The 144,179-nt window shown below is 43.4% G+C and overlaps 1 protein-coding gene across 9 annotated transcripts; it reads left to right on the top strand.

Moving 5' to 3' along the window:
• Positions 1–40,010: 40,010 nt before the first annotated feature.
• SPAG5 (sperm associated antigen 5) lies at positions 40,011–119,390 on the top strand. 9 transcript variants are annotated; one of them, XM_073667863.1, is made up of 27 exons: positions 40,011–40,129; positions 41,132–41,205; positions 42,871–42,946; positions 43,331–43,468; positions 44,889–46,369; positions 47,416–47,599; positions 52,849–52,968; positions 62,929–63,021; positions 68,439–68,573; positions 68,812–68,931; positions 74,018–74,110; positions 76,032–76,157; positions 76,272–76,323; positions 79,867–80,014; positions 80,321–80,374; positions 83,372–83,486; positions 83,915–84,048; positions 89,605–89,773; positions 94,769–94,862; positions 96,566–96,646; positions 97,736–97,862; positions 99,039–99,171; positions 99,414–99,494; positions 115,335–115,478; positions 115,610–115,684; positions 117,999–118,079; positions 119,075–119,390. In XM_073667863.1, the coding sequence occupies exons 3-27, from the start codon at positions 42,890–42,892 to the stop codon at positions 119,144–119,146; spliced, it is 4,107 nt and encodes a 1,368-aa protein (XP_073523964.1). In that variant the 5' UTR covers positions 40,011–40,129; positions 41,132–41,205; positions 42,871–42,889; the 3' UTR covers positions 119,147–119,390. The 9 variants fall into 9 exon arrangements, with proteins under 9 accessions (XP_073523964.1, XP_073523961.1, XP_073523968.1 ...); XM_073667860.1 differs by having other exon boundaries at positions 76,023–76,157; positions 119,075–119,387; XM_073667867.1 differs by lacking the exon at positions 62,929–63,021 and having other exon boundaries at positions 76,023–76,157; positions 119,075–119,387.
• Positions 119,391–144,179: the final 24,789 nt, after the last annotated feature.

The raw sequence follows: 144,179 nt of genomic DNA, 5'->3' as shown, positions 1-144,179 counted from the left end.
ATGTATAAATATTTTTTATATACGAGTTGGGCATTCAAGTTTTAGTAGATAAGTATACGTTTCTCATCATAGTACATTTATTACGTCATTATGGGTCTGCGGACCGAGCCTGGGGGGAGCTACCTTCCATAGAAAGCGTGTTTCCACTAAGGTTATCTACTTTCCGCTGGACGGGTGTGGAATTTTCTATTTTTCCCTAGCAGTCCTCCTCTTTGAGGACTTTCTTTGTGGTTGGGGAAGGCTCCCAACTGATTTCTTCTTCTCTCTTTTTGTAATGTTTCCCTCCTTTCCTATATATTTTTTTCTTTCCGAGAGGAAGGAGTTATCATCATTATTTAGATAGAGAAACTGACTTTCTCTTAAGCTTTTCCCTCTTTGTTTTTTCCTTTCTCTCTTTCACTAATCCACCCTCATACCTAATCCCTGGTCCTCAAAATGACAGTCAAATTCTGTTCTCTAAATGCTCGAGGCCTCAATATTCCTCAGAAACGTTCTCAGATTCTTTACTCCATGAACAAAGGGTTCATATCCTCATGTTACAAGAGACACATTATAAATATAATCAGGTTCCTAAGATAAAAGATTGATATTATAACAAATGGTTTCATAGTACAAATCCTGAAGCAAAATCCAAAGTGGTTTCTATCGCAATCCATAAATCATTAGCATTCTCCCTAATAGACACACTTATTGATACAAAAGGCAGATACGCATTTCTCAAGATAAAAATTGTAGATTCAATATACACAATTGCTAATTGGTATCTGCCTAATAAGGGTCAGATTATTATTGCAGGTCGTGCGTTCTTAACCGCATTGTCTAATTTCTCAGAAGGTACAGTGATTACAGGAGGAGACTTCAATTTTACCATGACCCCATAAGTAGATACCTCCTCGGGTAGGGGAACAGTCCCGGTGAGACAGCTATGATCTTTCAAAAGGGCCCTCCATGCCCTCCGACTGACCGATGTTTGGCAGATAATGAACCGTCAGGGTAAGGATTACACGTATTCATTGCATATACATAATTCATATAGTCGCATAGACCTCTTTCTTTTGAGCCATCACACTTTGTCCTGGCAACGCGAGACCACAATCGGAGATATTTTGTGGTCGGACCACGTTCCGGTTTTTCTAACACTATCTCTTCCATCCCTAGCCCAACGCTCTTGGACTTGGATATTGAATGATAACCTTATCAAAGATTTTCAGAGTGAATCCGAGTTAAAAGAGGCTATCGACTCTTTTATCTAAACACATGCTTCTGATCAAACCTCAATCCCTTTACAGTGGGATACTTTGAAATTTGTCAAGAGAAGGACCCTGATAAAGCATGGTTCAAGATTAAAGAAAGAGAGGGCTCGAAAAGTGGAAGAATTATTAAATCAAATTCACTGCCTTGAAATTTTACATAAACAAAAACTTCATGCCTCCACTCTTGTTGAGTTAACAAAGAAAAGAGACAAATTAAAAGGAATCTTATATAAAAAATATTTGCAATCCAATACATTTATTTCCATATGTCAGAAGGAAGAAGGGTAGGGATGAACATAATTCCAAAGAAATTGTAGATCTTTTTAGGTCTTACTATGAGAATCTATACAACATTAAGAACCAATTTGCAGACATGTCTCCCTCAGATCGCTCCAATAAGATTAAAGAATACATCCAGGAGACTTCTCTGCCCATGTTGAGTGACTCAATGGTGGAAACTCTGGAAGAAGTGATATCCATAGAAGAACTAGATTCTGAAATACGAGCCTCCCCGTCAGGTAAATGCCCTGGCCCAGATGGCTTTACGACAGCATTTTACAAACAGTTTAGAGAGCAACTCTCTCCAATAATGGCTAAAACCTTTAATGCAATTGATGGAAATACTGGATTTGTCCACCAATCTATAGAGTCACATATAAGTTTTCTCCCCAAGCTAGGTAAAGACCCCTCAATAATTGCTAATTTTAGACCAATCTCTTTATTAAATATAGATATTAAATTATTTTCAAATATCTTGGCCGATAGGTTAGCTCTAGTGATGAGCGAGCATGCTCGCTACTGCTCACTGCTCGAGATGCTCGGCATTCGCCGAGTATTTCCGGGGTTGATCGGCGGGAGCTCGGGTCTCCTCCCTGCATGTTTGGCGCTCTTTACAGAGCCAATGAACATGCAGGGATTGCCTGCCACTCAGTGTAATGCCGTAGCTATGCTGGTTGTGGCATTACAGTGATTGGCTGGCCTTGCAGCGTCATCAGGTCTATATCAGACCTGGCACCGCCATGCTCGTCACAGTCACTCCGGAATCAGACAGTGTAGGGAGAGGTGCTGCTGACATAGGGAGAGATTTGCTTGTTTTTAGTTAGTGTAGGTGTACCAAACTATATTAGAAACACATATCCATCTCAACAAACAGTCCTTCTGTGGACTAATCCATCTGCAGAGATATCAGGCAGGCAGTGTATATAGGCAGGCAGGCAGGGTATATAGCAGACTGCAGTGCACATAGCACAAGAGGCTCCATTCCAGTTTTGTCTGCTGCTGCTGTTAGATATTTCTAGAAATAGGCCCAGGTCTCAGGGGCCAGGAATATTTTTTTTTTTTATCTTAATCCTCATTATTTGCTTAAAAAGCAATCCAGAGAACACCGTTGTTCTGCGCCATTTGCTTGTTGGCACTGCAGAATACAACCAGGTCCTTTCCATATTACAGCGCTAAAAATGCAGCTATTTAAAGCTGTGGTTTGTCCGTCACACGGATCACATATAATTGCGCTGAAAATACTGCTATTTCTGGCCTCCATTAAAAATTTGTTTCAGTGTGTCAGTGAAGCAATTGACACCAGTTTGCTGTTCAAAATAGTTACCTACAGGCCAGGTATTTAAAACTGTGTTTCCTCCGTCACACGGATCACATATACATTTTCAGAAAATACTGCCATTTCTGGCCTCCATTAAAAAATTTTTCAGTGAGTCAGTGAAGCAATTGACACCAGTTTGCTGTTCAAAATAGTTACCTACAGGCCAGGTATTTAAAACTGTGTTTCCTCCGTCACACGGATCACATATACATTTTCAGAAAATACTGCCATTTCTGGCCTCCATTAAATTTTTTTTCAGTGAGTCAGTGAAGCAATTGACACCAGTTTGCTGTTCAAAATAGTTACCTACAGGCCAGGTATTTAAAACTGTGGTTTGTCCGTCACACGGATCACATATAAGTTCGCTCCAAATTCAGTCATTTGTAGTGACTGTGGAAGATATTGTCCTCCATTTAAAATGGGCAAGGCAAGTGGCAAGGGACGGTGAACTGGACGTGATGGTGCATGTAGAGGCCATGGACGTGGGCAAGCTGAAATTGTGCCCCAGCAAACACCCACATCTTCTCGCTCGACCTTCCTGTCCCAATTAATAGGGAACCACAGAACACCACTATTGAACACAGAGCAGTGTGAAAAGGTTATTGGTTGGATAGCTGATAATGCTTCCAGTCACTTAGCCACCACCACCACCACCATGTCTTCCACACGGTCAAGTCTCAGTAGCTGTGAGTCTGGACCACATATTCCTCACCCTGAACCGCCTTCCTCCCACCATGCCGAGTGCCCGGAGACAACTGATCCCACTCTTGGACACTCCGAAGAGCTGTTCACTTTTCCATTTATAGATTCGGGCCTCTCGTCCGGTCCACTTGAAGAGGAGATCGCATGTAGCGATGCCCAAATATTTGAGCAGCCACAGTCACACGAAGGCGACGGTGGGAAAGTGTCACAAGAGGTGGACAATGATGAGACATAATTGCCAGAAAGTCAGGAGGAGGACCAGAGTGCGGAAGTGGAAGACGAGGTGGTGGATGATATAGTAACTGACCCAACCTGGCAGGAGGACATGCAGAGCATGGAGAGCAGCACACAGGGGGAGGGAGGCAGAGCACAACAACAGGCAGGAAGAAGCATTGTGGTGGCCGCAGAAAGAAGACAGGCAAGTGTTCCCCGTAACACCAACACGACGGAAGTTGCCAGTACAACTGTTAGGTCTTCCCGAGTCTGGTTGTTTTTTAAAGACTCTGCCGATAACCCCAAAAAGGCCATTTACACCACCTGCCAGGCCAGCATCAGCAGGGGTGGCAAAAAGACCAGCCTGACCACCACCAGCATGATCAGGCACATGGCAGCAAAGCACCCGACTTTGTGGGCCGAACCCTAGGGTCCAGGAACAGTGTCTGCGGGTGGCACCACTGCTTCTTCCGCTGTTGTGCATGCAAGCCAATCCCCTGTCAATGGTGCATGCGAAGATGCCTCCTGCCCTGCACCTGTCATTGCACACTCTCAAGTAGCAGCATCAGGAAGCACGTCCACGTCCTTGTGCCAGAGCAGCGTTCAGTTGTCCATACCCCAGACCTTGGAACGCAAGCGCAAATACGCAGCCAACGGCCCGCAGGCCACACTGCTAAATTCCCACATTTCGCGACTGCTTGCGCTAGAAATGTTGCCTTTCAGGCTCGTGGAGACGGAAGCATTACGCAGCCTGATGGCGGCGGCCGTTACTTGGTACTCGGTCCCCAGCCGCCACTATTTCTCCCGGAGTGCCATCCCCGCATTACATAAGCACGTGTCCCAAAACATTAGCCGTGCCCTCAACAACGCGGTTACCGAGAAAGTCCACCTAACCACAGACACGTAGACAAGTGCTTGTGGGCAGGGACGGTACATCTCGCTGACGGCACACTGAGTTAACATAGTGGAAGCCGGGACCCAGTCGGACCTTGGGACGGAACACGTCCTCCTGACGCCAAGGATCGCAGGCCCTAGGTCAATCAGGGTTGCCCCCACAGTCTACAGTTCCTGCACCTCATCCTCCTCAGCCTCCTCCTCCTCTTCAGCCTCCATCTCCGAAATGACTACATCAGTCACAAGCTGGAAGCACTTCAGCACTGCCTCAGCCAAGCTGCAACAGGCTGTGCTGAAGCCAATATGCTTAGGTGACAGCCCGCACACTGCTGAAAAGTTGTGGACAGCTCGGAAAGAGCAGGCAGATCTGTGGCTCACACCGCTGAACCTACAGCCAGGCATGGTGGTGGCTCTGAGGTGAGGCAAGGTCACACACGTACCATGCTTGGTCCATGTGCTTAACCTCGTGGTTCAGCGATTTCTCAAATCCTACCCGGAGCTGCCAGATCTGCTTGTCAAAGTACACCGCCTGTGTGCCCATTTTAGAAAGTCAGCTACAACTTCCGCCGCCCTTGTCGTGCTTCAGCAGCGTTTGCAGCTTCCGGCTCACAGACTGGTGTGTGATGTCCCCACGCGTTGGAACTCTACACCGCAGATGTTGGGAAGGATTTGTGAGCAGAAGAGGGCAGTTGTTGAGTACCAGCATCAACAAGGCTGTAGGTATTCAGTTCAGACTCCACACAAAAGACCTCAGGAGTGGACATGGATGTCAGACATATGTACCATCCTCCAAAACTTTGAGGACTCCACCAAGATGGTGAGCGGCGATGACGCCATAATTAGCGTCACCATCCCGCTTCTCTGTCTTCTGAAACACTCTCTGCTCACGATCAAAGAGGATGCATTGCAGGCGGAGCACAATGAGATGGAGCAAGGAACCATACAGGGTGATTACACACAGCCCAGCCTCTTCTCATCCCAACGTGAATTGGGTGACAATGAGGAAGAGGAGGAGGAGGAAGAACAGGAGCTAGTTTCATGCTCTACAGACGGTACTACCTGCACAACTGTCATACGGTCTGCTCATCGTGGATGGCCAGAGGACAGAGAGGAGGAGGAGGAGACCCTGGTCACTCGTCCCCTTGGTGAGGACACGGAAGTCTTGCCTGTTAGCAGTCTGGCACGCATGGCTGAGTTTATGTTACGCTGCCTTTCCCATGACCCTCGCATTCAGAAAATTTTGGGTGACAGTCATTACTGGTTGGTGACATTTCTAGACCTACGCTACAAGGAGAACTTTATATCTCTTATTCCTGAGGCGGACAGATCTACAAAAATGGGGCAGTACCAGAAGGCCCTTGTTGTGGAACTATTAAAAAAATTCCCATGTGAAAACGCTGGCGGCAGAGGTCATAGTTCGTTGGACAAGCAAGGACTACAGGCGAGAGAGACACAACTCCAATCCAGCAGAGGTAGGGGAACACTGTCAAAGTACTGGGAGAATTTTCTCAGCCCCTCCCATCGCACAAGCCCTGAGGCGCGGGGTACTCTCACAAGGAGTGCAAGGTTTGGGAAGATGCTGAGGGAGTACCTTGCCGACCGTACCAACATCCTCCGTGAATCCTCTGTGCCTTATAATTATTGAGTATCCAAGGTGGATACATGGAATGAACTAGCTCTCTACGCCTTGGAGGTTCTGGCCTGCCCTGCCGCCAGCGTTTTATCAGAGCGGGTTTTTAGTGCCACTGGTGGAATTATAACTGATAAGCGCATCCGACTGTCAACTGAAAATGCTGACAGGCTGACTGTTATAAAAATGAACAAGGGCTGGATTGGGCCAGACTTCTCAACACCACCAAATGACAGCAGCGTAACATAAACTCAAATCAGTGTCTTTTTTTGGGAGGTGTATTCCCATGCACCTTTTCACACCCACACATGGGTATACACTTCCTGATTTTGGCTATTTGCTCTTGTCCTCCTCCTTCTCCTCATCCTCCACCATCATGTCACCAGGGTGACCGTGGTCCGTGATGCAACACCCACATAATTTTTTAAAGTGTGTTTATGATGCCCGTAAATTTTTTTTTTGATACAGTATGTTCATGTATACCCCCCAGGGGTAAATGTCTGTCAGCCCATACACTTAGTGCATGGGTATTAAAAGTATAGGGGACCCACTCCTTTCTAATGGGAACATTTTTTTATGAGGCCCTCTAAGTCTCTACCAAAGGGCATTGGAGTACCTCCCAATTTTTGGCAGTCCTTGCATTCACTGCATAGGCCAACACTATGGGAGACCCTCTTCTTTCTAATGGGAATTTGTCATTACTGTGGCCCTGCTCTATGTGTCTTTAAATCCTTAGTGGGGTTTTTCCTAAATTTGGTCAGCCGTTGAACTCACTGTATACCCTATAACTGCATAGCAGACTCTCTCCTTTCTAATGGGAATTTGTCGTTACTGTGGACCTGCTCTATGTGTCTTTAAATTCTTAGTGGGGTTTTTCCAAAATTTTGGCAGCCCTTGCAGTCACAGCATGGGCATTACCACTATAGGAGACCCGCTCCTTTATAATGGGAACATTTTTTTTACTGAGACCCTCCTCTATGTCTCTTCAAAGGGTTATTGGGTTGCGTCCGAATTTTTGACAGCCCTTGCAGTCACTGCATACGCAATAACAGTATAGGGGACCCACTCGTTAATAATGGGAACAACAAAGCATAGCCGGCTGATGGCTCTCTAACAATAGCGAGGGCCAACTGCTGGCCTTTTAAGAATAGTAAGGGCCGCCTGATGGCCCTATAAAAATAGGCTTTGTGACTTTCATAGTCCCTCCATCATAAATGAAACAGGATGTGTCTGATGATGTGTCACACACCACATTGCCAGATAAGGTTGTAAAATGTTAAAATGACATTTCCCGGTGAATGCATTTGTCTTAAAAAATAACGTAAAAAAAAACAAACAAACAGTAGGATCTTTCTTTAGTATAAAATACAGAGTCGCCAATGTAATCACAATGTTCAGCTCTTGCACCTCCTCCTCCATCTCCGAAATGACCCCATCAGTCACAAGCTGAAAGCACTGCAGCACCGCCTTGGCCAAGCGACAACAGGCTGTGCTGAAGTTAACATGCTTAATTGACAAACCACCCAGTCCTGCAGAGTTGTTGAAATCTGTAACACAGCAGCCTGTGTCTCTCACCGGTGAACATACAGCCAAGCATGGTCGTGTGTGACAATGGGCGGAACCTGGTGACGGAGAAATGACAGCCGGAGTAGATATGGTTTCCCTCTATGCCAGTCCTTTCACCGAGCTAAAGAATATGGCTGTGGTGAAATACAACTCCCACTGAGAAGCTGTTTCAGATTGAAAAACATTGGGCTCACCAGAGGATTTGATTCTGAGGGCTCACATTTCTCCCCCGCTGAAGAGCCCCATAGCAGCTGTAAAGTTAGTGCTATCATGAACACTCCTGATGTAGAAGCCAGGGCACAGGATTCTCTGGTGGGAAAGTCCAACCCTGCCGAGAAGCAGTTCTGGCTAAGAAAAGTGTGTGGGAAGGTTCCCAGACACTCTATGGCTGCTTTTTTACTGAGGTGGAAACCCACGCAAACACGGGGAGAACATACAAAATCCTTTCAGATGTTGTTCTTGCTGGGATTTGAACCCAGGATCCCAGCGCTGCAAGGCTTCAGTGTTAACCACTGATCCAATGTGCTACCGTTCACCCTCTGATATCTAACAGGCTGGAGAAACTTGCACCTACTACCACTATATCTTCAGCTCCTTTGTGAGAAACTCATGTATTTGGGCAACCACTCAGTCTACCAAATAAAATTCCTGAGAAGGAATTTGGGAATGGCTTCGCTACTGGCACTGGGGGCAGTGCTAATACCATGGCGTTGTACCGTGGTTTACTGGAAATATTCCAGGCTGGTAGGAGGCAAGCAGATTCCCACAGAAAAGTACCAGCAGTAATGTTCAGGGACCCGCGCTTGTAGAAGGCGGAGACAACACCGGGAGAAATAGTGGCGGCTGGGGACCGAGTATGGACATGAGGCATGAGGTTGTGAAAAGCTTCCGCCTCCACGAGCCTAAAAGGCCACATTTCAAGTGAATGCAGCTTTAAAGGACTTCCTGGGAGAAATGACAGCTGAAGTAGATATTGTTTCTCAAGTCCTTTCACCAAGCTAAAGAATATGGCTGTGGTGAAATACAACTCAGTAAAAAAAGCTGTGGACTGGCTCCGTACCGTCCCAGGCCACATTCACTTGACCACGTGTTTTTGGGTAGGCGGTCCTTCCCAGTAAGTTCACTAGGGATGGCACGGGTAATGTTGTGGGACCCATGCTTGTGGAAGGCAGAGACAACACCGGGACAAATAGTGGCGGCTGAGGACCGAGTATGGATATTCGGTCGCCGCCGCCATAAGATTGTGGACAGCTTCCGCCTCCATGAGCCTAAAAGGCCACATTTCAAGTGCAAGCAGCTGTCAAAAATTTGTCAGTATAGTATTGCAGCTTGTGGATGGGTGGGTGGCTGGCTGCATATTTGCGCTTGCATTCCAAGGAATGGGGTAGGGACAACTGAACGCTGCACTGGGACAAGGACGTGGATGGTGATTGTTGCAAGTCTGCAATGACAGGTGCATGGCGGGAGGCATCTTTGCAAGCGCCAAGGATCACTTATGATGGGCACAATTTTAGGCAGTGACCTGGGAGTCAGAGATGCTTCCAGCGGTCTTCCCCATGCTGTTCCCATGTCTTTTCAGCACTGTATGCATGTGTCTGATGATGTGTCACACACCACATGGCCAGATAAGGTTGTAAAATGTTAAAATTACATTTCCCAGTGAATGCATTTGTCTTGGTTGAAAGCAATGCAAAAGTGCAAAAATGCATCAAAAACGCTACGTGTGAACATAGCCCAAGGAGTGGAGGAGTATTTTTGGTTTTGGTTATTTATTTTGCCATATACATAAGTCATTACCCTGGAAAGGAGTTTCCTTAACATGTTTCCCAGGAACATCCATTTTGGATTCGTTTTTGTAAGTTTTATTGTGAGTCCGTAAAAGTGGCGTAATACCTCTGACAACGTTGTTGACAGCAGTGACCTGGGAGTCAGAAATGCTTCCAGGGGTCTTCCCCATGCTATTCCCATCGATTTGGGCAATTTTTAGGCCCTCTGCAGACCGCCGGAGTAGCCGGCTGAAAAATGCTCGAGTTTCCCATAGACTTACATTGGGCTCGTTGCTCGGGTCGAGCATACAAGTATTCCAATTTGCTCGACCCGAGCAACGAGTACCCGAGCATTTTAGTGCTCGCTCATCACTAGTTAGCTCCTTTACTCCCCTCTTTAGTTAATAATGATCAAGAAGGCTTTGTCAAAGGACGAGACGCTGGGGACAATACCATTAAGACACTACTCATTATTTTGAAAGCAAGAATTGGGTCCACTCCACTAGGTCTTCTATCTATAGACGCAGAGAAGACTTTCGATAGAGTTCACTAGGGGTTCATGGAGGAAGCTTTAAGATTATGAAAAGTCTATATAAATGTCCAACAGCAAGAGTGAGAGTAAATAATTCTCTTTCTGCTCCATTTGTAATTAACAATGGAACTTATCAAGGGTGCCCCCTATCTCCATTGCTATATGTAGTTGTAATGGAGCATCTGGCCAATACTCCCAATATTCACGGATACAAAGTGGGATCTAAGTCTTATAAACCATCTCTGTATGCAGATGATTTACTTCTCCATATATCCCAACCACAAATAACATTTCCAATGATTCTAAAAGAATATGATAGGTTTGGATCAGTCAGTAATTTTAAAGTCAATTACTCTAAATCAGAGGCCTTGAATCATAGAATCATAGAATGATAGAGTTGAAGGGGACCTCCTGGGTCATCTGGTCCAACCCCCTGCTCAAAGCAGGATTCACTAAATCATCTCAGACAGATGTCTGTCCAGCCTCTGTTTGAAGACGTCCATTGAAGGGGAACTCACCACCTCTCATGGCAGCCTGTTCCACTCATTAATCACCCTAACTGTCAAAACGTTTTTTCTAATATCTAATCTTTGTCTCCTCCCATTTAGTTTCATCCCATTGCTTCTAGTCTTTCCTTGTGCAAATAAGAATAAGGATGATCCTTCTTCAATGTGACAACCCTTGAGATATTTGTAGACAGCTATTAAGTCTCCTCTCCGTCCTCTTTTTTGAACATTCAGTACAGTCCAAAAGTTTGGACACACCTTCTTATTTAAAGATGTTTCTGTAGTTTCATGACTTTGAAAATTGTACATTCACACTGAAAGCATCAAAACTATGAATTAACACATGTGGAATTATATACTTAACAAAAAAGTGTGAAACAACTGAAAATATGTCTTATATTCTAGGTTCTTCAAAGTAGCCACCTTTTGCTTTGATGACTGCTTTGCACACTCTTGGCATTCTCTTGATGAGCTTCAAGAGGTAGTCATCGGAAATGGTTTTCACTTCACAGGTTTGCCCTGTCAGGTTTAATAAGTGGAATTTCTTGCCTTATAAATGGGGTTGGGACCATCAGTTGTGTTCTGCAGAAGTCAGGTGGATACACAGCTGATAGTCCTACTGAATAGACTGTTAGAATTTGTATTATGGCAAGAAAAAAGCAGCTAAGTAAAGAAAAACGAGTGGCCATCATTACTTTAAGAAATGAAGGTCAGTCAGTCTGAAAAATTGGGCAAACTTTGAATGTGCCCCCAAGTGCAGTTGCAAAAACAATCACGCGCTACAAAGAAACTGGCTCACATGAGGACCGCCCCAAGAAAGGAAGACGAAGAGTCACCTCTGCTTCTGAGGATAAGTTTATCCGAGTCACCAGCCTCAGAAATCGCAGGTTAACAGCAGCTCAGATTAGAGACCAGGTCAATGCCACACAGAGTTCTAGCGCAGACACATCTCTACAACAACTGTTAAGAGGAGACTTTGTGCAGCAGGCCTTCATGGTAAAATAGCTGCTAGGAAACCACTGCTAAGCACAGGCAACAAGCAGAAGAGACTTGTTTGGGCTAAAGAACACAAGGAATGGACATTAGACCAGTGGAAATCTGTGCTTTGGTCTGATGAGTCCAAATTTGAGATCTTTGGTTCCAACCAACGTGTCTTTGTGCGAAGCAGAAAAGGTGAACGGATGAACTCTACATGCCTGGTTTCCATTGTGAACCATGGAGGAGGAGGTGTGATGGTGTGGGGGTGCTTTGCTGATGACACTGTTGGGGATTTATTCAAAATTGAAGGCATACTGAACCAGCATGGCTACCACAGCATCTTGCAGCGGCATGCTATTCCATCCGGTTTGCGTTTAGTTGGACCATCATTTATTTTTCAACAGGACAATGACCCCAAACACACTTCCAGGCTGTGTAAGGGCTATTTGACCAAGAAGGAGAGTGATGGGGTGCTAAGCCAGATGACCTGGCCTCCACAGTCACCAGACCTGAACCCAATCGAGATGGTTTGGGGTGAGCTGGACCGCAGAGTGAAGGCAAAAGGGCCAACAAGTGCTAAGCATCTCTGGGAACTCCTTCAAGATTGTTGGAAGACCATTTCCGGTGACTACCTCTTGAAGCTCATCAAGAGAATGCTAAGAGTGTGCAAAGCAGTCATCAAAGCATAAGGTGGCTACTTTGAAGAACCTAGAATATAAGGCTGTGTGCCCACGTAGCGTTTTTCAAGCGTTTATGCTGCGGAATTTCCGCAGCGGAAACGCTTGTAAAACGCTAGGTAATCCGCACCCCATGGTCCCCAAGGGGATTCCGCATGTTCTATGCACATGCTGCGGATTTTTCCGCAGCGTTTATGCTGCGTACAAAAATCCGCAGCATGTCATTTAATTTTGCGGAAGTGCAGCGGAACTCCCGCCATTGACTTGCATTGAGACGCACAGAAACCGCGACTGTACATTTTTACAAGCGGCTTCTATGCGTCTCTATGTGCGGATGGTACCCAGTTCTGGAGGAGAGAAGACTCTCATCCAGACCTGGGTACCATTGTACCTGTAAAAAAAAGAATAAAATATCAAATAAAGTTTATACTCACCTGTCCGGCGTCTTCTCTCTGAATGCCAGCAGCGCTGAAGGACCTTCGGTGACGTCACAGTCATGTGACCGCAGGCCCTTCACCGCTCTGTCTCGCGATATGCCGGCAGCCGGGAACCAGCCAGGAAGCAGCGCTGCAGCCACGCCGGGGCATCAGGGGTGAGTATAGCTTTATTTGTTTTAATTTTTACGGTTCACACTGTATAAATCCATGCTGTTTGCATGGATTTATACAGTGTGACCTAGTTGTCAAGCACTTTCCAAGTGATGCTATCGCCTGGAAAGTGCTTGTCAATCTGCATGCGGAAACGCATGTGAACCCGCATGTGGATCCGCATGTATTCTGCAGGAAAAACGCATGCACAATCTGCATGCGTTTTTTTCTGCCAGGGAGATGCAGAAATGCTGCAGAAATTTTCTGCTTCATTTCTGCATCGTGGGCACATAGCCTAAGACATATTTTCAGTTGTTTCACACTTTTTTGTAAAGTATATAATTCCACATGTGTTAATTCATAGTTTTGATGCCTTCAGTGTGAATATACAATTTTCATAGTCATGAAAATACAGAAAAATCTTTGACCCCTTTACCCCCGAGGGTGGTTTGCACGTTAATGACCAGGCCAATTTTTACAATTCTGACCACTGTCACTTTATGAGGTAATTACTCTGGAATGCTTCAACGGATCCCCCTGATTCTGAGACTGTTTTTTCGTGACATATTGTACTTCATTAGTGTGGTAAAATTTCTTCGATATCATTTGCGTTTAATTGTGAAAAAAAACTGAAAATTTAGAAAATTTTGCAATTTTCAAAATTTGAATTTTTATGCCCTTAAATCAGAGAGATATGTCACACAAAATACTTAATAAATAACATTTCCCACATGTTTACTTTACATCAGCACAATTTTGGAACCAAAATTTTTTTTTGTTAGGGAGCTATAGGGGTTAAAAGTTGACCAGCGATTTCTCATTTTTCCAACAAAATTTACAAAACCATTTTTTTAGGGACCACATCACATTTGAAGACACTTTGAGAGGTCTTTATGACAGAAAATACCCAAAGTGACACCATTCTAAAAACTGCACCCCTCAAGGTGCTCAAAACCACATTCAAGAACTTTATTAACCCTTCAGGTGCTTCACAGGAATTTTTGGAATGTGGAAGAAAAAAATGAACATTTAACTTTTTTCACAAAAATGTTACTTTAGACCCAATTTTTTTTATTTTCGCAGGGGTAACAAGAAAAAATGGACCCCAAAATTTGTTGTGCAATTTCCCCTGGGCACGCATATACCCCATATGTGGGGAAAAACCACTGTTTGGGCGCACAGCAGGGCTCGGAAGGGAAGGAGCGCCATTTGTCTTTTTGATTGTAAAATTTGCTTGAATAACTAGCGCACGCCATGTTGCGTTTGGAGAGCCCCTGATGTGCCTAAACAGTGGAAACCCCCACAAAGTGACCCCATTTTGGAAACTAAACCCCCCAAGGCACCTATCTAGATGCATAGTGAGAACTTGGAACCCCTAGGTGCTTCACAAATTGATTCGTAAAAATGAAAAAGTATTTTTTTTCCACTTTTTCATTTTTACGAATCAGTTTGTGAAGCACCTGAGGGTTCCAAGTGCTCACTATGCATCTAGATAGGTGCCTTGAGGGGTCTAGTTTCCAAAATGGGGTCACTTGTGGGGGAGCTCCAATGTTTAGGCACACAGGCGCTCTCCAAACGCAACATGGTGTCCGCTAACAAATTGAATGGAAAATCGGCTCAAATTGTTAGCGGACACCATGTTGCGTTTGGGGAGCCCCTGTGTGCCTAAACATTGGAGCTCCTCCACAAGTGACCCCATTTTGGAAACTAGACCCCCGAAGGCACCTATCTAGATGCATAGTGAGCACTTGGAACCCCAAGGTGCTTCACAAATTGATTCGTAAAAATGAAAAAGTGGAAAAAAAAACACTTTTTCATTTTTACGAATCAATTTGTGAAGCACCTGGGGGTTCCAAGTGCTCACTATGCATCTAGATAGGTGCCTTGGGTGGTCTAGTTTCCAAAATGGGGTCACTTGTGGGGGAGCTCCAATGTTTAGGCACACAGGGTCTCTCCAAACGCGACATGGTTCCAATTTGTCAGCGGACACCATGTCGCGTTTGGAGAGCCCCTGTGTCGCTTTATTCTGAGAGCTATAACTTTTTGATTTTTCGGATGATGGAGCTGTATGGCGGCTTGTTTTTTGCGGGACAAGATGATGTTTTCAGCGGTACCATTTTTATTTATATTCGTCTTTTGATCGCGTGTTATTCCATTTTTTGTTTGGTGGTATGATGATAAAGCATTGCTTTTTGCTTCGTTTTTTATTTTTATTTTTTACCGTGTTCACTGAAGGGGTTAACTAGTGGAACAGTTTTATAGTTCAGGTCCTTACGGACGTGGCGATACCAAATATGTGTACTTTTATTGTTTTGTTTTTTTTATAATAATATTTATTGATGAGTACATTATATTTTTATTTTTAGTGGATTATTTTTTTTATTTTATTTTTTTATATTTTTACAATTTTTTCAAAAAAATTTTTTTCACTTTCTGAGAGCTTTTTTTTACTTTTTTACTTTGTCCCACTATGGGACTTTCACTTTTTTTATTCTGATTGCCTGCATAGCATAAGGATGGAGCACCATCCCTGTGCTATGCAGGCAGTCAGTGCTGCACAGTGATAAGATTGTTTGGTCAGGCACTGCGCATGACCAAACAATCTTCCTGCTGTCTGGTGACCCGGATGTTGTCATGACGACATCGGATCGTCATGGCAACACGCGGGAAGCCGCGGCAGACAGCGCTGGAGGCCGGAAGAGGAGGTGAGTATACCGATCACCTCCCCTTAGCCACCGCAATGCTGCGATTGACTTCTATCGCAGCATTGCGGGAGTTAATGTGCCGGGACCGGTGCGGGACCGCTCCCTGCCCGCACAGCCTATGTGCGCGCGCGATCGCGATGACGTAGTAATACGGGTCAGGCTCTTAAAGCCCAGGGCACAAACGCGTATTAGTATGTCATGGGCTTTAAAGGTGTTAAATGAGAAGGTGTGTCCAAACTTTTGGTCTGTACTGTATCTCTCCCACAGACTGAAGTCTCACAAGTTATGACTAAATTTCCATTTAAATGGCAGAAAGAATCATTGAAATATTTAGGGGTCCATATTCCCTTGGATCCTAATAAATAATTTGAGCTTAACCATCAAGCTTTACTGAATAGAACATATGGAGATCTATTAAAATATGGTAAATTTAAGCTATCTTGGTTTGGAAGAATGACATTTTACCTAGTTTCTTGTACATTTTTCAAACAGTCCCGATCTCTCTTCCCCATAGTTTCTTTCGTAAACTAAGCTCAGCTATGATTAAATTCATTTGTGGTAAGATTAAACCTCGCATAAACATACAGACACTCTCTAGTTATAAATCAATGGGTGGTGCAAGCATTCCAAATTTCAAGAGATATTTTCAGGTCTCTGCCTTGCTGAGGATCCTAGATTGGCACTTTTATGCAGACACTAAACAATGGGTGGGGGTGATACAGGAAGGCTTAGAAGTCCCTGTAAGACATCTACAATGGTGTCAAGAAGACTCAGTGACCTTGGTCAAGTGCAAATTAACTAGGGAAACACTTAGAACATAGCATTCCCTGAGGAAAAAAGTGTTTCCAGGTAAAACTATTTGTCCACTCACATCAATATTTTATAACCCTTCCTTTCTACCCGGATATCTACGCGGGTCCTTTCTCAGTCGGAGGGTAGTGGAGGACACCCGATTGTTTCAAATATTGGAAAATGGTATCTTTGCAAAGTCTCCAAATGTGAAAATCAAGTGGTTTGACTACTTGCAAATGCAATCCTTTCTAGTAGCACATAACCCTAATGTAATTTGCTCTTAAACTACACCTTCTTTGAGAACATGTTCCTTCAGGAAAATGGACCAACTCACGCTATTTCTGTTATCTATGAGGGATTGGGTAGAGAGGAGGGAACGGAGAAGCTGCCATATCAGCGAGAATGGGAGGGGGACTTGGGGATTAGTTTGTCCCCTCTTGAATGGGCAAAATGGTTTCTCATCACACATAAGCTCACTAATGCAGGGACTGCACAAGAAAAGAACTATAAAATACTTACACGATGGTATCACTACCCTCCTATATTACATGCAATATTCCCTACAGTTTCAGAAATGTGTTGGAGATGTGAATGTGAAGTGGGTTCCATGATTCATATATGGTGGGAATGTTCTAGAATTAAACCATTTTTGGAGAAGGTATTCTATAATTGCCAACGTATTACAGGTAACAGAGTAACAAGGTCTCTCCAAATAGCTCTCCTGTCAATTCTCCCTTCTTCAATAGGTACTCAAAAGAAACACCTACGTCGATTTTGCTTAACAGCGGCACGGACGGTAATCCCGCAATTTTGGAAAGTTAAATACCCACCTAGCATATTGAATTGGTACAATGAAATGGTGAATTTATGTAGAATGGAAGAACTTTCCGCAGAATGTAATGGAACCAACGATAAATTCAGAAGGGTTTGGAGCGGATGGATTATGTTTCAGTATTCACATGATTTTCATACCCTGTTTTAATAGTTTCAACAGGTTTATGTGATTGTGCTCATAATTAGCTACATGGGCATAAGGACCTTACCCCCACCCCATCCCTCGTCCCTATGGCTTTTCTCTCTCTTTTTCTTTCTTCTCTTTATATGATTTCTTCAGACATAATATAGAAGATACCTCAACATAAGAACCTGTTATTGATGATTATTACATAAACAATATAATGTTCAAGGTATTGCAATGTGAATTGATATTGAAAGAGGTGATCTCATTTGAACTGTGGACATTTTCTATATTGTTATGTTTTCTTCAAATGTGAATTCAATATATTTTCTGATTTGCAAAATGTATAATAATCAATAATTAATGTTTAATTAATGTTTAATAAAACAGATTGCATATGAAAACATCAAGGCTGATGCTTTATCCTGGAGCTTCCATGGTGGTGGTGACCATGAGAACCATGCCCCTATTTTGCAGAAGGGGATAGTCATTTCGGCTTTGTACCCTTACTTGGAGGGAGAGGTGTTAGAGGCTCAGGGGGATGCCCTGCCTCCTGTCCTTTGTACCATCTAATCTGTGCCGTAATTAGGAAAAATAACAACTCTGTGCTTGCCAGTCATCCAGGTGGTAAGTTAACTGCAGACTTCCTTTCACATAGTTTTTGGTGGCCGGGGTTGCATCAAGATGTGGTTGAACATGTGTCTGCTTGCAGTATTTGCGTGCGTTCTAAAGTATAGCATATCCGTCCGTCTGGTCCTCTTCTACCGCTGCCTATTCCTAGCAGGCCATAGTCACACTTGTCCATGGATTTTATTACTGACCTACCGGTATCTGCAGGCAAGACTGTGGTTCTGGTGGATGTAGATAGGTTCCGTAAGATGGTTAATTTTATCGCATTACCGGCACTTCCGAATGCCAAGACTCTTGCTCAGGTATTCATTAATGATATTGTGAAGCTTCAGGAGGTTCCTTTCGATGTGGTGTCAGATCGGGGAACCCTGTTTGTTTCTAAATTCTGGATAGCTTTCTGTACTCAACAGGGGGTGCAGTTGTCTTTTGCTTCTGCTTTCCATCCTCAGTCGAATGGACAGACCAAGCGCATTAATCAGAATTAGTAGACTCACCTGAGGTGTTTTGTCTCCGAAAACCAGGAGGATTGGGCATCTTACTTACCGTTGGTCGAGTTTGCTGTTAGTAATCATTGCCAGGAGTCTACTGGCAGGTCAGCTTTATTTGGTGCATATTTATTTTCATCCACAGTTTGGTATCTTTAGTGGGGGAGGGGCTTCGGGAGTTCCTGAGAAGGAACGTTTTGCTTCATCGCTCTTTTCTGTGTGGCAGGGGGTTCAGAATAATTTGAAGATCATGGGAGACAGATACAAACGTATGGCTGACAGGAAACGCTCGCCAGGTCCGGACCTAAGTGTGAATGACTTTTGTGTGGTTGTCTACCAGGAATATCAAGTTCAAGGTTCCTCCCTTGAAGCTGGGAGCTAGATTTATTGGTCGCTATAAAATAACTACTGTCATTAACCCAGCAGCGTTTCGTCTTGAGTTACCTCAGGCTCTTTGGATCCACAATGTGTTTCAAAGGTCTCTGCTCAAGAAGTATGTGGTACCTCTTGAGTCCTTCCCCCTGCCGCTGCCCCCAATCATGGTTGATGGCAATTTGGAGTTCGAAATTTCGAAGATTGTGGATTCTCGTCTTCAACGTCGTTCCCTTCAGTACTTGGTGCACTAGAGGGGTTATGATCCAGAGAAAAGGATGTGTGTTTCAGCATCGGAGGTGAATGCTCTTAATTTGTTCGTTATTTCCATGCCTTTCATCCAGCGAAATATTACCAAACATATAGAAGGATTGCAAACCCAAATCATCATCTCATATTTTTATACTGCCATCTAGGGCAAAAATCCAAGCAAAGAAGCAACAAATTCTAAATCTAAAAATTGCTCAGACAAGATAAGTTTATATTGTGCAATGAAGTCATTAAATTTTATTGAGTAATCAAAACACCCAAAAAAACACAAATCATAATACACGACATATACAGTACATATGTATACATAAACACAGAACAGTTTAAAAAGCAACAAGGTGTATGCAGCATAAGATATAAATAGTATGCAGGACACAGGTGAGGAACATCAGGTCAGTGATCTTAATCAAAAGTACATAGCACTGAGCCACTTCAATAGATTCAAAAAGCATAGCAGTAAAATTATGTCACTATAAAGTGCAAATGCAAATTTAGAAAAAAAAAAATAGTTAAAAGTGACTCAGTGCTTAAACAAATATTAGGTCTCTGGCCAAACAAAATGCAAATAATGCAAATACGAATTTATTCAGGTCAAGGTGTCTTTAGTGTTTAGGCAAATATTGATTCTATGGCCATACAACAAAGTAGATGAGTAGTCATATCAAAGTGGCATGGTGTTAGTGTCCGCTTAACAGGTAATCAAATCTCAATAGAGATATACATGGTCACAGCATGAATTTGTCTATACATATAAAGTGCAATGCACATAAAGTAACAAAGTAGAACAATAGCTTATAACCATGGATATTGCATCACAAACATCACATGAAATACCTGGATTCACGTTGCAAACACCAGGTGTAATGAAAATCCACACTCCAAAGCACGTTTCACAAGTATGCTTCCTCAGGGAGTGATCCAGCGAAACCTGGTCCTGAGTGTCAAAAGGCCACTCATAGAAGGGGGGATACTATCACGGGTGTGTCAGATTTGACAGACAGTCATTCTGTATCCGGCTGTAGAAGGTCTCTGCGCTTGGCCTTATAGACACCTTCTTGATCCTTTCATCATCCCTCCCTCTCTAGGACCCAGTGGTGATCTCCATCTTCTGCTGCTAATTAAAACACCCTTCCTGGATCTTTAAATACACTCAGTATCTCCAGAGAATTGATGGTGACAGAGTAAATTCCTCTGTTCAGGTCTGGAGATCTAGCAGTTGGCTAGATTCTTCTTGGAGTTCCTTTGTGGATTGTAGTCGTTATCTCTCTGGTGTCTTCTCAAAGCTAAGTGCATTCCCTTGTCTGTTTCCCTTGTTTGTGTTTAGTTGCAGTGGGGCTGACTAGTGCTCACCCCTCCCTACCTAGGGCTTAGCTCTAGGGTCAGCCAGGACTAAGGTATCCTGCTCGTCAATACGTGCGGAACCTATTTAGGGATGATAGGGGAGTCAGGGTGTTGTTAGATCTGCCTAGGTGTCTGCACTCTCCCTTTATCTAGGTGCTGGGCTTCCCCCCTTTTCCCATTATCATACGCTGGGTCCTTCCCATACCTAGCATGACATCTGCCCTATGAAATGACGCAGCACTACCAGTCACCTGCATGCACCAGGGGAAGATGTTTCATTTAGGCACGTGGCAGGCACATAACAATCACGTCCTCTCCCTGCAGCAGCTACACAACCACCACCAGCAGCAGCTACACCAGCACCACCACGGCCACGTCCTCATCCCCTCATTGATGCTCGACTTATTTTTTTAAGAGGTTTTTAGGCACAGCACTCGCAAAGACAGGGCTGCAGAGAATAACTAGTTTTTAGGCACACTACTCGGACAGACACAGCTGCAGAATATGATTATTTGTAGGCACACTACTCGCACAGAGACGGGTGCAGAGTACAACTATTTTTTAGGCACACTACTCGTACAGACACGGCTGCAGAGTATAAATACTTTTTAGGCACACTACTCAAACCGACACAGCTGCAGAGTAAAATTATTTTTTAGGCACACATACTCTGCACCCGTCTCTGCAGAGACCCGTCTATTTTTTATACACACTTGTCACACACACGGGAGCATGATATAACTTTAGACACACTACTCGCAGAAACACAGCTGCAGAGTATAATTATTTTTAGGCCCACTACTTGCACAGACACAGCTGCAGAGTATAATTATTTTTTAAACATACTACTCGCACAGACAATGCTCCAGAGTATAATTATTTTTAGACACTACTCGACCAGACACAGCTGCAGAGTATAATTATTTTTTAGACACATTACTTGCATAGACACAGCTGCAGAGTATAATTATTTTTTAGGCACACATAGTTTACTTGCATAGACACAGCTGCAGAGTTTAATTATTTTTTAAGCACACATACTCTGCACCCGTCTCTGTGCAAGTAAACTATTTTTTAGGCACACTACTCGCACAGAGACGGGTGCAGAGTATAACTATTTTTAGGCACACTTGTCGAACACACTGGTGCAAAGTATAATTATTTTTTAGGCATACTACTCACATAGACACGGCTGCATAGTATAACTTTTTTAGTCACACTACTCGCACAGATGCAGAGTATAATTATTTTTTAGGCCCACTATTTGCACAGACACAGCTGGAGAGTATAATTAATTTTCAAAAACACTACTCACACGTAGACGGATACAGAATATAACTATTTTTTAGGCCCATTACTCGTACCGAGACGGGTGCAGAATATAACCCTTTTAAGCACACTGGTCGCACACATGGTTGCAGAGTATAACTTTTTTAGGCACACTACTCGTACAGACATGGCTGCAGAGTACACAGAGGCTTTTTGACACAGTACTCCCACAGACACGGGTGCAGAGTACACATAGGCTTTTTGGCCCAGTACTCCAACAGACACGAGTGCAGAGTACACACAGAGACTTTTTGGCACAGTACTCCAACAGACACAGGTGGAGAGTACACAGAGGCTTCCTAGCACAGTACTTTCACAGACACGGGTGCAGAGTACACATAGGGCTTAAAGACACAGTACTCCCACAGATATGGGTACCGAGTACACACAGAGGCTTTTTGGAACAGTACTCCCACTGAGAGGCGTGTGAGTACACATAGACGCTTTTTGCTATAGTATTCCCACTGAAATGCATGCATAGTACACACACAGAGGCTTTTTGGCAGAGTGCGCACACACAAAATCTAATTCTGTCCCTCACTCCAGCTGCATCCTGTCACTACACTAATCAGAGCAGAATGGTGGCGGCGGCACCTGTGATCTGGCATTTATACAGGCTGGATCACATGGTGCACTGGACAGTCACAGCCATGCCAATACTTGGCATGGCTGTGATGGCTCCGGAAGTCTGTGTCTGGGGTTCGGTACCGGACACTAGGTGTTAGGTGCGAACTCCAAACTTTACAGTTCGGGTTCACTCATCCCTAGAACTGAACCATAATAATAAAGATGTATTTGCATAAATCTAAGTACAACAAACAAAAGTGGACACTGTCCTAAGAATTGAGCCCTAATATTAAATGGGTATTCCCATCGGGGGTACTGATAGCACGTCAGGTTCAGGTCCCACAACTAAAACATTACTAACTGAACTGTCACATCTCTTTAATGCTATGATTTTGGGTCAGTAAACCCGCTGTCAGACTAGGACACTCATCCATATTACAGGGGAACATACGTGGCAATAATACAATAAAGTAAAACTGGCTACATTTGTTTAATTTTTTATTTACTCACTTTTATAGCGCCATTAATTCCACAGCGCTTCACAGACATTATCATTGTAGAAGATATGAAGTGCAAATTTAATGTGTGGAACAGGCAGTCGTCTTACCTTCTGGTTAGCAAAATCCTTAATCGGGTCTGTAAAATTCAGGCGTCTGGCGAGTTCATGTTCAATTGATAGAAGGGCTAGGCTGTTCAACCACTGTTTCGTCATTGTAGAAGGCTGATAGTTCTTACCAATGAGAGTTTGCTAAATGCTCTCTCTCCTTCGGCTACCCCCTTAAGGATGGAGCTAATTATGTACTTAATGACCATGCCATGCCAATTTTTACAATTCTGACCAGTGTCACTTTATGAGGTAATTACTCTGGAACGCTTCAACGGATCCCACTGATTCTGAGAATTTTTTTTTCGTGACATATTGTACTTCATGATAGTGGTAAAATCTCTTCGATAAGACTTGCGTTCGATAAGACGGAAATTTGTCGAAAATTTTGAAAATTCTGTAATTTTTAAACCTTGAATTGTCATGCCTTTAAATCAGAGAGATATGTCACACAAAATAGTTAATATACAACATTTCCCACATGTCTACTGTACTTTACATCAGACCAATTTTGGAACCAAATTTATTTTTGTTAGGAAGTTGTAAGGGTTAAAAGTTGACCAGCGATTTCTCATTTTTCCAACAAAATCTACAAAACCATTTTTTTAGGGACCACATCATATTTGAAGTACGGTAACTTTGAGGGGCCTTTATGACAGAAAATACCCAAAAGTGACACCATTCTAAAAACTGCACCCCTCAAGGTGCTCAAAACCACATTCAAGAAGTTTATTAACCCTTCACAAGCTTCACAGGGACTGAAGCAACGTGGAAGGAAAAAATTAACATTTAACTTTTTTCACAAAATGTTTACTTCAGACCCAATTTTTTTATTTTCACAAGGGTAACGAGAGAAAATGGACCACAAAATTTGTTCTGCAATTTCTTCTGAGTAAGCATAAACCCCACATGTGGGGAAAAAACACTGTATGGGCACAAAGCAGGGTTCGGAAAGGAAGGAGCACCATTTGACTGTTTGAATGTAAAATTTGCTGGAATAATTAGCGGACGCCATTTTTTTCACGAAAATGTAGATTTAGCCCCAAATTTGTAATTTTTGCAATGGATTTTGTCTGAATTGCGATTTTGGTGAATTTACACGGAAACCCCAATGTAAGCGCTCAGCGGAGAGCGCAGGATAAACGTGAACCGTGCCTTATTCTGATTTTTTTGGAGGCAGAATGAAGAAATAGACAGCAGAACAAGCATAGTTCTTAGTTTTATTTTTTCCCGGTTCACCGTGCAGTATAAGTGATAAGGCGGATTTATTCTTTGGGTCGGTGCAATTGTTAGAAACCTCCTGTTTGTTTTTTCTATCTTGTGGTTTGCGGTCATGTGACCATCTGCCTTTATATTCCAGCTCCGCCCTTCTGGCTGTGCTGGACTTCAGTGTTTTACTGTTTCTCTAGCCTGGTGCTTCTGTGCCTTTCTCTGTCAAGTTCGCTTGGTCCTCTAGTACTTTTTGTCAGTTTGTCTTTTTGTGTTCTGCAACAACTTCTGTTTAGGAGGTGTCCCATTTTTGTTCCAGTTCTTAGTTCTTTTAGGGACCCCCCCCCCTTAATTCTATAGGTCTTCGTTCAGACTAGCCGAGGACTAAGGCAGGTCTGTTCACTAGGAATAGGCAGCCAGCTACATCGTAGGGGTTCAGCTTAGTCTTACTGTAGGGACAGCTTTCCCCTATCTTTCCTTAGTACATGTTGCAGATCATAACAGTAATTACTGCGATACCAGATTTATATGGGTTTTAGGTTTTGTTGAAATCACATAGTAAAAATGCTTTTTTTTTAAATAAAAAGTAGTTATTTTTGTTGCCATATTCTGAGAGCTGTAACTTTTTTATTTTTTGGTGAACAGTGCTGTATGAGGGCTTATTTTTTGCGGGACCAGTTGCAGATTTTTTTGGTACCATTTTGGGGCACATAGTAATTTTTGATTCCTGTTTATTCAGATTTTTCAGACACAGAATTAACAAACACCAGCAATTCAGTTATTGTTTTTATTCTTTATTTTTTGCGCTGTTCGCCATGCGGTAAAAGTGATAAGACCAATTTGAAAGTCGGATCGGTACGATTACAGCAATACCAGATTTATATATTTGTTTTAGGCTTTGATATTTTTGCAGACAAAAAAACAGTATTTTACAAAAAAGAACTTGATTTTGCATTGTCACATTCTGAGAGCTGTAACTTTTTTATTTTTTTGCCGAATGAGCCATATCAGGGCTTGTTTTTTGCGGGATGGTTTGGCATTTTTATTCATATAATTTTTTTTACGTCTGACTTTTTGATCACATTTTATTCACTTTTTTGTGAGTCAGTATGATGAAAAAGTGTAATTCTCAGCGTGTTTTTAATTTTTATGGCATTCGCTAAACAGACTAAATAACGCAACAGTTTTATAGAGCCGTTGTTCCGGAAGCGGTGATGCCAATTATGTGTACATTTTTTTGTTTCTTTTTGTTTTATCACAAACGCTACGTTTTGAGCGGCAAAACGAATTTTAGTGATTTGTGTGCACTTTTTGCGTGTTTTTTTTAAACTTTTTTTACATATTTTATTTAACTTTTTTTTACTTTTTCACTAAGTCCCACTGTGGGACATGTGTGATTGTCACTTTGATTGCTGATCTCATACTCTGCAGTACCTCTGTACTGCAGTGCATGAGATCTGTCAGTGAGTCATGTCTGACTCACTGACTCTGCCTGTGAGAGACAGCTTATTGCTGGCTCTCACAGGCCACTGTACCCTGGGATCATCACATGATCTCAGGGTACCATGGTAACCATCGGGACCTGCAATTCTCATCGCGGGGGTTCAATGGTTACTAAGGAGGTCTTGTGACCCCCTTGTAACAACTTAAATACCGATGTCACGATTGACAGCGGTATTTAAGGGGTTAATCTGCCCAGATCTGCATCATGACCGGCCAGGGCCGATACTGAGGGTGTCAGCTGTCACAGACAGCTGACACCCGCAGGAATCACTGCCGCCGGGCTATTTACTTATTCCGCAGCGTCGCATTTTCACAGCGCTGTGGAATAAGTACCCTTAATGACCACCGTGAAAATGCGTTACGGCAGTCATTAAGGGGTTAAGCTTATCCTGTTCTTCATCACGCTCTCTTTTCTCCTTTTGTTTTTGAGAGCCAGGTTTATGATGGTACATATTTCTGGGTTTACATACACAATTGTTGCTTGCAAGGTAATCTAAGAGTATTACCCACATATAGCAATGCAAAATCAAAACAACTTGGAAATGGCAACACTACATCATATTGGCAGTGTATAGGGCAGCAGAAACAATATAAAACATACAGGTAAGCTTGGTTTAACACCAGCTCTGTTTTGACATCTGTACGAGGATATCAAAAACGATCGAAAGAACAGATGAGGCCATCGTTCTTATCACCATTGATTCCCAATGGTGACAAGAACGAGCGGAAGTGCCGCTGTTGGGCTCCGCTATGGAGCTGCATGCACCGTTTTTGGGCTGAAAAAATGACGAGCTCTGGACGGAATCGTCAGCCATCACTATGTTAGTGAATGCCTGGCGATTCCACTTTTTACACTAGCGCTAATCACAGATTTTGTATTTTCATGACTCAGGACGTTTTTTCGAAGTTTTTTGTTCTCCTTGTGTCCTATTTAATTTTGCTTTGGTAGTCCTTACTATGCTGTTCTACAAGTCCTTTTTTGAGGTATTGCCAATTTGGTTTAGACATATTCCTCACCCCATTTTTCCATGTTTTGTGTTGTTTATTAATTAATGCTGTGTTTTGCACAGGTTTCCCATTGGCGCTATGGACTATAAAGCCAGTGAACAAGTCTGGCTTGGTAAAATTGACCAAATATTTGGAAATGATGGATCTATGACTCAGGGAGAAGGTGATCAGAGATCTGGTATGTTAGCTGATTCTATAAAACCACTCCTATTCAAGAGAACAAGGTTGTGGTGGAATAAGACATTTTTGGACAACTATTTACGCAAAAATTTGATTCCTAGAGGCTTACGCATTAAGGTGATGCCATCATTTCCCATTGAGGATGACACGTTCATTAATGCATGGGAGGAAACATGCAATCAGGCTTCTAGAAGGTTTATGGAACTTCTGATTGGCCTTAATATGAACACATTGACCACTATCGATAAACAATTGGAGGAATTATATACGAAGGCTAAATCTACATTATCAACAGAAAGCCTTCAAGCCCTGAACAATGAGATGGAAAAGCAGGTAGAAACACTTGTTAAAGGTATTCAGGATAACCAATCAGCGAAATTTGGTAGGGATCTTAAGGATTTACAATCAAATACGATTTACAGATGGAAGAGAACATTTCAACATGCTAGAATAAGTAGAACTCCGTCAATTTCATCTGTGGCATCCAATAGTGATGGGTTACTCTCATCAGCCTCTTCTACACAATTAGGTCATGGGGTGCGATCAAGACATAACTATTCTATGCGCCAACACCCTTACAAAAGAAGCTTTGATCAATCTCCTGAGGTGAACAGAAGGGATTTGAAGGTAATTTACCTCAGCACTCATGTCCTTTCTGATTCAGATCTTAGTGTATTAAAGAAAGGATTAACCTTTGCACCTTGTGCCCCTTTTGATAATTTCACTGCTATTAAAGATCTGAATATCTTTGCACGTAAATTACAGTTCAAAAAATATTTTCATGATAAAACTTTACATAATATGTTTCCTACAGAAACAGAACAAAAGGCACTAAGGGATCTGGAGGATCTGCAAAGGGAGAGTGAAACTGGTGACGGTAATATAATTCCCCTCTCAATTGTACCTAAGTCAAAAAAGTTCCCGCCCCTGTCTGCCTGCTCTAACATCGATTTATTTGTACAAATAGTCTCCAAGGACCTTGAAAAATTATCTAAAAAAATTCCTTTTGATAATCTCACTAGGAAAGAGAGAGATTCATTGAAAAAACTAAAATCTCTTGGAGATGTGGAAATTAAGCTGGCAGACAAGGGCAGGAATGTAGTGATCTGGCCTAAATCTAACTATGAGCGAGAAGCGTTTCGCCAGCTGACTAATGAGGCTAATTATAAAAAACTCACCTTTAATCCTTCTAGCAGTTTCTATTCCAAATATGGCAAACTACTTCAGAGGACAACAGAGACAGGCATTATTTCTCAAAAGCTATGCGCTGCCCTTAAAGTGCTGGAACCAACAATTCCAACACTTTATTTATTGCCGAAGGTGCATAAAGATAGTACCTGTCCACCCGGAAGACCAATACTATCCGGTTGTGGCAACTATCTAGAGAATGCAGGAAGATTTATAGATACTAAACTACAACCCCTAGTTGAGTGCCTTCCCTCTTTTACTAAGGATATTGGGGATTTTCTTAGGAAGATTGATGGTCTTTATATTGGACCCAATACGCTACTGGTTACCTGTTATATTGAATCACTTTACACCAACATACGTCATGCAGATGGAATTAGAGCGACTCGTTTCTTTTTACAATCAGCTAATCACTCAAAAAATATGGTTTCCTTTATTTTAGAGTTATTGGAATTTACCCTTTCCCATAATTTTTTTGTGTTTAAGGGGTCATATTTCCTGCAGCTCCAGGGAACAGCGATGGGGGCACCCTTTGCCCCCTCCTATGCCAACCTGTTCCTGGGGCTGTGGGAAACAGACCTCTTTCAGTCGGATCGGCTTTCGTCGATGGACCGCGTCCTTTTTTGGACGCGGTACATTGACGAAATCTTTTTGATCTGGCAGGGTTCTTTGGAATCACTGAATTCATTTATGGGGGAACTCAATGCCAACAATTTTAATAGCCACCTGACCCATCAGGCTGATTCCGCAGCCATTGAGTTCCTTGATGTGAGAGTCATGCGGGATGAGAGAGATACACTGCAGAGCACGGTTTATCGCAAGTCCTCTGCGGCGAACTCTCTTTTGCATGCATCATCTGCACATCCCAAATATATGATCAATGCTGTCCCCATAGGTCAGTTCCTACGGTTGAGACGATTGTGCTCTTCAGATATGGAATTTCTAAACACAGGCACAGGATCTCATGACTCGATTTAGGGAGAGGGGTTACCGTGACCGTGCTGTGAAGAGAGCCTTTCATCGCGCTAAATACACCACGCGCCATGACTCTCTATATATGGTTAAACCGGCCAAAGACAGTAATATGATACGGTTCATTACCACATTTAATTCAGGAGCATCAGACGTACGTAATTGTCTTACTAGATCATGGCCAATCCTTATGGCGGACCCTGTATTGTCCAACTATCTATCACCAAGACCACAAATTGCTTTTAGAAAGGCCAAAAACCTTCGAGACCATCTTACAAGAAGCCACTATTATTCTAATATTTCTTCCAATTTCTTGGGTAGACCAATATCAGTTAATGGCTGTTCACCATGTGGTAAATGTGTGGCTTGTCCAAATGTTGAACACATTGACTCATTTATGGACTCACAAGGGTCTAGGACCTATTCTATCACCAAACCAATCACTTGTACCTCTAAAGCGGTAATGTATTACGCAACATGCCCATGTCCTAAAATATATGTAGGACTTACTATTAGACAACTAAAGACAAGGAAACGGGAGCATGTTTTGGGCATTGAAGTGACGGCAGCTGAGACTGATATTTCTACATTAAAAACACTACCCAAACACTTTAGAATACATCATGGGTGCGATGCTACAAAACTTAAAGTTAGAGGTATAGATATGATCACCACCAATATCAGGGGAGGTAAAGTGAGTCAACTACTAGCCCAAAAGGAAAGTAGATGGATTTGGGTATTGAAGACCCTCCACCCATTGGGCTTGAATGAAAATATCAGTTATGTTCCATTTCTCTGATCGCCTTCTCATGATTTTAATTTAATACTATATTGGTTCTTAATTGGTGGTTGTTTTTTTTTCCATACTTACTATTTTTTTCTTTTCTAGCTTTCCTCTGTGAGATTTTGCTTCCTTCCACTTATCAAGCATCTATACGGAAACTGCATGAAGATTTGCCCATTGGGGGTGTGGGGCCTCCTTCTATATATATTGTTTCCATCTCTAGGAGCAACTGTGAATTCCTGCCCCTTTGGACGTGATGGACTGATTATGTCTATATTGTTCTCGTTGCCTTGTTATGTGTAATATTTTGACACTGCTCTTGTCTACTTACTCAAATATCATTGTATCACGTCTATGTATAGTGCCTATATGTTGTATTATTACTGATTATGCTTATACATGTCAGGGTTTTAGATATAGCCAACGGATTGGACCAATAGATATATACTAATTTAATATTTGCTTATATGGGGATTATGATGTAATTGCTGGTTTATCCTTTTGTCCTATTGTATACGTTGGCTTTCCTCTCATGTTCCAATAGGTACTGGCACTTTATTTTCTCCTAACTTGGCTATCTCCTGTGGATGGTTATACTTAGCCTCTCCTGATTCACGAATATAGATGTAGATATTGGGGATACTAGATGGTATTAGTCCTTTACTGTTGGTTACTCTCGGGATTTGTGAGTGTGGGGTGGGCGGTACGCATGTCCTCAGTACCTGCCGCTGTTCCCTCGCTGGCCGTATCTTTATGTGGTCTGTGACGCGCGGTCACGTGGTGCACATGTGGCCGCAGCGTCATGGACCACATGACGCGGTTGACATGGATGCGGTGGTGATGGACATGCGTCATGCCATGCCCTCCCCGCGCTCATTGGCTCGAGGCCCACACACCCTTTCTTTTGATTGGCTGATGGGGCCTTTTAATCTTTTCCACCTCTTCGTACACCACCCCCTGACGAAGGCAGTCGTGCCGAAACGCGCGTGGGGGAGAGCACAAGTAAGGAGCTGATATCTGACCACTGTGGGTGTAAGTATATGGCTTAGATGTATGACACACTGTATGAGCTGCCGGTTGGAAACCTCACTACTCCTACTGAGTGCTCCTGTTTATGGTTGAGGTGTCTTGTTAATAGTTACCTGCTGCTTTGGGCACATGCTTCCTTACTGATTCCATACCGGGCAGAGGTTCTAAATTAAATCATGTTTTTTATTGACCCTCTCATGAGTTACGTTTCCAGGATTCTTACTGCATTCTAGAACCTATTGTACCTATATGTAATTCATCTGTATATGGCAGTACATTTTTTCTAAGTGATGAATTGGTGTTGCTCCTCACTTTCGTGCTCCTCCATTGTTTTTATATTGTGCACACCTGAGTGATCCTCATTGTTTATTTATTTTTTCTAATAAATATTTTTGTATTTTCATGACTCAGGACGTTTTTTCGAAGTTTTTTGTTCTCCTTGTGTCCTATCATACTGGCAGTGTATAGGGCAGCAGAAACAATATAAAACATACAGGTAAGCTTGGTTTAACACCAGCTCTGTTTTGACATCTGTACGAGGATGTCAAAAACGATTGAAAGAACAGATGAGGCCATCGTTCTTATCACCATTGATTCCCAATGGTGACAAGAACGAGCGGAAGTGCCGCTGTTTGGCTCTGCTATGGAGCTACATGCACTGTTTTTCGGGCTGAAAAAATGACGAGCCCTGGACAGAATCGTCAGCCATCACTATGTTAGTGAATGGCTGGCGATTCCACTTTTCACACTAGCGCTAATCAAACAATCCAGCTCTGGCTTCTGCTATAGAAGCCAGCGTTGGATCATAGCCCTAGTGTGAAACTGGCCTTACATGTGCTGAGTTGCAAGAAGTCCAGCCATGTTGGTTTTCTTGTGACTGCTGCAGCAATCCTATTAATTTGCAAGGGTTCCTCGCGACTCGGCAATACTGACCGCGACCCGTGTCGTGCCACCAGGTTCGCCATCTAGCCCCTGCTAACAGGATTTAGAGAGCTTTTTAGACAAAATGCTTTACAGCAGCCACATGGGCCATACACACATTGGACAAGAGGGGAACCAAGTGAATTGCATGGGAGAGTGACCTGTATAAAAATCTGTAGATAAGCTTTAACAATCACCTATTGTGAATAGTGGAGTCTGTGCTATGTGTAGACAATGCCGATATCTCTCATTCTAATCCTATCTCTAATAATATCAGATAAGTGCAGCAAACCGATTTGTAAAGACCAAGAAGTGGCGCCAATTATTAAATGTCTGAAAACTAAAATAAAATTATGGATCTTGAGAGGCGGTGATGAAAAAAAGACAATTACTTATTTTTAAAAAGGGGCACAAGTAGTATAACGTAAAAAAAATTATTTGTTACCGCTATAATCGTACTTAATATCAAAACACTGACCGTCACTTCCAATACAGAAAACTGGTGTGTACAGGTGCTTACTAAGAGTAGACATCTCCATATATGACCAACAAATAAAGTAGCACTCTGTAGCGCTATAGCATGCAAACATGAAATATATGAAATGTATGGGGATGGCTATTCTTAGTGAGTAGTAGGAAGTAGTTAAGAAAAACTCCACCACCTTCTCTGTATCCATCACAAGAAATGTAAAGTTAAAACGTCCATTTTATTAGTTTAATTAAAAAAGCGCCATATGTAAGGCAGACCTTACGCGTTTCGAACCAAACAAGGGTTCTTAATCATAGGTTACATTGCTATAGATAAAAGACATATATATACATATCGACTGAAAACAAAAGAGAAAATAGGGTGGAGACAACAAAGAACAGGAAGTTCATTAGTGAATGAAAATCCTCCTGAGTATAATTGCTCAGTAATATACATAAATTAAACTTATGTGCATGGTATGCTGGCAAATTAAGAACATCATTAGAAAAAAGTATAAAAAAATGTACATTAAATCATTGCGAAAATTGAGACCATTGGGAATGCGAGAGTTAAGTTTAAGAATCCATGAGGCTTCTCTGGCTAGGAGAAGCTTGCCTCTATCTCCTCCAAGTATATGTCTTTGCACCTTGTCTATACCAATAACCTTAACTGTGGAAAGATCACCACAGTGAAAATCAGCAACATGTTTGCTGAGCCCTGACATGGAGGACTCACTGCATTAGGATTCGGAGTCACTCCAGCAACATGCTCTGCGATGCGTCTTTTGAGCATGGTGCAACCCACATAAGTGAATTCCTCTTCATAATTAAAATTTGCAATTTTCTTTAGGCGTAACCCTCTAGGGATCATATCATTATCTAAGTACCGCTGCAACATTATGGAGTCCCACCATGTCTTTAATCTTTGTGTCATGGCTTGTTAAGGCTGTGTGCCCACGTAGCGTTTTTCAAGCGTTTACGCTGCGGAATTTCCGCAGCGTAAACGCTTGTTAAACGCTAGGTAATCCGCTCCCCATGGTCCCCAAGGGGATTCCGCAAGTTCTATGCCCACGTTGCGGATTTTTCCGCAGCGTTTATGCCGCGTTCAAAAATCCGCAGCATGTTCATTAATTTTGCGTTTCCGCAAGCGGAATTGCCTTTTTCAATACATTAAAAAACGCAAGGCAATTCCGCATGTGGAAATCGCGCGATAAACGCGTGCGGAATTCCGCATGCGTTTTTACTTGCAGAAATTAAGCAGAAATTTTCTGCTTCATTTCTGCATCGTGGGCACATAGCCTCAAGCTCTTTAAACACTTTAAATCTCTATACAAAAGAATTAAATGAGTTTATACTAAATTTGATACAATTCTTACTTGAAAATATTTTTTCTTACTTCAATGGAGATTTTTTTCTGCAAATCTGCGGTTGCCCCATGCGTGCGTCTTTTTCCCCATCATTAGCTAATTTATATGTAGCTTGGTGGGAAGTATTTCATATTCACACTCTCGACAATCCTTTTTTTGCCTTACATCAGGTGGTACGCCAGATACATAGATGATGTCATCATGATCTGGCGTACCCCTGATGCTGAGGCACTTTACATGCTATCCACGTTTCTACAGTTTTTAAATGACAATACATTTAATTTACAATTTACCATTAACATCTGTCAAAATGAGACCGCCTTTTTGGATGTATATTTAACTGGAGACAGCAGCAATAACTGCATCCACACATGTCTGTACAGAAAACCAACCAGTGGCAATGCGACGTTGATGGCAAACAGCTGTCATCCAGCACATACTATTAAAAACTTACCACTAGGTGAACACATTAGAGCCAGACGTCAATGCTCTACGGATGAGAGCTATAGTCATGAATGTGACATACTGAAGCGCAGGTTTACACATAGAGGTTATTCAAATACACATATTTGCAGAGCCCGTTATATAGCCTTTCACAAAACACAAACATCTTTACTGGAGAATAACACAGTATGTAAGAGAAATAAACAACAAGTTACTTTCTCCACAGCTTATAGTACAGACTATCAGGCTATTACAGATTTAATTCGGAAATATGCTTGTATATTACATCAGGACAAAGCACTTCAGAGCATCCTTAAGGAAGGAATTAATTTTGTTGCTAAAAAATCCCCCAATATAGGAAATTTATTATCCCCAAGTTTTCTGTCCACCAAAAGCCCAAGGTCTGACACATGGCTTCATATTAATGGATCCTATAAATGTGGAGGCACCAAGTGTAATGTTTGCAAATTTATGTTTAAGACCCAGACATTTACTGACAGTTCAGGCAAAATATATAATATTAAGCACTTTATTAATTGCTCTAGTAGATATGTCATTTATCGAGCACTGTGCACATCTTGCAAAAATTTTTATGTGGGTTGCACCAGCCGCATGCTCAAAAGATGCATCGCAGAGCGTGTTACTGGAGGACTCCGAATCCTAATGCAGGGAGTCCTCCATGTCAGGGCTCAGCAAACATTTTGCTGATTTTCACTGTGGTGATCTTTCCACACTTAAGGTTATTGGTATAGACAAGGTGCAAAGACAAATACTTGGAGGAGATAGAGGCAAGCTTCTCCTAGCCTCATGGATTCTTAAACTTAACTCTCGCATTCCGAATGGTCTCAATTTTCGCAATGATTTAATGTACATTTTTTGATACCTTTTTCTAATGGTGTACTTAATTTGCCAGCATACCATGCACATAAGTTTAATTTATGTATATTACTGAGCAATTATCCTCAGGAGGATTTTCATTCACTAATGAACTTCCTGTTCTTTGTTGTCTCCACCCTATTTTCTCTTTTGTTTTCAGTCCATATGTATATATATGTCTTTTATCTATAGCAATGTAACCTATAATTAAGAACCCTTGTTTGGTTCGAAACGCGTAAGGTCTGCCTTACATATGGCGCTTTTTTAATGGAACTAATAAAATGGACGTTTTAACTTTACATTTCTTGTGATGGATACGGAGAAGGTGCTGGAGTTTTTCTTATCTACCTCCTACTGCTTCTCATCCCTGGACTTGCTACCAAGGATTTCCGTGCACCAATGGACCCTTATGGCATATGCATGGTAGGCTGAAATTTCCCTTTTTTTCCTTATATACCTGTATTCTTAGTGAGCACCTGTACACACCAGTTTTCTGTTTTGGAAGTGATGGTCAGTCTTTTGATATTTGTATACATATTATTACTGACTGAGCACTCCACCCCCCCTAAGCCTCAGGCAGTTTTAATTATAGCAGGATCCTTCCTTCCCATATACATGTAGACTTAGTGTAAGAGAGGATTCACATTAGATAGGTTCCCAGCAACGAGAATCACCTTTTCGCGGCTGCCGAGTACACATGAATTGGCCAATTGATGCGCTAAGAATTTACATTTATTTCTATTTTCCAGAGCAGTAATGCAATTAAAATTTCATATATTTTATGTTTGCATACTATAGCGCTACAGAGTGCTACTTTTTTTGGTGGTTATATAATCATACTGACCCAGAGAATAAAGTACTGCCCCATACACCAGTAATGGCAGACCATGTGCGACCCAGAGAATAAAGTAATGTTGCAAAATTTACAACGTGAAATATCAGTGGCGATATTTCTGTTTTTCCCAACCCCATCAGAAAGAGTTAATAAATTAATCTGTAATTTAGGTGTACCCCAAAATAGTGGAATCAAAATCTACAACTTGTCCGCAATAAACAAGGCTCATACAGCTACATCAATGGCAAAAAAAGTTACAAGATAAATATTAGATTACTAGAATATCCCCTTTAAGACAGGAAACTGTACCTTATTTCAGGCAGCAGGCAGTAGGGTTGAACTTAGCAGTTTGCAGGCAGCAGACAGAGACAGCCTCCAACTTCACTGCACGAGCAGGGAGGGGGGCACAGAAAGGAGTAGTGGGTAAGTGGGCCAACAAGTGGGCGAATGGGATGGTGGGCACGCGTTCCTCATCTTTTTCAGGCCCTCAACTCCTGCATATCATGTGCTGCAAGGGCCCGGGGCATGCTGGCAGCTTAGGAACAGAGGGTGGGCTGGCAGGGTCTGATGTCACTGATGTCAGGCGCGGCCGGCCCCCAATGCTGCGGTCATACAATGTAAGTAGCTGCGGCTATGAGTGACTGGGGCCCTAGAGCTTAAAGGAAACCTGTCACCAGAAATAATGCTATTAACCTGCAGATATGTGGTTAAAAGCGTTATTATGCTGCCCGGCGCCTGCATGTAGCTGAATGCAGCGGGGAGAAAATTAACTTTATTCTCCCCGCCAGCATTTGGTTTCAGTCACGGTGGCAGCGCCGGTTCAGTCAACGCTCTCAGTATACAGAGAGATGTCTGTAACCGTGCCCTCGGCCCTGACTGACAGCCGGCCCTAATGCAGAGGGAGTGTCAGTCAGGGCTGGGGGTATATACCTTTCCCTTTCTGAAGAAGCCAATTGGCGAAACGCGCGTTCAAGAGATTAGTGGTAAACCTATTCCTAGTTTCATATGTTACTATTGTCTTGCCTCCCCTCTCTTTCTTTTGATCAAGATATTTTAAGAACTCTTAGGCTGTGTGCCCACGATGCGTTTTTAATGCGTTTCCGCAGCGTTTTTGCAGCTGCGGAAATGCATTAAAAACACATGGTAGAAGGTCTGCCATGTTCCCCAATGATAATCCTCATGTGCTGTGCACATGCTGCGGAAATTTCCGCTGCGGATTATCATTGCGGAAAAAAATGCAGCACTACCAATTATTTTGCGGAAGTGCTGCGTTTTCGCCGCCATTGACTTGCATTAGAACGCGCCAATTCCGCAAGACTGCATCTGTACTTGCGTAATTGGCGTATTCTAATGTGCGGATGGTACCCAGGTGTAGAGGAGAGGAGAGTCTCATCCACACCCGGGTACCATTAAAAAAGTTGTAAAAAAAGAATAAAATTAAAAATAAATGTATACTTACCTTCTGGCGGCCCGCGTTGCGCTCCTCCTTGCTTCCCGGCACTTCGCGATGGAATGAAGGACCTTCGCTGACGTCAGAGTCATGTGACGGGTCACGCGACGCTGATGTCGGCAGGGCCTTCAATCCACCGCTGCCGGCAGCCGGGACGGTGAAGCAAGACAGCGCGGGCCATCGGAGGGTAAGTATACATTTATTTTTTTACATTCTCTCGGTCACACTATATAAATCCATGCTGTTTGCATGGATTTATATAGTGTGACCAAGTTGACAAGCACTTTCCAAGTGATGCTAAAAGCGCTTGTCAACCCGCATGCGGCAATGCATGTGAAGAATGCTTCACATCCACTTGTCCCTGGCAGGAAAAACGCATGTACAATCCGCATGTACAATCCGCATGCGTTTTTTTTCTGCCAGGGAGATGCAGAAACGCTCAGGAAAAAATCCTGAGCATTTCTGCATCGTGGGCACATAGCCTTAGCCATTAGCTTTGCTTAGCATATTTGTAAAGTAACAAGTTACCAGGTGTGAACATTTGTTTGTTGTTTTTTTTTAACACTTGTATTCCTTATACTTGTATTTGTAAGACTATAGCAAAGCTATTGATATCTTTCCTTGCAGGGATCCACACCTGGTTAATAACTTAAAAATCTACTATTTACTTCTTGTTAATTGTATTTTAGTACAAAACTTTTTCCGTGTGGATTACCTACATAGAAAATCCAAATTCACCTATGTGGGACTGTAAAAACCATGTATTGTTTATAGCACTTTACAATCAGCTAAGATTACCCAGTACTGAGTCCAATACTGTACAATCCTCACTTTATGGCCACGGCCCCACTATCAGTATTTGGTCAGTATTCGATCAGTATTTTTTCTCAGGAGTAGGAGACAAAACCAGGTGAGGAACAATCAGAGCAAAGGTATAATAGAAACAAGTCACCAATTCTGCATTTATCTCCCACTCCTGAGATAAAATACTGACCAAATACTGATAGTAGGGCCGTGGCCTATGCCGTATAATCACTGGTATTTTATAACTTCCTTTGCCTTATAGTCACTAGTACTTTACAAGAGCTGGCATGTGATTTTCGTCTTACTCACTAGATGGTGCTAATGCTATTGGATTATCTAGATTTGAAATAAAAACTGTGTGACAGAGGAATATTTTAAAATAATAATTATATTGATGTTTGTTATCTATGTTGCCTCTGCCCTATGGTATTGGGTTTCCTCTTGTAACTTGGGAGCTGAATTAGTATACTTGTCATTTTTAGATATGTAACTAAGATGCCCATAATGTCTGTACAGCGCTGTGGCGCTATATAAGTGAGTAAAATAAATAAATAAATACCACAGTTAGTCTCTGTACAAATTCTCTGTATTTTATGTGTTTTTGTAAATCATTGTATGACAAAAGATTTATAGTTTTTTAATTATTTTTTGGGTAGATCATCCTTCTTTGGTTTTCCTAATTTGTTATATTGAACTCTCAAGTTCTGTTTTGCCCTGTTTTTGGATTATCTGTATAGCGGTGACTGACTGGCGCCATCCCCGCGACTGAAACCTAATGGAGAATAAAGTTAATTTTCTCTCCACTGCATTCGGCTACGTGCAGGCGCCGGGCAGGATAACACTATTAACCTGCAGATTACCCTCAGATCTGCAAGTTAATAGTGTTATTCCTGGTGACAGGTTCCCTTTAATGAAGCAAAGTAATTACCCCGGGCCCCAGCGTCACGCAGTCTGCCAGGCTGTTTATGCAGTGACTCGGCCATGCTGCCTCTGTGCAGACTGTCTCACCCGCTCCGGGCCCCTCTTTGCTTCTGCTCACCGGGCCCCATACACCAGTAATGCCCTGATGGCGGCCCTGCCTCACTGCATTGTATGTTATCATTGTGATTTTATTGTTAAACCTATAAAAAAAAGAAAAAGAAATGCTGAATATGAAACCAACTTCAGCATCGTCTTGCACGGGGCACTAATATTTTCTAGGGGCAATTTTACCATCTAGACTGGGGGACAAAGTAGGCATTATTACTATGTAAGGGTACGTGCACACCATCTGGAGACACCGGTGGCCCCGACGCTGCGGAGAAGCTGCTGGCGGCTTCCGCTCAATATGCTCATGAGCGGCACCATTTTTTTTTTCCACTTACAGACTTTCCTCAGAGGCAGGAGAAACTGACATGCTGCTGGTCTGAAAGACATGGAGATGCCTAGTGGACATGGGATTTCTAGAAATCATCCACTATGCTGTAACATCTGACCGCAGCAATTACTGACCGTGTGCACGAACCCTAAAGGGCACAGTGCTGGCATTACTATGTGGGACAGTAAGAGGAGTCCTGCTATTGTACCACAGCAGGTGCAGTAATAGGGACACATTCAGCAGCGGCTCAGTATTGGGTATCAGCAGGATGAGGCGTTAGTGCAGGTTGGGAATAGATGGGGACGGTGCCTCCCCCCCTAATAAGTCAGTCCTGAGGTTATTTTGGGGCAACTGAGATTGCTAATCGCGCTGCTACTGCCAGTGTGGCTCCACATTACGTCCAGCACAAGCGGTGCACTAACAACCACTGACTAATGTCAGTCTACGACAACACACAGGACGCAGCGATAAAGAAGCATCACATCTGTCGCTCTCTAGCGCCGCCTATGTGTACTATCACCGAAAGCCCCGCCCCGGCACACTGTGGTAAACAGAGCGTCACCAAGTCACGTGATGACTAGATCGCGTGACTAAGTAACGTGTAGATGGCATTGAAGAAGGCGTTCGAAACAACTGGCTGTTTCAAAACGAGGCTCGAAACGCAGAACAGATTTCATTGGTTTGATTGGTCTCCTGTCAGCCTATGGGATGTCGTGAGATTGGTTTGAAGTGAACTGGTGGCGCTGAAAGAGCAGAGAGCAGCAACGCATCTGGTGTGAGGTGAGGTAACGGGGTGCCTGCTGGGCGTAGTAGTGGCGTTCTGCTCTGACGATGGCGTCGTGGCGCAGCACCTGGGAGGATGTGTGTCGCTGCCTCAGACGTCATTCCCTGTGTAACAGCAGTGTCCGCACTCAGGTGTATGGGCGGTTAGCAGTAGCTAAAAACGTATGGCCGTAAAAAGAGAGAGACTGGCACAGAGACTGTGTGTGTGTGTGTATATATATATATATATATATATCTCCGGACAGTGTTAACTGAGATTTAAGGGGGTTTCCTCTTCCTGGAAGGTGGACCCCAAACGCTGAAAAGTACCTAAAAATAACAAACATCAAGTACCCACCCTGCCTCGGTTCAGAGATTTGGCTGCAGGGGTGACATTACGTCAACAACGTGCATCACCGCTGCAGCCAGTCACGGAGCTCAGCTGCCTACCCCTGAGCTCAGTGATTGGTAACATCAGTATTATGGTCTCATCACTGCGTCACCCGAGCAGCTGCAGGGAGAGCCGAGCACCTGCAGGGAGAGCCGTGCACCTGCAGGGAGAGCCGTGCACCTGCAGGGAGAGCCGTGCACCTGCAGGGAGAGCCGTGCACCTGCAGGGAGAGCCGAGCAGCTGCAGGGAGAGCCGTGCACCTGCAGGGAGAGCCGTGCACCTGCAGGGAGAGCCGTGCACCTGCAGGGAGAGCCGTGCACCTGCAGGGAGAGCCGTGCACCTGCAGGGAGAGCCGAGCACCTGCAGGGAGAGCCGAGCACCTGCAGGGAGAGCCGAGCACCTGCAGGGAGAGCCGTGCACCTGCAGGGAGAGCCGTGCACCTGTAGGGAGAGCCGAGCAGCGCGTAGACTCCGCTTTCATGGATAACTCCATTAAACCATTCCCTCTCTATTCTCTCTTTTGGTGCATTCGTTCTTTTCCTTTTTTTTTGTAAAAGACCCATATATCCATGTCTATGTATCTAGTGTGTGTCTACGTAGCCGTAACAGATGTTTTTTTTGTTATTTTAGGATTTCACCCCCCAAACTATTTATATATAGACCTGTAGCTCTTTCAGAGACAAGTCCAGGAATACCTTTACATGGTCAGTATGTTTTTTTTTGTCACTGATAAATCAGTGTTTCAATTGTTATGTAAATAAGGCTGAAGAGCTGTTTCCCGCTCAGCAATGCCATTAAAATTGTTAGCTAAACTTGTGTGAATGTATATGTAGTGTAGTGCTGCTCTGGCTCTTCTGAGTTACGTGATTGTAGTTTCACCTCTCCGGCTCACACTGGGGTCTATGTGTGAGTCTATGGAGCATCAGAACAAGACTCATATTATAAGGCTGCATGTCCACTATGCGTTTTTGCCGCGGAATTTCCGCAGCGAAAACGCTTGGTAATACGTGCCCCATGGTCCCCAATGAAATTTCCGCTGCGGATTATCATTGCAGAAAAATACGCACCATGTCCATTAATTTTGCGGACACGCAGCGTAATTGCCGCCATTGACTTGCATTGAAACGCTTAATATCCGTGTCAGCACATTTGCACACCCGGATATTAAGCGATTCTATGTGTGGATGGTAACCGGGTCTGGAGAAGAGGAGACTCGCCTCCAGACTCGGGTACCATAGAACCTGTTAAAAAAAAAAAAAAAGTAAAATAAAAAATAAAGATTATACTTACCTTCTGATGGCCCCCGGTCTCCTCAGCGCTGCGTCCAGTCTGTTGTATGGGTCGCGGTGGTGTGAGGACCTGACATGACGTATTTTAGTCACGTGACAGCTTACCGACCGCTTACGTTGGCGGTCGCGTGACCTGTCACATGACTCAATGACTTCACCGCAGGTCCCTTCACACCACCACGACCCATACAACAGACCAGACGGAGCGGAGAAAATACCGGGGGCCATCGGAAGGTAAGTATAATCTTTATTTTTTACCATTTTTCTTCTTTTTTTTTTTTTTAACTATTACTTGGTCACTCTATATAAATGCATGCCGGTTACATGGATTTATATAGTGTGACCAAGTTGTCAAGCACTTTTCCAAGTGATGCTAAAATCGCTTGGAAAAGCGCTTGATAACCCGCATGCAAAAACGCTTGACAAACGCTTCTACCGGGCAGGAAAAACGCATGTAAAATCCGCATGCGTTTTTACTGCCAGGGAAAAGCGGAAAAATATGCAGCATTTCTGCATCGTGGGCACTTAGCCTAATAGTAACTTCTGACTCGCACACAAACATCAGTGTGAGCTGGCAAGTCACATGACCCAGAGAGGACCAGGGGGCGCTGGAAACCAGAGAAGACTGCAGTCGGTGAGTATATTAATACACCTACACTACATATACATTCTTACAGCTTTACCTTCTTTAAGTATTAAATTCTGTACATTTGGTGAGTTTTTTGTGTTTATTTGTAAGTAACATCAACATCTATATGGTTAAATAGCAGTGATTGGAGCCTGGTTTCTTTGCTGCTGTTAGTTGCATAGAAATCTCTATATGGAAAGGGCTCAGATTCTCAACCCACTCTATACACCTGGACCCTGATACTTATGTAGATGTATGTCAGTGTGTACAAAGGGGTTGAAATCATAATTTATTTTTTTGTGTCTAACAAATACTGCTCTTCAGTCTTATCCTTTAGGTACCATGTCGCTCTAACTTGTAAGGCCAAAGGTGTCTTGAAATGCCTGTAATAATTCTTGAAAAAAAGATTGATTTTTTTAAAAAAAAATTTTTTAATCTAATTTTACTTTTAGACATTGAAACCAATGCAACATGTGGTCTTCAGACAACCCTGTTAGTGATGAAAACCAGATTCCAGCCGTGCAGACTGTAAGTGGGGAGCTTCCTATATGTTATATACAGATTTCCATCTGACTTCAGGCAGCAAATGTGTTAATAGAAAAGGTTTGATGGCCAAGAAGACACATTGCTGTAAGATAGTAATGTGGTTTGTACACTTGGCTTTGCAAAGCCGTTTTCTATAGAGGCAGGTGTGGAATAATCACCTTGAGCCGCTTTCTAAAAATTGAGTAAATCCGTGTCTGTTTACCAGTGGTTTCATTATTTCCGCTGATACAGTAACAGGACGACGTTCTGCTGTATCATCATCATCATCATCATCCTTTTACGTGTGAGATTATTCTTAGGCTGCTGATCCAGTAAGGTGATTTCTATCCCCTTTGTGAAATGTGTTTTTTCTCCGTCGGCCATAAGGTACACCGTAAATCTGTTGGACGAACACCCTTGAAGGTTCTCACTGGCCAGCAGCTTGCTGTGCTTGATCCAAATACTGAGGTTAACAGGAGATCTTCTGTGTCTAAACCATCTGGTCATTCAGCTCTTATAAGCAAGGTAAGGCTGTGTGCACACGTTGCAGATTTGCTGGCAAAACCTGATGCCAGCAAAGAGAATGAGAAACCTGAAGTGTCATGCACATGTTGAGTATTTTTGAGTTGCGGATATGGTGCAGAAAATAATCTACAGCACGTCAATTCTCTGTGCGTTTTTGCCTGCATTTTTCACTCACTGAATCCACTGAAAAAACGCAGGCAAAAATGCAACATTTTGAGACTGCGTTTTCCTTCCAAGAGATGCAGAAATGGTGTGGAAATTTCAGCACACAAAATACTCAATGTGTGCACATACCCTAAGTAATCATATGCAGCTTTTGTTAAATGCTGTATAGTTTAGAAACCATGCAAGCTGAATGGATCGTTGATTGTCCATCAGAATTGTACGTATTACAGTGCATTTTTTTAATTTTGTATTGGCTTGGCTGAAATATTAGGTAATTTCATGGGCAAAAAATGCAGTGGTTTTTCTTTTTCTTCCCAAGTTAATAGAGCCGAAAATTCAGATTTCCTGCTGTTTCCTCAAGGCCCGTCACATACAACATCACGGGACTCTAGTAATCGGGAGTCAACCATCAGACTCTATTAGAGCAGAAGGATGTGTTGACTTTTAAAGCACCACTCCAGTGTTTTTTTTTTCCCGCGCTGGAGTTGCGCTTTAAATGTAAGCCCCTGTTCTTATACTCGCCTTCCTGCGGCTTCACCTTTTACTGACGCTGCTCCAGCCCCGCGGCGCCATCTTGTGACTTCTGACAGGCCAGAAGTCATAAGTTACGTCAAGAGCTCAATGCAATTCTGAGAGCCAGAACGAGGCTGTCATAGAGATGCATTGAGAAGTCACCTCTGCGCCGCTCTATGAAACACGGGAGCTGCCAGCAGGTCACTTTTTGCCGGAGACCGACGGGAGCGACGTTGGAAAAAGAGGGCAGCGGCAGGTGAGTATGAGACAGGGGGCTAGGGAATTACATATAAAACACAACTCCAGTGGCGCAATAAAAAAAACTGCTCTAGTGGTGCTTTAAGGAATAGGCATGTACATATTAGCTTGTGCCATAGCTCATCCAATCCAATTTCATCTGAATAAGCTGCAGTATCAGCTGAAATCACACTGATAATGACCTGACTGGAGCAGATGTGAGGGGACGACCGGTGATACAATGATGTCCTATCTCAAAGATTAGTCCATCAATTGAAAATCTAGGATGACCCATTTAAAATCTGTCAGCAAACTGTAGACTACCCGATATGTGGCAGTAGAGTAAATGGAAAAAGTGCTCCTTTAGCAGATATTCTTATCAGATAGTTGACTTTTTTGTTCATCTGTAGTTATTTGTATTTTATTTTAATAAGATATTCTACTAAACTATTTTATAACTTTTTAGTTCTGGCACTTGAATATTTGTAACTATTCTCTTTTATAGGAGTCTACGAGAGTCAGCGTCTGTGAATCAGTCAGTGTTTGGGTTGACCCTTGTCACAATGATAGTTTGACATACAGTTCAGAAGCTGAGCTCTCGAAGCTTGCGTTGTCAGTAGGAGACTCTCCTTTGCCTATTGGTTCTGAAAACTCTGATCATTTGGATCAATCGTGTGACGTTGTACCACCTCATCCTAATGATTCATTGGCCGGCCTGATAGCATTTGGTGACAATGAAGAAAATTTTGGACAGTCAGTAGATAAAGTTATTCATAGCTCTTACATAAAGTGTGACAATTTGGTCATCATACCTTCTGTCCATACAACTGATATACCTTCAAAATTACAGACAAATCCTAAGCTCAAAGATAATTTATGCCAAATGGTAACCCTCATGTCGGATGGCCCAGAAAGCCGTGATGCACAAGGGATCCTAACGCCTCAAGTGCCTCTTAAACATATTGCAGAACATGATGATATATTATTGGAAAATCTTGAGTCGAAAAATGAAGAAAATGTTACAGCAAATATTTTCACTTCTAACACTTTGTACACTGGTAAACCTGACATCGTCTCTTCTTCCATGGTAAATGACAGCCAGTTAGAAGATCTGCTGTTCACACATAAGATTGATGGAGATGAGGTCACGTCTGAGCCAAATGTGGTCAAATCAACAAATGACGCCTATGAGATAGATCCTTGTCGTGATGTGGCACCAGAGGAATTCTCTCATACAGTAACAGATGTGCTATCAGAAGTAGAGGAGATTATTGATAAGTTCCAATTATCTATAAAAGATGATGAAGATTGCTTACAAAATGAGCCGGCTGATGACAGAGGCCATGGTGAGGGTTGTCCAGCAGAGGAAATGTTACCTTCATTTCCTCCAGTGATGGATGACCTTACATTTGACCCTCTAGTCTGCGATCATTCTGAGAGGTCTCTTTCTGATACTTTAATTATAGGGGGCTCTCTTTTTACAGAAGTGGAATTTCAGGATTCAGAGCTATTTTTATATAAAGCAGAGATTTACACACCAGAGACAGGAGATGACAAATGTTGTAGTCCTGTTGATGGGATTACCACAGGTCTTGAGTTGACTCCATTAACACATGCTAAATGTTTTTCTCCAATTTATGGTATGGATCACACACATCAGTTGGACCCTAACCCTGATGAAGAAAATGTAGTGGTATGTACCCCATTATCTGCCAGCTGTCCCACTCCAATAATACCCAATCCTTTGAAAGTTTGTGACATCCCTTTATTTGGCAAAGGAATCTTAAAAAATCTTAATCCACGGATGTTTGCATCCCCTCTTGATGCTGGGACTGTTATGACTCCAGTATTGACCACTGAGGGAGCGACATGGACTACACCTATAATGCTTCTGAACAAAAGCATGAACACTTCCGGGGACTTTATGCTGGAGAGAAATAAGAGTGCGAAGGATAAGTCATCAGAGACGGATTCAGTCCTATGGAAGTAAGATTTTTGTGCATTTTTTAGTCGCTGCCTTTTTAAGAAACTGCATAAATCAATATTACGAGTAAATGTAAGAAATGTTTTAATTTCTTATCAAAGAAATATTCTTGTTTCCTTATGAAACCATCTTTCCCTTTCCACACTGCCTTCTGAACTAATTCACTCTGAAAAATAACTAAAATGTTGTCTTGGTCAAAATAAGACAGACTGCTAGCTTTACAGGGTTGTCATATTACAGGGAGAGGATGGAGGGGGAGGAAAGAGGAATTGGGCACAGACATTCCTAAAAAAGATCATGCTGCAGCTTTTTAGCAAGTGTTTATCTAACGTCGGTGCTTTACTCAGTTACCCTGCTCAGTAGTGCTGTAAAATATCCTCCATACAAAAGCCACATTTGTCTGCTACATAGAGAAAGGAGAGCGGAAATCCTGCATATGTTTGGGTGCAGGGCATGGGAGACCAGGTAGCAATATTTTCAAGACACTCGAAAATTAGAGATGGAGCATGCAGAGTGGGAAACTGGTCAAATATGCAGGATACTAGTCATATATTGTCAGAAATAGTGTTATACCTCATTTTCACACGTAGGCTTATTCTGAATTCACAGGTACACTCCTTGTTTTAAAGCGCTTTTTTTTTTTTTGGTTTGCTCTGTGTGAAATTTAAGACAACTGTACCAACCCCCTGCCGCTTCTGCTCCAGCTCTTTGCCACCATCCTCCATCTTTATATGGCTGCAGCTTTTACATTATGACTACAGGACATGATTTCTGCAACCATTCACTGAACTCGTTGGTGTTGGAGACTGCACAACACCGCTGAGTACACTGCAGGGGCAAGGTTTTTTTTTTGTTCTGTGTTTTTTTTTTTTAAATCCTAGGACTTGCAGTATGTAAAAGTAACCAAAAAAACTGAATTCCCTTTAAAAGTTGTTAGTTCCTTCTAAATATATGAATTCTGACTTCCATGCTCAGGAGAGCAATATTTGTGGCCAACCAGTCTGTGGTAGACACAGAGCTTTAAGACCTTTCTTACTTCATCTTCCAGTTTCTCCAGGGAGGCTTTACGTAATGCATCTCGGGATGAGCTGATGGGTCGTTTGGAAGGCACACTGATAGTGGTCGAAGTGCTTTCACAACAACTCCAAGGCTGGCAACAAACTCAAGTTTCATCAAAACCGTCTGAGCAGAGGGAGTGCTCCACGCAGACCTGTGTCACTTACACCAGTACGGTAAGGAGCAGACTATCTGCCCATGGGGGAAATGACTGCTGGAAAGTGATCGCTTACTCAGTCACGTCACTAGCTTTGTATGTAATGTCCTAATACATTTATGAGCATTTTTAGAAGGCAGGTTTTCACTAGAAATATATATTATGCCTTTACATTGAGAGCTGCTGTCAGGGGTGCCATGAGCCAGTATAGTATTTTTTTACAACACTTTCTTGCCATCAAAAAAGTGCTGAAAACCTGACAGATCCTATTAAAGGGAATCTGTCACCAGGTTTTTGATACCCCATCTGAGAGTAGCATGATGTAGGTGCAGAGATCCTAATTCCTGTGATGTGGCACGTACTGAGCCACTTGCTGTCATTTGATAAAATCCTGGTTTTATCTGCTGCAGATCCAGCAGTTCTCTGAATGCGGAGCTGTATATAAAACGCCCACACCACTGATTGGAAGCTTTCTGCCTATGTACAGTGTACACAGAAAGCTGGTAATTGGTGGTGGGGGATGGGGTTGTACAGAGGTCATGAACATGTAATTTTGGATCTGTTAGAAAATACACTGCTCAAAAAAATAAAGGGAACACTTAAACAACAGAATATAACTCCAAGTACTTCAAACTTCTGTGAAATCAAACTGTCCACTTAGGAAGCAACACTGATTGACAATCAATTTCACATGCTGTTGTGCAAATGGAATAGACAATAGATGGAAATTATTGGCAATTATCAAGACACCCTCAATAAAGGAGTGGTTCTGCAGGTGGGGACCACAGACTACATCTCAGTACCAATGCTTTCTGGCTGATGTTTTAGTCACTTTTGAATGTTGGTTGTGCTTTCACACTCGTGGTAGCATGAGACGGACTCTACAACCCACAGAACTTGCTCAGGTAGTGCAGCTCATTCAGGATGGCACATCAATGCGAGCTGTGGCAAGAAGGTTTGCCGTTTCTGTCAGCGTAGTGTCCAGAGGCTGGAGGCACTACCAGGAGACAGACCAGTACACCAGGAGACGTGGAGGGGGCCGTAGGAGGGCAACAACCCAGCAGCTGGACCGCAACTTCCACCTTTGTGCAAGGAGGAACAGGAGGAGCACTGCCAGAGCCCTGCAAAATGACCTCCAGCAGGCCACAAATGTGCATGTGTCTCCACAAACGGTTAGAAACCGACTCCATGAGGGTGGTATGAGGGTCCGACATCCGCAGATAAGGGTTGTGCTCACAGCCCAACATCGTGCAGGACGCTTGGCATTTGCCACAGAACACCAGGATTGGCAAAGTCGCCACTGGTGCCCTGTGCTCTTCACAGATGAAAGCAGGTTCACACTGAGCACATGTGACAGACGTGACAGAGTCTGGAGATGCCATGGAAAGCGATCTGCTGCCTGCAACATCCTTTAGCATGACCTGTTTGGCAGTGGGTCAGTAATGGTGTGGGGTGGCACTTTGGAGGGCCTTACAGCCCTCCATGTGCTCGCCAGAGGTAGCCTGACTGCCATTAGGTACCGAGATGAGATCCTCAGACCCCTTGTGAGACCATATGCTGGTGCGGTTGGTCCTGGGTTCCTCCTAATGCAGGACAATGCCAGACCTCATGTGGCTGGAGTATGTCAGCAGTTCCTGCAAGATGAAGGCATTGAAGCTATGGACTGGCCGCCCATTCCCCAGACCTGAATCCGATTGAGCACATCTGGGACATCATGTCTCGCTCCATCCACCAACGTCACGTTGCACCACAGACTGTCCAGGAGTTGGCAGATGCTTTAGTCCAGGTCTCGGAGGAGATCCCACAGGAGACCATCCGCAACCTTATCAGGAGCATGCCCAGGCATTGTAGGGAGGTCATACAGGCATGTGGAGGCCACACACAATACTGAGCCTCATTTTGACTTGTTTTAAGGACATTACATCAAGGTTGGATCAGCCTGTAGTGTGTTTTTCCACTTTAATTTTGTGGATGACTCCAAATCCAGGCCTCCATTGGTTAATACATTTGATTTCCATTGATGATTTTTGTGTGATTTTGTTGTCAGCACATTCAACTTTGTACAGAACAAAGTATTCAATGAGAATATTTCATTCATTCAGATCTAGGATGTGTTATTTGAGTGTTCCCTTTATTTTTTTGAGCAGTGTATATCTCTCACAGCATGATGGCTTCCTTCTTACACTTAAGAAATGACAGAGCCTAAAATAGCTGCCTTGAAAGTCAGAAAATATACAGGGTGGTCTATAAGTAGGTGGACAGAAAGTGTAATAAGGGTATGAAGGGGGAGATTTATCAAACATGGTGTAAAGTGAAATTGGCTCAGTTGCCCTTAGCAACCAATCAGATTCTACTTTTCATTCCTCACAGACTCTTTGGAAAATGAAAGGTGGAAAGCTTATCGTCCACGTCTAATTCATGGTTTATTGGAGCATGATCCAGACAGGCGGCTGCAATTTAGTGAGATTATGCTTAACGAAATTGAAGAAAATCCAGTAACTTTAGATAACATTATGTGGAGTGATGAAGCTTCTTTCAAATTATCCGGCCATATTAACAGACATAATTGTATTTACTGGTATAATGAGAACATGCATTTAACATTAGAGCAACAACTAAATGAGCCTGGTGTCAATGTTTGGGGTGGTATTTCAAGTTTTGGTGTTTTAGGACCAATATGTTTTGATGGAACAGTCACAGGAGATAAGTATCTTGACATTTTAATGAATCAAGTTGTTCCCCAGTTACAGCAACAGCCTAATTCAAATGACCTTAATTTCCAACAAGATGGGGCTCCTCCACATTATTCAAGAGTGGTCCGCGAGTATCTTGATGAAACATTTCCTAATAAATGGATTGGCTGAAGAGGCCCGCTTGATTGGCCGGCACGCTCACCAGACTTGACCCCAATGGATTTTTTATTTTGGGGAGTACTCGAGGACAAAGTTTATAGTCGAAAACCAAAAAGTGTCAGTGATTTGAAAAATTACATAAGAGATGCATTTCAAGAAACTAATACCCAAAGAGACTTGTGCAAAAAAGTTTGTCGAAGCGTAAGAGGCAGACTTCAAAGCTGTGCAAATTGTAATGGAAAACAGTTTGAGCACCTGCGTTGATAAAATTTAAGGGCTTTTGTATTATTGTTCAGAATAAATTGTCAATGTTATGTTTGTGTTAGTAAACATTTATTTTGATTTATATATAAATTTACATTATTATTTTCTGGCCACCTACTTTTGGACCACCCTGTATTTACACATAGATGGTATTATTTCTCTAAAAGCGAACCTACCAGTAACAATAACAGCTATGGCAGATTCTTGCTTTCCAACATTATCCACCCAGGAGTTTGGCTTTCAAGTTCCAGTCAGTTTTACTAATTTATTAAACTTTTGCCACTCTCTTCTCCACCAGAGGTTGCGTTTTGTTTTGTCGAACATTTCAAACCCTCAACTAGTATTACACTGACATACACTACTGTTCAAAAGTTTGGGGTCACCCAGACAATTTTGTGTTATCCATGAAAACTCATACTTTTATTTATCAAATTAGTTGCAAAATGATTTGAAAATATAGTCCAGACATTGACAAGGTTAGAAATAATGATTTTTATTAGAAAGAATAATTTTCTCCTTCAAACTTTGCTTTGGTCACAGAATGCTCCCTTTGCAGCAATTACAGCATTGCAGACCTTTGGCATTCTAGCTGTTAATTTGCTGAGGTAATCTTGAGAAATTTCACCCCATGCTTCCTGAAGCCCCTCCCACAAGTTGGATTGGCTTGATGGGCACTTTTTGCTTACCATACGGTCAAGCTGCTCCCACAACTGCTCAATGGGGTTGAGATCTGGTGACTGCGCTGGCCACTCCATTACAGATAGAATATCAGCTGCCTGCTTCTTCCCTAAATAGTTCATGCATACTTTGGGGGTGTGCTTTGGGTCGTTGTCCTGTTGTAGGATGAAATTGACTCCAATCTAGCGCTGTCCACAGGGTATGGCATGGCGTTGCAAAATGGAGTGATGGCCTTCCTTATTCAAAATCCCATTTACCTTGTACAAATCTCCCACTTTACCAGCCCCAAAGCAACCCCAGACCATCACATTACCTCCACCATGCTTGACAGATGGCGTCAAGCACTCTTCCAGCATCTTTTCAGTTGTTCAGCGTCTCACAAATGTTCTTCTGTGTGATCCAAACACCTCAAACTTTGATTCGTCTGTCCATTAAAACTTTTTTCCAATCTGTCCAATGTCTGTGTTCTTTTGCCCATATTAATCTTTTCCTTTTATTAGCCAGTCTCAGATATGGCTTTTTCTTTGCCACTTTGCCCTGAAGGCCAGCATCCCGGAGTCGCCTCTTCAGTGTAGACGTTGACACTGGCGTTTTGCGTGTACTATTTAATGAAGCTGCCAGTTGAGGAGCTGTGAGGCGTCGATTTCTCAAACTAGAGACTCTAATGTACTTGTCTTGTTGCTCAGTTGTGCAGCGGCGCCTCCCACTTCTCTTTCTACTCTGGTTAGAGCCTGTTTGTGCTCTCCTGTGAAGGGAGTAGTATACACCGTTGTAGGAAATCTTCAGTTTCTTGGCAATTTCTCGCATGGAATAGCCTTCATTTCTAAGAACAAGAATAGACTGTCGAGTTTCACATGAAAGTTCTCTTTTTCTGGCCATTTTGAGAGTTTCATAGAACAAACAAATGTAATGCTCCAGATTCTCAACTAACTCAAAGGAAAGTCAATTTTATAGCTTCTCAAATCAGCCAAACCATTTTCAGCTGGGCTAACATACTTGTGCAAGGGTTTTCTAGGGGTTTCTAAACATCCATTAGCTTCTTACACAGTTAGCAAACACAATGTACCATTAAAACTCTGGAGTGGTGGTTGTTGGAAATGGGCCTCTATACACCTGTGAAGATATTGCAATAAAAACAAGACGTTTGCCGCTATAATAGTCATTTACCACATTAACAATGTATAGCGTGTATTTCTCATTCATTTAATGTTAGCTTCATTGAAAAAAAAATGTGCCTTTCTTTCAAAAATAATGAAATTTCTAAATGACCCCAAACTTTTGAACGGTAGTGTAAGTCTGCAATACTTCACTTTTAGCAAATATGTCGTGCTGCATGGATACAAATCACAATCAATGGACACTTTGTAACTGGTTTGGAATGTATTTTTCTTTACCCTTTTTAATTAAATGTCTATATAAGTTTTATTCTGGGCTGATTTATGGACTTGTCCTCTTCCAATTGTGTTGCCTGCAGGAGGAGCAGCACTACCATCATATGTATTTAAAGACGCTAAGTATTCTGCGATCAGTGCAGCACACCCGGGAACAAGAAGAGGCATTACACCAACATCTTAGAGACGCTAATGAAGCTTTGGTAGGTCGGGTACATCCCCCTCTGTTGTATTGTTTCATTGATGAGGATTACTCTTGTATGTTGCAGAATTTATACTAGGAAAGATATTCATGTATGATTAGAGAAAGGAAAAAGGCACACAGCCAGAGATACAGGACAGTAAGTTTAATTACACACCATATAACTCCACAATTAAAAACAAAACCATGACAACCCCATAGATCTGTATAAATCACTGTACAACTATGAAATGCAACAATAGTAAATATAACATATGTTGTAATATCCCTCTAAGTTGAAATATATGCAATCAGTAACATACCAATATGACCATAGAGGCACCAATGGAACTTTGAGTAACATAGATAATAATAGTCAAGTCCAAAACCATATGATATAATATTCCACAGTATGCTGTAAGAAGTTAAACACATCCGAACATGTAGTAAGTACTGAAACCACAAATAAGCAGGATCAATAGCCCTCTGATCAGGAATATAGATATAAACACATATAGCGGGCATCAGAAAAGTGCTAATAGCAGAATCAGTCAGCGCATGCATGCAACCCTGGAAATGTATGCATAAAGGAGAACGCAACTGTGAGCTGAAGTTATATGGTGTTTATTAAAATGTCTTGTCCTGTATCTCTGGGTGTGCACTTTTTTTCTGTATTGCTTTTTTTTCTTTCTCTGAGGGGGGTTCTTTGCAGTGGTAGCACCCTAGTTATTGTTACATTTGGCTGTGCATCTATATTTTTTTCTCACTACATATTTATCTGTATGAAGGCATTAGATATTTGTATTGCCAGAGCCTGTTCAACCCTCACAGAAATAGTTATCTGCTGAAAAGTAATCTAATCTTGTCCAGTTTTGCTCCCCTATAAGTCAATATGACATTTTTTTTGTGCCCCAGTCTAAAGCCCCCGTCTCACATAGCGAGATCGCTGCTGTGTCACGGTTTTGGTGACGCAACAGCGACCTCACCAGCGATGTCGCTATGTGTGACACTTTGCAGCGATCAGGCCCCTGCTGTGAGGTCGCTGATCGCTGCAAAGTGCCCTGGACCATTTTTTGGTCGTTGCTCTCCCGCTGGTCAGCACACATCGCTGTTTGTGACCAGCGGGAGCAGCGATCAGGCTGGTAACCATGGTAAACATCGGGTTACTAGGGGCACACGCGCACCTAGTAACCCGTTGTTTATCATGGTTACGAGCCTGCTAAAGTGAGCGGTAACCGCTCACCGTAGCAGAGTGGTAACCATGATAAACAACGGGTTACTAGGTGCGCGTGTGCCCCTAGTAACCCGATGTTTACCATGGTTACCAGCCTGCTCCTGCTTCAGCAGGCTTGTAACCAGGAGCAGGACATCGTGGAAAGATTCTTTCCACGATTTCGCTGCTCCCCTGATCGTTGGTGAGCCTGCCTGTTTGACATCTCACCAGCGACCACATAGCGACGCAGCAACGATCCCTGACAGGTCGTATCGTTGTCGGGATCGTTGCAGCGTCGCTAAGTGTGACGGGGCCTTAACAGTAGGACATCTTTAACAAATCGTGTTATTTTACAGTGGACATTTATCACCTATCCCTATTCATAGATTAGATGATAAATGTCTGATCATGAGGGGCTCCACCAAAGGGACCCCCACTAATCTGAAACTGTGATCACAAGCTCTTTGTTCTCGCTCCATAACCAGTGTGAGCAATAGTAAGAATGGTGCAGTGGTCATGCATACCCCCTGCTGCAGGACTCCTTGTCTATAGGATTGAGCAAAATAACTGAGCCCTGTGCAGTGTCAGGCCAGTAGACCCTGAATGGACTGGCATGGCACATGTTAATCTGCCATTTTATTGTAGTCATGTGGTAAGCTCAGGATCCCCATTCTAGTAATCGGTGGACTCCCCCAGGAATCAGACAATTATCACCTATTTCTCTACCGCTTCAATGGGGCACACAGGAAACCATGGCTGTATGCTGCTGACACTAAGAGGCTGACAAGAGGCAAAAAAGTTAGCTCCTCCTCTGCAGGTTACACCCATCAACTGGAACAAGCTAATCCGTTTTAGCTTAGTGTCAGTAGGAGGCAGACAAAGTTCTACAAAGTTCACACCTACCCCTCGACAGATGCAAGCTTGGGCAGAAAGGTTTTTCAAGCGGCAGTGACCCATGTTCCCACCTAACTTGATTTGCCTCTTCTCCATTGTTTTGGTTCTATTTGTTCCCACTTTTACATTGATGGCGTATCCTTATGATAGGTTATCAATGTCTGATCGGTGGATGTGTGATCAGCTGTTTCCAGTTTGATTGTCGGAACCCCACCGATCAGACATGGATGACTTATCCTAAGCATAGGCCATCAATGTTAAAGTCGTGGCCAACCTCTGTAAATGTATGCATTTAGGGCTTAAAATATTTTTTTGCTGTCTTGTCTTGCTGGCTACAGTGTGAGTAATAGGGTCAGCCACATTATCTTTATTTAACAGTTGTGTTGGGCACAGCTCTCCTATCCAAACAATGGCTGCTGGTGTCCACTGATGGACGGTCATGTGACCAGACTTGTCTATCAGTTTCCTCCAATAGAAAAGAAGCTTTCTCATGTGAGGTTTTGAATAGGACAAGGTTGATGACAGGTCTGGTCACATGCTCCTCCAGCAGCAGCCATTGTATGGACAGTAGAGCTGTGCAGGCTGTGGGGAAAGCTGCAGTAACGAGAGCAGGAGGAGAAGGTGTCATATCTGTATAATTGTAAGGGCCGCAGTCATGTCACCAACAAATCTGTCAATATAAAGATATTGTGGCCGACCCTGGTAACTCACTCTGTAGCCAGCAATACACAGTGCAATACAGCAGCTATAGGAAGCAAACTGTGCAAAATTTTTAATTAAATTCAGTTGCAAAAATAATTTTTAGCCCCAATTGCATGCATTTAGGTAAGAAACAAAATCATCCCCAAAAATGGACAACCCCTTTAATGTACGGTTTAAATTAATACTTTTTGAAATTTTTGGACACACAGATACTAAATGTTTATTTTTTACTTTTAAGGGAGCTTTCTGGGTTCAGAAAATTCCTTTTCTCAATACTCCTTCCACGACAGCATTGGAGGATGTTGTCCACACCCTATCGGGGGACAGAATCACTGAATCACAGAGAGGTTAAAAGCCCCTCCCCGCCATCAATCCCCAGTGTTTTCCTGTCCCCCTTGGGGGCATGGAGAGGTCCTGCAGTGCTGTCGGCCGGCAGGCGGCATTGTATCAGGCTATACTTGCCGGGCAGTGGTCGGTCAGGGCGCTCCCTCCTCCCTCCATGCTGCTCCCATTGGGACCGTTCCGGGCTTCCTGCGCCCCATAGAGGGTAAAGCAAGCCGGGTGGTTTTCATGCCGGGGGCCTGCTGCAGCTCCCCGGCATCTCCTCTTTCCGCCGGCGTTCTGGGCGCGCGCACCGGAAGTGATGTCAGTGTAGGTCCTGTCTCTTCCGGCCTGTGCGTTCCACGCTGGGACGCACGGTGCGGGCGCTCCCAGAGCCAGCAGGCGCGGTCTGGGCGCGCGTTCACCTGGGTGACGTCACTGCAGGTCCTGCTTCTGGCATGTGTGCTCCATGCTGGGACGCTGAGACTGAGCGCGTCCCAGGGCCGGCAAGGCCCATATCGAATCGAAGTGGCCCTCAAACTGACCGGAAGGGGGAGGGGACTGAGGTCCCTTGCTGGGAGGCACGGTTTTTCCATATAAAAACCCGCCTGAAGACTCCAAAGGTAAGGCTATCTTCACCATGGAAGGTGACAGATCCAGTATCCCTGCATCTGCAGAGCCCAGCACGCCCTCGGCTACAGTGAGTAGTACCTGGGTGGTCACTAAGGGGTTATCTTGGCCTCTCCTTTAGATGACACTAGAGCTCCCCTCCTTTTAGTTACATGGGTCCCCTTCTCTTCCCCTTTCTTAGGAAGACAAGGCCCCTGCTTCTAAGAAGGATAAAGACCAGCCCCGTAGATGTGGCATCTGTGCTAAAAAGTCATCTTATAAGAAGAAATTGTGCCGGCCCTGTACAGAGAATAATTAAAGAAGAAAATCCCTCTCTAATTGAGGATCTTAGATCTCTTGTTAAACAGGAGGTCCAAGTAGTTAGACAGGAGGTCCAAGCCTCTTTTGCTGCACTGCCTGTCTACTCCTCCTCCAGGCCATCTCCCCCTAAGAAAAGGAAGATCCAAGAGTTAGACTCAGATGTAGTCTCTATTGATGTTAGTAGCTCTGCCTCTGACGTTTTGGATGAAGTAGCATCCTTAGGGCATGCCAAAAAAGTTGAAACCGGAAGATACTATTTTTCCTCGGACAACTTAGAAGAATTATTGGACGCAGTTAGAGGCACTATGGGGCTGGAGGAAGTCGAGCTCCCCTGTTCCGTTCAAGATGAAATGTTTAGGGGCCTTAGATCAAAAAAAGCAGACTGGGTTTCCTGTTCATGAGGTCATTAGAGATCTCATCCGATAGAAATGGGAATCCCCAGAAAATCGTCTAACCACCCCTTCGGAATTAAAGCACAGATTTCCGTTGGAAGGTGAGGAATTTCATTGGGACGTCCCTAAGCGGGACATGCAGGTGGCAAGGGTTGTGAGGAAAACCTCACTTCCCTTTGAGGATTCATCCCAATTGAAGGATCCATTAGACCGGAAAATGGAAAGTGTCCTTAAAAAATCATGGGAAACCTCTTCTGCCTCTCTCAAGACGAATATTTCATTGACTTGTTTGGCCAGATCCCTCTTCAAGTGGCTGGCCCAACTAGAGGAACATCCGTCTCAGAGCACCTCCAGGGCAGACCTGCTAGACTCCATCCCTCTCCTTCAAAAAGCCATGGGCTTCTTAGCGAACGCCTCGGCTGAGTCAGTCCGGATCGCGGCTAGAGCAGCTGTCTTATCCAATACTGCCCGCCGTGCGCTGTGGCTCAAAACATGGAGTGGGGATGTTACCTCTAAGATTAAACTCTGTTCCATTCCATTTCAAGGGAAATATGTATTCGGGCCAGCACTGGATGATATCCTGGAGAAGGCCTCGGATAGGAAGAAAACCCTTCCTGAACAGAAACAACCTAAAAAACGTCCCTTTCGACCTTCCCAGAGTCACCCCTCACAATATAGAGGAAAGGGAAAGTCTGGGCGCTGCAGCTATCCTAAGGGCGGCAGGGGTCTTAACATCCTTGTTCCCCCAGCAACAACACCAGCAGCAGGACAAGCAATGACCTGGGCCGTGTAGGGGCGCGTCTCTCGGATTTCTTTCCCCAGTGGCAGGAAATTTATTCTTGCCAGTGGATCCTCAATACTATCAAGGGGGGTCTTCTATTAGAATTCGAGAGTTTCCCCCCTCGAGTCCTGAGGGTCACGTCCCTTCCCTCTCTGGGGGCTTGGGAATTGCTCTGTCGGTTTACAAAACCTGCTAAAGTCCGGAGCAGTGTCTCCGGTCCCCCCTGGCCAGGAGGGTACAGGTCACTACTCAAAATTTTTTCTAATAAAGAAACAGTCAGGCATCCCACGCATCATAATCAACCTGAAATCCCTAAACCATCACATCAAATGCAGGCGATTCAAGATGGAGTCCATAAGGTCATCTATTCCCCTAATAGGGAAGGATTATGTCATGGCAACCATAGACCTAAAAGATGCATACTTCCATATGCCGACCCACAGGAAGTTCCTGCGCTTTGCGATTTCCAGGGACAACATAACACTACCAGTACAACGTACTGCCCTTCGGCATCTCTTCAGCACCTCGGGTGTTTACGAAGATTATGGCACTCATCCGAAAACAAGGGGTCTGCATAATTCCATACCTGGACGACATGCTGATCGTCGCCCCTTCAGTGGGGATTCTCGATCTTCATGTCTCCGTAACCCTAAAAACCCTCAGCTCATTAGGTTGGGTTCTGAACCTGGGAAAGTCGGAACTCCTTCCTTCGTCGAGGAGAAAGTTCCTTGGTGTCTTACTGGACTCCAACAGACAAATGTCATTTCTTCCATTGGAGCATCAAACAGCTCTCAGAACCAAGATCTCAAATTTCAGACACCAGAAGAATCCAACATTGAGAACGGCAATGTCTGTATTGGGGTCAATGACAGCCTGAATCCAGTCAGTATCATGGGCTCAGGCCCAGTCAAGGTCTCTCCAGGATCATATCCTAAAATCATTGAACAGACAAAGGGACTCATTAAACAAAGGGACTCATTAAACAAACGGACCAGGACTCCTGGCCGGGTAAAAGCTTCCCTTTCTTGGTGGTTAAGCACCCATAAGCTTCGGAGGGGGATTTCTTGGACCCAGGACCCTCTAATCACAGTGAATACCGACGCCAGTATACCCGGATGGGGTGCCATGGTGGCCCAGACTCCTTTTCAAGGCAGATGGAGTCCAGAGATCAGTGCCAGATCCTCCAACTTCAGGGAGCTGAAGACAGTAGAAAAAACGCTCAGAGCAGCAGTCAACCTAATCCAGGGTGCTCCCATCAAGATACTCTCGGACAATGTGACTACAGTCGCCTTCCTTCGTCATCAGGGAGGTACGAGAGTAGACAGCCTAAAACAAATCACAAGTCGAATATTTTCCTGGGCAGAACAACATCTCCTGTCAATTTCGGCGATCCACCTGAAAGGCTCAAACATTCAAGCAGACTTTCTAAGCAGGGAAGACATTCAGCCAGGAGAGTGGAGCTTGAATCCTCAAATATTCCAGTCAGTGGTAGCAAAATGGGGTCTCCCCGAAGTAGATCTCTTTGCCAGTCGCCTAAACGCAAAACTTCCCCTCTTCTTTTCATTGGACAGAAGAGACAATGCCATGAATCTAGATGCATTAGCCCATCCCTGGCATTTCAAACTGGTGTATGTTTTTCCTCCAATTCCCCTGATAGCAAGAACTATCCAGAAAGTCAGGTTAGAGAGGGTGGCAACAATTCTAGTGGCCCCTCTGTGGCCCAAAAGACCTTGTTTCGGCGCCATCATGGAACTTTGCCTGGACGGTCCCGGAATACTTCCACCGGTCAACAACCTTCTCTCACAAGGTCCCCTATTTTACTCAAATCCTCAGTGGCTAAACCTTGCAGCCTGGTTACTGAAGCCGAGATCTTAAAATCCAAAGGTCTCTCTGAAAAGGTTGTAAAAACTCTTCAACAAAGTAGGAAACCAGTAACCAATGCTATATACGGCAAAATATGGAAAAGATTCCTATCATGGTATGCCCCGGATATTCCTGACACCTCACACCCCAACATTGCTCGGATCCTTGATTTTTTACAGAATGGATTGGAGTTGGGCCTCAAACCTAGTACACTCAAGGTGCAGATTTCAGCCCTAAGTTCCATATTCGACCAAGATTTGGCCTCTCACAGATGGATCAAAAGATTCATAACTTCGGCACTCCGACTTCACCTAAAAAATCGATCCCATGTCCCATCCTGGGATCTTAATGTGGTGCTCCGGTGTCTAACCCTCTCTCCCTTCGAGCCTCTGTCCTCCAGCACAATACAGACTCTCTCTCATAAGACTGCCTTTTTAGTAGCCATAACTTCTGCACGGAGAGTAGGAGAACTGGAAGCTCTCTCCATCAGAGAACCTTACATGACTGTGACTGAAGATAGAATTACTCTTCGTTTTGACCCCTCCTTTCTCCCAAAGGTCGTTACAGACTTCCATCGTTCCCAGGAGGTCATCCTTCCCTCCTTCTGCCAGAAGCCTTCTAATTCAAAGGAAGCAGAGTTCCATCTCTTGGATGTCCGTAGAGTTGTTCTTTATTATCTGCAACAGACTGAGTCTTGGAGATTGGATGAAAACCTATTCATACAACACTCAGGGCATAACAGGGGAAGGAAGGCAGCTAAATCCACTATAGAAAGCTGGATTAAAAAAGCGATCGAGGAAGCCTGCGTCAATCAACAGTTGGATCCACCGATCGCCTTAAAAGCTCACTCTACCAGATCCACATCAACTTCTTGGGCCGAAAGAGCGGGCGCATCTACGGAGAAGATTTGCAGGGCAGCTACATGGTCTTCCCTTCACACATTTTCTAAACATTATAGATTAGACTTATTGTCCATTAGGGATTTAACCTTTGGTAGGAAAGTCCCTCCCTAATAAAATATGGTTGGTATTCCTCCAATGCTGTCGTGGTAGGCGTATTGAGAAAATAGAATTAGTCCTTACCGGTAATTCGGTTTCTAGAAGCCTTCCACGACAGCATAAATTTCCCTCCCTATGGATTCCATATAACTGTCAGGTAACCTGGGGATTAATGGTGGGGAGGGGCTTTTAACCTCTCTGTGGTCCTGTCCCCCGATAGGGCATGGACAACATCCTCCAATGCTGTTGTGGAAGGTTCTAGAAACCGAATTACCAGTAAGGACTAATTCTATTTTTCGCTGGCTGCAGTTTGCTTGGAAAAAAAAGTAAAATATTGTTCTTTACATACATTCCCCGGGTCCAGCTTTGAGTCTCCGCCACTGCTCTCACTGTCTGTTATTGTTCGCAGTGCTGACATAATGTCAACAGCGCTGCAGCCAATAAGTGATCTCAGCGGCTCTGTCTGGCTAGATAGCATAACCCGCACAGAGTCACTGCTCACTGATTGGCTATGGCAAGCGTGCGTCAGTCTCTGCTTTTCCAGGGAGATGATGGCTGTGTAACACAGCTGGCATCTGCCTTGAATGAAGCAGGCTTTGTTTCTGAGACGGCTTCATACTTTACTTAGTGTCATATGATGAAAATATAGATCATTGAACATTATGGAGTTAAAGCACATCTGTCACCAGATTTGCCTACAATACCAAAAATTTTTTGGTCCTGATGAGGCTGGTGTATTTTCATCGAAAATATGTCGGAATGACTGTACAATCCTTTATTAAGGTTTAAATTTAAGCTGCACCCTCCCATGCTGACTTGCAGCTCTTCAGTGTCCCTTCTCCCTGTTGTTGAGATCTCGTACTGCTCAGTACAAGCTGCAGCTGTCAGGCTGGGTGGGCCGCAACTGAATATACTTGGACTAATTAGATATTTCATTCTAAAGCTGATGTAAGCAAAAAAACATGCTCTTCTATGCCTTTTGAACTCCAAATTAATAAGATTTGTTTTACGAGGGCTCGGGAGATCAATACTGCACAGCCTTGTACTGTGTACCCAGGATTTCTGGTGTATTCGCGCATGTAGAAAAAAAAAGGGTCACAGAAAATGGAAAATTTACCTCTGAACTGTGAGCCAATAGGAACTTTAATGGCGTGAATAAAATTGTAAAACTTCCCCCGTCCATCAGTGTTACCTGACGACCATTATCAGCTCAAGCAGTTGTCACTTGACCCTCATATGTGCACTTTCCAGACTTGGTCACGTGATGGCTAGCAACTTTTACTACTTCTCTCAATGCTTTATTGATTGAAGCTAGTCGGTACATGACCACAACTGTGCAAATCACATGATTGCGGCCACATGACGACTGATTGCACTGACAATACAGAGGAATCCTCACTGTGTGCTAATTGTGCTTATTGCACACTGTTAAGATTTAGCAATCTACAGACACATAAAATGACTGCAGAAAATTACCTGAAGCCTGGAAAACACCTTCAATATCAAAATGACAGTTATTCTGACATGGATTTTCAAAGTAAGTAAGTAGCCTCAACAGGTCTAAGAGATCTATGTAATAATCTGTGACGCTTCTATTGTGAAATCTGGTGACAGATCCACTTTGATTAAGCCAGATCTTCTGTTCATATTTTCTGTGAAAAATGATTTTTTTTTTCCCTACCCAAAAGCGATCTGTATAGTTCGGGTCCCCTGGTAACCCCGCGTTAGCCGCTTGTTTGTTTTATAGATGTGTGATCGTCAATCTGTGTATAATCTCTGACCTACACCATATTCCTTGTGTATCTTTGCATTTAACAATAATCCTTTTATATAATTTGGATTCTGAGATGAGAATTCAGTAACTTGATGTGAACATGTTCTGCTGCAGACACTACACAAGACTGAAGCTTCATCTATCATAGAGTTTGCAAAACGTCTGTATGAAAATACACAAAAAGACAGAGCAGACCTACAGCGAAAGGTGAGGACTGAGGTTTCCAAATCCCCATTGAATAATGTCACTATTTTGTGACATAACAAAGTTATTTCTTGCCCTCAATTTCTTTCTGGGGATGAAGTTATTTGAGATTACAGGTTTGCAAGAAAAATAGTCTTCCACATTATACAAACACAGAAAAGTAGAAATAGGTTACCTTTTAAAGGGTTTTTAGTGTTAATAATGCTTAGTGAAAAGCCCCCCCCCCCTATAATATACTTTCATTTAATTCCTCCTCTCCTAGGATATTTGATTGCTGCGATGTAGCAAGCAGCTGATTAGTGACTGCTGATGTGCCCATTCTGGCTCCATGAGCTGAACACATCTGCAGCTGCACAAATCTCTCCGCTAGTTCACCACAATGTATCCGCCCAGAGAGCATTACCAAGCGTCGCTATCCATTTCTCACATGACATCAGGACTATGTGCTGGTTTGACGTTTCTGAATGTAAACAGCGTTATCATTCATTAACAGCCAATAGACATCTTGAAAATTTTGACAAACTTAAGCTTTAAAAATGAAAAAGAGTTTTTATTTTACTGCACTAAAGATACTAAAACAGCAAAGCGCGGCTGTAACACGGCACTGTGCCGCTCTGAGGCTGGCGCAAGGTAGAAAAAGAAGGTTTGGTCTCCGCCCTGTGGGCACAACTGTCTCTGCAAACACTAAGCATCTGTTTTACTCTACTGGCAAACAACCTGTATTTTGTCTACTGGATTTTTTTTCCCCAGTTTTTGTTTCTTTCTATCCTTCTTCTTTTTTTTTTTTTTTTCTCTCACTGGCAGCTCCTCACTGGCAGTGCCACCTTTGTCAGTCACCTGTCCTGCAGGTTGCTTCCTCAGTATAATGTCCCCTCTTCTGTGTGTGTCTTCCTCCACTTCCTCATCCTTCCGAAGCTCCCTGACTTTTCAAAGAGTACACTTAGCATTAGGATCTCGTCCTTCCCTCATACTAGGCTGCTCGGCGTTGGATAAGGGCACGGGTATAGCGGAATCCTGTTTTAAGGAGACCTTTACCTGCTAGTTATCCCCACTAGGTTTCCATCTGACTCCTGCAACAAAAGAAAACCTTCGGAAAAGAGAATTTGTAGAGTGGTTGTCCTTATTGCCCTCAACAAAAGATAATTTTGTTAGGGGAGATAATAAAAGTGAGTCAAATGACAGGAGAAGGAATTCTCCTCGATCATTTAATTGGTTGCTGGCATTCTGCATATCCTCAACTGTTTTAGCTGAGAAATATCCAGAGTGCTGCAGCGGATTATTTCAACATATTGATATAGTACTGGAGGCATACCATAATTTTGGCGCTATCGTCTGGTACTATTAAGATGAAGCATTTAGACAGAAGCTGGCTGTCCACCCATCTATTGTTGGGGGATAAAGGATGTTGGCTTGTAGATAAATTTGATGCTGCCACAATGCCACACCAAGACTATCTAAACTTGGTCAGAATATTTGTAAAGGCATATGCTTCGCCTTTAGGCTAAGTGCCCACGATGCAGAAATGCTGCGGATTTTTGCTGAGCTTTTCTGCATCTCTCTGCACCTCCCTTGAATATGCGATTTTGCATGCGGGTTGTCAAGCGCTTTTCCAAGCGATTTTAGCATCACTTGGAAAGTGCTTGACAACTTGGTCACACAATATAAATCCATGCAACCGGCATGGATTTATACAGTGTGACCAAGTTACGATGCTGCAAATGCAGCATCAATAGTAAAAAAAACAAACAAACATTGTACTCACCTTCCGATGGCCCTCGGTCTCCTTCTCCGGTACATCCGGTGTCTTCGGCGGCTCATGGTAGTGTAAAAAGACCTTCCATGACGTCATTTAGTCATGTGACAGGTGACGCGACTGCCGACGTTAGCAGTCGCGTGACCTGTCGCATGACTAAATGACGTCATGGAGGGTCCGTTTTCCACCGCGAGTAGTTTAAGAGCCAGCAGCACCGCCCGGAGCAGACAGGGGGCCATCAGAAGGTAAGTATATGTTTATTTTTTATTTGCATTTTTTTTTTTTTAACTACAGGTACTATGGTACCCGGGTCTGGAGGAGAAAAACGCATAGTGGGCACGCAGCCTTAATGAGTCTTCTTGTAAGTGGTTAAATAACTGCAGGCATAGACACTAGTGCTGTTTTTGATGTGGCATGTATCCTATGTCTAAATGTTTTAAAAAGAATAATCAATCAGCCAAATCCTAAGGAATCCTTTCTCAAAAGTGGTGACAACGGTGAATCTGTAAAAAAAAAAAAAAAAAAAAAAAAATGCTCCCGTGGTTAGAAGTATTTCCGGATAGAGTCAAAGCCAAAATTAGTTTTCAATGGTTTTCGTTGGTTTTTCTATTCCAAGATTTAATGGGATTGGTTGTTGCTGGCCTAATAACTTTCTGTACTGGATGATGATTATTCTTTGCTGGGAAATTTCAGGATGTCCTGAATTTGTGGCAAGCACATAACAAACAGCGTAGGCAGCATTCTGGCCGGACACGTCTGCTCTAACACTTGTTTGAAAAAATCTGCTGCCCTATGTCTGTGTGATGTCGCCAAACTATGGGCTCTCTTTCGGGAAAAATAAAAAGCGTATTGACTATCCATCCTTCGTGTTTCTGAGGATCCGACCTCCTTTGTCAGAAGTGGTTGTGGTGTTGTGGGGGGGCCAAGCCTCTTTGAGCCTTGGCTTGTGGACAGTCGCTTGGATTCTGATGGTTATTTAATAATTAAAGTTGGATATCTGTTTTTAATAAAAGTTTGTTAGTAACTCGTAATAAAAATCACAGCCTGTTTAATTCAACAAGTAGTTTCTGTTTATTCTTTCAATTGAACTTTATTTAACATAAAAGGAGTTGGTCTTGTGTTACCATGTCCTTTTCCACTTTTTGCAGGAGTTGATTGCTAAGTGGTGAACACCTCCCTCTGCCCTTCCTCTGGTTGTTCGCTCTCCAGAGCCACCACCTTGCCTATTTCCTATTGACCCTCTGGATAAGAAGATTGACCTTCCCTTTTGTCAGCAAGTCCTCTATGGTTTTGGTCTAGGAGCTCAGGGTCATCTTTTAGAGTCCTGTGGGAATAACTACTGAAGCTCTCTCTCCTCTCAGTTTCTGCACACACTTGTCCACTGCAGAAATCCATTCTGTCTCCCTTTAACAAGTCAGTAGACTCTTTGGAGGTTTGCACCTACTTCACCATTCATGTCCCCAGAAGACATCCTGTGGTGGTTGTCAGCCGCTCCTGTGCTCCTCAGCAAGTCTTTCCTTGCCATCCATTGGAAGGTGGTGACCACCAATGCCATTCTCTAAGGATGGGCAGAGATGTTTACACTGCACACCACTCATGATCTCTGGTTACCTTGAGGAGTCTTGTCTACATTTCTTTATCTGATTCTTTTTGTGAGGTAAAATATTTCCCTGCCTGTTTTTAAACCATGTTTTACCTGCTGTAATGTCTGTATTACTCTCTTTTGCTCCTTCCTCTGCCCAGGAGATGTGGGATGATCAGACCATGTCCCTGTACGGTCAGACACAGACATTACACAGTACACAGCAGGGGCACATTTATAAGATTATCTCAGCACCTCTAATTGTGTAACTTATTATTCCAAGATCCATTGAGTAAAATTAACTTTGTTTGTGGGACAACCCCTTTTAAGCAGGTTAGGACTTTCTTCCAGGGGGGTGACTCAATGTGACTCTCCTTAAAGATATCTGTGGAATCTTGGGACCTCAACCTTGTCATATTTGTTCTTTTATAAAAGTTTTGAGTCTTATTTATTTTACTTATATATAGCGCCATTAATTCCACAGAGCTTTACATACTTTATCATCACTGTTCCCATTGGGGCTCACTATCTAGATTCCCTATCAGTATGTCTTTGAAGTGTGGGAGGAAACCGGAGAACCCAGAGAAAACTCATGCAAACACGGGGAGAACATACAAACGCCTCTCCTTGCAGATGTTGTCCTTGGTGGGATTTGAATCCAGGACCCCAGCGCTGCAAATCGACAGTGCTAACCACTGAAGGGATTTCTCCTAAATTTCTCTCCTAGAAAATTGAATTTCTTATGGCTATCATGTCACGGGTGTGTCCGGTTTGACAAACAGTCATACGGGGTCCGGCTGTAGAAGGTCGCTGCGTTTGGCCTTGCAAACCTCTTCCTCTTCCTTTCATGATCCCTTTCCCTTTAGGACCCAGCGGTAATCCTCACCTTGCTTGGGGATTCTACCATTAGGACCCAGCGGTGATTCTCACCGTCTGCTGCTAATTTAGCACACCCTTGCTGTATTCTTAAATACACTCAGTTTCTCCAGAGTTGCTGGTGATAGAATGTTCTGATCTATTCAGGCCTGGAATTCTAGCAGTCGGCTAGAACTTTCTTTGAGTTCCTTTGTGAATTGTTGCCGTGTTTCCTCCGGTGTCATCTTTAAGCTAAGTGTATTCCCTTGTTTGTTTCCCTTGTGTGTACTGTAGTTGCAGTGGGGCTGGTTAGTGCGCACCCCCCCCCCCTCCCTACTTAGGGCGTAGCTTTAGGGTCAGCTAGGGCCAGGTTTCCTACTTGGCGATAGGTGCAGAACCTATATAGGATCCTTAGGGGAGTCAGGGTTTGTTGTATGAGCTGTTTAGGGGTCTCCACTCCCCCTTTCCTTACTTGTAGGGCACCCTTCCCTTTTCCTACCGTTATACACTGGGTTCCCCCCATATCCAGCGTGACGGATCATCTCTATTTGCAAGATGTCTGAGCTTGAAACACTGTCCTGCAAAGCTTCCTTTCTTGTTCTCAGTCAGTCTTACACCCTATGCAGTCTTTTCTTCCAAATTTAGTTTCGATATTTCACATCAATGAGGATATAGTCATCCCTTCTTTTTTCGCTTCTCCCCTCTTTCCTGTAAGCATTTTCTTCACTGTCTGGATCTGGTCAGAGCCATTAGTGCCTTTTTATTATTAAATTAAGTATTCCAGTAATTATTTTTGTGATCCCTGGTGGGCAATGCAAGGTTCGGCTATCCTCCAAGACTTAAATTTCTAAGTAGATTAGGACTGCGACTTTTGGGTTACTGCTCATTCCATATGAGGGCAGCCTTGCCTTAGGTGGTGGTCTTTTCCTGAGATTCAGGTCATAATGGTTCCTGACTTTAGTTTTCTTTATATTGTTTATTGCATTGTTTTTGTTCCTGCATTTGGCACAAAACTGAGATGCCTAGCATTTCAGCAGCCCACCAGTAGAAGCCAACTCATCTTTTTCTACCTAGTGTCAGACCGTATGTCTCCCAATATCTTCAAAAGGAAAGGAATTTTGCAATGAATTCACTAAACAAGTTTTTATATTTTATACATATTGGGGGTTAATAATGCGATGCAAGTGAACAAATAGCAGTACTCATCTTATTGTCCTGTTTGTATCCTAGTTGAGCCATAGCCGCAAGCTTTTAGCAGATCACATGAGCATTTTGCAGAAGATGAGCGAGAAGCTAAAGGGCAATCAACTTCAGAGGGATGAAATGAAAACCCTCATGGAAGAAGCTATACAGGCTAAAGACGCGGTATTTAATCCTGTCCCTTCTCGTCAATATAAATAATACATTAGTACCTTAGGTATGGGGCAACATGTCTGGGTGTATATAGCACCCACTAATGGATTTCCGAGCCTGACATATCTAAGTTTTCTTTTATTTATCGTTTCCTTGTAACTGTATAGGACACCTACATTTTCACACTGTTGCCACAAAGCTGAATGTCATTTGACTGCAATATTTTTGTATGTGTTGACGTTCTTCTCAGGCGAACCAATGTCTCCAGGAGCTTGAGATCCACTCTTCAGCAGTCATTACACAGCTTCGTGGGGATTTAGAATATGAAAAGCAGCTATCGGAGTCTGTAAAAGAGGCTTATGAGCAGCAGGTGATTTGCAAAGTTTGTACTGTTTAAAATAGAACTTTCAACAAAGTTTGCATGAATCAATAGTACAATAAATTATAAGAAACTTTGTAATGTACAGTACAGACCAAAAGTTTGGACACACCTTCTCATTTAAAGATTTTTCTGTATTTTCATTGCTTTGAAAATTGTACATTCACACTGAAGGCATCAAAACTATGAATGAACACATGTGGAATTATATACTTAACAAAAAAGTGTGAAACAACTGAAAATATGTCTTATATTCTAGGTTCTTCAAAGTAGCCACCTTTTGCTTTGATGACTGCTTTGCACACTCTTGACATTCTCTTCATGAGCTTCAATAGGTAGTCTGAAACTGGCTCACATGAGGACCGCCCCAGGAAAGGAAGACCAAGAGTCACCTCTGCTTCTGAGGATAAGTTTATCCGAGTCACCAGCCTCAGAAATCTCAGGTTAACAGCAGCTCAGATTAGAGACCAGGTCAATGTCACACAGAGTTCTAGCAGCAGACACATCTCTTCAACAACTGCTAAGAGGATACTTTGTGCAGCAGGCCTTCATGGTAAAATAGCTGCTAGGAAACCACTGCTAAGGACAGGCAACAAGCAGAAGAGACTTGTTTGGGCTAAAGAACACAAGGAATGGACATTAGACCAGTGGAAATCTGTGCTTTGGTCTGATGAGTCCAAATTTGAGATCTTTGGTGCCAACCACCGTGTCTGTGCGACGCAGAAAAGGTGAACGGATGGACTCTACATGCCTGGTTCCCACCGTGAAGCATGGAGGAGGAGGTGTGATGGTGTGGGGGTGCTTTGCTGGTGACACTGTTGGGGATTTATTCAAAATTGAAGGCATACTGAACCAGCATGGCTACCACAGCATCTTGCAGCGGCATGCTATTCCATGCGGTTTGCATTTAGTTGCATCATCATTTATTTTTCAACAGGACAATGACCCCAAACACACCTCCAGGCTGTGTAAGGGCTATTTGACCAAGAAGGAGAGTGATGGGGTGCTACGCCAGATGACCTGACCTCCACAGTCACCAGACCTGAACCCAATTGAGATGGTTTGGGGTGAGCTGGACCGCAGAGTGAAGGCAAAAGGGCCAACAAGTGCTAAGCATCTCTGGGAACTCCTTCAAGATTGTTGGAAGACCATTTCCGGTGACTACCTCTTGAAGCTCATAAAGAGAATGCCAAGAGTGTGCAAAGCAGTCATCAATGCAAAAGGTGGCTACTTTGAAGAACCTAGAATATAAGACATATTTTCAGTTGTTTCACACTTTTTTGTTAAGTATATAATTTCACATGTGTTAATTCATAGTTTTGATGCCTTCAGTGTGAATGTACACTTTTCATAGTCATGAAAATACAGAAAAATCTTTAAATGAGAAGGTGTGTCCAAACTTTTGGTCTGTACCAAAACCCTCAGCCATGTCAGTAGAGCGGGAAATGGCTCCTGGCTCCGCCACTTCCCTCGGTGAAAGGCTCTTGGCATCAAGCTGCATTGCCTGGATGCACATCCAGTGACGCATGCGTTCCAAGGTGAAGCTTCATTCTACGGACTCGGGGATCAGGGGGGTCTCAGCGTTCTCTTCCCTCTGTCAAGCAGTCCGGGGCCGACACCTCTCTGGGCAGAGGTCCCTCAGCCAAGAGCCAGCCTGTGCACCCTCTGCAGTAATGCAGCATTCCCAGTGTGATGCCGCTTCCCTCCATGATGGGCTCTCTGCATTACCAGCTCCCCCTGTTCTAATGGGTGTGGAGACAGCACAGGTGTAGATGGGCTAGGCCTCTGGGCAGTTACTAGCCTCATGCCTTATGCCAAAGCTAGGCCTAGAGCCTCATGTGCTGAAATTTGATTTCAGTTAGTTGCATGTCATGGCTGCACAGGGCCTCATGATTGGGTTTAACAGTTTGGCTTATGCCAAGCATGTTGGTCTCTCTGTATGGTTGAATAAACACATTCTTCACTGTTGTCTGCAGACCATTATCAGTCTAACCACTCTATCCATAGGACACATGGTGTTATTTCAGCACATTATCTCCATGAAGTCTGCCCTCCAGCTGTGCCTCATTAAATTGGCTCCTTCAGGTGGGGCTAGTCTGACAATTGAGATGTACTACTCGTATAGGAGGTTTATCCTGAGTTCAGATCAATTACTCTCTTGATTGAAACTCTGAGTCTAATCTCTGGTCTAGCGCATTCAAACACGGCCCTAGTCTGTGCCTTGTAGTGCCTCTGTGCCTCATGGTACATCTGTGCATCGTTGTGCCTTATAGTGTCTCATGGCACCTTAGGGTGCCTCATGTTGTCTCATAGCACCTCATTGTTCCTTATAGTACTTTGTTGCACCTATGGCTGTGTGCCTCAGGAAGTTGGCATCTAGCTTTTTACTTTGTGTCTCCAGCCTACCTCTTCACACTTTCTCGGGCCTCGATTCTGGTTATGGAATCCTAGTGTTTCTGGACCCAGATTCAGCTTCCTTTGCCTCAATCTTTGCTTCTGGGCTTAGCCAGAGGAACAACTATGCTCGGATTGGCCTAGTATTCTGTTTGGAACAGGAGTCCCAATTCAGCTACTACCTTTAAGTACTAGAGTTATGGTTGAAGAGACATGTCTATTGAGTGCATCCTATAACATGACATACTACTGTTCCAGGAGTAGAAAAAGCCATGAGATAGCTGCTAATCATATTGGGGGAAAGAATCCTTCCCGACTCCACATACAGCGATCGGTCTAGTTTCCTGAATCATCCTCCTGTAAAGGATTCTAGTCCCATAGTCCGTAATATATTTATCAAGTAGGGTATCTCGACCCTCTTTGTACTTTTGTCGTGAATCAACAGTACAGCTTCATATGGCAAAGGATCCCGTACTCACTACTCTTAAAGCAGTCAGGGCGCCTACAATAAAGAATCTGTATCCGGGGTTTTTACCGTTAAGAACCCATAGTCCCACTGCCTCGCAGTAGATAATCTCCCTCTGTGATGGGAAGAAACTTTCTTTCCTCTAGTTATAGAGGAGCATCCCTGTCACAGGCGCAGTCCGGGTGTACCAATATCACTGAGAAGATCTCCTGGTGTTCCCTCAATTATTTTACACATGGTAGTGGGATCGCCTTTTAGGCCTTTATTTTCTCCAGGCCGAGCCCAAGTTTGATAACCTCGCCCAGGATATATTAAAATAAATAAGATATATATAAAATAAACATTGACATGAGATGCGTGGACTTGTTTGTTGTATAGAGGCAGTTTCTAAAGGATTATGGGAAGGGGTTCTTACCAGTCCCTGGAGTTTTACCAAGGTCCTGGATTATGAGCCATCTGTGAATGACAATTAGTTCTTGATTTTCTTCCTATATGTATATGGCAAAACCAATGGTAAGGGCATTGATTTAGGCCACTTTCATTAATTTCAGAGCCCAGACTCCCTAGAGTTTTAACATCGGCACCACAGGGGTGATGATCTACGCTTTCCTATCAGGGTTTCTGATGAGGAGCCCAGCATTGTTAATGGCAGGGGATGTTACCTGCCAGCCTACATGTTCATTGGTTTCAATAATATCCAGCCCTTGAGGCCTAGAGATCTAGAGAGTCAGAATAGACGTCCGTGGGCTCCTGGATGAGTAATGTATAGGCATCCCAATGCTCTGCCCATTTATCCATATACTAACTGTTATTGGTTTGATCTTCCAGCAGTTCAGGGCCTTGGTCCTAGAGGACTCATCGTGCTGTGGTAAGCTGGTCTGTAACCAAGGTTTAGTTGGAGCCCAGGAGGACCGTTGAAGGAACAGCCCTGTGTTATTCAGCACATGCAAGTTTATTGTTGGTCTACAACAGTCTTCATTGGGCTTGTGGCAGAGGCTATCACCATGCTTTTGCTGGGCAAAAGAGGTGTTTAAGGTCTATTCTATGGCTGCAATGTTATATGTATAAGCTTTCTAACAATCACAGCAGTTCATTATTGGTGTTGGGGTACAACAGGGGAATCTCTGCCTCCCTCTCTGTTTCTGCTGCATAATTTATCACATTTATACTGAATATTTGCATTATAGATATATATCAGACACTCGTTATGGTGATTTATCTTTGCAGATCTCTTTACTTGTCTATAATTCTTCTGATCGTACAGATCTTTTCTATACCTGGCCTGGTTCCTGCCTAGAACTTTGGTCCCTTGAGGCTTCTGTACCCACCCTGGTGCTATTTATTTGGTATTTCTCCTATTGTGCTGTCCTTAGGGACCTACTGGAAAAAGGGAATTGGACCTACCGATAATTCTGTTTCCAAACAGTTTCTTAGGACAGCACCATTATTTCCTTGCCTTATTTTTATCTTTGGGCTTGCGTGGGATCGGTCTTGCTGCGGAAGTTCGTCTGGTCGCCATTGCTCGGGGCCGAGCTGAAGCTGTTAAAGTGGTTCTAACATATGAGTTATATTAGCTCGTATAGACCATTTGCATCCATCCTTTGGTGGTAATTGGAAAAACACTGGAGGGTGGAGGTGGGAGTTGCCTTTTAACCTCTCTGATCCTGTCCCTTAAGTCAAGGAAGGACTACCTCCTATTGTTCTGTCCTGAGGGACTACTTGGAAACAAAATTACTGGTAGGTCTAATTCCCTTTTTCTTGTTAAAAATGCGTCTTCTAGTCTGAAAAATATAAGTTAAAAATTGCCTAAATAATAATAGTAATTTAAAAAATGCAAAGGAAACTTTAGTCATGAATCACACTGGCTCAAAAAACTGGCGCGGACACACAAGCAAGAAGTCAGTCTTTCCTTTCAAATTTACATTTTCATTCAAATCTAGTGGTGTCTTTGGCTCAAACAACTTGTTCAAAAACTAATATACGTGACCCCAGACTAAAGGTGTTCTCCCACAATAAACCCATCATCTGTTCACAGTGTTTGATCAAAGTGCATCCCACCAATCGCTAATACAGGAGCCCTGTGTCCTCCGTTCCTCCTCCATTACATGAATTTGATGAGGTTTTTTTTGTGGAGCCGTGTTTGATCATATACGGTTGCCGCTCCATCGGTTGTGCGGTTTCTGGATGCTGCCTAAACTCTTTGTTTTTCCTCTAAAGCGTTCCTACAATGAAGAATTGGCAGAGTTTGTAAATAGGGCTCAGTTCGTTTGTTCTGAAATAGAAGAGGACCGAACCCAGTTGCAGAGGCAGGTAATGAGAACATTTGGATCATTTAAAAAATGTCACTCCATCAGATTGCACTACTTTTTATAGGATTAGCTTAATATAAATGACATATTGAAACCCAGAGGATGATTAGAGCTAGTACTGCTTCATTTATATCCTCCTGGTCTGCAGCACTTACAATTTAGAGAAGCCAGGTAAGAGTCCATATGTCTTTGCTATTATGGGACTTCAGTCACAAATGCTATTGTGTAAGTCCTGCGGTAAGATGAACAATCAATTATGGCTGCCTAGTCTGACTGGCACCTCATATGTAGTCACTAGGGCAGTAATAGTTTGGCATATCATGGCTTTGTTAGGTTCAGCCTGTGTAGTCAAGTCCAAGGGTGACACATTTCATTATATGCACGGATTCCTCTGTTTATGAAGCAGAGATGTGTCTACACTTATGGGTACATGCTCCATCATACCATGGGAGATGCAGAAATAGTGGAGAAGATGTCAGCAATTCCATCATCTCTTACTTGTGATGTGATTAGTCTGTACTCTACTATTCCCCAACATCTTGCCATTACTGCTTTGCAACCTCATTTGGATTGTTATAGTTCCTGCACAAATGAGCTCAGTTTATGCTAAAGTAGCCCCAATGGGATCGCAATTCTCACCATCACTTGCGATTCTATTTATGGCGCGGTGGGAAAAGAAATTCATTTTTGATGTGACTAAACAGTTTGCCAATGAGCGGGAGTGGTACGGTCAATATGTGGACGACGTGTTGATTGTTTGGTCCGAGCAAGAATCGGACGTTCCAAAATTTGTTACCCATCTTGATAACAGAAACCTCAATTTATGTTTTACATCTCACTGTCCAAACGTTGAAATTCCTTTTTTTAGGTATTTTTCTGTCTGGGAACTATGTAAGTGTCAAGGCTCACATATCTCTATATAGGAGGGACATCTCAGGCAACACTATTTTGCAGTCATCTAGTTGCCGCTCACAGCACACAATTAGGGCCATTCCACATGGGGAGCATATGCGTGCGAGACGCATTTGTTCTGACGACAATGTTTTTTTTGTGTGTGTTTTTTTTTTTAAGGCTATTTAACCCCTTCATGACCTTGACATGCCCATACGTCATGGTCTGATCGGAGTTCCCGACCTCTGCCGTATGGGTACGTCATGGCGATCATGTGCGGCACAGGAGCTGTGTCTTCGCGATCACGCCGGGAGCTCGGCTTACTTGACCCAGCTGTCTTTGCCAGGACGGGTGCCCACATCGCCCCTGTTGTTTAACCCCCTAAATATTGCAATCGATCTCGCAGCATTTGGGAGGCTAGGAGAGGGAGGGGACTCCCTTTCCCGTCAGATTGGCGCCCCCGTGATGTCATCGCGAGGGACTGATCGCTGCCATAGCAACCCTAGGTCGTCATGATGACCTCCGGGTCAGCCAGCTACGGCAAGCCCGTTAGACCATGCCAAGAGCATGGTCTAAGAGGCTCCGGTCAGTGTAATACTAACAGGTATGAGCTTCATGAATCTGGAGCGTCTGTCGAGTGGCATGCGCTTCCATGCACTATGCCTGGCATTCATAATGCCACAGCTCATCATCAAATAGATAAGCTGTGGCGTCAAGCAATCGTTCCTCCCCAGCTCCGCCAAAATGCAGTGAAAGCCGCAAAATTTAGGCTCAACTCGGAGTTGTGCCTAGCTTTTGCGGCTTTTCCAGCAGAATTCTGCCGTGAAAACTTTGCTGAATCGGGCTCTATTTATCTAGTGGTATGTAGGAGTATTTACTTAGAAATGTAAATTGCAGTATGTGTTAGAATTCAAGGCCTTTGTTTATGACCTTTTTCATTCTGCATTTGGAATACATGTTCTCTAAAATCTGTTTTGTTTCCCCCCCCCCCCCCCCCCCTTGTACCTGTTACCTGGTGTTAGTGCTCTCAGGCGAGGGAGTTGATGTCTCAGCACTGGTGTCTGTTTAAAGTTATGAGGGAGAAGACACAGTCGGTACTTGGAGAATACGAGGAAACCAAGATGGAAAGGGACTTGGCAGTTCAAGAAAATGAAAAGGTGAGTTTTCAATTGACAGCGGAATAAATGTGTTTGTGTATTCATATATTATACGTATTTATTTGGATACTATTGTAATGACAATCCTTATATTCACATTATTTATCCTGCTAGGTAACGGCTGAGACTGATCGGTTGAAGCTGGAAAATTCACGTCTGGGCTCAGGTTTGTTATGGATTTACCTTTTTTTTTTTTTGATTGGAGTGGATGTACGTACATACTTTTTTTATCTGTAACTTTCACAGATGAAACTAATATTAACCTTTTAAAGAAAATTATTAAATGTAATTACATGACCGCAGAAAATGTATTTAAACCCTTAGGCTGCTCTCAAAAGCTGCGGATGTAAACCTCAGCAACCCTGTGCACTGCGGTCTTTTCACTACTCTCCTGCACAATCACTTAATTTTGGGGGGAAACTGCTGTTTCACCGACAAGATTGCAGGACTGGTCTCTATGGTCATGTGGTTTTTGCATGTGAAGCTGATTTAAATGAACAAAATAAAGCTGTCGGCCTATTTCTCTAGTTAGTGCAGCTTTCCTCACTAAATGACCAGCATTCCTCTCCAATTGATGACTGCTGGAAGAGCATGTGTTCAGCCCATCAACTTCCTCCAACTGAAAAGCAGCTTTCACATTGAGGGCTTGCTCACTTGCTCACACGACTGTAGATTCTCTCATCTGAGAGCATTGGGTCTTTTATGCTAATGACACTGTGATCAAACTCTGTTCAGAGTTTGAGCCGAGTGTCAGCATAGTGTGATCCGACTCTCTCGTATGAGGAAATCGGAGCACACGGAGGAGAAGATGGAGAACGCAATTTTTCCATCTTCTGCATTGCGGGAGTCTGTGGAAATCAGACTGTACTCTGATACATAGTTTGTAAAGCCGAATAAAGACTTGCGTCCATCAAGTTCGACCTGTAAGTTCTGTAGTTGCTAAAGTTGATCCAGAGGAGGGCAAAAACCCCAAATGATTTAGCCAATCTTCACCTGAGGAAAAATTCCCTCCCGACTCTGAAACCAGCAGTCAGAATAAATCCCTGTATCAACCTACTATTTTATTCTATTTTTAAGTATATGCAGAAATCTGCCTGGTATCTAGAAAAGCATCCAGTCCCCGCTTGAACTGGTGTAGTGAATCCGACATTACCGTCTCCTCACTCAGTGAATTCCATATTCTCACTGCTCTTACCGTAAAGAACCCCTTCCTATGCTGGTGCTGAAACCTTTTCTCTTCCAGTCTTAGTGAGTGCCCTCTTGTTACCGTAATATCCCTCCTTTTGAACAAATCCCGGGCAAGGTCTCTATACTGTCCCCTAACATATTTGTACACATTTATTATGTCCCCCCTCAACCTTCTCTTTTCCAGGCTGAATAGTCCTAGTTTTGCCAACCTCTCTGGGTATTGCAGTCCCTCCATTCCCTTTATTAATTTTGTTGCCCTCCTTTGTACCTTTTCAAGCTCATTTATATCCTTTCTATATATTGGGGCCCATAACTGAGCACAGTATTCCAAGTGTGGTCTGACCAGTGCTTTGTACAGTGGAAGAACAATGTTCTCATCCTTTGCAGCTATACCTCTTCTGATACATCCCATTACCCTGTTTGCCCTTACAGCAGCGGCCTGACTTTGGGCACTCCAATTTAGTTTGCTATCAATCAAGATGCCCAAGTCCTTCTCCATCTCTGAATTCCCCAATGATTTCCCATTCAGTGAGTACTGGTGACTTCCATTTTTCCTTCCCATATGTATGACCTTACATTTCTCCTCGTTAAACCTCATTTGCCATTTAATGCTCCACCTACCCAGCTTATCCAAATCCCTCTGAAGGTCTTCACTATCCTCTTTTGTATTAATTGTTTTACATAACTTTGTGTCATCTGCAAATATTGATATTTTACTATTTATCCCGTTGACTATGTCGTTAATAAAGATATTAAATAACATTGGGCCTAGTACAGACCCCTGTGGTACCCCACTAGTGACGCTTACCCAATCTGAGTATATTCCATTTATAACCACCCTCTGCCTTCTATCCTTTAGCCAGTTAGCTACCCACTTGCAGACATTTTCCCCCAGCCCCATCATTCTCATTTTGTATACCAACCTATTATGTGGCACGCTATCGAACGCTTTTGAGAAGTCGAGATACACGACATCCACTGGTTCCCCCTGATCTACTCGAGAGCTAACCTCCTCGTAGAAGTCAATCAGGTTTGTTTGGCAGGAGCGATTCCTCATGAATCCATGTTGGTTCGGGGTTAATAGATTATTAGCGTCAAGATGCTCCATGATTGCCTCATTAATAAAGCCTTCAAAAATTTTGCCCACAACGGACGTCAGACTCACCGGCCGATAGTATCCGGCGTCACTTTTCGCTCCCTTTTTGAATATTGGCACTACATTCGCCTGTCGCCAATCAAGTGGTACAGACCCAGTCTCAACAGAGTCCTTAAATATAAGATATAACGGTCTGTCTATCACATTACTTAGTTCCCTTAGTACCCGTGGGTGTATGCCATCAGGTCCTGGTGATTTGTTTATTTTAATGTTACTGAGGCGTTTCTGTACCCCAGCTTGGGTTAGATTTGTCATACTTAGTGGAGGATTAAGCTTGTCACTTCTCATTTCGCCTGTTAGTTCTTTTTCCTTTGTGAAAGTTGATGTCATCCGAGTGCAGTCCGATGTTTTCCATACACCCATAGACTTAAATGGGTGAGTGTCATCCGATTTCAAAGCGAAATCACAGCAGACTGCAATTTTTTCATTGACCGATTCTGTCTGTGAAAAAAATTGGCAGTGGGCGAGCCCTAAAGGTGTTTTCCAATTGGAGGAGGTTGATGGACAGGTCTGGTCACACGCTTCTCCACCAGCTGCCTTTTGTATGGACACAAATGTTGTGAGGTTAGCTGCACTAATAAGAGAAGCTGGCCGAACCCTTTAAGTTGATGTGCAAGAGAGCAATGAAAAGACCATCGCAGCTCACGGCTTTGATGTGTTTCAGCCAGTATGTGTGAATTCTGCCTTAGGCTGTGTGCCCACGGATGGTACCCAGGTGTAGAGGAGAGGAGAGTCTCATCCACACCCAGGTACCATTAAAAAAGCTGTAAAAAAAAGAATAAAATAAAAAAATGTATACTTACCTTCTGGCGGCCCACGGTGCACTCCTCCTTGCTTCCCGGCACTTCGTGATGGAATGAAGGACCTGCGCTGACGTCAGAGTCATGTGACGGGTCACGCGACGCTGACGTCTGCAGGTCCTTCAGTGTAGCGCTGCCGGCAGCCGGGACGGTGAAGCAAGACACCGGGGGCCATCGGAAGGTAAGTATACATTTATTTTTTACCATTCTCTCGGATCACACTATATAAATCCATGCTGTTTGCATGGATTTATATTGTGTGACCAAGTTGACAAGCACTTTCCAAGTGATGCTAAAATCGCTTGGAAAGCGCTTGTCAACCCGCATGCAGAAATGCATGTGAAGAACGCTTCACTTCCGCATGTCCCTGGCAGGAAAAACGCATGTACAATCCGCATGCGTTTTTTCTGCCAGGGAGATGCAGAAACGCTCAGGAAAAAATCCTGAGCATTTCTGCATCGTGGGCACATAGCCTTACTGCAGTTCTTTGTGAACCATTTGTTTTTTGGTTTTGTTTTTTTCCACACTATTTTTGTGAATTTCCTGTCCGTTGTTTGTTTTTCAGAACTAGAGTTGCTGATGGGTCGCTTGTGTACACTGGAATCTGAAACTGAACACGTAAAAGAGGAAAAGTCTGAACTCGAAGAGCTGCTCTCTGCGAAGGAGTCATCTCTGAAACTACTTAAAAAAGAGCTGAATGAGGCGACTGCTCGGTACGACATGCCCAATAATATTGCTGTTGTGTGGACCGTACAGTGACTCTGTTGGGATTTTATTGAGAATATTGCAATGCTCAATTTCTCTGGAGGAATTAAAGACTGCCTGCCCTTTTTGCGCCACAAATTGCAGCTAATTGTTGGTGGTCTAAGCGCTGGGAAACCCAGTTTTCTTTTTTATTGTTTGGGACCCTTCTAAAAAGAAACAAAACCTAAAATACATTTTCTGAAGTGGTTTAATGTGTACACATTCTCTAAACATATATTTTCTTCTGATTGTCATTTTCTCAATTTTTATTTCAGTGGACGGGAAAATCAAGATCATGTCAAACACCTCTCTGGATGGGTTGTGCCCAGGTATATAATATGTAATATTTATTAAATTGGTGTTCTGTAATGTAATCAGAGAAACTTTTAGAATATAATGTACGGGTAAAGGCGTTTTGCTTTATGAGACGAGCACTGTGTAATGGTAATGTTGAACAATTTTGGATTTTTTTGTACTTAACATAAAATCTTTTTCTTGTTGAATACATTGGGGGACACTGGGCCGTCAGTAGACATCATGCCACTAGGAGGCTTGACACTAAGTGAAAAGAAACGTGCTGGATCTGCTTGGTGTGCTATGCCCTCTCCTCACACCCTAGACAGCTCAGTTTTGTGCTGAGAGTAGGAGAGCAACCCCCAAAAAACAGTAAAAATTCCATAACAAAACAGTAACTAACAATACCTGAACTAGGGAAAAAAAGACACGTAGGCCACAGGCAACAGAACTGACCCTGGACAAGATATTAGGACAGGGTGGGAGCTCTGTTCTCCAATTTATTCAACTAGCAAGGGATTTTGCGATGAGGGAAAAAAAACACTAGTTTTCTTGTTAATAGCATTAGGGGACACAGGACCTTTTAAGACATTACCGAGCAGACCCAATGTATGGAAACAACAGCTGATCATGCATATTGCCTAGCAGACCGGCCTGCAATATCATACATCCCAAGTTGGCTTCGGCAGAAGTAATAGAGTAGATTATAATTTGTAAGTGTGGACAGAGGCCCAGGTTGGCAGCCTTGCAGACTTGAGAAACAGAGGCTTCATGTCTGACCGTCTTTCTGAAATGATCAGTGACCATGAAAGAGTAGAGATTAGTCCTTGGCCTTGTAGTCTTCCACAGTATCCGACATAATACATTTGGCAATGGTTGCCTTTGAGACTGACAGGCCCTTGATTGGTCGATCAGGGATCAACAAAAGAGAATTGGAACGCCGGAAAGTTTCTGTAACTGAAAAGTTGTCCCTGATCCCAATGGTGGAGGGAACACTCTTAGGTATGAATAGTCAAAAGAAAGGAAGGATGATGTTCTCATTGATATCCAAAGCAGAGGTCAACTTTGAAAGAAAGGGTGTTCAGCACACAAGAACACTTGGTCCTGGTGGAGAACAAGGAAGTAAGTTCTACAGGAAAGGACAGCAAGGTCAGACACCCTGCAAATGGAAGTTATGGCCACCAGAAATGCCAACATCCACGAAAGGAACGTTGGGAAGATGCTGTGGAGAAGCTCAAAGGAAGACTTCTGCAGTGCAAACAGAACATGGTTGAGGTCCCAAGACTCCACCAGGTGCTTGTAAGGAGGGACGCAATGGGCAACCCCTACAGGAAAGTCTTAACCTATTTGTGAAAATCCAACGTACACTAAGGCCACATGCACGCGTTACTTATTTGATGAGTTTTTTACCTCAGTATTTATAAACCAAAACCAGAAGTGGTAAAAAATACAGAAGTGGTGGCGTGATTCTATTACACTTTTCCACTCCTGGTTTTGGCTTACAAATACTGAGGTAAAAAAAAACTCACCAAATTGTCAACGTGTGTACGTGGCCTAAGAGTATGGGAAGAAACCTGTCATTTAAAGGAGTTGAGGCTTTGGCCTGCATCCAGACCAGACTGAGGAATGGAAAGTATATTAGGAATAGAGGAAACCATAGGATGGAAGTTCTAATGTTCTCACCACCTGAAGTAGGAACTTTAAGTACAGTAGTAAATCTTGGCACTTTACAGCTGACAAGCCTTCAGCACAGTCTGGACAATCAAGTCAGACAGACCCCTGGATCTCAGAACCTCGGCATCTGCAGTATACATTGCTAATGTAGAGGAGTTAAAGTGGGGTGCCGAAGAAAATCTGATGAAACTAGGTTGTGGCCATGGAGTGTCTGCAACCAACTAGATAAGATGAGCAATCAACACCAACCTGAAGGAGAGATTATGTCCCACACCAACCTACGAAGGTGACACAAGTAGGGGAGAATCTTCATGTGGTGAAGAACTTAACCGCTTCAGAATAGGGGTGCCAGGTAACCTATGGCCTGGGTCACAGATATGACAAATTTGGGGGTGCTTTGTTCATAAGAGTGGCATCCTGGAGTCCTGGGTGGGACACTTAGCGCAAAGGAAACCCAGCTGACCTCGTGGAAGATTTTTGTTGATTTACATTGGGGAAATGTAGTTATTGGCATTGCCTGCATTAGAGAATGTAGCACTTTTGTCTTCATCTTATACATAGTACCATACAGGTGACTTCAAAGAAACCTATACAGATGGGGTTTCCAGATGGGCAAATAAATCCCAAAAAATAATCAAATAACCCTCACAAAAAGTAACCATTGCTAAAACATTGTCCCCAACCATAACTAGATAAATGGGGCTAACAGACCCTTTATAATATTTTACCATATCATTCAAACCAGGTATCCTGTGAGAGTACACAGAAGCATAGCCCTGTGTACATATCCAAGAGTCACTAATCCCAATAATACACATAAGCCACCATATTTAGTGCTGGCTACACATCACACATAACAATTGGCTGATCTTGATAAGTAGGTTAGGTAAAAATGTATTACACAGAAATGAAAGCCCAAATAAATAAATCATACAATTATAAAAGTTCGAAATTAACTTTTATTAACCCCTTCCTGGCTCATGATGAACTATGAAGTCATTAGAAGGTGGGCCCAATCTCGAAGTAATGTACGATTAAGAGCTGATCTGTAGTACATGAGTGGCAATAAATGGTGTAGAAAGCTGTGCTGTGCTGTTCTGCTCCATACACTGCTTACATATGGCCGGCGCTGGTAACAGCTGAGTGATGGGGGTGCCGGGTGTTGGACCCCCGCTGATCTGGTATGCATAGTATACAAATAGCTCATCAATATCATTCTAGTTTAAAACTCATTTAGATAGAAAAAAAAATAGTTTGTCAATTGTAGTGTATAACTTTGTCCCTGATGAATCTTTTTGGCTTTTTGCAATGTTGCTAATCTCATTAATACACTAACACTATTCTTTCTGCTGAACCAGGCTTAAGGATGATTTGTCAGATGCTTTAAACCAGAATCAGGCCCTTCAGAAACAGCTGAAGATGCTGGCAAAAGAGCATACTTCCCAAGTTGCCTATTACACCGAGAGTCTGGAGGTAACTGTTCATTGCAATATGGCTTGTTTTTAAAGTGACCCTCCACCCTAGAACTGAAAAGTCACTATTCATTTCTCATATATAATCCATCTACCCAGTGCCCAGCATTTTCCTGCCGCTGCCTCCTCTGCCCAAATCTATTGTTTCTTTGTTCCTATTTTATTAAAGGCCTTCACAGTGTCATGGTGAATGCAGTGGTGCCATATTACCCTGCCTTTCCCATCCGACTGTACGGGAAAGGCAGGGTAGGTTTGGTTTAGACTTACCACTGCATGCCAGTGAGGCACCCATCTAGGCAGGAGGCGTGCCAGAAGACTGATCTGAGCAGAGGAGGCCGAAGGAGAAAAAGTTAAATTTCTCCTTAATGCCATACTCAAAGACAAATAGTCGTCAGATGAGAGATATATATTTATTATTTTTTCTCCAAGTTTCTTGAGCAGGAGAACATTGTTTGTCGGGAGCAGGTAGCAGAGACTGAATCCCAGCTCAAATCACATCATCTCACAGTGCTGGATAGGAACTATCAGTGTGAGAGCCTGAAGGATACCATCAGAGAACTGCAGTAAGTCTACTTGCTGAATTTTCTTTCAAAGCTCCATTTATTTTTATGTATATATGTTTTGTTAACATGAGCTTCTAAAAGATTGTTTCGGCCAGAGATTGCAATAACGCCTCTATATGTGTCATTGTATTTTTGCTCTCTAATATCAGCCAGGAGAGATTAGAACGATCACTGACCAGCAGACACGCTGAACAGTAAGCAGGTCTGCCGCACTGAATGGAGAGGTTCCTGGGATTTATTAGCATCAGCTGTACAGAGAGCTGGTGACCCGGGGAGGAAGTATTGGGAGGTCACGACTTCGGTGGTATGGCTGCTAATACATTTATTAGGACCCAGCGTACAGTGAAGGGGGTGATCGCAGAGGGAGGAGACTGCACATATTAGGAGAGCAGTGCATGATGTAAGACCAAGATATTATATCCTCTATGTAGCTTTATGTTGCTTAGTTTTACATGTCTGTCTGTGAAGAAACACTGTCTCAACTCTGATCAATCATCACTACAGTGTTTCACTCTGTGCGGATTTGTCATAAAACGAATGATTAATTAATTTAGATTTGCTGATTTTGGCTGAATCGTGGACCCATGTATGCGATTTACAAAGGTGCTGTCACATGACGACTAGACTGTGCTTTGCTTCCCTCAGTAGAAGAGAAGTTGGATGTGACTAGTCGGCACTTAGCCCTATGTATGCAATTTTTCATTTCAGCGTGGAGAATCCCATAAAAATGACCCCATTGCTGATAAACGGCATCATGTTTACAGTGAATAGAGCACTGCAAATAACAATGATTTTTATGCCAATATAAACTATCCAATCACTGGACACAAGACTACTGGCAGGTTTACATGGGACAATAATCAGGAGCAAGCCTTCCTGTGAACGCTCGTTCACCATTTATTAACTCATGATTTAAATGTGCCATTACTTTTTTCTTGCTTATAACATTACTCAAAATCTGCTATTACGTGGAAATAATTCTCATTCCACATAACCTAATGGTCAAGAAACGGCATCAATCACCAGACTGACAGAGAATTTATCAGGTACCAAAAGGTTCAGAAAACACATAAAGATGTTCCTAAGCAGCCTGATCTTCTGTGTGCTGCTGTCCGCCAGCAGTGCAAAGGTCAGATGTGGCCGTTGTCTTCACATGCTTGCAGGTGTAAATAATATGCATGTATTAAAAAATCCTTCCGTTTCATCCAGAAAAGAGGGACGATTTTTTTTTCTCACTTGTTATTCGTGTGCTGTCCATATGCAATCTGTTTATTTTTGTGTGTTTTTTGCAGCAATTAATCATCTACAAGATCATTTAGTTTCCTATGCTACAGGATTGCAATGTATCCATAAAAAAAACAGATGCTATACTGTGTCTCTGTATGGCATCTGATTGTTTTTAGGTTTTTTTAACTACCCATAGACTTGAATATGTGAGTCTCATCCGATTTTATGGAAGTAACTAGTGCATGCTGCGATTTTTACACACTGATTTGGTCAGTAAATAAAGTTTCTCTTCTGCACTGCCCCATTGAATAACATTGGTTCGAGTGCTGTCTGTTTCTTCTATAGACAGCACTCGGACCGAAAATACGGTCGTGTGAATGAGCCCCATTAGTGTTTTTTTTTTCTTCAAAGTATTATTTTAAAGGGGTGTTCCACTATTTTTTTTTTTTTCCAAGTGGTGCTGATAACAGTTCTATAAACACATACCTGCTAAGATGCATGCAAGATCAGCAGGTATTATGCACGCACCTTGGCAGGTATATGGGTTTTTAACTTCATTAGCACTGCTCACCCCAGATGCGGAAGTGAGTGGCACCAGAGTAACCCTGTAAAAGGGTTGACAATCTCTTAATAGCCCCAGGGTCCTGCCCCCATGTGCCTTCTACTACCCAAAACCTTGTGATTGTCTAGTGCCCATGGATTGCTATTGCAGCCGAGGATTTACTGATGGACCCCCGTCGTCACCACATGCATTTTTCCTGTAGACCATCATTTTACCTATACACTGCAGTACTGTAGTATTTTAAAATAGAGAACGTTTAATTCCCCTATGCGGATTAAAAAATCAAGTGAAAAGTAAAAATAAAAAAGATTTAAAAAAAAAAAAAAATGATAAATGGACTTGTCCGATTTTATTTTTTCCCCTTCAAAAATAACACTAAAAAAATTGTGTATTGCTACTTCTGAAAAAGTTCTATCAAAATTCTAAAAAAAAAATTAACTCCGAACGTACACTGCATATTACAGTTTGTTGGTTGCATTTCCTCCCCGAATAAATAGAAACCATTTGTGAAAAACATGATATCACACAGCTTCATTGAATGAAAAATAAAAGATAACTGGTATCATAAAAATGGTTATACAAACGATATTGGTTTTCTTTTCAAATATCTGATTTTTTTTTTCACTATTTGCATAAAACAACTACAAAAAACACTTTACAAGTTTGATATTTTAATCGTGCTGATGGGGAAAATCATGTTGCAAAGTCATTTTTACCTCAAAATGTACACTGTGAAAACAAAAAACAATGGCAGAATTGCTTTTTTTTCCCCAAAACGTCTCCAGTTTTCCAGTACATAGTATGGTAAAACAAATAGTCATTTGTCAGCAGAAAAAAATAAAGGTTATTTCTTTTGGAAGAAGTAAAGGAACAAACAAAAGCATAAAAACAAAATTTCTTTCTGGTTAATAGCATTGCGGGTGCACAGGACCTTGGGTATATGCCTTGCCACTTGAAGGCTCAACACTGTGAGAAAAACAGCATTGCCTCAGCCTGGTGGACTATACACTCCTCAGACACCAAACAACTCCGTTTTTCCTTAGTGTCCATAGGAGACAGACACAACCATTTGTCAGGTCTGCAAGCACAATTAGTTCTGGTTTTCCTTCTTTTTTCCATTTTTCATTTTTTCCAGGTGGTGCTGATATGCATCACCTTATATTCACCATCCCAGGGAGGAAAAACTGCTCTTCACAGTAGTGTACCTCCCTATGAACATTATAAGTCGCTGGTCACCCGTGCCCCACGATTGCTGCCACAGTGGAGCACCTCCCCTTCCCACCAGTTAGTCCCCCTTAGCACTGGTTACTTATTGCTTGTTCATGCTGTCACAAATGAATGCTATATGGTCAGCCGGACTCCCTCTGTACCCAGACCCTTAACTCCCCGCTTTACTAGGACCTCTTGGATCCCTATCAGGACTTGAGCCCCCCAAATAGGTCAAGTCTTTGATCCAGGCCCTTAGTTAACCTTGCCATGTTCTCCAAATCTAATGTTGATTCTCTGGAGCTCTTGCCAGCTCAGCTTGCTAGTCAGTGTTCGATTGCCCAAATGGATCCCACAGGTCCCTCAGACACAGAGATTGCAGACTCTCCCCCCTCCCCAGATTCCCACAGACGCTCTTACAATAGATGTACGACCTCTTTGCATAGATTATTTTTGGCCTCCCCAGTTGACTGCGAGAAGAGAGCCAAAGTGCATGGTAATTCTTCTCCTCTCGACCAGTCTGAATCCATGGGGACACCTCTAATTCATAATCTGAGCCAGAGCTAAGCTGAGACTTTACTCGAGCTGTGAGGGACTTTGACTTGGATGAACCTCCCTCTCCTTTGGGGGAAACTGGTTCCTTTTTAGTAGCGTTACCAGCAACAGGCCACTTTTCTCACCCTTGAAGACTTTGATGATCTTACCAAACAGAAACACAGATATTTGAGAACAGCAACAGAGCGATATTTACAACCTTCTGCGATGTTTGACAGCCTCTTTCCTTTTGCGGAATAATACCTCACCAAATAGTCCAAATCTCCCTTTCCACTTTCTGAAGCAGCGTCTCTTTATAACCTGCTAAATTAAAAGATTGACTCCCTCTCAAAAGCCACCATTTCGGCAGCAGGCTTAGTGCTATCTCCGGTCTTTACGGTGTCCTGCATCAGCAAGGAGTTTATGACCTGGGCTAAACACATCCACCGAAGGTTATCATCCAGGGCTCTTCAGGACTATTTTCTTAACCATTCCTTTCAGTTGCTGCACGTCTCAAAATTCCTTTGTGAGATTTCTCTTGCGTGAGCTCAACTTGCAGCCTCATTTGAAGTCAATTCTGTGTGTTCAATGCTTTACTTGACTTAGAACCTAGTCCGCTCACCCTTCATCCTAAAAAGCTCTTACTACTAGGCCCTTTGGAAAACGGCAAGAGAAGATAATCAGGGATGCCACTTGAGGGTTAGAGTGCTCTGCTTCACAAAAACCGTAGATGCACTCAGCCATCTAGACGTGCCTAGAAGTTTCACTCCTTTTCTTGACCCCTCTTCCTGCAAAGGTGATAGTCATCTCTACTCTCCAGGCAGCTCTTGTTCAAGCCTAAACCTTCCTGGCACACCCATCCCAAACCCGCAAAGCCCTTGTCTTCCAGATCCTCCACTACATGAAGGTCTTCCACCTCTCTTATCACCTTCTTGGGTGGGGGTAACTCTTCTCTCCTTCAGTGATATCTGGTTGGCTCACATGGGCGAATCATTGGTCAAGGATGTGGTATCTCTGCAGTTCCAAGATTGACTATGCCTTACTACTAGTGATGAGCGAGTATGTTCTGTTAACCCTTTCGCCGAGTATGCTCAGACGAGCACCGAGTAGTTATAGCTGCTCTATTATGTTTGAATCGCTCCCGTGTGCATGATTTGCGACTGTTTGACATCTTTAATACATGTGAGGAATGTCTATTTCTTACACATTCCTCACATGTATTAAAGGTGTCAAACCGTTTCAAATCATGCACACGGGAGCGATTCAAACATAACACCGAGCAGCTGTAACTACTCTGAGCTCACCCGAGCATACTCGCCGAAAGGGTTAACAAAACATGCTCGCTCATCACTACTTAGTACCCCCAAACAGATTCCTTTTTTCAATCTGTTGGCTTGTCCTCGAACACTCTCCCTCTTCCGAGCCATCCATGACCTTCAGCTACAAGCATTCATTGTCGTCATTCCAGATGCGAAACGTTCCAAGAAGGATGGCATAGTCAGTAGGGTTGAGCGAGTATCTTCTGTCCGAGTATGCTCGGGCCGAGCTCCGAGTATTTACAGCTGCTCGGTGATATGGTTGAATCGCTCCCGTGTGCATGATTTGCAACTGTTTGACAGCTTTATTACATGTGAGGAATGTGTAAGAAATAGACATTCCTCACATGTAATAAAACTGTCAAACCGTTTCAAATCATGCACACTGGAGCGATTCAACCTTATCACCGAGCAGCTGTAAATACTCGGAGCTCGGCCCGAGCATACTCGGCGAAAGGGTTAATAGAACATACGCGCTCAACACTAGTAGTCAGATCCATCCTGGACAGTCTCCACAGATTTAGGCTTGTAGAAAGATTTTGCATGGAATCAATGTTTTTGTCTGAGGGTTCTGGGCAGGATGGTCTCTGTTTTCAAGGCAGTACCCTTTTGCCAAGTTGCCAGCTGTTTAAAATCCCAAACAATAAATAAAATACAAGTTTACAAACTGTTCATTATAACTGTAGATATTTATCTGTGCTTTGCTTGCAGGAAAGAAGTAAGTGACTTACAAGAGAAGCTGTCTCGCTCACAGGAGGAAGCTCAGGGTAAGATCTCAGCACTGTGCAAAGAAATGTCGGACTCCTCAGTAAAAGTGTCCATAATCAAGTCACATATGTTGGAACTGATCGAGAATCTGAGAGAAGATGCAAAAACCAAGGTACGAAATCTCCTTTTCATCAGGTTATGTAATATACTAAAAGTAAGCATATTTAAAAAAAAAGCAAACAAAGAAGAATAATTTAAGGAACGTTTAAAATCAGCGCCCTGTGATTCTTAACTAACCATTAATGAAATTGTACAGATTTCTAAAAACTGTTTTCCAAAACCAGCGTATGATTTGTGCAGTATCATGATGTGTGCTCAGCCTCATTGATGTGAATAAAGCAAAAAGTGGTAATAACAAATGTAACCTTTGCACAAGTGTGATATAGTTTTCAAATGCAATCCATCTCCAGGTATTTACTAACCCATGTGGGAGCAGAGAGCAAAAAGATGTAGGGGCACAGACCCTGATTCCATGGTTGTGTCACTTACTGGTCTACTTGCTGCAGTTTTGTTAAAATTATAGTTTTCTTTGCTGAAATTCTACCAGTTCTCTGAATGCTGAGCTCTGTATAGCCCCGCCCATACCACTGACAAATTTTTATGTACACTGTGCATAGGCAGAAAGCTGCCAATGAGTGGAGGCGGCGGGGTTGCACAGAGCTCATTAACATGGAGGACTACATGGCAGGAGGCTTACTAGTCGTCTAGAGCAGTGATTTTCAACCTTTTTTGAGCCGCGGCACACTTTTTATACTTAGAAAATCCTGGGGCACACCACCAACCAAAATAGCACAAAATGACACTAAAACAGTCATATTATACATATAGTTAATAATATAGATTCTAAATTTATTTTACTCACTCAGTGTGAAACCTGGGCCTGTTTCGATAAACACAAAAGGGATATCCTGGCAGGAATGGTGAAAAGACGCACACAAAGCTCTTCCTCAACAGTTCTCAGTTTCTCCCTGTTTTTAGTTTTTATCGCAGTCAAGCTTGAGAAGCCCAGCTCACATAGATATGTGGTTGAAAATGGGAGCAATGTCAAAATAGCTTTGTTGGCCAGAATGGGGAACTCCTTGGCAACAGATAACCAAAAACTGTCCAAAGGAAGATCAGCAAACTTTAGCTTTAAACCGCGATCTTGCTTCAGTTCAACGAGTTCCTCTTGCTCCTTTAAAGTCATGTCCTTTCCAGCAACGGATAATGAGCTGTATGGGTCCCTAACCCAGTCAAGGCATTCTGTGAAGGCTGAAGAGAAATAGAACGATAACTTCTCCTCAAGAGTTTTCAAATGTCTGCCAATCGCATCGCACATTGCAGCAGTATTGTCATCATGCAGTTTCTCGGTGAGTGGGAACATCTGAAGGTTGCCACCCTGCACATGTTGTTGCCAGAGCTGCACCTTTAAACGGAATCCGTTCATTTTATCAGTGCTTGTAAGCAGGTTTTCATTTCGACCTTGCATCCGTGTGTTTAGTTCATTCAGATATTGAAATATATCAGCCAGGTATGCCAGCTTTGCACACCACTCATCACTTGCAAGCAGCTTTGAATAATCGGACCTCTCGATTGTAAGAAATATTTTAAGTTCCTCTCGCAACTCATACACACGGGCCAGCACTTTGCCGCGTGACAGCCACCTGACCTCCGTGTGGAGCAATAAGATTTTATGTTCCGCTCCCATTTCTGTACACAAAGAGGCAAATAAGCGACATCTCAAAGGTCACGTCTTCACAAAGTTCACTATGCGCACAACATCATCCAACACAGGAGCTAGATCTGCTGGTAAGGTCTTTGCAACGAGGGCCTCATGGTGCAAGAAACAGTGGGTAGCAAGAACATCTGGGTTTCTTTCTTTAACCCTACTTACAAAGCCTTTGATGCGCCCGACCATGGCTGCGGCTCCATCAGTGCAGACACCTGTGCAGTTTTCCCATGTAAGTCCACTTTTATCAAGATATTCCAATGTGACTTGGAATATTGCCTCTCCTGTTGATTTTTCTGTCAGTGCCTTGCAAAATAGGAAGTTTTCTCTAATGGCTTCACCATCCACAAAACGCACATTGGCCAACAACTGACAATGTCCACTGATATCCGTCGACTCATCAAGTTGCAAGGCAAATTTCTTACTGATGCGCACCTTTTCCAAAACAACTGTTTCAATGTCCGCAGACAAGTCATCAATCCGTCTGGCAATTGTGTTATCAGAGAGAGGCACTTTTAGCTATCTCTAGCTGCTTCAGGGCCAAGCATCTCATTTACAATAGCTTTACAGGCTGGTAGTATTAATGTTTCTGCCACAGTGTGGGACTTTTTTGATTTAGCTATGAGTTCAGCGACAAGGTAGCTAGCTTTGAGGGCTCTCTCATTTACCTTTGTGCTTTTTCTCAAAAAAGTTGCCCCTTTCTCATTGTTTGTACGTAAGCGTACAAAATACTCCATCGGTTTATTTTGAACGGAAGGGTGTTTCGTTTGGAGATGGCGTTTAAGTTTGCTTGGCACCATAGCGCTATTGGAAAGCTTCTCACCACACACCAAGCACAGTGGTGTTGGTGCTGTCGCATCCCCAGTGGAAGTAAATCCAAATGAAAGATAGCTTTCACTGTATTGCCTTGAGCTCACCGTCTTGTCTTTTTTCTTTTGTCGAACTCTCATACTAGGGCCTTCATTTGGGTTAGAATTGTGTCCAGGGTCCTGTTCGGCATTTGCCTTTTCCATTCTCAAATACTTCTCCATCACTGCTGAGATAGTGTGCGCAGCCACACACTAAAATAGAAGAGTATTACATTATCTGCCACACTTAAAGGACCTCTGCTAGGCATATTTCATTCCTGAGGGCTTAAAAAGCAGCTCTTGTGGTGACAAGAAGCTGATTTAAACCCCCCAAGAGTGAACTTCGCGAGAGCTGTATGTGTGTGATAATAACTTATATTACTACGGTCTGCATTTCCTGCTTGAATTGACACTAGTGACGTAGCACTCAGCTTTCTCTATAAGTAGAATAGAGCCGGCTGCCAAGTGCTACGCCACTAGAGTCAATTCAAGCAGGACATGACTACTGAAGAACGGTACTAATATCATTTATTATTCCATACATACAACTCTCACGGAGTTCACTCTTGGGGGTTTTAAATCAGCTTCTTACCACCACAAGAGCTACTTTTTTAGCCCTCAAGAGTGAAATATGCCTGGCAGAGGTCCTTTCAATAAATTATTTATTTTAAAAAAGTGAAATAAAAAAGGATAACCCCCTCATATATTCAATCCCATGTAACCTCATAAATACAGCCCCACGTATATGAGCACATGATTATCAGCATCATATACTGTGGTGATGTGCACTGTACAGCGCCACAGTATATGGTGCTGATTATTATGTGGCTCATATACTGCAATATAAAGGGGTACAATGAGAAGTACTATGGCCATGAGGCCAGAGTACAAGTGCCAGCTCATATACTCAGCATATGAGCTGGTACTTGTAGTACTTCAACCTCATGACTATAGTATTTCTCATTTTACATTTCTCATTGTTATATGCAGTATACTGCTGGAGTACTAAAAGTACCAGCTCATATGCTGAGTATTCTGCCAACAGTTCATATACTCAGGCAAAAGCTCATATCGTCAGCATTATTGTCGGGCATTACCTTGGCAGCGGGCAAATGCGAGAGTCTCTCCACTCTCAGGATGACGCGCCGGCCTCGGTGACGTCATTAAGTCGCGCGAGGTTCAAAGCTTGCGCATGTGTTATTGTACACGTCTCCTACATTGTAAGAAGGCGTGACTGCGCATCGAGCGCATTGCCGGGAAACAAAACACAGGGGGCACCATAGTTTGGGGAACTTTCCCTGCGGCACACCCGACCATGTGGCGCGGCACACTAGTGTGCCGCGGAACACTGGTTGAAAATCACTGGTCTAGAGACAATCTCCTGCTGATAAAATAGTAATTTTATTAACACTACAGCAAGCTACCCAGTAAGTGATATATTGCTGGAATTGGGGTCTCTATCTTTTCATTATGCTGCTCTCAGATTAGTTGGCAAAAACCTGCTGACAGATTCCCTTTTAAGGAACGCAGCCATGATTTTTTAATCCTAAATAATACCTTTATTAAGTAGTAGTATGTGAACACTATAAGGAAACTGTTTTAGCTTTAAAGTGGTTGTCCACTACTTGGACAACCCTTTCTTGATTACTAAATAAAAACAGCCTATACTCATCTCTGTTGCCTGGCGCCATTCCAGCAACTTTAGCGCCAGGGCTCTCATAGCATTGGCTGCAGGGATCACGTGGCAATCCGCATCCGCAAATGGGCTGCTTCACACTCCCTTCCTAAGGGCAAAATTGCCATCTTTAGGAATTCAAAACCTCTGCTGCTAACGCTCTTCCGCTGGATGTCTGTTTCTTCAGAAGGAAGCGAGAGTTAAGTGACACTAACTGGCTGCAGGGCTCATGTAACAAAACAATGTCATGCAAGCCCTGGGAGGCCTTATGTGGAGATCGCTGGAACTGCACCGCGGCAAGTAAAGGCTGTATTTATTTTTCATGGGATGATCTAATAATTGAGGAAAGGTTGTCTGAGTTGTAGACAAGCCCTTTATAGTCATGATATGGGTGATAAATATGGGAGCTCTATCAGTAACAGCAGTGGGGGTCTACATCCTGTTTATTCTCTCTGTGCTTAGGAGTGAATAGAGTGACGTGGTAACACATTACATCTGCCTCTGTATTCAGTAGCCGAGTACAACTCATGGTTAACTTTGTCATTCCCAGAGAAATGAATGGAGGAGCTATGCTCATGTGCTACAGTGCCACTCTATAAAATACTCACCCAAAATGAGGATAATGCAGGAACTGTTTTTAGTGATTATAGGTGGTCCAAGTTGTGAGAAGCATTGACTTTTGTGGGAAAATCCCTTGTAAGAAATTAAAGCTGCTCTCTTCTTGGCTGCAATGTCTCCTATGACCAGTTATATTGGTGTTCTTGACCATGAGACCTATAGGATCTAGAATAATTATATTTGTGAATGTAACATTTCTACAGTAATCCACAATGTTGGATTCTGGTTGTATAATATGGTTGTAATATTTATCTGTAGGGAATGGAGAGTTTACCTGGGGGACACACACCTGGTCGGAGTCTTGTACAATCGAAGTATGAAGAACTGACAACTACAAATGTCAATGCAGCAGGTCAGACTGGATTATTAATGTAGTGTAGGATCCTAGTGGTCTCTGGACTCCAGGACATTACTGTTCTTTGAATCATAAGTATTATCAATGTACTTTGTTTTAATTATGAAGTGATATAACTTCATGCACATCTTTCAGAGCTATGTTTTGGGATGTGTTCAAGACATTAAATACCTATCACACCTGCCAGTGCTGAGATTAGAAAGGTATTGAGGCTGAACCTCTCGTGCTCTGCGCTGGGGAGGGGAGCAGATACTGTTGTGGACTGTTTTTCTTTTCCTCTTCCTAATTTGTAACCAGATCATCTCAGTAGGATGTCTATAAATTCTCATCGACACCTGTATCAAGGCGGACGTGTAAGGCTCTCTTTCCACTGACCTCATGGCTGCCAGCTTTATAGGAGCACTGACTGTTGTGCTGCAAATGTGGCAGATCCTGTTTTATAGAGTAGCCGATCTTTCTGTACTCTTCAATTACTGTACGATTTAAACCTTATAGAAATGAACTACTAGAGGTGTGTTTAGAGCTTGAGAGATGATTAATGAAGATTACTCCAGTTTTACACACCACGCAGCACAGACCCTCTAAGATTTAAGTAGTTGTCTAAATATTGTGGATCTTGTCCGTGGTCAGCTGAGGGTATGACTGATTATGACATGACAATCTGAGACTAACATTTAAACACATACTGCGTAAAGAATCCACCAATTAATAATAAAGTAGGTAACCTTGATAAGGACATTGTATCAGACATATCATTGGTGCAACCTGGGAAGCAGCACAGGGGCCCAAGAGGTAAGGGGGCCACTTCTACCTCCAAAGCAGATGGAATGGTGCATTATGATGATCTACTGGACTGAAAAGGGCCCATATATTGTTCTTGCTCAGAAGCCCTCTTCTGTCTGTGTCCGCCAGTGTCTAGAGCCATAGTATCCTAATAATAATACTACATCATTATTATACAATATTAAGAACCGCAGCAAAGCAATATAAATTACACACTCCCAATATCTGCTGTGGTCCAGTTTTATAAAAATGTAGCTATAGCTGAGATGAAGCAATGATTAATGTGCTGGTGCATTGTCAGGATGGTACTGTAAGTCATTTACTACAACACCGCATACTAAGTAAACCAAGTAAAAAAGTACTAGTGCATAGTCCAAATATCCTCCATATTCAGTATGTGTAAACCTCATTCTTACCCATCATTTGAAAGCAGGAGTGTCATATGGCCATCCCAGGGTAAATTAACAATCTCTCTGGACTTCAGTATTGCAAGAAGGCAGCATTATATTTCCTACCATCTTCTTTTTGAAAAATTGCTACAAACACTAGTATGGACTCTCTTGTACCAATGTGTAGTCCTGTATCTCCATGCTTCACAGTGAATTAGACTAATTTCCTTGGGTATTTGTAGCACCCATCACTTTGGAAACAAGTTAACAGGGTGAACTGTGTGGCATTCATCGTGCATCAAGGCAGGAGTAGCTGGCAGTCATTGTAGGATTGTCAGATTGGTGTATGCCAGCGCTGGTTCTCTTGCGGTAGAACAGTGTGAGACGGCCTGTTACAGAATCCCTGAACAGCTGGCATTGCCTGTGTCCATATTTGCTGATTGTGTCCTGGGTCCTATCAGTGTTCCATGATTTTCAGTATATGTTAATGCATAAAAGTTTAAAAACATTTTTTTTTTAACCTTTCAGTCTCTAAAGACCAAAGAGCAGGCATCTGGAGTAAAACCAGTGCGTTCACTGTAGTTCTCCCAGTAACCACCTCATCTACGGGTAAGTTATAAATCATATGTTACCTATATGGTTTGCCATTTGAATGATTAAAAAAATATTGAAGTATTTCAACTAGAGATCTCGGGGGTCTTGGGCAGCCCAGGGGTCATCAATGCTCCTTCTGAACCTTTTTCCGGCCACTGCTGACTACTGCGTTGGGGGTGCATCGCTGCTTGGGAGCCCAACTATTTGAAGCCCCCCTGCCTTACTCGCCTCAACTCCTCCAGCCTCTCCCTGGCCTTCTCCAAAGGGAGTTTGGAGAGCATACTTTTTTTTCCCCACTTTTCACACTATATTTCTCCCACATTTTCTTTCCTTGTCCCTGTTTAACAGCCTCTCTTTGTATCAGTAAGCGCTCCTCTGGGCCTATTTTCATTTTTTCCAACTACCTATGTTTTCTTCCCAGGAACCCCTTCCAGGCAGCCCTTGTCACACTGGTTACTTATTTCATGTTTTTGTACAGTGACCAATGTTTGCCATGATGTCAGCCGGGCTTCCTCTGTGCAGTGCCTCACCCGCCTGCTCAGGATTCTGGTCAAGACCTGAATCTCCCCTGAGTGGGTCAGGTCTTCTCCCAACACATGGTAGTTTGCCTAGAGAGCTTGTCAGCCCAGCTTGCACATGAGTGTTCGCTTGTGCATTCATTGCTTTATGACTTAGACCCCACCAGCTCTATCACACCTGACCACAGACGCTATACAGAGAGCGCACTGTTTTCACTTCCCGACACTTTCATTCACTGCCTGCTCTGTAGCATGTGCACAGTGTAGGCTGTCAATGAAAGTGCCTGGAGTGATTACAGCACACTCACTGTATAGTGAATGTAACAGCTCCCTGCACCGCCCCAATGAAAGGAAGCGAGCGACTGCAGGGAAGATATCATTTCATTTTCACCCTGTAGCCACTTCTTCAGTCAGGCAGGAATTTAATGCTGTTTACTTGCAGATTAACCCTGTATATTGTATCTGCGGTTAATAGCATTTCTCAACATGATAGGTTCCCTTTAAGCCAAAGCTGTATATATCAATTGGATTGTGATTGCATTTTTTCCACATGTTATAATTAATAGAAAATTGATTTGAGTTGCAGATTCACTACAGGAAAATCTACCAGACCTAGTACACGAGACGAGTTGCATTGTTACGGATGTTGTCACCACTTTATCCAATGCCGTGGAGGAAAAACAGCAAATTATCGAAGACTTAAAAACAGAAATGTGAGTAAAAATGATGAAGCCTGCGCATGTCAACAGTGTAATGGATATGTCCTTTCACAGTGTATGTACCGTATATTATATATTTATGGATATGCATATAGAAATAAAGGTGGAGCAGCATTAAAATATTCCATTTATGGGTGCCAAGCCTCAAGGACATTTACTAAATATTTACTCAATTGTCTTGATATAATAAAGAAAAAAGAGGCGGCTCTCCAGAAAAATATTTTACGTGGAAAAGTGGACTCTTTAGTAGGCCTTGTCGCTGGCCATGGGCCACATGAGCTAATGGAGTCCACTTTTCTGTGCTAATTGTTATTCTGCAAAGCTGCCTCTTTTTTTTTTTCCTTCTTCTATGGATGTGCAGTTACAGCCTGTATAATTGCCGGAGCTGCATTCACACTTCTGTACTCGTCATACCTGAAATCACCTCGATGTCTGTCCAGAGATTGTACACACACATGCCATCTTTAGGTGAGAGGGAGGACATGATGCTTTCTTAGGGTCTATTACACAGGTTAATTGGCTGGAATCCTCTCCGCTGGACAATATGAGCGACTTCATAATTACCTAATATTACATCAGAGACTGGCGTTCATTTCTATCATTTATGCCACTTTTTTTTCACGTAAATAATTCTGAATTGTTCAGCTGCACTCAGCCATGCCCTGTTGGCTCAGCTCCGTTCAATATTCATAATGTTGACAGACAAACACCAAAAGGCGCAACATTTTGCTCTATTTGAAGCCGCTTTATGCCTGAAAACTGCTCTTTTAATCCGTTCTGTGTTTTGTCTTCTATGGCAGTCCCATAAAGGATGAATGGAGTGGATGTGCACATGCTTGACTACTACTCCATTCAGACTGGGCTTTTCAGAACCCCATTCTTGGGATCTATGAGACCCTTATTAATCACTAAGGTATCTTGTATTCTCTCAATATGGGATAACCTATTGACTTGTTGCTACCCATTTAAAGTGCTTTTGATTAAGAGCATGTCAAGCATTTAATTGGCGTTTCCACTATAATAATCTTCATATTTTGGATCTGCAGATTTATTAATGGTAAGTTTACTCTTTCTGTAATAACTTCTATTCATGTTCTTGCTCCATGCTGTTTTCGGCCATTCCCCAAAAATATTGATGGTAATTTTAAAAGATTTTTTTTTTTCTCTCAGCTCATCTCTAAAAAAAGATCTCAAGAGTCAAAGTTTTCAGCATATATCTGAAATCCGTGTCCTCCAGGAAGAGCTTGGCAACCTGAAAAGGAAAAATTGTCTATTGGATGAGAAAATCAACGGGAAACACAAGGTGACTGTGCAGATCCTTTACCTCTGGTTACATGTTCCTATCAGGATACGTTCCTATTTTTACTGTAGATTTAAGGAATAGATTTGTTTTTTTTCAAATGATGAACTGCAAAAAAAAAAATTAAAAATCTCCAGTTTATTTTATCATTTTGCAGTTAACTTCTATTAACTATATACATATACTGTGCCAGTGATGTGATGTGATTTGAGATGTAATGACTGATACGAAGCTTTTGTCTGCAGTGCATCAGTGAACTTCAGGAGGTTGTCAATCAACAAGAACAGAAAATATTGCAGCAGTTTAGTGAGGCGAAAAAGAGAGAGGTAATAAATCTGTGTAGTCGTGCACTCTATTGTCTTATGACACCTGGGTTATGATTACTAGGTACCATATGACAATAACCATTGTTTACCTGGTGATCTCCCTGTCACTCCAGCACCTGTGCTCCTGTCTGTCTCGTTACTTCTCAGCCAGTCACTGACTCCATCACATTAGTGCTGTTTCCATCCGCGCCAGTGCTGGGGCCAATGATTGGCTGCTGTGATCATTTGGCTAGACAGCACATGAATGCTGCAGAGAACTAAACAGGTCGCCAGGAAGCTGACATCAGCAGAGTTGTGCTGGGTGGGTTCATTCATTAGGTAAATAATGGTTGTTCTGATATTTTACAGCATTTACCAAATGAAAACCCTGAAACGCCTTGCTTTCCGTTAAATGGTTTACATGTATGTATCGCCCCTTACTAAAGGGACCCTCTCCAAAGCTTTAATGTCATTAAACTAATTTCATTGCTGGCTGGTGTCATAAAAACAAGTTTACACATACCTTCCTGACCCATATGTATGATTCATCCAAAATCAACATTGTGTGTTTCAGTAAATGAGGTTGCAAATGTGTTGAGGATGGGTTAATTCCTAGCACGTTCAGCGATTCTTTGCGTTCCCAAAAAGTCATCCTTGTTTTTTATTGACTTCTCTCCTGTGCCGCTATGACTGCTGAGGCACAGAATAGATTTAATTCCTGCACATGTAGGTGGAGCTAGGTGGGAAGTAAAGCGCATTGATGTACTAGCTGGGAATCGGCCCGCCCTCTGTGCACTTGCAGCTTCATTTGCATGAAGTTTGATTTTTCTTTTCAGCAATTTGCAAAACTTTTGCAGCCAGAAAAATGGTAATTAGTCTTACCGGTAATTGTATTTCCAGGAGTCCATCCTGACAGCACCATGGAGGACGTCCTTCTTATCCTTACAGGGACAGGAAACACAGAGAGGTTAAAAGCCCTCCCCTCCCTCCACCCTTCAGTGTTATTTCTAAGTACCACACCAGGATGGTTGCAACAAACAAAAAAAATTATTAGAATTCTTTATAACAATGTTACTTCACACTGTATATAACATAAAAGGGAGGGAACTAACTGTGCTGTCAGGATGGACTCCTGGAAATACAATCACCGGTAAGACTAATTACCGTTTTCCAGGACGTCCCCCTGACAGCACCATGGAGAATACCAAAGTATTGATTTTAGGGTGGGACCACCACATGGAGAACTTTCCTACCAAAAGCCTTTCTCTGACTGGCTACAACATCTAGCTTGTAATGTCTAGAAAATGTTCTTGGGTTAGACCAAGTTGCGGCCTTACATATCTACTTCACCGAGGACCCCCCTCTCTCTGCCCAAGAAGTGGCCGTTGATCGAGTCGAATGAGCCTTCAACTCAACAGGAAGGGTCTTTCCTTCTGCCGAATAGGCTAGACCTATTGTAGACTTAATCCACCTGGCAATTGTCTTTTTTGACGCTTTTTTACCTCTATTTGTACCCCCAAACTAGACAAACAGGTTGTGATCCTTTCTCCAACCCTGCGTGGCCTCTAAATAAGTGATGACTGCTTGCCGTAACGTCCAGGGAATGGAAGAAGACTTCCTTTTGATTTTTAGGATTTTGACAAAAGGACGGAAGTACCGCTTCCTGATTTTATATTATGGGTAGAAGCAACCTTGGGTAGAAAGAATAGTTCTTAGATTCGATACATCCTATCTTCATAAATCTTCAAGTACGGGTCCTCTGTGGATAAGGCCTGTATCTCCCCGACCCTTTTAGCAGTTGTAATTGCTACCAGGAAAGCTGTCTTAAAGGTGAGTCTACCAATGGTCAAGTCTTTGGACGGCTTTTATGGATGTTTACAAAGAGCATTAAGAACAAGATTGAGGTCCCAAGGAGCAACAGATCTTTTAACCCATGGTCTCAATCTCTGAACCGCCTTGGAAAACCTAGCTATCCAAGGATTCGCTGCCAATTGTGTATCAAAGAATACGCTCAGGGCAGAGACCTGGACTCTTAGAGTACTTGGTTTTAAACCCGGCCTGTAAAAAATCCAAAACCCTAGGGATATTTGGGTTAGAAACATCGATAGCTGAGTCTCCACATTCTGAGCAGAATTTTTTCCAAATGTTACTATATATGGTCACTGGTTTTCGACTTGCCTGTAGGGTTTTTATCACCTGATCAGAAAGTCCTCTGGACTTCTAGATCTGCCTCTCAGCATCCATGCCGTAAGATGCAATCTGTCTACTTCTTGGTAGAACACAGGACCCTGATGAAGAAGGTCCTTCCTCAAATGAAGCTGGACAGGGTCTTCCAGTGCCATCTTGGCCAATAGAGGAAACCAGCTCCTCCTCGGCCAAAAATGTACCACCAGTATTATCCTTGCTTGATCTTCCTGCACTTTTCTTAGTACCCTCGGTATCAGAGCTAACAGAGGAAATGCATATAACAGGCCCTTGTTCCATTGCTGGGATAGGGCGTCTATTCCTTCCGGATTGTCTAGCGGATTTAGGGAGTAGAATCTCCTCACCTTGGCATTTTTTCTGCTTGCAAAGACGTCTATTTCTGGAGTACCCCAACGACAGGTAAGATTGATGAAGACCTGCATATTCAGTACCCACTCTGTGGGACATATCCTCCGTCTGCTCAGGAAGTCTGCTATCTGATTCTGAGCCCCTGTTAAGTGGACACGTGTTATAGATAGGGCTGTTCTTTCTATCCAAAGAAACCTCTTTGTAGAAAGGCTCTGCAGTAAAGGGTGTCTTGGGCCTCCCTGATGCTGCAGAAAAGACACTGCTGTTGTGTTGTCTGACAAGACTTTTATATGTCTTTTCAGAAACAATTGTCTGTTCTGGCGGAGAACCTCCCACATGGCTCGTAATTCCCGATAATTTGAGGACCTTACACAAATTTCTGGGGACCAGGTTCCCTGAAAGAACTTTCCCTCTACGTGGGCACCCCACCCTGACTGACTGGCGTCGGTGGTAATTACTATGGCTGGGGAGGGGATCCAAGCTACTCCCACCTGGAGATTTTCTGGAAGCGTCCACCATAATAGGGACCTTCTTACCGCTCTGGAAAGGGGCATTATCTGACGCCTGTCCCAGGCCGACAGAACAGCTTTTTGTAGATGCCGGGCATGAAACTAGCTCCATTTGACACATGGAATGCAGGCCGTCATCAGTCCCAGGATCCTCATTGCACTTCTGATGGAGCAATGATTCTTTGGAAACTGAACAATCTCTCTTCTCAGTGACCTCCGCTTTTCTACGGGTAGAAATGATGTTTTTAGGCAAGAATCCGGAGTGACTCCCAGAAAGTTTTTACTTTCCCCGGGATCTAGGTCTGATTTGTCCCAATTTATCAGCCAACCCAATTCTTGGAGGGTGGAAATGGATACCCTTACATGGTCTAGAAGCTCCCGACGAGACCCCCCCCACCAGAAGGAAATCGTCGAGGTAAGGAACTATGATGATTCCCAAACGTCTTAATTGGGCTACTACTTCTGTTATTAGCTTTGTAAACGCCCGTGGTGCTGAGGCCAGACCAAAGGGGAGACACCTGAACTGAAAATGGTGGATCTGATTTCCCACTTTTATTGCAAATCTCAAATATTTCTGATCAATGGGATGGATGGGTACATGGTAGTATGCTTTTTGGAGGTCCAAGGTACACATCACGGCCCCTCTATCAGGGGAATGGTAGACCGAACTGACTCCATCTTAAATAGAGATGAGCGTTGTTCTACTCGAACTGTTCGCCAATCTCAAATTCGAGCTGTTTTGGGCGGTGTTCGAGCCGGTCGGCGAACACGAACAATTTGAGAAAAATTCGGCTGTTCGAGGTTATGTTCGATAACTGTTCGTGCACCAAAATCATAACTGGATTTTTTCTCAGTAATGATGAAAATTAATGTTAATACGCAGTTTGAGTGTACAGCGGGGCGGGGGGAGGGGCAGGGGATGGATCTCTGCAGGAACAATGAAGATCTCCATTTTTTTTTTCTTTCCCGCATTTACAGTGGGGAGGTGCAATCTGTCAGCCTATCAGCAGCGCACACACGGAGCGAAGTGCTTTTTTTCACACAAGCAAGGGCATGTGTCATTGGCAGTGTATGTCACATGTCCTTGCCCTATAAGACCCAGCCATTTTCCCCGTCGCCACCATTTTCTCACTGCTGCAGCTGCGTGTTAGACGGCACCGCTGTTGCTGTGTGCGCTATACCTTGTTAATTTCAAGCCAATTTTCGCACAAATCTACAGATAGCTTGGGAGTAGGGAATAGTTGTGATTGCAGTCCTTTTAAGGACTAGGTTACAGCATTTCCTACGACTTTTATCAGGCAGGTCTGTGCTCTTAAATAGATAGATTGTGGGAGTAAAGACTAATTGTAATTGCAGTCCTTTTCAGGACTAGGTTACATCAGTTCCTATCAGTTTTTGCCAGGCAGGTCTGTGCCAGTGCTGTGCAAGTTTTTTTCACAGCATTTGGCTGAATCTAGCAAAGCTAATCCTTTTTGGCCTATTGCAGAGTGTGTTAGGCTACTCCACTGACTATCTGTGTTGCAAGATATACCACCTGTGTATAGAATACCAATTTTTTTACTGCACCTAGTGAAGTAAAATCTTTTGGGCATAGCATTATTCTATTAGTCCATCTATACTGACCTCCATCAGGTTGCAAATTGAATATAATTTTTTTCTGCATCTAGCTCTGAAAAAATATTGGGCTTCTAGCTGTGTGTGGGACTTGTTGTATTAGTCCATCTATACTGACCTCCATCAGGTTGCAAACTGCATATATTTTTTTCTTCATCTACCTCTGAAAAAATATTGGGCTTCTAGCTGTGTGTGGGACTTGTTCTATTAATCCATCTATACAGACCTCCATCAGGTTGCAAACTGAATATATTTTTTTTTGCATCTACCTCTGAAAAAATATTGGGCTTCTAGCTGTGTGTGGGACTTGTTGTATTAGTCCATCTATACTGACCTCCATCAGGTTGCAAACTGAATATATTTTTTTCTGCATCTAGCTCTGAAAAAATATTTGGCCTTCTAGCAGTGTGTGGGACTTTCTCTATTAGTCCATCTATACTGACCTCCATCAGGTTGCAAATTGAATATAATTTTTTTCTGCATCTAACCCAGCCAATAGTTTTGGCCTAATACCACAGTTTGGCCACTCAGCTCTGCTCGGTTCCCATCCATTGTTTTTTTGTGCAAACAACTCCAGAGTTGTGAATTAGTTAACCACCAAAATGAGTGGAAAAAGGCCTGCTGCTGGTGGAAAGGGGAATAGGCGTGTTGGGAAGGGGAAAAAAGGTTGTGTCCGTGGGGTAGGTGTTAAAGCAACAGTAACATCTGCAGAAGAAAGACCATCTTCCAGCCAAACTAAAATGTCTACTTCTTTTAGCGGACAATGTGATAAGATCCCTTTCTTACGGCCACGCCAATCGCTACAAATTCCAAGATGAGGCACAAAAACAGCAGGTGCTTCAACGGATATCAAGTGCTCCTTTAAGTGGGCTCTCCTCCACATCAACTTCAACATCACAAATACTCCAGTCCTCAAAGGTGTCACCCCAATCGCACTTGCTTCCTCACAGCTCCCAAATCTCCAGCTGCCCGTCTGAGTATGAGGTAGAACAGATGGTTGAGTCTGCAGAGCTGTTTACTCATACTATAGCCTGGGAATCAGAGGTCGACTCCAGCGCTTCTGTGAATCCAGACGAGGAAATGATCTGCACTGATGCCCAGAATCTTTATGAGTCGGATCCAGGACCAGACGCAGAAGGTTCTGACCATAATGTAGACCCTCATTCCCAAACTGTAACTCCTGTTGGTGGAGACAATGAGGAAGACGATGATAAGACTCAAATACCTGATTGGAGCGACAACTTTAGTTTTTTGTCAGGGCAGGAACAGGTTGGCTCTGAGGACGACGGGTGTGATAACGCACAGGGTGATGATGATGAGGTTGGAGATCCCACTTACTGTCAACCCACAGTCAGCCAAGAGATGAGGTCAGCAGAGGAGGTGGAGGAAGATGCTAGTGACGACGAGGTCAGGTTGCGCCTTCCTGGACAGAGACGTAGTACTGGAAGCACGTCAACAACTGCATCCTCAAACACAACTCTGCCTCTCACCACAAGTCGTGGTGGCTCTTCAGGTCGCATGGGTGCTAAGCCTTGCATAGCCTGGGCATTTTTTCAGATCGATAAAGATGACCCAACTCGTGTTATCTGTAACATTTGTCAGCAAAAGCTAAGTAGAGGCCAAAAAATACATAGTTTGAGTACTTCATGCATGAACCGGCACATGGACATGAAGCATAAGTTGCAGTGGGAAGCTCAGTGTGCTACAATGCGGCCTAGCCGGCCGGGCCAACCACCGTCTGCCATATCTTGTGCATCCGCGGCCTCTTCATCCTCTGTGACTGGGGGGACAGCAGTCACACCTGTTTTGGGGCGCAGACCTGCCACCTCTTTACCCGCAACAGCCAGCGTGATTGGCAGGTCATCATTTTCTTTGGAGGTTGTAACACCAGCTGGTGTTGAGCGCTGTCCGACATCGATAGCACCACCTTTGGATCAAGGCAACTTAACATGTCCGCCTGCATCTTCCTCACAGACCGGCAGTTTGCCGGGGACACCCTTATCAACCCCGTCTAAGCACAATAGCCAGCCCTCGGTCCCTCAGATGTGGACAAGTAAAAGACCATTTCCTCCTAGCCATGAGAAAGCTAAGAGGTTGAATTTCACCATCCTAAAGCTCTTGGCTACAGAAATGCTGCCTTTCCGCCTGGTGGACACAGAGGATTTTCGAGACCTTATGTCCGTCGCAGTGCCCCAGTACCAGATGCCCAGTCGGCACTACTTCTCAAAGAAAGGTGTGCCTGCGCTCCACCAGCATGTCGCACACAACATCACCGCTTCTTTGAGAAACTCTGTGTGTGACAGGGTGCATTTCACCACAGACACTTGGACGAGTAGGCATGGACAGGGGCGTTACATGTCGCTGACTGGGCACTGGGTAACTATGGTGACAGCAGGACAAGGGGCTGCTGTCCAAGTCTTGCCGTCCCCACGAGTTGTGCGTCAATCCTCTTTATCTCAAAGTTCCTCCACTGCTTCTGCCTCCTCAACCTCCTCTCGGTCTTCCACCTGCACCCAAAGCCTGTCTGGTCATGCCACAAGCTTTCTAACTGCGCAGAAGGGATCCTGCACACCTCCTTACTATGCTGGCAGTAGGGCTCAACGTCATCAGGCGGTTTTTACATTGAAATGTCTGGGAAATGTGAGTCACACAGCTGAGGAGTTGTGGTCAGCTCTGGAGAACCAATTTCATGAATGGTTGTCTCCACTGGACCTGAAACCAGGGAAGGCTGTGTGCGACAATGCTGCAAACCTGGGTGCGGCCCTTCGCCGGGGCAATGTCACACACGTGCCTTGTATGGCTCACGTGTTGAACCTGGTTGTCCAGCAATTTTTAGCCCACTATCCCAGACTAGATGGCCTTCTGCAGAGGGCACGGTCGCTGTGTGCTCACTTCCGCCGTTCGCATCCCGCAGCTCAGCGACTTACATCTCTACAGAAGTCGTTGGGCCTGCCACTTCACCGGCTAAAATGCGATGTGCCTACCCGGTGGAATTCAACTCTGCACATGTTGCAGCGACTGTGGCAGCACCGACAAGCCCTGGTGCAATACGTTCTGACGTATAGCCTGGGCCAACGAGATCCAGAGGTGAGGCAAATCACGCTGGAGGAGTGGTCTCAGATCAGGGACCTATGCACCCTTCTGCACAGTTTTGAAATGGCGACGAAGATGTTTAGTGCTGACGATGCCATTATCAGCATGACTATTCCGGTGATTTACATGCTGGAGCACATGTTAAACAGAATTCGGAGTCAGGTGGTGGCACAAGAGGAGGTGGAGGAAGTAGAGGAGGAGGAGTTGTATGCGGAAGGGCTAACATCTGCAAGGTCCAGACGGTCGGCAGCACCAAGGCGGCAGGCATGTGAGGGTGGGGGAGATGGTTTTACCAGGGCGCATGGTAGCAGCCAAACTAGTGAGGAAGGTGCAGGAGCCCAGGAAGAAGTGGAGGACGAACTGATGGAAGACTCATCAGATGAGGGAGACCTTGATCACATTTCTGTTGTGCGAGGTTGGGGGGAGAGGACAGAGGAAGGAAGCATGATTGTTACCTCGCCACCAACACAACAGGGACTTGGTGCTCCTGGATGCGCAACACACATGAGTGCCTTCTTGCTGCACTACCTGCAACATGACCCTCGAATTGTGAGAATTAGAAATAATCCTGACTACTGGGTTGCCACACTGTTAGATCCCCGGTACAAAAGTAAATTTGCAGAAATTATTCCTGCCATAGAAAGGGATGCACGCATGCAGGAGTATCAGCAGAGACTGTTGCAGAATCTTACATGTGCTTTTCCACAAAATACCAGTGGTGCACGTAGTGAATCTCACAGTTCCAACTTGCCAACCGTGGGACCGTCAAGTGTTCAGCACTCAAACCGTAACAGAACCACAGTATCTGCTGGTAACATCAATTTTGCGGAATCATTTCACCACTTTTTTAGCCCATCCTTTGCAAGGCCACAGGAGACAAGAAGTCTGACACATAGTCAACGCCTAGAGACGATGGTACAGGAGTATCTCCAAGTAAACATTGAAGCCACGACTGTGTCACTGGACCCTTGCTCTTTTTGGGCTTCCAATCTGGATAAATGGCCGGAGCTAGCCACTTACGCCTTGGAGATCTTGTCATGCCCCGCAGCCAGCGTTCTGTCTGAACGTGTGTTCAGCGCTGCTGGTGGTGTGCTGACAGATAAGCGCACGCGGCTCTCCACTGATAATGTAGACAGACTCACGTTCATAAAGATGAACAAATCATGGATCCGAAACGACTTTTCTACCCCTGTGTCATCCTGGGGAGAGTAAAAGCTTGATGATTGGTTAAAATCACCCTACCAACCGTTTTAAGCTTTCAAATTACTAATCATGTTTATCTGTATCTTGGCTGGAAAATAATTTGGGCTTTGTAGCAGTGTGCAGCACTGATTCTATTAGGCCATCTATAATAAGCTCCACCAGATTTAAAATTACTAATCATGTTTATCTGTATCTTGACTGGAAAATAATTTGGGCTTTGTAGCAGTGTGCAGCACTGATCCTATTAGGCCATCTATACTAAAGCTTCACCAGATTTAAAATTAATAATAATTTTTAGCTGCATCTAGCCCGGAAAATAATTTTGGGGCTCCGAGATGCGCAAGACACATAAGTGCCTTCTTGCTGCACTACCTGCAGCATGACCCTCATATTGTCAGAATTCGAAGTAATCATGACTACTGGGTTGCCACACTCTTAGATCCCCCAAACTCTTCGATCAACCTTTTCATTTTAATAAAGACCAAAAAAATGGTCATTTTTGAAATTATAAGCATTAGCAGGTTGTTAGAAACTGAAATCAAACAGTTTTCAACTCAAAACTTTATTCTAGGTGATGTTACATTTTCACATAGGACCCCTTGTTCGAAAGGAGCTTCTGAACTCTCTCGTCCATTGAATTTGTCAGGTTTTGGATGGTTTCTGCTTCAATTGTTTTGCATGAGGACAGAATACCCTCCCAGAGCTGTTGCTTAGATGTGAACTGCCTCCCGCCATCATAGACACTCCTTTTGATGATGCTCCAAAGGTTCTGAATGGGGTAGAGGTCAGGGGAGCATGGGGGTCACACCATAAGTTTGTCCCCTTTTATGCCCATATCAGCCAGAGATGCAGATGTTTTATGTGCAGCATGAGATGGTGCATTATCATGCAGAAAAATGATCTTGCTGTGAAATACACGGTTCTTCTTCTTGAACCATGGCAGGAAGTGCTGTTTGAGAAAATCCACATACATTATGGAGTTCATCTTTAGCGCCTTCAGGGATCCTAAAGGGGCCGACAATCTCTCTCCCCATGATTCCAGCCCAAAACATTACTCCACCTCCTCCTTGTTGGCGCTGTAGCCGTGTTTGCGTGGGGTGTCCATCAACCAGCCATCCTCCACTCCATCCATCTGGACCATCGAGCGCTGCACGGCACTCATCCGTGAACAAAACAGTTTTGAAATCAGTCTTCATGTAATGTTTGGCCCACTGGAGCCATTTCTGCTTGTGTGAAGTGGATAGAGGAGGTCGACAGGATGGCGTATGCACAGCTGCAAACCTCTGAAGGACCCTGCATCTTGTTGTTCGGGGGACGTTGGAGGCACAAGCGGCTTCAAAAACTTGTCTGCTGCTATGACAAGGCTTTTTTGCCGCTGCTCTTTTAACCTGACGTAATTGCCTGTAGGAAAGAGTCCTCAATTTGCCCTTATCAGCACGCACACGTGTGTACTGTGAATCAGCTACATACTTCTTGATTGCCAAGACACTTCATCCTGATCATCGCACAATGTTGATTGTAGTCATGCCTTGACCTAAACACTCCACAATTTGTTGCTTCTCCGCAGCCGACACATCCTTTTTCTTTCCCATTTTGGCAGAAAATGTAGGCTGCTTAATAATGTGAGACAGCCTTCTTAAGTAGTCTTGCCTTTCATTGGACACACCTGCCAAACTAATTAGCACAGGTGTCTGCAATTGCTTACAGTGATATAAAGAGCCCTGACACACATCACCATCAATGAGTTTAACTGACAAACAAACAAATTCTTCCCTTATCACTCCTAAACACTTTTTGCATAATAATTTGGAACACAGTGTACATGTGCTTTTCCACAAAACACCAGTGGTTCACGTAGTGAATCTTACAGTTCTAACTTGCCAACCGTGGTCTGTATGGAGTTGTTCAATAAAGGGCCCAAAATTAAGATAACATAGATGGGAGAGGTCTCTATGAATAGGAATTCCTAAGTATTTGATACCCTGTGAGGGCCAGGCAAAGGGAAAGTTGGACTGGATGGAATCCTATATGGATTTGGGGAGGGAGACATCGAGGGCCTCAGACTTCGCTGCATTGATTTTAAAATTTGACCATGTAACAAAGTGATCTATTTCAGCCATAACAGCATGGATGGATATATGTGATTGAGTGATATATACTAGGACATCATCAGCAAATAGAGAGCACTTGTACTCGGTGCCTCCCACCTCAATCCACCTAATATTGGGGTTATGGCGAATTGATGAGAGCAGGTGCTCCGTCACTAGGATGTATAAGAGAGGGGACAGAGAACATCCCTGCCTTGTCCCATTGGTGATTGTGAAAGGTGATGAAAATGTTCTGACGCGCCCCCTGGGCCTTGGGACACCCGGAGCCGGACCCTTTTTGGTGGATGCTGGTGGTTGTAGTCTCCGTGGCGGCAACCCGGTTCCGTGGCTCAGGGCGGTCAAACCAGTGGCGGAACTATTTATGTGGTTTTGATGTTTAAATGTCCGACTACGCCACCCGTGGATTGCGGTCAGAGTGAACCGCCGCTCCAGGGCAGACCGCTGAGGCTGGTGTTGTGGGTGCAGCAGAGCGTAGCATAACTCCCCACGGGAGGAGTATAGCCTCAGGGCAGTGTATGCGGAGGATGGGGGTGATGGTGCAGGGCAGCAGCAGTAATGACACGGAGTCAGTGTTGCAGTCCAGGGCCTTTACTCACAGTTCTTATTATCCAGACCACGTCTGCAGGTAACGGCTGCCCACGTCGTACTGTGCTCACCAGGTGAGGGGCTCAGACAACTCCCAGATAACTTTGGAGTGCTTCACAGGACCCCCTTTGTGTGTCCTTTGTCTGGCCTTTCTTACCAACCCTTCTGTCCGGCTGCCTCGGGCCTCCTCTTGGTAAACTTGGCGCCAGTTTCCCTGACCCTATGTGGTGCCTTCCTAGCGGGTGTAGCGAGGGGCTGCGCCACATAAAATGTCACAGCCTCCTGTTTCTAGCTGAGGGTCGTTTCCTGCCTCCACTAGTTTCGGGGACCGGTCTCCCCCTTTGGCCTGACCCCTCCACGCAGGTGGATTCGGGCGTGCGGTGGCGACTCGCCCGTCCGCACCCCTGAGATCCCTTCGTTCCTCGTTCCTGGAGCCTTCTCCGCTCCTCTTCCTTCCTTCTCCCTCTTCCAGGCCTGGGCCTCTGTTACTAGGCCCGCCTCCGGAGCAGAGCTCATGCAGAGCCCCTGCTCCCTGCCACTTCTGCTCAGACTTCTCTGCACTGAACTAAGATGGTGCCCACCTTTTATACTCCCTTCTCAATGCACCCAGGAACTGCTTCCTCCCTGCTCCTGCACTACAGGGTTCCCCTTCCTCAGTGTTCCCTCCCCCCACTCCAGCCAGGGACAGGGACTGTCGTGCCCATCTCAGAGGCATATTGGTCGCCCTGCCCCACGGCAATGTGGTGTAATGCATGCAGGTGTCGAGTCCTGATCCACACTACATCCTTACCTGAGAGTGAGATATCACACCTCTGGGTGAGGTGCAATACCTCTGTAGCAACCGAGCCCTCAGGGTGCTACAGTTCCATTTATCTTCAGCCTAGGTGACGTATTCCGATACAGGACCGTGATTTTGGCTATAAAAGGGTCCCCTAGACCCCTACCCCAAGCTTTTTAAGAGAATCATATATGGCGTGCCTGGAGACTCTATGGAATGCTTTCTCAGCATCCAACGAGAGTATCTAATTACAAATTTTTAACTGCATCTAGCCCAGGAAATACTTTGTGCCTAGTAGCAGGGTCTGCTAGTCAGCGGATTATCCCGGCTGTTAAGCAAGCTACACCACCTGTAGTTTGGACACTTCATTTTTTCAAAGGAAATGCTTCGGGACCACGGGATACTCAGTGAAGAGCATCAGGAGGCACCCCAAGGCATAGGGGCTGGGACTGGCAGTAGGATGCCTTGCGGTGGACAGCCGAGCTCGATCCTTATAAAAGCTTTTTAACTGCAGCAGCTTTAGTGGACGCTACTGGAGCTGGAATTACGCGGCTGCTGGCATGAGACTTGCCCTCCAATAGATCCTTGTAAATGGATTTAAAGTGTATTTATTCAAATTAGAGAGACAATTTAAATTAAAAAGCTTAGAGCTGCCTCCACCACAGGGGGGCTTGCTCGACCCACCAGCGGACAGGCACCAGTATTGGGAGAGGGGGGCTGGCCGTCAGGGTTCACCGCGGCTCTGGCACAAACCCGGCGACACGGAGGTGGCACGGGCAGGAGCGGACTGAACGTGTCGGCTTCTCACTTTTTGGATTTTAGAAGGGCATGACATGCCTATATCTGTGTCTCCCCCTCCTTTTACTCCTCCACCTCTTTTCTTTAAGCATGACTATATGTACTTGTCACTTTTCCATGTGTTAGTTGTGTCTTCTGAGCAGTTTGTCAGCTTTTGGACACCTTTGAAGGTGTTTTCTATGTGTTTCTATGTGTTTTTGTTTGCCTGCCATTGGTTTTAACGGTGTTCGAAGGTGTTCGACGAACAGTTCGGCGAACACACGGGTGTTCGACGAACCGAACCGAACTCGAACACTACGGGGGTGGCTCAACACTAATCTTAAACCGTTTGTATTTTACCCAGTGGTTTAACGGTTTTAGGTTTATTATTATTTGCGTTTCTCCAGAGGGTTTCCTGATGGAAAAGAGTCTTGAGTAGTGTCCCTGGAACCTCTCTACCCGGGGAAACGGACTTATGGCCCCTATTTTTAAAAGTTTCTGTACTTCAACCACATGAGTGAAGTACTGGACACTGGCTGGGGATTGGTGAGAATAAACCTCTCCGGGGGTAACTGGGCAAATTCGATTTTGTATCCTGAGGATACTGTTTTTAGAATCCAAGGATTCTGTGATATTTTTTGCCAGCCTCTGAAGAACGACATTAGACGTCCCCCTACTCGTATGGCGTCATTGCTTTCTCGAGCCGGATGCTGAACTAAAGGGGGGCCCTCTGCCCTTGTTCCCCTTAGGGTAACTCCATCTGCCGGACTTTCCTTTACCCTTATAATCTGGCTTATGCGAGGGGCGGGCTCTCCGAAAGGGCTGATATCTATGAGGTTTATCCTCGGGAAACCCTTTGTTTTTATCAGATGTTTTTCCAAGATGTCGTCTAATACTGGCCCAAATACCCTATCCCCCGAAAAGGGAATGGAGCATAATTTATTTTTTGACTGGTTATCCCCAGACCAGGTTTTCAACCAGATAGCCCGTCTAGTTTCATTAGATAAAGCTCTGTTTCTGGCCGCAAACCTAACGGACTCCGCCGAAGCGTCGGCCATGATACCTGTAGACATTTTAAGGAGGGGAAGGGACCTGAGAATAGTTTCCCTAGGAGCTTTTGATGTTAACTGCTCCTCCAGATCTTCTACCCACAAGCACATTGATCTAGCTACAGAGGTGGCAGCAATATTAGTCTTTGATAGCCACCGACGTCTCCCAGGCCCTTTTTAGAAGGCCAGTGAGCGTGAAAGAATTCTCCTGCTGAAGCGCTGAGCGCAGGAGAATTTTCCCACGCTGTCAGTGACGTGCATGAGGTGAGCTGAGTTCATTGGATATGACCTCGGCTCATCTTTATGCCGTCACAGCCAGACACTGAGGAGCGCAAGCATGCCTGCGCTTCTCAGTGTCTGCAGCATGGCAAGCTGGATGGCAGCGTTCTGTTGCGATCCAGCCTGTCATGTCAATGTAGCAGAGCTGAAGCTGTCGTGGGAACCATGGAAAGGTAAGGATGAGGTTGGTTTATTATTTTACTTTTATTGCAGAAGACATTGGCTTCAGCTGGAATGGGCGTGACGGTAAGTATGGTTTAATTTAGAACATTAAAAAATTGTGTGCTTATTTCAATTAAAGGACTTTATTCTGGGTGTTTGTGTTTTTTTTTTTTAACTTTGACTATGGGGTTAGTAATGGGGGTGTCTTATAGACGCCTCTCCATTACTAACCTGGGCTTGATGTCAGCTGGCATTATAAGCTGACATCAACCCCAGCCCTATTACCCCACTGCCACCGCTACAGGGCAGTGGGAAGAGCGAGGCTAAGTGCCAGAATTGGCGCATCCTGTGGATGCGCCATTTCTGGGGCGGCTGATGGCTGGTGTTTCTAGCCTGGGAGGGGGCCAATATTCATGGCACCCTTCCTGGGCTATTAATATCAGCCCCCAGCTGTCTGCCTAGCCTTTGCTAGCTATTAAAATAGGGGGGACCCCACGTCATTTTTTTGGGGGGGTCCCCCATTTTAATAGCTAGTAAAGGCTAGGTATTCAGCTGGGGGCTGATATTAGTAGCCTGGGAAGCTCCGTGGGTATTACCCCCTTCCCAGGCTTCAAACATCTGCCCCAGCCGTCTGCTTAACCTCCGCTAGAGCCTAAAATTACAGGGAACCCCACGCCAATTTTTTTTTTAAATCCTTTATTTTAACACTAAATGACAAGTACAGTAATCAACACTGTCACTGTACTTCATATATATGTGACTGACATGTTTCTATCTATCTAATCTATGTGTGATGCTCTATTCTTTCTGTTGTAAATTGTCGGGTACCGCTGCTGAATTGCCGGCCGGCTTTTTTAAAGAGACGTTGCATGAAAACACTTATTATTTTTTTATAAATCCTTTACACTAAATGACAAGTACAGTAAGCTGAGCGCTGCCATCCAGCTTGTCATCCTTCAGAGACCCTGCAGAGCGCAGGCATTATGGGAACTTCCGATTCCGGTATTCGATATTCTAAAAGTATCGGAACTCCGTATCAGAACTCTGATACCACGAATATCGGTCGATACCCAATATTTCAGTATCAGAATGCTCAACACTAGTGATGACACATGAAGGTTTTAACAATTTGATATATTCTTTGTTATTAGGTCCTAATTCAGGAAAGTGCAAAGTTACAGTTGTCTTTAAAGGTGTATGAAAAAGAGGTAGAAGTCCTGAAACAAGAACTAGCTCAGGACCCCACACATGCTGCAAGAAACTGGATTCAGGAGAAACTGATTTTACACAAGGATGTAAGTCTGATTAGTCTGCCTTTCCTATAGTAGATGTCTTCCCTATAAATCTTTGTGATTATACATATCCGCCTACGTTTTTACATTTTTTTCATTTTATCGACCTTTAATTTTGCGTTTGTTTCCCTTAGTTAACTACATTGAGAGAGAAACTAGTTGACCTTGAATATTCAAAGTCTGAATCCATTCAGCGGCTATTGAGACATGTAAGTATCTTCCTCATTTGACACGTTTTCTTGGAAAAATCTTTTTATCATTCCTTATAGATGTTACTGTTTTGCTTGAGGTTTTTCCTTCATCTTGACTGGCTGGCTAACCTACCTTCGATATTCACCTTGACTTCGACTCTTCACCTTCAGACCGTGTACCACATCCCAACTTTCAGAATTTGGATCCATCCCCTTGCGGCTTCCCTCCAACCAGTTTATCCCACTCCTAGCCCTATCAGGAGGAGCCTGATCTCCACTCAGATCTTGGAGGACAGGACCGTCCCAAGCCTCCAGTGCTGCTTCCGTGACCTTCTCTTCTCCCTGCCAGCATTGCTCACTGATCAGAAAGCAATTTTTTAATCTCGTCTGTGCTTTTTCAAGCAAGTGGCACCTACTGGACAAGCCGGGATATATGTAAAGGCTCTCTTCTGACAGTCCAGGATGAACCACCTAGGGAAACCTCACAAATCAACTTACTTTCCAACCATTCTCATCCTCCTGCTCAGACAAGCCTTTGCTTCCCAAGAAGGGGGAGACTTTTTCTTTTGTCTTGCCCCACCAACCACTCAGGTCATTTTATCACCAGGTCGGGCTCTTACAAAACCCTTCTTTGTCAGACTAGGAGCTCCCAACTGAGTCTCTCACTCAGATGTGAATCTATCTACTTCTTTTCCAGGTCACATGGCTTTCCTGGGTAGAAGACTCTTGGGTGAGAGATGTAGTCTCAGCAGGATACAGAAAAGGCTTTCTGTTCTCTGCGACTGATTCTTCAAGTCCTTTTCTCCTTTTCTTACTTTTTGGTTCCAGACAGCCCCTTTTGGGAGTTGTCCACTACTGGACAGCAACTTCCTAATTGCTTAAATGCCCCACATAAAATTTGGAATCACAACGTTGACTTCGAAGGATCAGTACCGGACTGGAAGGTAAGTAATTAATAAGGGATTGTCCATTAGTGGACAGCATATTTTAAATGCCAAAGTGCCCCAGATAAAATAAAGAGAGCCCACACACCTCTTGGACCAGCACCATTCCAGCAATGTCGGCTCGGTCTCCTGACAGTCACTTGTCATGTTTATTAAACGTGACCTCTGCGGCCATTCAGTGACTTCTGATCACCTGCAGCCTTCACACCTTCTGTAACCTAGAGCTGTTCATTCCGTATGTCAAGAGAGTAATCCACTGGTCTATTTTGTCCCACAACTGTCTCATCGCCTTTCCGCCTCAGGTTCTGCATGATGGTGATGTGCAGGTTGGTTCCTTTTGCCCTGTTCCATTCCGGACCCCTGCAGCAGGTCACTAGTCTCTCCAAATGGGACAGAGATCCGCTTCCCAATCAACCTGCCAATCTGATTATACAGCCAGTGGTTCACCAATTCTTTCTGTGCTGGCATTTTGTCCCTTTAATTCTTCGGCATTACTTCATCCTGCCAGTACACTGCCTACACCTGACCACAAACTCCAGTCTTCTGGTCAGGGGAGGAGTGTTTCTCCACCACATGACACAACTAGTGGAGCACTCAGGAAGCTTTTCTGACCATCAACAAATCTGGGGTCATGACAATTTTCTTCTCCTTCACTGGCAAGTTATTCTTGTGAGACACCCCGTTTGAGATCAGATGGACAATGCCGCAGGCATAGCATACATTATTTACTAGTGCAGCACGTACAATGAAACCTCATGATGGGGACTACTCATTCTCTCCTGGGCAGAATGCCTTGTCCTGGTCTTCTCCATTATCCACACTACTAGACTACAGTATTGAGTTGCAAGTTTTCTCATTTTATCTTTGATAGACCTTGACGAGTGGTCTCTCTGCCTTTGCTCATCATTGCAAGCTTTGGCGGGGGGTGGCTCAGACTGTCAACCTCATGGCATCATGGATGAACCACAAATAATTACAGTTCATTGCCAGGGCAAGTAATCCTCTGGCAATGGATGCTCTGGTGGTCCTATGGAATCCTTTCACCAGTTCCTACATCTTTCCTTCCACTTCTCCCATTGGTGTTGATGAAGACACAAGGAAGGATAGTGATCTTGGTGGCTCCATGTTGAGCCTTGCACTACTGTTACTTAGAAGTGACCAACCATATCGCACATTTACCCTGATGTCTCCCAGAGGATTCAGACCTGCTCTCTCAATGTTTCCATTACCACATAAGTTTATAGTCTCAGTTTAATGACCGAATATATATTGAGTTACAGCTGAATGAATGAATGAATGAAGAGGTATTATGAAAGAGGGGCGCCAGTTCTGTGGCCCTAAACTGTCAAAGATGACTATTCTAATTTGCTGCCATATGTCTTTTGTAGAGGGATATACTGGAAGCCAATCTCTCAAATTCAGAGGCAGAAGTCCGGAAACTAGACGTCATTATTGAAAGAATACGACAGGTAAGATGAGATGATAGATGATGATAATTCTAGAAGAGAGACCCATAAAATATGGATGATTCTGGCTGACCACTATTTCTAAGTTATGTACAACAGCTAGTAGTCTGCCAAATATATGACCTGCCAGGTTAAAAATGTTCAACCATCCTGTTTTTGTTTTTAATGTCCTATTGCTGGTGGCTTCAACTCGTCCAATCAAAATCTTTTTTTGTTTGCCCAGGTTCAGGCCACATTCACATGCTGAGGCCGGGGTGCGTATTTTATTTATGCATTAGAAATGCACTGTTTTTGCGGCAGTATTCGAAATCAAGGTATTTTTTTTGCCACAGTTTTGAAGAAACGTATTCATTTTTACCGAGATTTCAACTTTGGAATACAGCTGTCAAAAAAACGCACTGCAACATGTGACTGGAGCCTAAAGGGTTAGAAATCTCTTTGGGGGCTTTTTAGTTATTTATTTTTTTACTTAAATGAATGTAATATTTTGGCCTATGGCATCATTGAATATTTTGAACTATTTGGATTCTACAGTTTTTATGTATTAGGATACATGTGTTCTGGTACATAGCCATACAAGTTTATATCCTCTAAGGATCTCAATGACTGTGCCAAGGCTAAATTGTGATGTTAGGTCTCAATCTCCAAAGGGCAGGTTCTGTGGGTCACCTATGAGATTCGATGGCACGTACCAACCAAAAGTATTTAACGGGCAACCAGAGAATGAGCCAAACCGCGTCATGGACGTTCAAGAGTCACATGTATGGGGAGCAAAGGCTCCAACTGGTCCAATCCCACAGAAGAGCTAATGTAGCACAAGTTTCTACGCAAGTTACTGCAGTCTATGATGGAAAGTTGTCAGATCACGCAGTGCATCGTAGCTTACTGCATAATCTCATAGTGCACAAGATTTGGCTGGTGGTTTTAATGTTATGGCTTGTCGGTATAGTGATATGGAGCCTGTATGTGTATTAAACTTGTGTTTTTTTATTTTCTAGATTCTCCTCTCTATACCAGATGTTGTAGATAATTGTGAGAAGCTGAGACAATTGAAGGACTTCCTGAAATAGAGAATCTTTGTGATGGTTAATGATTAAAGAGAACCTGTCATCAGGGTTATGCATATTAAACTAAAGATATGGCGATAATGGCGCTGTTAAACTGATTTAACACGTACATTCAGTGAAGAGATCCGCCTGGTTGTTGTAGAAGTTTTGGTCTTCGTGCATTGGGGCAGGACTGTGGGTAGGGTCTTCAGCTCTGCCAATGCCTTTCTGCTGCTCTTGGTGTCTTTATTCTCTTCCTTGTTTAAAGCGCACCTGTCAGCAGGATTGTGCTCAGTAAACTATATACACTGTCAGGTGGGAAACACGACAATGATTAAAATGATACCTGGGTTGATGAAATCAGTCCTGTGGTTCTTGTGTAATCTTTACTTTCAGTTTGGAGTTAATGATATGCTTGTGCTTCGGTGCGGTCTGTGGAGGGCGCTCTATCTGGTGCTCTGCTTACATATTCATCTGTATGCTCTTATTACCACTCACTGTGCCTTCACTGACCTGCCTCCTATTTCACATAATGCATCTAGTAGTGTGGGGCTAGGTAAAATAGGAGGCAGGTCAGTGAAGGCGCAGTGAGCTGTCATAAAAGCATACAGATGAATATGTAAGCAGAGCACCAGATAGAGTGCCCCCCACAGGTCTCCCTAGAGCACGGGCATATCATTATCCCCAAACTGAAAGTAAAGATTACACAAGACCACAGGACGGATTTCATCAACCAAGGTATCATTTTAATCAGTGTAATGTCGCCTACCTGACAGTGTATGAAGTTTACTGAGCTCAATCCTGATGACAGGTGTGCTTTAAATTTCGTGCCTGCGCTGTTCTAGCTGCAGGCAGCACTTGTGTGGATTGATCTTATGGGGGGTCCTCAGTAAAATGGCATTTGGTGCAGAGTGACCTCGGGTGGTCTTCAGTAAAATGGCGCTGGTGCATGCACAGATTGAGATATCGGCTTGTCATTAAGCCGAGATCTTAATCTGCGCATGCACCGGCACCGTTTTCCTGAAGACTGCCAAGAGATCAGTCTGTACAAGCTCCGCCGAGACTAGAACGGAGCAGACGCGAAATTTAAATAAGGAAGAGGGTACAGACTTAAGAGGCAGCGGAGGGGCCGTGGCAAAGCCAAAGACCCTACCTACAGACTCGCCCTGATGCATGGAGACCAAAACTTCTAATGTCAATTTTAAAAGAAATCGGGCTGTGAATTTCTTCACTGAAGGTATCTATTAAATCAGTACAACAACGCCATTATGGCCATACCTTTAGTTTAAAATCCATAACCCTAATGACAGGTTCTCTTTAGAGGAAAACTACTCGAAGTGCTGCATGAAGGATAAATATCATCTCATCTGGAAATCAAGCATTAAGTTTATCAGTGCTTACAAACTCATCCATATTCTGACCCCATGATAATACTCTGTCATTGCTCTGACAAGTACACTGCTATAATATAGGGCCATCGTAGGAGTCCAAATCGCCATCAGTGTTCACACGTCTACCTGCTACTATTTAAAGCAGTTTAATTTACTTTTCTGTTTAGAAATGTTGCAGTAATATTTGGCCAGACAAGCGCATATTCAGTTTGTGTGCGCACACGGATCATTTGTAGCTAATGTGTTAGTGCACATGAGCAATTCTACAAGCCGACTGATGGTCCGCAAGGGAAAAAAAAGATCACCGAACTCACTATTCCAGTCTGTTCTATGGACCAGCAAAGGTCATACAATAGAAGGCAGCCCCAGCACTCGTCCACAACACAGATGAGCTCACAATCACATCCGCAATCTGCTGACATGTCTGGCAAATTTTTAATATGGGCCTGACCTACTGATTATATACTGTTGTTACGCTGAATAGTGTAGATGTTTATTTATTTTTTTGTATGTATATGTGTAATATATATATATATATATATATATATATATATATATGTATATATATATATATATATATATATATATAAATATTACATACACACATATATACATACACACATATATGTGTGTGTGTGTGTGTGTGTGTATATATACATGCATGCATACATACATACACCTGCCTATATGTACTAATGTACTATATGAATTTTTTTTTGGGGGGGTGGGGGTTGTTTAACTGATACTTTTAGACCTTTCCTTTGGTAGTGTTGGTATACTGCACTAAAGGCTTTTACTATGTTAAAAGTATGTATATTTTGTTCATATGTATTTCTTAATAAAGTATTAAAGTATTGTTTTAAATATAAAAACATGTTTTTTTGTAAAAGCACTTTTTATCTAGCTTTGTCTAAGTTGCCTGAAACAGAAAAAAGTGTCTGAGAGCTTATCAGAGGAAGATTGCAGTTTTATGCTTTGTATAGTCCTTTTTTCCTTTCATGCTGCTGTCCGTAGAGACCGTGATACCTAAGGTTCTGGTAAGAGGTATTGGGTACATCTGTCAGCCCATCTATCTCCTGCAATGTGATCACAGGGAACCATGGCTAGGAGACCTGACAAAAAAGCCATTGTCTGTTATGCATTTCCATTCATTAGGTCGTGTAATATTGATAAGAAATAGTGTTAAAAAGCTACATCTATATTTCAACGCATTATAGAAGCAATCAAAAGATCTATCCACCAAGTCCCATAACGGGACAAAAATGTTTTAATTTAATAAAGCTTTTACCAGTACGTCCATCATAACGGCACGACAGGAGTTAAATCCTCTGTTCCTCTAGGGACAGGAAACACATGAGAGATTAAAAGCCCCCCCCCTCCCCCTTTCATCACACCCTCAGTGTTTTTCCTGTCCCTAGCAGGACAGGACACTAGGAGAGGTTCTCTCTGAAGATGAAAAAATACCTGAGAGCCAAGGGATTCGGGGGGAGTCTGAACTCTCCCCTTGCTTCGGTCCAGAGGCGCCATGCTGATATCCCACGGAGCGGGGGTCCCTCAGCCAGAAAACCGCCACCATGCCGCTGTATCCCCCGGACAGGGGGCTCTGAGCATTGCGCTGCCCGCCGGCGTTATCCTGAAGGGCCGGAGGCTGCGTGCGCTCCATGGAGCCTAGACTTCCGACCGGGAAACACCGGGGCGCGGAGTCAGGTAAGCGGACATCCTCTTTGGGCCGGCGTGCGTTCCAAGGTGGAACACACGCCACATGGGCTTGTCCTTCCAGAGCGATGACGCGGCCAGACCACACAGGTGCGCCTTCAGGGCACGTTCTGGAAAACAAATGGCGACAAGCAGCGGTTGGCGTTGGGGGCATGGCCTACTCACCTGGATCAGGTAAGACCCTATAAAAGGGTACACCTCTGTGAGTACAGTCTCAGGCCCTTGTCTGGATATTGAACCCTGTAATCCAGGACAGGTCTTTTATTAGCAAATCTCCTGTGTCCTTTTTTTCTGGATTAGGATAGGGGAGCCAAGAGGTCCAGATCGTCCTCCAAAAAATCAAGAAGATGTGTATCCTGTAACTCTAAGCTTCAGGACTCATATAAAAAGAGGCTGTGTAAAGAATGTATAGCTGAGAAGAAAAAGCTTCCTTTTTGACGGACATGAGATCTATGATCCATGAGGAGGTCCAGAACAGTCTCGAGCCTTATACCTTCCCATACACAGCCGTCACCCCAAATAGTTCAACCCTTTCCTCGCCAGAAAAGACCCAGGTGGGAGATGGAAGAGTTGTCTGAGGAAGGAGAATATTTAGACTCTGCATCAGAGCTCAGTCTGGAAGAGGACGAGGATCGCTTCTCTGTTACCCTCACAAGAGAGAAAAAAATATATCTTCTCTGCAGAACATACGGATGAGCCATTGAAATCCGTTAGGCATACTATGAAATGTTCGCAGGTCTGAGGACTCGGAGAAATAGTGTTCCCAGTAAATGAGCATTTAAAAGCAATGATTATGGAGGAATGGGAAGAAGTGGAGAAAAGACTCATTGTGCCAAGAGACTTTAAATCCCGTCTTCCTTTCAATCCGGAGGACATCAAACTTTGGGAGGAAATCCCTAAGGTCGTTGTCCCTATAGCGAAAGTGGCTAAGAAAACGTCCATCCCCTTTGAAGATTCGTCTTGCCTCAAAGACGCAATGGATAGGAAGGCGGAGAGCATGCTCAAGAGCAGTTGGGAAGCCTCAGCAGCCATAATTAAATCTAATATCGCTGCCACTTCAGTGGCAAGATCCATGTGCCTTTGGTTGGACAAGCTGTCAGATCAAATTAGGTCCGACTCCCCTGTAGAAATGCTATCAGACTCTCTTCCTATGTGAAAGCTGGCGACACAATTCATGGCTGATGCCTCAGCCGAATCGGTCAGATTCGCAGCTAGATGTAGTGTACTATCTAATACCGCTAGACGGGCAATATGGCTAAAAACGTGGTCGGGTGATAGCCACTCAAAAAATAAGCTGTGCTCAATTCCTTTTTTGGGTACCCGGGTCTTTGGTCCAGTGTTGGACGAGATCCTAGAGAGAGCGTCCGACAAGAAAAAAGGGTTTCGCAAGGATAGGGTTAAGAGATACCGGCCCTTTCGTGGAACCCGTCTCTCCCCTAAATGTGATTACAGGGGTAAGGGTAAGACAGGGAGATGGTTTTACAGGAAGGGAGGAAAGGACAGAGAAGATCAGGTCTCCTCTGGGGCCCCAGCTAGACCATGACGCCATTGGAGTGGTGGGGGGCAGGCTTCGTTTCTTTCGGGACAAGTGGGCATCCATTACAAAAAATCAATGGATCCTGCGTTCCTTAGGGGAAGGTTACAAAATAGACTTTTCCCATACTCCCCCTCGTCGTTTCCAAATCACTTGTCCTCGCTCCCCCGTAGATCTCTGAAGTCTATGGCAGGATATATTAGTCTTTCAATCCCTACACGTGGTAAAACAGGTTCCCCCTTCAGAGCAGGGTTTAGGCCATTATTCCTCCCTCTTCTCGGTGTTAAAACCCTCAGGCAAACGCCATACAGTTATAAACCTCAAGCCCCTAAACCAGTGGGTGGAATACAAAAGGTTCAAAATGGAAACTAAAAACCAGCATTCCACTGATAGAGAAGGGATTGGTAATGTGCACCCTAGACCTCAAGGATGCATATTACCATGTTCCAATTCACCCAAGTCACCAGGAATACCTAAGATTCGCTCTAGAGCAAGAGGACACAGTACACCACTTTCAGTTCACTTGCCTACCCTTCGGTCTGTCCTCGGCCCCCCGAATATTTACAAAGGTTATGACAGAAGTAGCAGCCTTCTTAAGAATACAGGGGATTGTAATCATCCCTTACTTGGACGATATATTATTGGTGGCAGAGTCAGTCTCTTCTTCTCAGTCAACAAGATCATACGATCAAAACCCTGGAATATTTGGGGTGGAACATCAATTGGGAAAAGTCAAGCCTCCAACCAAGTACCACAAAGGTATTTCTAGGGGTACTTTTAGATTCCAGTCTTCAGAAGTCCTCCTTGCCTCAGGAGAAATGAGAAAAAATAAAACGAGATTTACAACTAAGAGAAGCGAAAGACCACCTCAATCAGATACGCCATGCGGATCTTAGGATTGATGACTTCATGCATTCCGAGCGTGAAATGGGCACAGGCCCGTTCAAGACCATTACAGAAATCGATCCTGTCAGTTTGGAACAGACGACCGTCGGGATTAGACAAAAAAATGAGACTGTCAAGGGAGCTAAAAAAAACTCCCTTTCCTGGTGGACAGACCCTTCAAACTTAGAAAATTGAATAGACTGGATCCTTCTTCCTTCAATCCAAATCCATACAGATGCCAGCCAAAAGGGCTGGGGAGCAAGCATAGGAAACAGATATCTACAAGGGATGTGGCCCAAACAGATACGACACAGGTCGTCAAATTTCAGGGAGCTAAGGGCGGTCTGGGAAACTCTTCAAAGATGTCAACATTTGCTCAGAGGAAATCACGTAAAAGTTTTCTCAGACAACAGCACCACCATCTCCTTTTCTTCGTCGACAAGGAGGTCCAAGAGGAAAATGGTTACAATCCTTAGCGGCAAGAATTTTCCACTGGGCGGAGAGAAATGTTTTTCAATATCGGCTATTCATCGAAGGGGGTCCGAAAACGTGGTAGCAGATTTTCTCAGCAGAGCAAGAGTTGGTCCCTCAGATTGGGAACTGAATCCAGATGTTTTTCATCAAATCATTCAACGATGGGCACCCCGTCCATAGACCTGTTCGCGGCCAGAAAAAAACAGGAAGCTGCAGCGCTTTTTCTCCTTGGACCCAGCCGACAGCCCAGAAGGAATAGATGCCCTTTCTCAGTCGTGGGGAACAAAACTGGTGTACGCCTTTCCTCCAGTCCCTTTCATCTCAAGAGTACTAAGGAAAATCCAACAGGAGAGGGGAGCTCTTATCCTGATAGCGCCTTACTGGCCCAAAAAGAGCTGGTTTCCTCTGCTACACCGGATGTCTGTGGATCTCCCATTCAGACTCCAAACCAGGAAAGATCTTCTGTTGCAGGGTCCCTTATTACATCCGAACATCTAATTCCTCCAGCTGACAGCATGGAACCTGAGAGGCGGATCCTAGCCTCTAAGGGCCTTTCTCATCGAGTGATTACAACTCTCCAAGCCTGTAGGAAACCAGTAACGTCAGCCATCTATTCTAGAATCTGGAGACCGTTCTGTAGCTTTGCAGGTGAGTCTGTGGGAAATTCGTCTCGCCCCAATATTCCAAAGATACTGGATTTCCTCCAACAGGGGTTTGATAAGGGTCTGAGGCCAAATATGTTAAAGGTTCATATCTCGGCCCTAAGTACTTTCTTGGACTACTCCTTAATAGACCACCCATGGATATCAAGGTTCATAAAAGCAACTTCTCGTTTAAGACCTACGATAAGGAGTCTGGTACCGCCATGGGATCTGAACCTTGTGTTGAGAGCTTTATGTAAGTCTCCCTTTGAACCCCTGGAAGAAACATCAGTAGACCTGCTCTCTATGAAATTAGCCTTTCTTGTGGCAGTTACTACAGCGAAGCGGGTAGGTGAGATCCAGGCTCTCAGTTCCGGACCCATACCTTAAGATCCTGGAGAACAGATTGGTTCTTAAACTGGATCCCTCCTTTCATCCTAAGGTGGTGTCCAGTACGAACCTGAATCAAGAAATAATACTGCCATCTTTCTGCCAGTCTCCCAAAAACGAAAAGGAAAAATCCTTCCATACCTTGGATGTCAGGAGGGCAGTTATTCGGTATATAGAAGTCACAGCCCCCTGGAGGAGAGACTCAAACCTTTTTCTGCAATTCTCGGGTGTGAATAAAAGCAAGAAAGCGTCTAAGCCATCTCTAGCAAGGTGGTTAACAAGGACTATCGCCCTCGCATATGAATCAGAGGGGAAGGATCCACCAATTTCCCTTAAAGCTCATTCCACTCGAGCAATCTCCGCTTCTTGAGCGGAGGAAGCGGGAGCTTCAATAGGCCAAATCTGCCAGGCAGCAACCTGGTCTAGTATGTTCACATTCAGTAAACATTATAAGTTAGATGTATCGTTCAGTCAACAATTAGCCTATGGCCGTAAAGTGCTTCAGGCTGTAGTCCCGCCCTAAACGTTCCAATTTTGATTTGGTATGTCTCCTGTCGTGCCGTTATGATGGACGTACTGGTAAAATAGGAATTATTCCTACCGTTAATTACGTTTCCAGGAGTCCATCATAACGGCACCATATTTCCCGCCCCTGCTCTTGACACTAATGTGAATGTAATATTGGTATATGTATATAATAAAATAGAGTTGCATCCATCCTGGTTGATGATTAGTACAAACACTGAGGGTGTGATGAGGGGGGGGGGGGGGGCTTTTAACCTCTCATGTGTTTCCTGTCCCTAGAGGAACAGAGGACTTAACTCCTGTCGTGCCGTTATGATGGACTCCTGGAAACGTAATTAACGGTAGGAATAATTCCTATTTTTCCAACAATTGAAGGAAATATGTTTTACATTTTTTAAGACAATCAAATTGCAAAAAATATACATATTTAGTAGCATTGCAACCAACCTGTAGTATAAAGATGAATTAACATTACTACATGGTAAACGGTTATAAAACTTCAGAGAACAATGGCAGAACTGTAATTTTACAACATTACCCCCCCTCCCCTAAAAGAGAATATACAAATGAATCCATTAAATACGAGGGTCAGTCAATAAGTAATGCCTCCTATTTTTTTTCTCCTTAAATAAGGTAGTTATGTTAAATATTCGAATTTGGCACAATTCCTCAAACCTTCTTCTCCAATCCACAGCAATTGCAACTTCCTGCACCAACAGGTGGCAGGACTGTATCCGTTTGCAAAATGGCTGACATCGATGTTCGTATTAGACAACGTTCTGTGATTGAATTCTTGCATGCAGAAGGTGAAACGCCCATTCAAATTCATGAGAGACTGAAAAATGTGTACGGTGATGCAACAGTGGATGTCAGTACTGTTAGACGATGGGTTCGTCGCTGTAACACAGCAGAAGGGCCATCACCGTTGGCTGACAAAATGCGGAGTGGCAGGCCAGTAACCGCAGTGACTCCAAGCAACATTCAGCGAGTCGATGACATCATTCGTGGTGACCGCCGGGTGACTGCTGATGAATTGTGTGGCATTATCTGCCTCAGTAAAGGCAGTGTGATGAAAATTATTGGACAACTGGGATACAGAAAAGTTTGTGCACGGTGGGTCCCAAGAATGTTTTTTACCATGCTGGAGTACATGCCCTTGTTAAACGGTGGACCAAGACTGTGGAAATGGATGCAGATTATATTGAAAAGTGACAAATTAATCGCTAATGTTGTGGTTTTCAACCTATGTAATTGCATTTGAATTTCTTGCCAATTAAAAGGAGAAAAAAAATAGGAGGCATTACTTATTGACTGACCCTCGTATATATACTCCGAAATTCTACCTATAAAATCAAGCCTTTCTGAAACAAATTAAAAAGCCCTCATTCTAACACTTTGTTGGAAATCTAAAGTTAGACTCTGAATGCAGTGACACAGACTTTTTCTTTTCTACATAAAATGTTTTTATTGTGCAGAAAAGTATTATAACTTACACTCATTATTGCCATCTTCGTATAAAGCCAACAAATAGTTAAAGTTTAAAGAGTAGCCGTCATTTTAATTTTATAAATTAGTAGTTCACATGAAAATAAGCAACTTTGTAATATATCTTCTCAGAGAAATCCACTTCTTTCTCTGCCAGGACTGATCATTCATTTTCAAAATTTTCAATTCCTGGGTAAAATCTGTATTCAGTGAAGACAGATTGTTACATTATTGAAATGGGAGATGACAGTTGGTTTTTATAAGATTCTATGTAGAAGGGAGGATCCCTGCCTCCCTTGCTCCTCCTCCCCACTACATGAAATCTTATCGGTAGCAACTGTCATTTCCTATCTGTCATGTAAAATTATGTATTCACTGAATACAGATTTTACCTGAAAACGTCTGTTCTGGGGGAGAAAGAAGCAGATTTCTTTGAGATGTATTACAAAGTTGCTTATTTTCACATGAAATATTGATTTATGAAATAAAAATTAAAATAACTAACTTTTTAACTCTACTTTTCAAGTTACTTTTCAGAATAAGCTGCCATGTAGGTACATGAGGAGCAACAATACTTCTGGCCATTATTTGACTTGTATCCTGCATTTTCACCAGTTTTTTCGTTTGCATACTCTATCTCTTAATTTGAAATCTGACATCTGACATTTGATGTTTGCCATGCACAAGAATGCAGACAAACCGAAGTGGCATGGAGGAAATTATACATAAGTAATGAGCAGTGTAGATGTGAATCCATCTCTAACACTTGTTAGAAAACTCAGCACCATCTTTGTCTCTCCCTATTTCCTCACTCTTCATTTTCCTTCTTCTCACCATAGAATGTATTTGGAGGTGTAACCTGACCCCTCACTGTGCTGGCATTCTGTCTTGTGTTGAATAACACAGATTTAAGCTGTTTTTTTTTTCAGATGGGTGCTGAGTTCAGGGGGGAGAGGAATAAGTGGAGAAACAATCAGTTTTTTCTGATAAGATACACTACAAAGTTTCTTCTATTCGCTTACGCTATTGATTTATGCAAAGTTTGTTAAATGGTCAGCACTTTCAACAGCAGAAAAAAAAAGCGTGTTAAAATATATATACAGTACAGACCAAAAGTTTGGACACACCTTCTCATTTAAAGATTTTTTTGTATTTTCATGACTATGAAAATTGTACATTCACACTGAAGGCATCAAAACTATGAATTAACACATGTGAAATTATATACTTAACAAAAAAGTGTGAAACAACTGAAAATATGTCTTATATTCTAGGTTCTTCAAAGTAGCCACCTTTTGCTTTGATGACTGCTTTGCACACTCTTGGCATTCTCTTGATGAGCTTCAAGAGGTAGTCACCGGAAATGGTCTTCCAACAATCTTGAAGGAGTTCCCAGAGATGCTTAGCACTTGTTGGCCCTTTTGCCTTCACTCTGCGGTCCAGCTCACCCCAAACCATCTCGATTGGGTTCAGGTCTGGTGACTGTGGAGGCCAGGTCATCTGGCGTAGCACCCCATCACTCTCCCTCTTGGTCAAATAGCCCTTACACAGACTGGAGGTGTGTTTTGGGTCATTGTCCTGTTGAAAAATAAATGATGGTCCAACTAAACGCAAACCGGATGGAATAGCATGCCGCTGCAAGATGCTGTGGTAGCCATGCTGGTTCAGTATGCCTTCAATTTTGAATAAATCCCCAACAGTGTCACCAGCAAAGCACCCCCACACCATCACACCTCCTCCTCCATGCTTCACGGTGGGAACCAGGCATGTAGAGTCCATCCGTTCACCTTTTCTGCGTCGCACAAAGACACGGTGGTTGGAACCAAAGATGTCAAATTTGGATTCATCAGACCAAAGCACAGATTTCCACTGGTCTAATGTCCATTCCTTGTGTTCTTTAGCCCAAACAAGTCTCTTCTGCTTGTTGCCTGTCCTTAGCAATGGTTTCCTAGCAGCTATTTTACCATGAAGGCCTGCTGCACAAAGTCTCCTCTTAACAGTTGTTGTAGAGATGTGTCTGCTGCTAGAACTCTGTGTGGCATTGACCTGGTCTCTAATCTGAGCTGCTGTTAACCTGCGATTTCTGAGGCTGGTGATTCAGATAAACTTATCCTCAGAAGCAGAGGTGACTCTTGGTCTTCCTTTCCTGGGGCGGTCCTCATGTGAGCCAGTTTCTTTGTAGCGCTTGATGGTTTTTGCAACTGCACTTGGGGACACTTTCAAAGTTTGCCCAATTTTTCAGACCTTCATTTCTTAAAGTAATGATGGCCACTCGTTTTTCTTTACTTAGCTGCTTTTTTCTTGCCATAATACAAATTCTAACAGTATATTCAGTAGGACTATCAGCTGTGTATCCACCAGACTTCTGCACAACACAACTGATGGTCCCAACCCCATTTATAAGGCAAGAAATCCCACTTATTAAACCTGACAGGGCAGACCTGTGAAGTGAAAACCATTTCCGGTGACTACCTCTTGAAGCTCATCAAGAGAATGCCAAGAGTGTGCAAAGCAGTCATCAAAGCAAAAGGTGGCTACTTTGAAGAACATAGAATATAAGACATATTTTCAGTTGTTTCACACTTTTTTGTTAAGTATATAATTCCACATGTGTTAATTCATAGTTTTGATGCTTTCAGTGAGAATGTACAATTTTCATAGTCATGAAAATACAAAAAAAAAAAAACTTTAAATGAGAAGGTGTCCAAACTTTTGGTCTGTATATAGTGCCGCGGATAAAAGTATATTTTTGATCAAGAGAACTTGATGTGCTTAAAAAAAAAAAAAAAAATGTTCCTGAGATAATCTTATAATTGTGCCCCTGCTCTGTACTGTGTAATGTCTGTGTCTGACTGTACAGGAACATGGCCTGATCATACCACATCTCCTGGGCAGGGGAGGAAGAAAAAGAATATACAGACAGGACAGCAGGGGATCACAGCTGCTTCTTTCTCTGAGTAAAACATTTCACTGCCTGTTTTTAAACAATATTTTACCTAAAAGAAAGAATCAGCTGTGATCCCCTGCTGTAATGTCCGTATAGTCCTTTGCTTCCTCCCCTGCCCAGTAGCTGCGGTATATCCAACCTGTTCCTGCCAGGTCGTTCACAGCAGTTACACTGGGACACATTTATAAGATTATTATATATTTTTTTTTTAAACCCCTCCAGTTGTGGAGTTTGGCAACAGCTTGGCAACAAACCATACCACTCCTCAATACTGAAACACTGCCCGTGCAGATAGCTTCATGTCAACCGTCTCCTTCTTCCAGGTTTGGTGGCCATGTTGGTTATCACGTAGTCTGGGTGCACACTGGCAAATGCTAAAATTCATAGTCTGTATCTATGATCATAACAGCGATTGTGGTGAAGGTTTCACTATCCTTAGGGCTTTTTGGGTCCCTATCTATGCAATTCTCACATATGTGCCTATTTGTGAGAATTGTATAGACCACTGTCACTTTATGAGGTAATTACTCTGAAACGCTTCTACGGATCCTGGTGATTCTGAGATTGTTTTTTCATGACATATTGTATTTAATGATAGTGATAAAATTTATTTGATATGACTTGCGTTTATTTGTGAAAAAAATCGGCAATTTGGCGAAAACTTTGCTAATTTCAAAATTGTAATTTTTATGCCCTTAAATCAGAGTGATATATCACACAACATAGTTAATAAATAACATTTCCCACATGTCTACTTTACATCAGCACAATTTTGGGACCAAAATTTTTTATCCCACATTCCCCACGACAGCACCCATGGAGAGAGAGGGATCTGCCCCGAGGAGAGGAAACCACTACAGGTTTAAAAGGCGGAGCCCTCTACTATGCCTCAGTGGATTCCTGTCCTCGAGGAGACCCTATAGCTCCCTATAGCCAGGGGGGGGGTTAAGATTTACCTCGGCGCTGCAGCTCCCTTGACAGTCCGGGTGTCCGGGCTCCTGTGGGGCATGTGGCGCAGTTCCAGAGGCCGGCCGGCGGTTCACGCGCAAAGCATCTCTGGGTCGGCGTGACGTCAGTTCCGGGACACGGCCTATCGTGGCAGAGTGCTTCCCCGGAATCCCCGCTGGCGTCACATCCGGTGGTGCGATTCTCTGCTGGTAGCCGGCCAGCAATGGTCCTGGGGGCACGGCTTGAGTGGTTGGTGCGTCCCCTCCAGCGGGGGCATCATCTGGGGCCATGGCCCGAGGGGCATAGTGCTTTCCCAGAGAAGACCATGGGCCGTATCACGGTGGGGGGAGCAGGAACAGGATATAAGCTCCCTCCATTCAGTGCTGCATCCCAAGAATGGAGGACACAGCTCAATCTGTAGAAACCATGGAAGCAGCCCATCCGACCTCTGTAGTCCTGCGTCAAAGGGGTGAAGTCTGGTGAAACCCTGGGAAAAAAAACTTGGTTAAAAGTACACTTTTTCTATATATTTCCTTTAGGGAAGGCCTAGGAAGACTCGAGGCAAATCGAAACATAAGGAATGTGCATTATGTAAATGTAAACTAGATTCTGCCTACACCAAAAGGCTATGTAAGTATTGTATAGAAAGAACTTTTTCAGGAGTCTCCCTCACTAAGGGATAACATGCGGAGCATGATTAGGAGTGAAATTAAAAAATCGTTCAAAGGGTTAAAAACTGGTTCAACAGCAAGAGAGGCCAGTGAAAACTCTAGTGCAGAGGACGAGGGGGAAAGGGACCAGCTAGGGAGTTCCGAGTCAAGTCCCTCACCGTCGTCATCCTCTTCGGATAGCGAGGGGGACTCCTCATGTTTCCCGCCTGTAGAGATTAGTAGGCTAGTGAAAGCCGTGAGGACTACCATGAGAGTGGAAGAAGTGAAGGAGCCCAGATCCATACAAGATCAGATGTTTGGGGGTCTAGAGAGTAAAAAACATAAGTATATTCCAGTCCACAAAACCATCTCCCAGCTGATCCAAAGGGAATGGAAAAAAAACAGACAGGAAGGCTTATATTCCCAAGCTGATGAACAGAAAATACCCTTTCGGAGCAGAGGACTCCGAGACCTGGGACAAAGCGGCCAAGATAGATGTGGCGGTCTGCAAAGTCTCCAGGTACTCCTCCCTCCCATTTGATGATGCTGGACTCCTAAAAGGCCCTCTTGATAGGAAAGTAGAGAGTTTTCTTAAAAGAGCTTGGGAGACAGGGGCCGCAGCATTTAAACCGAACATAGCAGCAACATGCACTGCAAGATCTTTAAGCAATTACAAGACCAGATCCGGCATAAATGCCCCAAAGGCGAGATACTAGCCTGTATACCCAATTTAGCCAAAACAGCAGACTTCCTTGCGGACGCCTTGGCAGACGCAGTCCGTCTAACAGCCCGAACCTGTGCCCTGTCAAATTCAGCCAGAAGAGCCCTCTGGTTAAAAAACTGGAAGGGCGACTTCAACTCAGAGTCCAGGCTTTGTGGTATTCCCTTTGAAGGGAATTACCTTTTCGGGTCCTCTCTTGATGAAATTCTGGACAAAGCAGGAGACTCTAAAAAAGTGTTTCCCCAGTTAAGCACACCAAAATTTAAGAGGCCTTTCCGCACGTTCAGAAAAGGGGGGGTGAAGCCGAAAAACTCGAAATGGAAGGAACCAGAAAGAAACGGGGGAAAAACCTCCCAGGGAAATCATTTTTTGTCCAGGTTCCCAAATAGAGCAAGAAGACAATGACGCCAGGTCGCAGGTAGGGAGAAAATTAAAACTCTTCTTCCCTGCCTGGGAAAGAATTTCCCTAAGTCTCTGAGTTCTGCACACAATATGAGAGGGGCTGAAATTAGAATTCCATTTCCCCCCTCCAGACACTTATATAGTCACCAGAAACCAACCTTCGGGTTTGGTACAGGATACCCTGCAACAGGAGGTTATGTCTCTAATCCAAAAAGGAGTTCTAACCTGTGTTCCAGAAGGGGAAGAGGGAAAAGGGTTTTACAGCCTGTTATTCCTAAGGGAAAAAACAGATCAGTCTTACAGGACCATCATAAACTTAAGGAACCTCAACAAGTTTCTGGCTCTCAAACCGTTCAAGATGGAAAACATTGAGTCAGTAATAAAACTCCTATTCCCAAAGTGCTTCATGGCCACTATAGATCTCAAAGATGCCTATTATCATATTCCAATCTTTCAAGCTCATCAAAGGTTACTAAGAGTGGCTTTCAACATCAAGGGCCATCTGACACATCTACAGTTCCAAGTCCTCCCCTTTGGACTTTCCATGGCCCCAGGGGTATTTACAAAAATAGTGGGGGAAATGTCAGCACACATAAGGGAAATGAACGTTATATTCATCCCATATCTGGACGACTTTCTTGTGGTAGGAAAATCAGAGTCCGAATGCAACCTGGCGGTCACAAAGATTTTAAGTATCTTAGCCTCTTTAGGGTGGCTGATAAACTCAAGAAAATCATGGTTCGAGCCAAAACGAAAACAAACCTTCTTAGGCACCTGGTTGGATCCAAGAAAACAAATGTCCTTCCTTCCAGAAGAAAGAAGGGAAAGAGTGGCTTTAGAACTAATAAACAAACCGGAGCCTACACTAAGAAGGGCCATGTCCATCCTGGGATCCCTAACCACATGCATCTTGACAGTAATTTGGGCAAGGTGTCATTTCAGACTTCTCCAATGGGATACCAATGAATGACCTGGCACTCGATTGACTCGTTAATTCTTTTTAGGACTTATATTTAATAATTTTATAGTACAACAAGCAGACGTTTCGGTCGCAAAGGACCTTCATCGGTGTACTACAGAAATGACAAATAAGCAAAAATGAGTATCACGTAGATCATTGCATATACAAGATACAATAAGGGTAGAACGAAATCAAAATTAAACCAAATCGTCATGAAAATAAACATTGAATATACAACATGGGAAATGGATGGGAAGGAGGAAAAAGGGGTTGGTAATAGGAGTACAAAAGATGAAACCTACCAGTGTATAAGTGATTGTAGGCATAAGGCAAAAGCCAGGTTGGTGCAGTAAACTGTAGGAGAAATGGAAGTGTGAACTTTATAGAAGGAACACAAGGAACAAAGTAGGATGGAAGATATAGGAGATATATACTTGTAAGGTGTAGAGGCCAAACACAGCCGTGGAGGTGATAGAACACGGTGTCCACCGTTTGTTCAAGGTAGTCTAAGAGAGGATGGGACGATAGAGGTTTAAGTAGGGGGTGGGTGGGTGTTGTATTAACCTGTTGGCCAATCGTTGGTGGCAGTGAAGTGAATGAGAGCGGTAGTTCTCGTGGCGTAGGACCTGCGCACCGGAAGTGGCGTGATAGTGATGTTCGTCAGGTCCTGGGAGAAGATCGCCGGTCATGTGACCGGAAGTGACTCGTGTGATGCGTTCCACTGTTTGATCTGTGCTTTCCACAGGTTTCTGGAAGCGCTGTGGTGATAGTTTAGATGCAGGAAATAGGAGGATGGACCCAGATAAGAATTCAGGAGGGATGGGAATCAGGAATAGGAGCGCCATTTAGGGTGGTATCTAAAAAACAAGAAATAAGTATAAATGTGTTGCATACACAAACAGTCCTAAATAGACATCATTAAATCTCTAACTATGAGTGATCCACATTCATAGAAGTCATCTGACATAAGGAATATTAACAATCTGTGTTATATTCAGGTAGCTGAACCAGTGAATAACTCTAAGTAAATACATAAATAAACAAATGCAGGGTACTCAGATGAATGAGCCAAGATCATATTCTTTGTTTAAACCTTTTGGGGACAGGGATTGTAACTCATGTATCCAGAATCTCTCCCCATATTTAAGTAAACGAATGCGGTCTCCTCCACGTCTCGGTGGGGCAACTTGTTCAATAACTTGAAATATGAGTTGCAAGACAGAATGCCCAGCTGACGCAAAATGTGATGGAATGGTAAGAGGAGATTTTTGCAGCGAATGGTGGACCTATGTTTTGAAATTCTATCTTTAATAGATTGGGTAGTTTCGCCGACATAAATGAGGCCGCAGAGGTATTTGATGACATAGATCACATAAGAAGAATTGCAGGTGAAATAATCTTTGATCTTATATTGTTTCCCTGATTGTGGATGGTAGAGGGTATTTCCTCTGATTATATTGTTACATTGGTAACATTGTAGGAATGGAAATGTCCCCGTTTTGGGTGTAGATAGGAATCTTTGACGGGATCTAGTATTAGTGGTGCCGATATCGGCGTGTACAAGTTGGTCCCGAATGTTGGGAGCCCTTTTGTACCAGGGTCAAAAAGGGGCTTTGAATTCAGGGACAAATGGTCAAATGGTTTTGAAAGCTGAACAAGAACGTTTTTGCTCTCTTAAACGATTTTATGAACAATGAACACATGTGCCTGGATCTGTTTGGACACAGTTTTGTCGCTCAATCCTTTCACATTACACAATTGTCACGAATGATTAGTCGTTCACTTAAGAATCTGACGGATTATCGATCAGTGTAAATGCAGTTTAATCTCACAAAAAAAAGCTCTGATTCATATTTTGAAAAAAAAAAAATAGCACAAAACAGACTGGTCCTAATGAATCAAAAAAACAGTACATATGCATAATAAAGTTGTCCACACCTCATCTGATTTTAATAGTGGTGTTATTTGGTGCTCTAACCAGATATCCTCTGCTATACATTAATTCCCAGCTATTACACTGAATGGTAATGTAGTGGATCATCCACAATTATCTGATCTCTGACATTTGGTCCATGTAATCTGATAATAAAATACTCCACTACTCATGTACCTTTGGTATTGTATGAGTTAAAACAATTATCCCAGTGATGAAGGTGACCTGAGTAGCATTTACTGGTCTCTGGCAGTGATGGAGGGGGGTGTGCGGTGGTGTGCAGAACATCCATTAGATGGCTGGCTGAAGGTAATATCAAGGTGATGGAGACTGCTCCACTGTAGCAGGCCACTGCATACTCTGGTCTTTTATTGATTGATTTCTAATGATTTAGTGTATTTACCTCCATGTTTGTTAGCTTCTAGCAGAAAAATAAGACATCTGAACTGCAGAAAAAGGACATTCCCCATCTTCCTTTCCCAGGCTGGAATAGGATCCATAACCCCCTGAACTGCCTGCTCCAGCTATGTGTACAGAGTTTATAATTATACTTATTTATTCAAGAGGTCTTGGCGTAGATGCGAAGGCTGAAACCAACAGCACATGGGTTCCTTAAAGAGTAATCGACGTTTTTATTTCATAAATCAATAGTACACATGAAAATAAGCAACTTTGTAATCAGTGCAGGATTATTAAGTAGGCATAGTAGGCACTGGCCTAAGGGCACCACATTCCTTGGGGGCCCTGCGCAATGGATGAAAAATAATATTAATTTGAAATTTACAATCAAGAAATATGAATATTACAGCAAGCGGCAGTGAAATTATGTTTCGGATGTTGTTTGGTAAATTAGAGAATTTACGAGTACTAGAGAAGGGGCATCAATGCGATCCGGCATGGCATCTGTGTGATAGGCCAGGACAGGGAAGGGAGGAGAGGTACATGGGGGTGAGTTCTCACCTACTCAGGCGAGTATACAGTATATAGGCCTACACCCAAGGTCCACGTTGGTTAATTACTTTTTCTGAGTTATAATGAAGTTTGATTAACTTTAAGTTTTGTTCTGTTTAATAAAATTTAATCAATGTATTCAAATTACTTGTAAGATTAAAAGCGCATTAGTAAATAATTTGCGGGAGGGGCCCCAACATTTCGACAGCCTTGGGAACCTCCAAAAGCTTTAATCCAGCACTCTTTTAAATATATCGTATTAGATAAATCAGCTTCTTCCACCTCCTGGATTGATCTTTCACATTCAATATATCAGTTTAATCTGTTGTCACTGAAGACAGACTTTCACATTACTGAGATAGGAGATGAGAGTTGCTACTGATAAAGTTCTATGGAGATAAGGAGGAGCTGGAGGCAGATACGCATTCTGCTGCAAGTTCTTCTAAAAGGACATTTACAGTTCTCCATAGAACTTATAAGCACCAACTGACATCTATCTCAGTAATAGGAAAATTTGTATTCACTGAGGACAGATTTTACCCGGAAACTGAGAATAAGTTTATTTTTCTCAAGTGTACTTTGATGAAACATGGTATATCCATTCTTGAGCTTTTTTCTCTGAACTTTAAAGAGGTTGTCCAATACATAGACAACCTCTTCTTCTCAATCTCTATTTTCCCCTTGTAAAATAATAACACCTATACCCAACTCTGGTGCCATTCTAGAGGTGTCGGTGCTGGCAATCATAATGTCCCGTGAGCCGTGTGCCCAATCAACACTGGCTTCACTCTCCCCGCCATCGGGCTAAATACATGCATCTCCGGTAAATGAGAAAACTGCAGCAGCTTCCTCTGGATGTATGTTATTTGTCTGAAGGAGGATAAAGTAAAGCCAGTGCTGATTGACCATGTGCCTCTTAATGAATCCAGCACCTCTTAACTCCAGCACACCCCATCATCAAGCCCTGCATGAAGAACCATGGTCTTTGTGAATTAAGGCCAGAGTAGCTATTATCTGGTCTCGAAGGGATTGTCCACTATTCGGACAGCCCCTTCTGAATCCCTATCTTTTCCTCCCAGTAACATAATAACACTTATACTCACCTCCAGTGCCGGCATTGTTAAGAATGGAAAGTGATCTGAGTGCCGACACTGCTGGAACGGCTCCAGAACCGGAGGTGAGTATAAGATTTATTATTTTAAAAGGGGAAAATATTTGGATTGAGAAGGAGTTGTCCGAGTAGGAGACAAGCCCTTTAAACTGGTTATCCAACACGTTTTAGCAAGTGGTGTAAAAAATAAAGAAGTAAAAAATATTCGACATGACCTGTCAGTGTTCTATGATTTGGGTTGAGGACACTTATTGTATGTGGACTGGTGAATTTTGTGTGCCAGAGCTGCTTTTTAGTCCCAGTCCAGTCCTGAATCACCCCCATTATCTGATTGCATGAAAGAGTGTGAACTTGTGCTAATTGTGAGGTAATACTTTGTCATCTCTGCTCTGTCCTGTCTTCCAGCACAGGGTTAAAAATGCACCAACTCTGTATCTGCCCAGCTTCATGGCTTGATCACAGATGCTGGATTCTGATTTCCAAGAAAATCCCACCAAACCAAGATTGTAAAAGAAACACACAAAACACTTTCATTGGATGTTAAATCGACCAAATTTTATTACAAATCACATTATTATTATTTCATTCAGTGTCTGAAATTTAGAATCAGCCAATTGCTATGAAAAAGACACTGAAAATGGCAAACCTCCGACTCACGAAGAATCATCCTTCACCACTCAGGAGAGGAAAACCCCCTGTGGAGGAAACCTCTAGGGAACCATGGCTGGAGAACTGCCCTTCCCTTGGGCTTAGAAGGTTAACCCTCCGTCACATACAATAGGCCTGACAGGCACATCTCTTTTATTTGGCGGGAGTTTTGAAATGTTTGTATTTCAGAGTTATTAGTTTTATGTTAAGTAAATGGGTTTTTTTTGCACCTGATTATGTGTAGTCTCTTTTATTACATCCCTATGAAGGTCACTGATCACTTTTAGAGCACTGAAATTGCAAACATTAGATATTATAGGTATTTTTCTAGCCTGCGCCTGACAGTCACATTGTATGTGAACTCGTTAGAACCGATATTGTATGTGACGGAGGGTTAATGCCAACATGTAACAGCAAATTGTACCAGAATTTGTATATTGTATCATATTTACAGTGAGACATAATATACATCCACTATAGATATGATAGCAGTGACATCACATAGTCACACATTTTACACTACATCAGCACAAAACAGGCAGTAATGGAATAGGTCAAAGCAAGTTCCCTGTGCATGCACCGTATGGAGAAGCCAAATGCTACCTCTCCAGGCCGTACACATAAAGGGAAAGGCGGATAGTACCGGACATGAGGGAGATCTGGCTGCGACATCTGTCACCCCATAGATCGCTAGGGTTAGTTTGATCTGGCTGGCTAGGCGGTAGGGCTGATCTGGCTGGCTAGGCGGTATGGCTGATCTGGCTGGCTAGGCGGTATCCCCTTCCTCTTTTACAGATTGTGGAGTGATGAAGCTCCAGGTCTCCAGACACATCAAGTACGGCACCTCATACAGCTGAATGACCTGTGGTTCCGGAATCATCTTCTATATCATAGATATATGTGTTTATACCATCAGCACAGTTGCCATAGTTACCACTGGTGTTTAATACTGATGCTTCATTGGCTAGAAAGTACCTCTCAGTGTTCCAAAGAATTAACCCTTGAATGACTGGCATTGTGCCTTTCTCCAGAAGCCTGTAAAATAAACCTGTCACTAGGCAGGACCATTATCATTATTATATTTTAAAGTTTCCCTAATCAAAGTCTAATTAGTGAGGGCATCTACAGATTTGATGTGTAACAAGCACAATACACTGAGCCCTGTATCTAGATACGTGTAGTGTATCATGTTCTGCGAATAATCCCAGTGTTTTACACTCCGTGTATCTACAACCAGTTTATGATACTTGGAGCAGCACCATCTAACAGAATCGGTGCCTCTGGCCGTCCAGGGTGATACTGTACTTGTCCGCATCACTGGCAGTCACCAACAAAATGGCTCCACACTGTGATACTAAACTTACAAATGCCCAGAAAGGGGGGAGAGTAGCGACATCACACACATGTGAGCAGACCACACCCACATTTACTACAGTCGTAATGTGAGCTAGTTGTACACTAGGTTTTCATGGCAAATTTCAGCTGCTGCTCCCCCTAGTGTTTAAAAGTGGAAATACCAAACCTTTTAAAATTATTTTTCATATTTTACTTCATTAAAAACAAATGATAGTTTACCCCTTTCCTATGATGTCAGTAATATTACGTAGCTGTGCCCTGGGACTTATGGACAAGCTATGTACTAATACGCATAATGCGATTGCGCCCGCACACAAGTGGTGCGGGGCGATCGCCGCCGGGTGTCAGCTGATTGTCACAGCTGACACCCGGTGCTATGTGCAGGGAGTGGTCCCGCACCGCTCTCAGCACATTAAGCCCCACAATGCTTAGATCGCAGCATTGTGGGGGTAAGGGGGGAGGTAAGCGCCGGTACTCGCTTCCTCTCTGGCGTCCAGCAATGTCTGCGGCGGCTCCCGGATGTGGTCATGACGACCCGATGTCATCATGACAACATCCAGGTCACCAGAAGGCAGGAAGTTACTTTGGTCATGCGCAGTGCATGACCAAAGTAATGTCTCCCCTGTGTGCAGCGCTGACAGGCTGCATAGCTCAGGGAACTGCTGCTCTCTATACTATACAGCCGATCAGGCTGCAAAAAGTGAAAGTCCCATAGTGGAACAATGTGTAAAAGTAAAAAAAGGGCCAGAAAGTGAAAAAAATATATAAAAAAAAATCCCCAAAAAATAAAAATATATTGTACCCATAATATTTATTTATTGTGAAAACAAAACAATAAAAGTACACATATTTAGTATCGCCGCATCCAGAACGACCTGACCTATAAAACTGTCCTACTAGTTAACCCCTTTAGTGAACACGGAAAAAAAAAAAAGAAGCATAAAACAATGCTTTATCATCATACCGTCAAAAAGTGGAATGTAAATAAAAATGTTACCACTGAAAACATCATCTTGTCCTGCAAAAAACAAGCCACCATATAGCTCCACTATCCGAAAAATAAAAAAGTTATAGCTCTCAGAATAAAGCGATACAAAAAAATAATTTTTTCTAGAATATAGTTTTTATTGTGTAAAAGTGCCAAAACATAAAAAATTATATAAATGCGGTACCGCTGTAAACGTACTGACCGGAAGAATAAAGCTGCCTTATCAATTTTACCATACGCGGAACGGCATAAAAAAAACCCAAAAAAGCAATTCCGGAATTGCTGTTTTTTGTTTATTCTGCCTCCCAAAAATCGGAATAGAAAGCGATCAAAAAATGTCACATGCCCGAAAATGGTACCAATAAAAACGTCAACTTCTCCCACATAAAACAAGCCATCATATGACTCTGTCAGCCAAAATATGGAAAAATTATAGCTCTCAAAATATGGCGATGCAAAAACTATTCTTTGCAAAAAAAAGCGTCTTTTAGTGTGTGACAGCTGTTAATCATAAAAACCCAATATGAATCTTGTATCGTTGTAATCGCACCGATCCGAAGAATAAAGGAGTCTAATCACCTATACCACACGAGGAACGTCATAAAAAATAAACTCTAGGGTTAGGGTTGTATTAGAGTTGGGGTTAGGGTTGTGCCAGGGTTAGGATTGGGCTAGGGTTGGGATTGGGCTACGGTTAGGGTTGGGCTACGATTAGGCTTGGGGTTAGGGTTGGGCTAGGGTTAGGGTTGGGTTGTATTAGGGTTGGGGTTAGGGTTGGGATTTTTTCAAAAGTAAAGAAAAAAAAATGATGACTATATGGCGACCAGTGTTCAGCGCAAGTGCTTGCTACTTGAGTTTGCATCAGGTGTTCGGGTATGCATTGAGTATCGCGGGTGTTCGAGTGACATGCTCGAGTCTCTGCCCCATATCCTTCGCAGCCAAAGAAAACGTTGCTGGGATCGCCTGCCATGCACGAGCGATCCCTGCATGTTTTTTTTTGGGTGTCTAACAACCGTGAAACATGCGGGGCGGAGACTCGAACATGTCACTCGAGCACCCGGGATACATGGAGCATACCCGAGTACCAGATGCAAACTCAAGTAGAGAGCACTTGTGCTCAAGACTAATGACAACTTATTCAATATGATGACCTAGTGTTATAAAATTCTGTCGTACCTCTGGGTTCAAAATGTACACTATACCCCTTGATAAAATCCTTTAAAGGGTCTAGTTTCCAATATGGAGTCAAGTGTGGGGGGTTTCCACTATTTAGGCACATCAGGGGCTCCCGAATTGCGACATGGCGTCCGCTCTTGATTCCAGCCAATTTTGTGTTCAAAAAGTCACACAGTGCTCCTTCCCTTCTGAACCCTGACGTGGACCCAAACAGTGTATTTTCCCCACATATGGGGTATTGGCATACTCAGGAGAAATTGCACAACAGTTTTTAGGTTCCATTTTCTCTTCTTACCCTTGTGAAAATAAAAAAATTGGGGCTAAAAGATCATTTTTGTGAAAAAAGTTTTATTTTTTTATTTTCACGGCTCCATGTTATAAACTTCCGTGAAGCACCTGGGGGTTAAGGGTGCTCACCACACATCTAGATAAGTTCTCTGAGGGGTCTAGTTTCCAAAATGGTGTCACTTGTGGGGGTTTTCCACTGTTTAAGCACATCAGGGGCACATCGGCTAATTATTCAAGCTAATTTTACATTTAAAAAATCAAATGGCGCTCCTTCCCTTCCGAACCCTGCCGTAAGCCCAAGCAGTGGTTTTCCCCCACATATGGGGTATCGGCTTACTCAGGACAGATTGCACAAGAAGTTGCATGGTGCAATTTCTCCTGTTACCCTTATGAAAATGCAAAACTGGGGGATGAAAAACATTTTTGTGGGAAAAATGTGAAAATTTTATTTTCACAGCTCCATGTTATAAACTTCTGTGAAGCACCTGGGGGTTCAAGGTACTCACCACACATATAGATAAGTTCCCTGAGGGGTCTAGTTTCCAAAATGGGGTCATTTGTGGGGGGTTTCCACTGTTTAAGCACATCAGGGGCTCCCCAAATGCAACATGGCGTCCGCTAATTATTCAAGCAAATTTTACATTCAAAAAGTCAAATGGCGCTCCTTCCCTTCTGAGCCCTGCCGTGCACCCAATGTTTTTTCCCCACGTATGGGGTATCTGCATGCTCAGCTGAAATTGCACAACAAATTTGGGGGTCCATTTTTTCCTGTTACCCCTGCAAAAATAAAAAAAATTGGGTCTAAAGTAACAGTTTTGTGAAAAAAGTTAAATGTTCATTTTTTTCTTCTCCATTCCAAAAATTCCTGTGAAGCACCTGAAGGGTTAATAAAGTTCTTGAATGTGGTTTTGAGCACCTTGACGGGTGCAGTTTTTA

Source organism: Phyllobates terribilis, unplaced genomic scaffold (genome assembly GCF_046119375.1).
Source record: "Phyllobates terribilis strain yellow unplaced genomic scaffold, ASM4611937v1 Scaffold_2__4_contigs__length_985480577, whole genome shotgun sequence".
NCBI lineage: Eukaryota > Metazoa > Chordata > Amphibia > Anura > Dendrobatidae > Phyllobates > Phyllobates terribilis.
Note: the sequence above shows the minus strand (reverse complement) of the source record. Positions and strands in the feature narration are given on the sequence as shown.

Bases quoted from the DNA above. Each gene is read 5' to 3' on its own strand.
- SPAG5 (XM_073667860.1), top strand. From the start codon at position 42,890: ATGTGGTCTTCAGACAACCCTGTTAGTGATGAAAACCAGATTCCAGCC. The intron at 47,600-52,848 runs GTAAGGAGCAGA...TGTTGCCTGCAG, and splicing joins GTGTCACTTACACCAGTACG to GAGGAGCAGCACTACCATCA. The intron at 115,479-115,609 runs GTAAGTCTGATT...TGTTTCCCTTAG, and splicing joins AACTGATTTTACACAAGGAT to TTAACTACATTGAGAGAGAA.